The sequence below is a fragment of the Prosopis cineraria genome, unplaced genomic scaffold (assembly GCF_029017545.1).
Source record: "Prosopis cineraria cultivar Desert tree isolate PC_DT_omini unplaced genomic scaffold, ASM2901754v1 PC1, whole genome shotgun sequence".
Classification (NCBI taxonomy): Eukaryota; Viridiplantae; Streptophyta; class Magnoliopsida; order Fabales; family Fabaceae; genus Prosopis; species Prosopis cineraria.
In genome coordinates this window covers 13898051-14042229 of record NW_026555332.1, presented here as the reverse complement: position 1 = coordinate 14042229, position 144179 = coordinate 13898051, and the positions used below count along the sequence as shown (strand labels likewise).

At 30.1% G+C, this 144179-nt stretch overlaps 9 protein-coding genes and 2 non-coding genes across 11 annotated transcripts; 9 read left to right on the top strand and 2 right to left on the bottom strand.

Moving 5' to 3' along the window:
- Positions 1-13475: 13475 nt before the first annotated feature.
- LOC129288123 (abscisic stress-ripening protein 2-like) lies at positions 13476-14286 on the top strand. Its single transcript, XM_054924517.1, has 2 exons — positions 13476-13696; positions 13828-14286. Exons 1-2 carry the CDS (start codon positions 13553-13555, stop codon positions 14011-14013), a joined length of 330 nt encoding a protein of 109 aa, XP_054780492.1. The 5' UTR covers positions 13476-13552; the 3' UTR covers positions 14014-14286.
- A 195-nt stretch (positions 14287-14481) lies between these two features.
- Positions 14482-14585, bottom strand: LOC129296612 (U6 spliceosomal RNA). Its single transcript, XR_008589846.1, has one exon. It is a non-coding gene; the product is annotated as a U6 spliceosomal RNA (small nuclear RNA).
- A 10019-nt stretch (positions 14586-24604) lies between these two features.
- LOC129308584 (abscisic stress-ripening protein 2-like) lies at positions 24605-25456 on the top strand. Its single transcript, XM_054949794.1, has 2 exons — positions 24605-24854; positions 24965-25456. Exons 1-2 carry the CDS (start codon positions 24702-24704, stop codon positions 25145-25147), a joined length of 336 nt encoding a protein of 111 aa, XP_054805769.1. The 5' UTR covers positions 24605-24701; the 3' UTR covers positions 25148-25456.
- A 6542-nt stretch (positions 25457-31998) lies between these two features.
- On the top strand, positions 31999-32885 carry LOC129308579 (abscisic stress-ripening protein 2-like). The gene is made up of 2 exons (XM_054949780.1): positions 31999-32219; positions 32328-32885. Exons 1-2 carry the CDS (start codon positions 32064-32066, stop codon positions 32511-32513), a joined length of 342 nt encoding a protein of 113 aa, XP_054805755.1. The 5' UTR covers positions 31999-32063; the 3' UTR covers positions 32514-32885.
- Positions 32886-37573: 4688 nt separating this feature from the next.
- Positions 37574-38410, top strand: LOC129308586 (abscisic stress-ripening protein 2-like). The gene is made up of 2 exons (XM_054949809.1): positions 37574-37787; positions 37898-38410. Exons 1-2 carry the CDS (start codon positions 37650-37652, stop codon positions 38081-38083), a joined length of 324 nt encoding a protein of 107 aa, XP_054805784.1. The 5' UTR covers positions 37574-37649; the 3' UTR covers positions 38084-38410.
- Positions 38411-41893: 3483 nt separating this feature from the next.
- On the top strand, positions 41894-42657 carry LOC129308561 (abscisic stress-ripening protein 2-like). Its single transcript, XM_054949758.1, has 2 exons — positions 41894-42118; positions 42229-42657. The coding sequence occupies exons 1-2, from the start codon at positions 41960-41962 to the stop codon at positions 42412-42414; spliced, it is 345 nt and encodes a 114-aa protein (XP_054805733.1). The 5' UTR covers positions 41894-41959; the 3' UTR covers positions 42415-42657.
- Positions 42658-53602: 10945 nt separating this feature from the next.
- LOC129308555 (abscisic stress-ripening protein 2-like) lies at positions 53603-54420 on the top strand. The gene is made up of 2 exons (XM_054949745.1): positions 53603-53828; positions 53934-54420. Exons 1-2 carry the CDS (start codon positions 53670-53672, stop codon positions 54117-54119), a joined length of 345 nt encoding a protein of 114 aa, XP_054805720.1. The 5' UTR covers positions 53603-53669; the 3' UTR covers positions 54120-54420.
- Positions 54421-66513: 12093 nt separating this feature from the next.
- On the top strand, positions 66514-67352 carry LOC129308570 (abscisic stress-ripening protein 2-like). The gene is made up of 2 exons (XM_054949769.1): positions 66514-66748; positions 66859-67352. The coding sequence occupies exons 1-2, from the start codon at positions 66593-66595 to the stop codon at positions 67042-67044; spliced, it is 342 nt and encodes a 113-aa protein (XP_054805744.1). The 5' UTR covers positions 66514-66592; the 3' UTR covers positions 67045-67352.
- A 1704-nt stretch (positions 67353-69056) lies between these two features.
- Positions 69057-69500, bottom strand: LOC129317561 (egg cell-secreted protein 1.3-like). Its single transcript, XM_054961905.1, has one exon. The coding sequence runs from the start codon at positions 69498-69500 to the stop codon at positions 69057-69059; it is 444 nt and encodes a 147-aa protein (XP_054817880.1).
- Positions 69501-72807: 3307 nt separating this feature from the next.
- On the top strand, positions 72808-72879 carry TRNAH-GUG (transfer RNA histidin (anticodon GUG)). Its single transcript has one exon. It is a non-coding gene; the product is annotated as a tRNA-His (tRNA).
- Positions 72880-96328: 23449 nt separating this feature from the next.
- On the top strand, positions 96329-103530 carry LOC129314168 (cellulose synthase A catalytic subunit 2 [UDP-forming]-like). The gene is made up of 14 exons (XM_054957537.1): positions 96329-96876; positions 97415-97610; positions 98015-98253; positions 98351-98453; positions 98586-98760; positions 99604-99870; positions 99955-100300; positions 100429-100566; positions 100648-100773; positions 100861-101073; positions 101155-101431; positions 101549-101745; positions 101839-102189; positions 102482-103530. Exons 1-14 carry the CDS (start codon positions 96796-96798, stop codon positions 103064-103066), a joined length of 3294 nt encoding a protein of 1097 aa, XP_054813512.1. The 5' UTR covers positions 96329-96795; the 3' UTR covers positions 103067-103530.
- Positions 103531-144179: the final 40649 nt, after the last annotated feature.

The window sequence follows — 144179 nt, the reverse complement described above, 5'->3', positions numbered from 1 at the left end:
TGAATTGATAATTTAATATTTAATCTTATAGATTAAATATTAATTGGGCGTTAATACATTAGTGGACACTTGTGGAGCTAAGTTTTTACCATGGTAATTCTTTTAGTAACAAAAGGATTGAGGTAATCGGATTATCTAAACTCCCTATTTGTATATTTGGATGGTTATGTGTAATTACGAAAGCTATTACTATTGATTTGGATTAGTATATTATCAATATGAAAATAATTATGATTTAAAAAGTTTAGGTGTAGAATGGATAAGTATGTTTTGCATAAGTGTGGTTTTTAAAAGTTTTATGCTTAATCTTATGTTCATGTATGTGTACTTGCAAAATTGTGTGAGTAGTGGTGATTGAGCATATATTTGGCATGATTATTATGAGAGAGTGGGAGTTTGTAAAACCTCCAATTTTTAAACACATAATTAGCACATACTTAACTTTAAGATAGAGCTACCATGATACTTATAACTAATTTAATAATACAAGATGTTATGGAAAGAAAATGATCAACCTTGGCTATATAAAAATTTAAAAAGGCTAAGTAAGAAAACCCCATAGAAATAGGATCTTATAAATCATTAAATCTCAAAATTGAGTTTAAAAGGTTATTTAACCTTTTTATTTTTTTATTTTTTTATTTTTTTTATTTTTTATTTTTAATTTATAATTATATCCTAAGTTAAATTTAATAATCATCTCCTACTAATTTATTTAGCTCTAAATATTTTTCAAAATTTTTATTAACCCAAATTAACTATTAAAATTTAAATTGGGATGTTACAATCCCAAATTTCTTTTTTGAGTCAAAAAAATAAAGTAATTAAAATTTAAATAAATATGATAATGATGATGATGATGATAGTAATATATAATAGAGAAAACAGTAATCAAAGATCGTTGGATGGAATTTACATCAAACAAAAATTAATTGTTGTTAAAAACTAAATAAAAAATAAGTTTGAATGAACTGTTGTTAATTTAAAATGAGTTATTATTAAAACTTGAATGAATAATAAAAGACTAACCTGAATTAATAACTATTTATTTAAGTGATAGCAAATGATTCTTGAATAATATAAATTTGTTTTAGCAGTTCTCCTTATATAATAAAGTTTTTTTTTAAAAAAAAAACACCGCAACAGGTGGCGCAGGCTAAGCCCAACATTAGTTAGGCTTATTAATCAATATAACATTTTAGCGAGAAAGAGCATTGAGTAAGTTCCAGCCGCGCAGATGACCAGGCGAGAATTTGAGCGGCGCTGCCGCTTGATACACTGAGAGCGAGAGAGACAGATCGACTCTGAGATTTTATTATTTGAGTATTGTTGGCTTTAAAAAATTTATTATTTCATTGATTCTGAGATTTCTAAAAGTTAGGTGAGTAATCTAGCTCCTCTTCTTGTTTTTCTTTTTGATATTTTTGGGTTCTGATTTTGAAGACTCTAGAGTAGGATTTAATGTTTTGAGAAACTTACGGTAAATGATTTTCAACTGATTTATGATTAAAAGGTATAGAAAATTTCTCTGGATGTATATATATATATATATATATATATATGTATATGTGGAAGCCAAAAATAATTATTAGACTTGAATATATAAAACTGAAAATTTTGAAGAAAAGTCTTTGGGGAAATTTTAATTATACGGTGTCATTTTTTATGAAAATTAAATTAACTTAAAGAATAAAGTAGTTTAGAGCTTAAATAGGGAACGTTGGGAATCGTTAGAATTAATTTTATAAATAAAATAAATTATTGAAACGTAATAATAAATTGTATTTATTATTATTAATTTTATAGCGTAACATTTGTGGGTGGTGTTGAAGACGTTCCTACATATGTAGTTTTAGCTTGGAGAATAGGTAACAATAATTTTTCTTTTTATACTAAAAAACTATTGTGTTATATATATATATATGTGCGCGCGCGCGCTGTTTTGAGAAAACTGCTGTGCATTGTACTGTTTATAGTTTCGGTTGAATTTTAGTTTCCATTTCTATTGGAAAAAGAAAATGTATATGTGAAATTGTTTAGCATACTCGGGTGTAGTTTGAACTTATATATTATTTTATTTCTTTTCAACCACACTAATTTATAAGGTTTAATGAATTGTGTTGTGAAAATGATTATTTATAATTACTTGAATCCTTTCAAACATACATGTAAATATTTGAAATGTTATAAGAAATATGTTCTGCTATTTTTAAGCATACTTATGTGTTTTGAAACCTTGTGGATGTGATGCAATTATAAGAGTATAAGGGAGGATATGTTTGTGGTGGATGTGTTAAGGGATTTTGCTATTATTTTGATCACATGGTAAGCCATCAACAAAGATCCTGAGGTTGGCATTTTTTGTTTGGGCCCCTTTCCCTTGATTTAGGACTGAGACTTTAGGCACCTCTTTTCTAAGGAGAAGAGTTTCGTCTTATAGGCAATGTACTTTTGGCCAGGTATATCCTCAAAGCTAGACCCCGACTGGTGAGATAAGGTGGATGAGAAGCATAAGGGAGGGTCTGGGATGGCATTACTTATTTGTATGATTTCTTTTATGATATACTCTTGGTTTGTGAAAATAATATTCCCTGGTTTGTGAATTTATTTGTGAACTAGTGTTGTGAAAGATATTATGTATGTTAATAAATATTGCACAGTGAGATTTTAAATAGATTAATAGTATATTTGGTAATTCTCTCACATGTTACAACTTACTTTTTTTAGGTGAGAGTACCAATAGCATAAGGGAAGACATTGAAAAACTGAGCTTGTGAGATTTTTTTATGTAACATCTTAAGTTTGAAACCATAAAATTTTAATTGTTTAGAAGGATAAATTGGTAAATTTAAGTAAATTTTAAATTAATAATTTTTTGGAAGACTAATGTGGTTATTAGGTCATTGGGTAGCCTTAGAAGAGGGCTATGTTGGAGTTTGAGTGGAGTGAGGCACAGAAGAGGGTCCAAAATAGTGTTGGTCCAATATGTGCCATTTACAGCAGTGGATGCACCATGTGCCATGGTTGATGGACAAAATCTGTGTTTGACAAATTCATGAGTTAGTTCAGAAATAGAAGAGAGAAAGAGGAAAACGTGAGAGAGCAACGGCAAACAAACTTGGGGCTATTAAGGCATGACCTTGGGAGCTATTTTGAAGTAGTTGGAGCAAAATTCATCCTTAGATAAGCTTTCTATATCTCTCACTCCACCTTTATGTAAATTTCTAAATGTTTGGGGTAATGTGGGGCTTGATTTCAATTTTCCTTGGGCTTTGATCGAATCTGCCTTAGTTGAGATCTTAAGGTGTTGAATCAAGCTTCTAAGCCTAAGTTTATAGATTATGAAATGATTTGAATTTTTTGGTTGGGATTTGGATAAACCCTAAGTAGAATTTAGGAGTTTAAGAGCAATGTGGGTAGAAGATTGGTATTATTAGAGTGTTTGAATACTAAATAAGATTAATGGAGTGTGTTGGAAAAGTTGATGGTATTAAAGGACGGTTTTGGGTATAGTGTGTACTCGAAATTATGCTAAAAAAGGGTTAATTAGAGTGTGAATTGATAATTTAATATTTAATCTTATAGATTAAATATTAATTGGGCGTTAATACATTAGTGGACACTTGTGGAGCTAAGTTTTTACCATGGTAATTCTTTTAGTAACAAAAGGATTGAGGTAATCGGATTATCTAAACTCCCTATTTGTATATTTGGATGGTTATGTGTAATTACGAAAGCTATTACTATTGATTTGGATTAGTATATTATCAATATGAAAATAATTATGATTTAAAAAGTTTAGGTGTAGAATGGATAAGTATGTTTTGCATAAGTGTGGTTTTTAAAAGTTTTATGCTTAATCTTATGTTCATGTATGTGTACTTGCAAAATTGTGTGAGTAGTGGTGATTGAGCATATATTTGGCATGATTATTATGAGAGAGTGGGAGTTTGTAAAACCTCCAATTTTTAAACACATAATTAGCACATACTTAACTTTAAGATAGAGCTACCATGATACTTATAACTAATTTAATAATACAAGATGTTATGGAAAGAAAATGATCAACCTTGGCTGTATAAAAATTTAAAAAGGCTAAGTAAGAAAACCCCATAGAAATAGGATCTTATAAATCATTAAATCTCAAAATTGAGTTTAAAAGGTTATTTAACCATTATAAATTGAAGTAAAAAGTGGTTGGAAAGCACGAAAAATAATTAGAGTTGAAAACAAATCAAAATAAGGTAAAAATGATATTTTTGCTTGACAAGGGTATTTAGCTGTAGTCAGAGAACATTAAGCCATGGCTAACACTTCCAGTGAAGTCTTGGCTGTAGCCAAATAGTCTCGAGAAGTCCTTTTTGAAAATCTATTGGCTGTGGCCAAAGATGTCATGACAGCTACCCAATCATGAATTTTCGAAGTGCATAACTTTTGACTCAGACCTCCGATTGAGGTGGTTCAAGTGTTCACAAATTAAAAATTTCATAATCTAGCTAATAGTCTTAGTTTCATGTCAATTAGATATTAGACAAAGAATTTGGACACTCAGAACCAAAATTTCACATTTTTGCCTCTAAACCATCAATCAAGTATTCAAATCTCAATCATAAGCCATTAGCCCCTCACAAGGGCTTGAACCACACTCAATAAGTTCTAATACACTTATCTAAATAGTCACAAGTATCAAACAACTCCTAATACAAGAGTTAACTACCTAACTACTATAAGACATATAATATGGGGGTGAAAATGTAATTATTTGCATCCAAGCTAAATAATTACTCAAAATATGTTAAACTCATCTAATTTGTCAAGATATACTTGTTCAAACTATCTTGGCACACTATCATAATCAGATTAGGGGTTTGGACCCTTCTATGATCAAAACAATTTAAAAATGGCTAAATTCAATATTTAAGGTTACAAATACAAGTAGACTTTAGATATACATAAGTCAATATGAAAGACCCCTAGTTGAAAAATATTGTATTCAAATTACACATAAAAGATAAAACTAGAAACATTACAATTGATTACTCAGTCTCTAGCTTCATAGGCTTCCCCTTTACCCTTAGCTTGATCCTTGTCTAAAAACATTAAACTACAAGAGTGAGATAAACATCTCAATAACCAAGTAATTGAATCAAGCATATTAAAGTGTGACAATCATAACAATTAAGCATTTAATATCACAGAAGGCAAATCACCATTATTCACAATGCATCTTTACAATGTATTTTGCATGATCAAATGCAACTGCCTTATACCACTCTTATATCATCTAACCGAATCCATGGGCTATTATCTCATATAGGTCTAACCCATATGATTGGACTAGCCTCACTCTCTAATCATGAACAGTCACCCAACTAAAGGCTTCCACATTCACTTTTGGACCATGATTTCCCTTACTCAAATTTCGAGGCATCATAAGTGCCTGACCCATGCTATACCCGTAGGTTGTTAGTAATACTAAGCACATATAGTACTAAAGTATGCCAATCACTATGCGTAAACTCAGTGAAGACTACATCACTTGAATTCTCTATCATAATCCCTCTACTATGTTAGCAAGTTATAAACAAGCCTTAAAATAAGTAAAATAACAACACCATATAAAATCACCACAAGTTACATGCATGATCACTAACCATCTGATCCTTCAATACTCCCAACTGAACCGGTAGGCTATTTTACGAAATCATACCACATGTATAGTTTTCAAGCTCACCATCCATGGTAGGACTACCTAGCCAAGGTGTCCTAAACCACTGTTGGACTACTAGTTCCCCCTATTACAAGTAATTACGATGTTGTTACTCTAACACCATATCCTACGAATGCTAAGAAGCATATTCTCCAACTCCGCACCCTTTTGGGTACTAAGGAGAGTAAGTCTCCAACACCACACCTATTTTTGGGTACTACGGAGAAATATGTGCTGCACCTAATGTCCTGAGGTGCCAGCAGTGCCATATAACTTCATCTTTACTAACTTTACTAGGGTGACTTCCCACCTTCTAATATGCCATATTTCATTACATATCTCTACTTGACCATGCATAAACCACTTTCTAAACCAATTTAATGAATATTACTACTTACTTCAAAAACTTGACATTTTACAAATCAATACTCCACTCATTTTTTAAAATAGTTAACTTTTACAAAATTCATACATATATACATAACAAATCATGCAAGTACAACTTGAGAATAACTTATACAAGGTAATAAATAATGCAAATTATCTAGTTATCTCAACCCTTTTGTTGCTAAAAGGATTACCTGTGGTACTAAATCTCTTCTTGTGTCAAGGCAAATCTTCCCACACCACAATATAAACAAGTAATATATGTTAATTTTCAATTAACTCAAGCACTATTAGCTACCAATAACATTTCAATTCTACTACTTCTCACTCATATTCTCAACAAAGAGGCTTATTAAGATTACAATTTGTTCACACAATCCTTTCAAGCCTCCCTCCAACTTTATCACAATATAACACTTATTATTTCAACTTATCATACTTCAAAACCCCATGATCAAGTTAGGGCTTGATCTAACTTTCACCAAAAAATAATTTAACTTCATATTACCACTTATCCAAGGTTAGGAAACTTAAATCAATCCTTTAGAGTCAATAGAAACCTTTAAAACATAGACTCATAGCTTAATATAATCAGAGCAAATTCTCCCACTTTAAATCCCATAGAAAATGAGATGAAAAGGTAGAGGAGAAAGGTAGGAAACTTACTCAAGAATTTGAAGGCTCAATTTATCTTCAAAATCCTCTCAAAATGATACCCTAACAGTGCCCAAAGTTTTCCCCTTTATGTTCTAGGTTTTCCACCGCAAAACTATCATTTTTTGATGATTTTTGAAAAGTTAAGTTGCCTGTTGTGCCATGCACCGCAGCGCACACCATGCAAGTCACGGCTCACGATGCAGTAAGTAAAATGTCAATTTTGCTTCCCCCGATGCTACCCAACTTGATTCAACTTCCATCCTAACTTAATTTAGAGCCAAATATGACTCAAAAAGCCAATTAGCAAACCAAAAATATAATTAAATTAATTAATCATATTTTTAACTAATTAATCCCTTAATTAATCAATTTTTTCCAGATTTAAAGTTTTTAAATGTTACATACCTAATCTATACAGTTGGATATCAATCGAAAACAGATGTACTTGTCAATAAACACACATATAAAGTATGTATGATAATGTATAGCCTCAACCACAACACTAACAACTATGATCGAGCCTCAAACACACATCTATATATCAATAATGCATAACCTAGGGTTGTGTAACATCCTAAGTTTTCTCATTAGTAATTATCAGTGTTTTCAAAGATAATTTGGTCAACTTAGATAAGTTGTTATTTAGTAAGGTTTATGGAGACTAATATGGTTTTTAGATCCTTGGACAGCCTTAAAAGAGGGCTAGGCTGAGGTTCAAGCAGGCCATGACACGGACGGAAGTTTAGAATTTTGTGGGTTTTTCTGTGCCATGCACTGCGATGGGCATGTCGATGCACCGCTGCACACATACAAAATCAACACTTATCTGATAGCAGAAATAGATCGAAAAACAGAAGAGAGAAGAAGGAAAAATGAGAGAGCGATAGAGGAGAGCTTTTAATTTGCTAGGGCATGATGCCTATGCTACTTTAAGGGAATTTAGAGCTTGATTCACCATTGAGTAAGTTGTACATTCCCTCTTCTCCCTCCTTTATGCGAAAATCTAAACATTTGGGGTAATGGGAGCTTTGATTTCTATTCCCTTGGGTGTAGACTAAATCAAGCTTCTAACCTTAAGTTTATGAGTTATGGTGACTGAGAATTTTTTGTAAGGGTTTGGACAAACCCTAAGTATAATTTAAGGATTTTGAGACAATATGGGACATTGATTAGCGATTTTAGTGTGTTAGAATGTGTAATAAGATGGTTAGAGTGTGTGGGATGGTTTATGTTGTTAGAAAAAGAATTTAAGTATTTTAAACACTTAGAACATAGAGAATTCAAAGTTATCCGGAGTAATAATTGGACGATTGTCACTTATTGTGTAGATTGAGTGTTACTCATGCCATATCGTGCATATAGAATGTGTGGAGCTAATGTTGAGCCACGGTAACCCTTTTTATGTGATAAAAGCTTGAGGTAACTATATAGTTTATTGTGGTTATTAACTATTATCACTGTGTAGAAGTAATTACAAATGATAAGGTGTGGTTTTAAAGAGTTTTGTGTATAATTTGACATTGTAAATGATTTTTAGCATGAAAAAGTGTTTTGTAATGGTTATTGTTTCTAATTGAAATGTATATATTATGTATATAAGTTTGTGATGTGAAAATGTGATAAAAAGTAGTGAAAATTGTGAAAGAGCATGATCATAGGGGGTAGGAGTTCACCCAAGATATGTGGGGATATGTGAGGGAAAAATCCATATGGTTGGGCTGACACCATGGCACATCCGGTGCAGCATTATATGGGACTACTATCATGGGACATCCGGATAGTCTGACAACTCTCTAGTACCCATTAGGGTGCAGTTAGGAGTCAACGACGCCTCTATCACAAGTGTGTGAAAAGGAAAAAACCATAGGCCGTAAGCGGGTTAAATTACCTTTGGCCGGGTATTTCTACTATCGAAAGTGTGCTTGGGTCAACAAGTGAAGAGAGCCTATGGTTTCATGTTAGGGATCATTAGAAGTTTGATGGTTAAATGATCATGCTAGTATAAAACTATGTGTTTTGTTAAGAAGAGAGATACTTATCTCATAATTATGCTATGCTTGTTATTTCTATGATTTTGATAATTTTTCATGGTTATTTATGGTAATAAACATTTGATGAACTATATTGGTTATTAAGATGTTTATCTCGCCTTATGATTATATTTTACAGGCGAAGGCTTCGGTAGGGGCAAGGGGAAGGAAGGAGCATCTGAAGAGTGAAAAGCGTTGTAGTATAGCTCTTCCCTTTCTCCTATTTGGTTTTGTAATGAATATTGTCACTATATATTGCCAACTTAGAAACATGACATTATTTGGATATTATTTCTGTGAATCTTTTGATAAGTGTGTATATCTTGGTCCAAGTTTGATGTATTAGATTAAGTGTGTGCTTGGCCAAGTTATATTTACAAGTGATATATATATATATATTTCAAGTGTTTTAAGTGTCAAAATGATTAATTGATTGATGTGTTGAATTTTGTCCACCCCGTTGTGTTATTGTACAATGGGGGTTTGATGGTCATTTTGAGCATGATTGCTTAATTGTGTGATATGAATGGATTGTTATGTAGTGTGTGGTCCATTTAAGGTGGTCAAGGTGTCTCTAGGGCTAATGGCATTGTGTATTGTGAGTTGGACACCATAGTATGTATTTTGTTGTGAAAACAAATCATTTTGGGTTCAGGTATCCATCTTTTAAACGGATGATTGTTTAAGTGTGAGACTAATGCCATTAGCTAGAAGGCTCAAAGAGCTTCGTGTGGACACTTGAATCGCTCAAATTGAATGTCAGATGGTGAAACGGCGGGCTCTAGAAGTTTGGAGAAAAATTATGACAGCAATATGATGTCATGACAACAGGTACGCGTTGCGGTGCCAAAGGCCTGCAAGGGACTCATCCTTCTGTACCATCCGTCATGGCAAACGGACCAAATAAGGGCTAAATGACTTATTTTAGTCTGTTTCGAAGTGAATTGATTTCCATGCTTCTGTATTTGCTCTTAATTGATTTTTAACTATGGTTTGAGCTTAAACTATATTTTAAAAAGGATTTTATTAGGATCCCAATATTTTAACTAATTATTTTCAAACCCTTGAGTTGTGGTAGCTTTGGTAAGGGGTTTTATTAAATCCTAATTATCACAACGATATGTGAGTGTTGTCCTGGTAATGTCAAGGCGAACATTACAAGTCGCAATAATACTAACCATGCGCCCCTAACCGCGCCGAACCACAATACTAATAACCATGTGGCCAAGACTAAATGCATGATTATATGCCAACCTTATACCCTTCTGATTACTTTCGATATGAAACCGGTGGCTATTTGGTGGCTACGTCTTTCACAAACCAACCCAACCTTTCACTTGTAAGAAGCTACCAGGCCAGGGTCAACTCACTCACTTATATAATCCGATTTCCCCCAATATTAACAACCATAGGGTGTTGTACCCCTAATTTAGCCTCCTCATAAACCAATAGAGACTAGTTAGGTTTAAGTCCCTCATTAAACAAGTGGGACAGTCTCGAATTTACCGTGGGACAAGGGCTATCTCCCAATTCCAATAGTCAATGCCAACATAACCTCCTGATTCCAACGATCACTGTCAATACCATATGAATTTACCAATCTACTCCTCTCCCTAGGCAAACTCTCGCCAATGATCATACTATGCATGTATACCACATAGTCATGCATCTTAATCATCAATCAGATATCATGGATTCACATATCTATACTCACATAATCCACTCTACATACCAAATACCACATAACAAATAGTACATACTCATATAATTGCAATCATCATCATTATTCATATATAAGTGAACATAACACTTCAACAATATCACGTTTTCAAATACGCCAATTTTGCATCAAGAGTTTAAAATAACAAGCATGTTTCAAATCATCCATTTCAATAAGAATCCATTAATATTCAACTATATAAACTAGGTTTCCTCCGGTTACCTTAAACCTTTGAGAGATTAAAGGTTACCCTTCAATCACAACTTGCTTTCCAAGCTAAATTCAAGCTCACCGGTGCTTCATGAGGTTAGTCTACAATTACATTAACATCCATCACTATTAATTATTAAAATCATCACTTTCAACATCTAATTTCATACTTTAAAAACCAAATTTTTCAACTATAAAATTAACCTCACATGAGTTCCTTAACTCCCATTAATTTTATTTAGCTCTTAACAACTTAAATAATCACTAATATATAATCCAACAACCCAAAATCATCATCAATGTCACAAATTGCTAGCTTTTAACTCTCAAATTTTAACACTTTAATAACCCAAAACTCTCAACTATTGAGTTTAATTACCACATTAGGTTTATTAGCTCTCATTAGCTCCAACTAACACTAACACAATTCCTAATCAACATCAATGGTAGCCATCTACCTCAAGCACCACCATTTATGACACTTTAGGGCATTGTTTCGTTCATAATTGAGAGCCCACTCTCATGGATGTATAAAACCACTATATCTAGGTTTGGATAACTCAAACAACTCCTATTAGTCCTATTTAGACCAATGAATTCAAACCTATAGCCTTAGGTTTGAAAATCATCATCTTCCAACATCAAATCTCACTTTCAAAATGTGTAGAGAGAAGAAGAAGAGATAAAGAAGACATACCTAGGTCAAATCAAGCTTCAATCACCTTTAAAATGCCCAAGAGTTGATGCCCTAGCAAAGGAACAACTTTCTTTGTCGCCTTCCCTCTGTTTCAGACTCATTTCCCTTGTTTCGGATGTTTTTTTTGTGTTTTTAAAAAAGCTTATTTTGTAATTTCTACTACAGTGTAAATTTTTATATTGTAGCATAATACATTGGGCTAAAAATCTGATTTCTTTTCTCTTCAATTTGAGCTTGAGTGAATCAATTCACTTCTGAACCTAATCCAAAAGTTAAAACCAAAGCCAATAGTTGTCTCTAACTATTTTCAAATCCATGTATATTTAAATTTATAAATTTACACTTTATTAGCTTAATTAATCAATGGAATAATTTTTGGGATGTTATAGGTGACAAGCATAAGTACCGTCAAAAAAACAAGCACAATATGTTATTATTCTCCTAAGATCAGCTGTCAATGGATCTAGGAGTAATTAATTGTCTTGAATGAGACTTATGTAGGAGTAATTAATTGTCTTGAATGAGACTTATTTAGGAGTAATTAATTGTCTTGAATGAGACTTATGTGTAATTCGTGCCCAAAAAATACAAGGGTGATAGAATAATACTTCTATTATCTTTTCAAAAATAAATTGGAGTTCAAATCCTAACCCTTGTGTACATAGTAACTTAGTTAAAAGAAGTCTACTCTTTGCCATCAATACTTTGGGGGGAGGTAATCTTTTTTTTTTTTTTTTATGACAGAAAGTCCACTCGTTCTGCCTTTTTTTTTTCAAAAAAATAAAATCCTATGACAGGTTTCAGCCCAAAATTCCACTCATTCAACTGGAAAAGGAAAATCACCCCGTCAAATTAAATCTAAATCCATAATCTATATGGCAACAAACAATGGAGCCTTTGGGAATAAGCCACATTATTAAGTCAACTTTTATTTCCCCAGTAAATACCTTCCCCTGTAAAAACAGCCTAGAAATCTTACGCACTAGTTAAAGTGTGTGCGTATATATATATATATATATATATAACAGATTAGCCGTATACAATTTTGTCAATGAATCATATTAAATAATTCCTTCTAGATCTCAAATATCAACACGTAATGTGTGTGTATTGTATAGACAACTAGCCACATGTTGACTTGATTAATAATTAAGGTGTCTTTTTTGACTATCGAAAATGACTTTAGCACCTAAACTTATACATTGTATTATTAATGGCTTTCAACATTGAAGGAGATTTTTATATTCAGGACGCTGATTTTGACTTGGATAATATATGATCATAGAATTAAGAAATATAAAATTATATTTTCATTAGAAAAATCATTACATGCTTTTTGCCTGCCCCGTATGTTCATATGACTTGGTTTCAATTAACTAATTAATTAATCATGAAAATATTTACTATAATTTACGAATATCATCAATTGTTAATCCTACAATAAAGATTTCATCAGATCATTTAAATTATTTGGAAAAACATTTTTCATATTAATATTTATAATTTAATATTCCCTCCATTCAAAAATGTAAGATCTTTTTTGAAAAGTTAGATGTTAAAAAATGTAAGTCATTTTTAATCTTTTAAGGTATAATCATTGCCTTTTTTAAAAAAAATGTCCCTATTGATAATGACTTTATATTTATTATAGGGTGTTTAATAGGGGTAAATATGAAAAGATAGGATTAGTTTGAATGTAGGTAACTACTTTATTGGAGGTGAGATTCAGTTAAAAATGCCTTACATTTTTAAACAGAAGGAATAATATATAATCATTATACTCATTATTATTGTATTCTTGTCTATATACTGTCATCTTGGTAATTTTAGTTATCATACATCTACAATTTTCCACCTATATTATCCAAAAGAAGATTATTTTTTTCCTTGAAGGAATTCATAGCAAACGCGGCTTTTTTTTTTTAAAAAAAAAAAAGAAATCAAGAAGCTTCTTGGCAGGTATATTTTTAAAATTTTATATATTTCACATAGCATTAATCGATAAGAAACTATCAACCAGAATGGAATTATAAATAGCTTTGAGCTTCCCACATAAACGCCTCAACACACACAGAGCAGTAGACATATATATTCCATTATTTTCTCTCCATCCAAACAATCATCATATTCTGAAAGCCACCATGTCTGAAGGCGGCCGCCACCACCACCACCACCACCAAGAAAATCCGACCGGTGAGATTGATTACAGAAAGGAAGAGAAGCACTACAAGCATCTGGAACAGCTTGGAGAGCTAGGAGCTGTTGCTGCCGGTGCCTTCGCATTGGTACGTAAATAACTATATATATATATATATATAAACAAAAATTAATCTTAAATTAGTGATGATTAGTTAGTATTAATAAGAATTATGATTAAATTGAAGAAACAATATATATGATTAAACTGTGTGTGCAGCATGAGAAGCACAAGTCGAAGAAAGACCCAGAACATGCACATAGGCACAAGATAGAGGAAGAGATTGCAGCAGCAGCTGCTGTTGGAGCAGGTGGATTTGCGTTTCATGAGCATCATGAGAAGAAACAACTGAAGAAAGAAGATGAAGAGGCTCATGGAAAGCAGCATCACCACTTCTTTCATTGATTTTAATCGCTGAAGAATAATATGGGATATTTGGAGAGTTTAATTAGCTTCTTTTTGGATCTGTTCTTCCATACACTTGTACTCTTCATATATACACGAACAAGGTATTAATACTCTATGCGGTCTTGTTGTACGCAAGAACGTTGTTATATGTAGTCTTAACTTCTATCCAGAGTTCTAATGGCTTTTATGTGGAATAAATTAGGAGAGAAGTTGATTGAATAATAATAGTTTGTGAATTACTTTTGAATTATTGATTAATAATTAATTATATGAGTGTTTCTTGGTTGTATTTTATAATACATAATGTATCTGATCTTTTTTGGCACTTACGAGTAGCGTGTTGATGTCATGGCTGGTTTGTAGTTGTTTTTTCTTAACTCGAAAGAAGTAGGAGCTATCTAGACTCATATGACATGGGCTATCACGGGTTGATAGAGAAAATAGGAAGGGTTAGGTAAGTTTTTATAACTTAGATTTTTTTTCTCAATTTATGCATGTCATTCTTGTGTAGAGCTCATGTTAACTTTTTCTATATCTTTCTAATTTTATCGGATGTCCCTTGAAGGGACACTTGGGTTTTTCTTCATTAAAGTTATTCCATCAACCCTTTAGGTTCTGCTTTTTTTCTTTTTTTTCTTTTTTATCTTTTTCAACTTAAAGTTTCTGGTATCTAACAGTCATAGATTAGACCAATACCATGCCTTATCAATGAATATTAAAGTTCATTATTCATCAAAAACACAAATCATCGTATTTATAATTTATCAATTTTATCACATATATACATATATAACATGATATTACTTTTTTACTGGTCTCAAATATAAGATATTGTTAATTAGTTTGCACATATCAAGGAAATTGGCTGAAGTTAATTTTTGTTTTAATTAAATTTCTTACAAAACAATATTACTCAAGACTAGATTGATGCTGCTACGGTCGATCTATTGTTGGATTGTTATTGCTTTATTTTCATTGTTTAGTTTTCATTTTGTTGAATTGTTGTATTGTTCTACCTTAGATGGATTTGGTTTATGTTGTTGTATGCTGCTATATAATTTACTATTTGGGATTATAATACTTTAGTGTTTAAAAATTTTCAGTCCCTTAAGTTTATCTTAATTATCATTTTAGTCTTTCAAGTTTAATGTTTATCGATTTAGTATCTTATGTTTTTTTAAATTATTATGTTAGCCCTTTAAGATAAATTAACTCTTAAGTTAATCTAATATATAAATGTAGCTAATGAGAACATGTTAGCTTTCAAGTTAAGTTAATTTGTATTAGCCTCATACGCTACATTTTGTTCTTTAAAATTCATGACTATTCACTTTAAAAAAAATAACTTTCAGCGGCGACTTTCAGTGGCGACATTAAAAAATCACCGCTGATTCTCAAATTTCAATGACGACAGTAAAAGTTGCTGCTGAAAGTATGACTTTCTGCAGTGACAAGATATAGTCACCGCTGATTGTTAGACTTTCAGCGACAACAAGTGCATGTCGCCACATAAAGTCACACTTTCAACGACGACATTTGTTGTTGCCACAGACGTCGCCGCTAAAAGTTTAGAATCAGCGGCGATTTTCTAATGTCGTTGCTGATTGTCAGTATTTTTATAATTTTTTTAAAAGAATTATGTTGCAAGTTTCAGCAACAACATACATGTTACAGCTGAAAGTTGAGAATCAGCGGCTACTTCCTAATGTCGCCGCTGATTGTCAGCATTTTTATAATTTTTTTAAAAAAATTATGTTGCAAGTTTCAGCGGCGACATGTATGTCGCCGCTGAAAGTCGAGAATCAGTGTAGTGTTACCGCTGATTGTCAGCAGTTTTATAATTTTTTTTAAAAAATTATATTGCAAGTTTCAGCGGCGTCATGTATGTCACCGCTGAAAGTCGAGAATCAGCGGCGACTTTCTAGTGTCACCACTGATTGTCAGCTTTCTTATGCTTTAGAAATTAAATGTTATGACAAGTTCAATTTTTGTGTTTTCAAAATTAGATTAAAGTATTTTTCATAGGAAAAAATATATTTTTGTTTTACCAATTTCATGATGTTTTTTTTATTTAAGTTTCAATTTATTTTCATTCCCATTTATTTAACCAAGTTGTATGTATGTATGTATGTATGTATGTATGTATGTATGTATAGATACATATACATATCTTGTAATATTATAAGTGAAGAGAAGTTTATATTAAAAGATAGAGAAATGGCCATTTAACTCAATGCCTATAAAATCAAAAGTCTTTTGATTTTATAGAAATTCAAAAAAATCATGGTTAAATTAGCTCTTTTGATTTGCTTCACTTAATTACCTTTTTTTTTTTGCTTAAATTATTTTTTGACAAAATTCAACTCTTGTTTTTCTTTTTCTTTTGCTTTTTCTTTTTCTTCTTTTGTCATATTTGTTTTTCACTCCTAATTTCTTGTGTCTTTTTCTATTTCAAAAAGAATTTGGATATTCTGCACAAATATCTCTTTCAAATTTTTCTCTTATTTAATTTATTCTATTTTCTATTTTTCAGATTTTTATTTGTTCTTCAATTCTTTTATAATGTATTTCTTTATTTCTACCTCTTCTACTTTTTCTTCAGGTTTACTATTCCTATTTGGCTATAAACTAAGACTCTTAAGACTTATCTTATTCTTCTTTTTTGACTTAGATCCTAATATCTTATCAAACCATCTCATATTTCTATTTCTACAAGTTTTATTTTCTATTAATATTATTCTTCCTAGACTTAATAGGAACACCACTGCCTAACTTTCCTATTCTTTCATAGGATTTTTGAATATTATATTTCTTGAATATTCTCTATTTGTTACTAAACTTATTTGGCAATATCATTTTTTTATAAGTTATATGTGATATTATGTTCATGTATCTTTGTTGATTTATTTCAAAAGGGGTGTTATCTATTTTCTTTTAAAAATATTTCCTGAAAAACATAGAAAAACCTTTAAAAAAGATAAAATAGAAATAGTTTGTTATAAATGTGAAAGATTTGGCCATTTTTATAATTTTTTTAAAAAATTATATTGTAAGTTTCAGCGGCGACATACAAGTCACCACTGAAAGTCGAGAATCAGCGGTGACTTTTTAGTGTCGCCGCTGATTGTTAGCATTTTTATAATTTTTTTAAAAAAATTTTGTTGTAAGTTTCAACGGCGACATACATGTGGCCGTTGAAAGTCGAGAATCAACCGCTGATTGTCAGCATTTTTTAATTTTTTTTTAAATTATGTTGTAAGTTTCAGTGGCAACATTAAAAAATCACCGCTGAAAGTCGAGAATCAGCAGTGACTTTTTAGTGTCGCCATTGATTATCTGCATTTTTATAATTTTTTTTACTAATGTATAATCATTAGTGTTTTTACTATTTATTCTTAGATATTTTTTATATTATAATTATAGATATGAATATTAAAATAAATAATATAACAACCTCAAGAAGTAAAAAAAATAAAATAAATAATACAAATTATATTTTATCAATTATATTTATAGTTTACTTTAAACAAAATAAATAATATAATTTGTAATTTTATAAATTAAAAGAATTAAATTGAAGTATTTAAGGATAGTAATGATATTTTATAATATTTAATATTTAATATATATGTGTGTTTGTATAGTTTAATAATATGTGTGTGTATATATATATATATTTAATTATATAATAATAGACTACAGGTTTATTTCAGCTCAGTGGCAAAATGGTTGGACACAAAAAGAGGAGGTCACAGATTTAAACCTTGGAGGAGACAACTTTCAAAATGAAAATATAAATTGATGACATGATGACACGTGGTGTTTGGTGTGAACAACACATGGAGAGTGACATGGCGCCACGTGGTGCGAGGTGGGGCCCTACGTGGAGGGTGATATGGCGCCACGTGGCATGAGGTGGGGCGCCACATGGCGTGTGGTGAGAGTGACACATGAAGAGTGACATGGTGCCACGTGGTGTGAGGTGAAGGCGACACGTGGAGGATGACATGGCGCCACATGGTGTGAGGTGGGGCCTTACGTGAAAGGTGACATGGTGCCACGTGGCATGAGATGGGGTGCCACGTGGATGGTGACGTGGTGCCATGTGTGTAAGTGAACTAACATTATTTTTCAGCGGCAACTTTTTGGTAGCTTCCGCGGTGACAAATGTCGCCTCTGATACTTAATATTCAGTGGTGACAGAAATAGTCACCGCTGATGTGTGGTTTCTGCGGTGACAACGATTCTCAACTTTCAATGATGACTTTTATTGTTATCACAGATTGAATCAGCGATAAGAGCTCTCGCAGCAACATTGTGGTGACTTTTTGTCACCGCTAAAAACTTTCAGTGGTGACTTTTTGACTTTCGACGGTGACAAATGTCGCCACAGATTTTCAACTTTTAGCAGCAACTTTTATTGTCACCGTAGATTGAATCAACGACAGGATCTCTCACGGTGACATTATGGCAACTTTTTGTCGCCATTGAAAACTTTCAGCGGCAACTTTTTGACTATGTCGCCACTGAAAGTAAATTTTTTTGTAATGTATTTTTCATACATAAATAATTATACTTCCTTTCATTAATTTTCATAGTTGTCTTCAATATTCCATTATCTATGTTAACTTATTTTAACAGTGTTATCACCTTTTTTAATAATAAGAACCATATCAATAGCAAAGGTAAATTAAAAAAATCACATCAATAATCAATAAAAATTAAATTTGAAGAACCATATTGATAATTGAGACAAACTTAAAAGATTAAAAATTTTATTATTACATAACAATTGATAATTGATATGTGGGCTTTAATAGACTTAAAGCTTGTTTAAGACTTAAGAAAATGTAAAAAGTACTGATATAAAAAGTAAGCTTTTAAATATACTTTCAACCTAAGCTAGGTCTTTTTGAAGCTCAAAGTCTTTCTAGGCTCAGGCTAAAGCCTTAAAAGGACCTTTTACATTCCACAAGTCCTGGCTCAGATTTGAAGCTCATCATGCATGCTTAGGCCTTGATGTGTACAAATATGTGACACCACAATTGTACAAGTTTAAAAAAAAAATAATGCTTTAAAAGTCAGATTAGTTTTTCAACCAGTTGAGATACCAGTTCATGGTTCACTAGTCGAACTATGATCCAATAATGGTCAAATCAGATATAATAAAAAAATATAATTTAATTGAATATTAGTTATTATAAATAAAAATACACCTAAAAAACATTTTAAATTAGTTCATGATAATATTTTGACATAACATTACAATTATATAGTATATGTGATAAAATAAATAAAATAATAATAATAAAATATTTTAAATATACTGATATATGTAAAAGATAATATATTTATAAAAATATAAAAAATAGTAGAATATAAAAAAAATTAAAATATCTTATTAAAAAATAGTAAAAGGAATATTTGGAACCCCTAAAACAGTAAAATTTATGTCAAAATGCCTATAACGCATTTTCCCTCCAAAAAATTTAGACAGATTTGACTTTGCCTCATCTGTCAGGCATATCACATTTATCAAGATTGAAAAAGTTGAAAACATACAATCCCCCCGCCCCACTTTCCTTTCTCTCCTCACACAATAAATCGGTAAGCATTACAACTTTTTCTTACTCTTTATCAGAAGCAAAAGCGTGGTCAGCTCAGCCGTAAGTGTGGCGGGGAGCTCTTTCTAGCACGATGCAACTCAGGTCCACAGGTTGACGATAAATGTTTAGTTGACATTTTGTAATGGTATATTGAGGATTGAGCAATTTGCTGGAATTTTCGTTTGACCCTTGGACCTAGCCTGAACTTCATATTGCATTGTGATTATTGGCACTATATTAATTGTGATTTGCTGGCAATATATTTGTGATTGCACTAGTATTGTGCTGGTATTACTTTGGGATGCTTGAAACTTGATTTGTCTAACTGAAACTCATTTTCCAAGTGAATTTCATTCTGTACATTGAGTCATTGACCATGCTTTGATTTCATTGTACTCATTGCACATTGATGGTGCTAATTGATTGAATAGAACTATCATTAATCACCTAGAATACTAGAAATATTTAGAGAGCTTTTTAACCAAGTTTGAGTGATTGCTTGGCTAATGAATTGAGGTGACTTGGCAATTTAATTTGGCTAGGATAGGCTTCAACTCTCACTTCTAAGGATCTCATACACATTAATTGCAAACACCAATTCATTTAGATTTCACTCATAAATTTAATTTCAAAAATTCACTAACATTAGAATAGTTTTATTTTAGCGACCACTTATATCATTCAACCAACCTCTTTGTTGTTGTTTATCACATTTTAACATCATTTTAGCTTGATTCAATTCCAACTCACGAGAGGAATTCAACCTACGTTGCCCACTAGCTATACTAGTGGAACTTAGTTTATTTGATGCATTAACGACCAGTACATATCATGATGCAACAGACATAAGTTGGACAAGAGAGAGGAAGAGGTAAAAAAATGAAATTAGGAACCCAGAATTGGAAAACTGAGATTTTTTTTTTTTTTGCGGAATCCAATTCTATCAATTTTGATGGGATTGGTTTTCATGTGGAAGTCCAATTCAACATAATTTTAACTAACCAAACATGAAATATTTTCAATTTCGTTTCTATATCCATTTCTACACTCATCAATTTTATCATACCAAATGACCCCAAAGTCCTTGGAGCTGAAGAGGAAATGGGATCAGTCGCCGCTTGCACTGAAAGGTAACAGAGAGAATGCATAATTAGTTGCTGTTGATCTAGCACTCGTGTCAGCTGCTCCTCTTGCCCTTTGGATTTTCCACATGGCCCTTTTGAGCCATACCCATGACAAGAGAACAAGACACCACAAGCTTAAACATTTGATATATTCAAATTACATTCAGTGTAGCAAAAATAAACATTTCAAAAGCGTTACTATAGTAATGAAAACAATTACCTATAACTTTAGGCAGCATTTTTTTAATCATTACATATATCAGCATTATCTATTCTATTCTTTGAAGCAACATTTTTTTTTTTTTAACTCTTATAGAACATCCCACACTTAACACCTCTTGAGAGCTAAGAGATACTCTGAAAGCTTTTTTTACAAAGTAACATCTCACAATGTTTTTTTAAATGCTGCAAAACGAAAAATTTAATAGTGACATTTTTTGCTGCCTATTAAAATAAAAAACAATATTATTGCGATAGAAATAGTTTTACAAACAACTGTTTATGTTGTTTATTTTAAAAATTTTAATTCAACAGTTGAAAATTGTTACCTATTAATTTTCACCTATTGCTAAATATTTGTTGCTTAAGGTGAAGATCAATTGTTTTGCCATTGGCGCTGCTGTTACTAAATATTTAATAACATCCTTCATTCTTTTCGAAGCAAGTTTATATATTAATTATGCTTGATAATTGTCTACTTTATCAAAATAGCTTAAGCTATTGAGTAAACATATCCTAAATTTTATATATTCTTAATATATTTTCTAATTTCAAGATGTGGGATTTTTTTTCTCTAATAACTGCTTCATCTCTTTTGCAATTTGATTAGTACTCTTTTTAATTTCTCTTTTTGAATAGTCAGGTTTGCGGGCTCCTTTGAATATATGCATGTGTTGTGTAACATCTTAATTTTTAGATAAAAAAAATTTATGAAATTTAAGTTTTTTTTTAAAATGATGATAATAATAGGAATTTATATTATTTGAGGTTATTTGAAAATAATAATATGGTTAGGCATTTAATTATGAATTAAAAACTTAAATTTAAAATTATATAAAAAATATTTTGTTAAGATATAATTTTAAGATTTAAAAAAAATATTATTAATGTGTGAGTGTGAGTTAAAAAAAAGAAAAAGAAAAGAAAAGAAAGTAAAAAAAAAAAAAGGGGAGGGGGTTTAGTCCCACATCGGTTAGATGTGGGAATGAAAGGCACCTCCTCATGTATAAAAAGAGGAGGGGCATTGTGGAGGAAGCATGAAGAATTTTTTATTATAATTTGTGAAAATTACAATTAAGGGCCCAAGATGCAATTTGTAAAAATTGCAAGTAATGGCCCAAAGGTTTAAATAATTAAATTTAAACTTATAGTTTTTTTTAATATAATTTTGGGACCACAATCCCATTTTTATATTATTTTTCTCTCTTCCTCTCACGTTGCTCGGCGTTTTCTCGCAAGGGGGGATTATTTTCTTTTTCTTCATGTATGTTCTAACTTTCCTGTTTAGATTAGCATTTAAAAATTTATTTAATTATAAAATTAATTTTATAGTTATTTTCTAAATAATATTAGCTTTCTAGTGATATGATTATTTTGTAGGATAGAGTAAATATTTTGACTAGAATTTTTCTATATGATAGTTAATCTGATGATATGATGGATTAAAAATATAGGTTAAAACTCTTAGGGATATAATAAATATTATAGAATATTTTTTTGAGGTTGAAACTCATGTTTAAGAATTTTTGAGTTAAAATTTAGATCTATATGGTTGAATTTATGTGGAATCTGAGATGTAGGGATAAATCTATGATTATTAAATATTTATTTAAGTATGAATAGGTATTTTTGAGGTTATAGAAAGGTGATTTGAGGCTTCAAGATAATTCTAAAATTTTTAATTTATTTTTGGACGAATTTTTAGAATATAGAAGGATGAAATTGTGATATGAGAAGTGATTTAAGGATAAAAAAAATAGTTTATTAGGGTACGAGAATTTTAGAAAAAGAATTTGGGAAGTTAAATGAGGCATAAATCTTAAATTAGTATTAATATGGATTATAGATCTAAGACTTTCTAATTCTTTAAATTAGAGTTATTTATTTTAATGTAAAATTAATATATAGTATTGTGAAATAATTACGTAGATTATATTGACAAAGATAGTGGTGAAAAGGAGTTGTGAAGGGGAACTTGTTATTCAAGACACAAGGTAACCATTATTAATGTGTTGTGATGAGTATGTTTGTGAATGGTTATGTGTTGACTTGTTGTTTGGAAAAACTATGAATTATTGAAAATAAATACTGTTATATACTTGTTTGAAATTATTGCCAAGTGGGTCAAAAATTTATTTTTATTTATCATGATGAGATATTATTGTTCGGATATATTCCTGTTTGGATATTTGAATGATGCATGACTTGTCAGGGTATTTTAATGTATGGTGTTAATGGAAATTTCTGTTCGGTTAATTATTACCACGTGGTAAGCCCTCATTGGACTCAATGAGTGGCATGTCGCTTGGTCCAACTCACCTTTGGCCGGATGATTTGGCGTCCGAGCATGGCGAAAGGAGGATATAAGGTGTAGTCATGCAAATTAAATACTTGTTCAGTTTGTTTGAAAATATTGTTCGGTTAAATGTTTTGTGTGCCCACTTAGTAATCGCATGATTAGTTACAATCGCATGTATCATTACATATTAATTTTTGGTTACTGGGACTTTTAAGCCTCATTCCCCGTGGTTAATATTTTTACAGGATCGAGTCCGGTCGAGAAAGCACCAGAGGTGTAACTATGGTATATGAGACACCATCTTTTACGTTGCCTCTTATTTTGGATTATACAATGTATCTTGTGCCAACTTATGACATATCTTCTTTGTGAAGCATGTAAACTCTAATCCTTTTTATTAAAAGTATTTATATGACCAAGAGGATTATGTCTGTCCCTCTTGATTTATGATCTGATTTGAATATCATGCCATGAGGATTATGTCTGTCCCTCATGGTTCTAATTATTTTTTTGAGATATTTTAAGACTTGTGGCATATTGTTTTGGATGTATCGTGGTAAGAAAATTTTCTACCATGATAATGGTTTTAATAAAATCAGTCTGTAAGTTTTGAGGGTGTTACATGTTGCCCCCACAGACTAGGTTTCTAAATCTATCACCAGGCGAACTATAACATGATTTTTATAATACTTGCGATATATATGTGAAGGATATAACTAATACGCGCTTTTTCTTTTTAATTAGCGTGTGACGCGTTTTTGTTTGCTTGTTGTATTGGTTATTTTATCACCATGTCGCTTCATCTCTTCTAGAACTTCACGATTTCTCGGCTCCAATCTCTATTTCCTCGTCCCTCTCCTCTCGGCTTGACTGTTTCAAATTTAAAATGGTTAATGGTTGATGGAGTATATATATACTTTATATACATATAATAATATAATAAAAATTCATGCTCTTCTTATATATATATGACCTCAGAATTCAAGTGCGAGCCTACATTGGTTTATTATATAATATTATGATGGTGTAAGACTGTAAGTATGAAGGCCATGTATTATTGCTATATATATTAAAGATTTAATAGAAACTGATGATCATACTTCCTAATTGAATTTAAATATATGGTGGCAAAAAAAAAAGATATACAAAATAAAATTTACATTATTTTAAAAGAAAATTTCAGAATTCATTTTCAAAACACACGGCTTGTTTTAATCACGAAGTTTTTTGGCGCGTCTATTCTGACAATTTTATTATTTCACACGGCCTTACAATTAAATATCAATAATGATGACTTAATCCATAAGAAATTATCAACAAAGATAGAATTATAAATAGCTCAGCTTCCCAAAGAAACCCTCCCCACCCAAGCAGTAAACGCATACTATTTTATTGAAGGCCAAAAGAAAACAAATCACGTCTTATTCACAAACCACCATGTCCGACGGCCATCACCACCACCACCACAGTAACCACCGCCACAAAGAAAATCCGGCTGGCGAGATTGATTACAAAAGGGAAGAGAAACACCACAAGCATAAGGAACATCTTGGAAAGCTGGGAGCTGCTGCTGCTGGAGCCTTCGCATTGGTAAATAACTGTATATATATCTTTCAACACACAGATTAATCTGAAAGTAATAATCTTTGTTCATAATCATGTTTAATGATTTGAGGCGACAAATTAAACTATTTGTGCAGCATGAGAAGAAGGCAAAGAAAGATCCAGAACATGCACACAGTCACAAGATCAAAGAGGAGATTGCAGCAGCTGTTGCTGTTGGAGCTGGTGGCTATGCGATTCACGAGCATCACAAGAAGAAAGAAGCAAAGAAGAAATATGGAGAGGCTCATGGAAAGAAGCATCACCACTTCTTTCATTGATTTTATTAACTTATCGTGAATATATATATATATATATATATAAATATGGATTATTTATGGAGCTTCAACTTCTCTCTTGGTGTATCGTGTTTTGCACTATATATGCTTAACCTCATGATTCTCTTAAGGTATTACAGTACTCTGTGTTCAGTACTGGGGCAGGGCAAGACAGAACCGAGTAGGAGAGAAGCTGAATTCAGATTTGTGATAATCATATATAGTCTTTTGATTTACTTTTGGAATATTAATTAATTGGTTCATTTGTGTAGCAGGAGTTTACAATATAATATATTTGTGGATTTATTTGTATGCCCCCCCCCCTCTCTATATGAAATACCAATTTAGTCTCTACTCGACAACTTTTTTTAGTATTGTTCCAAATTTAATTTATCTTATTGACTGTGCACTTGCTAGGAACTGTGTGTGAGTGTGTATTAGTAGGGGTGTTCAATCAGGATCCATCCCGATTGGCCCGGTATCGTTCCGATCATATCGGGACGGGTCTTGTCCCGGCACGAAAATAATCGGGACGAGACTTTACGGGACGGGACAGGAAAGGGGTTTGGGACGGGACGGGACACGGGATTACCATCAGAACGTCCCTTCCCATCACGAATATTATATATATTATTTTTTATTTTAAATATATTAATATAATTTATACTTATATTAATTATATCAATTATAATTTTAATACTTACAATTCTTATTTAAAACTAAAGTGTTTTTATATTGATAATTTTAATGGCATGGAGTAAACATGGCGATATCTTTTTTATAATATATTAATTATATTAATATAATTTATTCTTATATCTATCTATTTAATAACTTTTATTTATAACATATTTCTTGCTTATTTTTAGAAGAGTAATTAGCTTAGTACATCTTTACTAAAGTAGAAGAATAATTATTTGATGTTGTATTTGACTTGCCTGTTATTGCTAATCTTATAGAATAAAGATCACTTGTATTTTTTATTATAATATGTAGTGGTGATTAATATAATTCAATAATTGATTTTAAATTATTGTTATTTATGTACTTGTGTTATTTTGATTTTAAACTTAACAAATTATATAATTTAAAATTTTAATGAACATTATTATCCAGATCTTTTTTTGATATTATTTCATTTATCGGGACGGCGGGACGTCCCGATCTTGTCCCGGTCCCGTCCCAACTCTTAACGGGATGGGCGACTTTCGGGACGGGATGGGACACAAGACCAAAATTCAGTCCCGATCTTTTTTTCGGGATAAGACACGAGACGGGGGTGTCCCGGTCCCATCCCGTTCCGTGAACACCCCTATGTATCAGTGTGTGCGTGATATACAAGTTTCAATTACAATCTTGTAATAAGTTTTACACCAAGATCGATCACTTACAACTCTTAAAATTCAAGATTTTACATAACTCACTCAAAATTATCTCTTAGGGTATTTACACATCTCATCCCAAACAAATACGATAAATATGTAAAAATAATTCGCAAGAGAAATGCTCTCAACACGCTAGATACGCTTAAGCACTCAAATACTCATTATTAATATTGATATATCAGAAAGCACACATCATTTAGCACGCAAAGATGAAAATCAGGCACAAGAAATGAAAATGCTCGGCTCAAGGTACTGAGGCTAGGGTACTGTATTCCTTTACATAAGCCAAACATTTACAAATCAACAAATACAAACGATACATGTTTAAATTAAATCTGCAAAGAATATTACAACAGTACAGCTGTACAACAATCCAAACTATACTGTAATTAATTACACTATTAACAATATAGCTGTTAGAGAATGAGATTATTGTTAATACTAACAATAATCTCATTCTCTAACATTCCCCATCGAGAGTGAGTTATAAATACTCCGAATTTGTCTCTGTAAGCTTGAAATTGAGAAGGAGGCAAGGCTTTAGTAAAACAATCTGCTATCTGACTGTGGGATGGAATATACCAAACATTCAATGTCTTGGCTAGTAATCGATCTCTAACAAAATTAAGGTCAATTTCAATATGTTTTGAACGACCATGCTGAACAAGATTAGCTGCTAAAGCCTTAGCACTAAGAATATCACACCACACAGTAGGAGGTCGATTGGGAGGACACCCTAACTCATGCAACAAATAACATAGCCAATTGACTTCAGTTGTTTTATCTGCTAAAGCACGATACTCAGACTCAGGGCTCAATCTGGACACAATTCTCTATTTCTTGGAGGCCCATGTCACTAAAGTATCACCTAAATACACACCAAATCCAACCATTGGTTTCCTATCATCAATAGTAGTAGCCCAAGCAGCATCAGTAAATGCATTAATGGTTAGTTGCAGAAAAGGTTTGATATGCAAACCAAAAGGATAAGTTCCTTTGTGATACCTTAAAACATGTTTAACACCCTAAAAGTGTACATCGTAGGATTGGTCATAAATTGGCTCAACTTGTTCACGGAGAAAGCTATATCTCGTCAAGTTGTGGTAAAATATTGTATTTAGTGGCATTATTAAGAGGATCACCATCAGAAAGAGAGAATTGTCTACCAATAACCATCAGAGTGGAGACAAGTGCAGAATCAAGCATGTCAAACCAATGGAAAATATCAAAGCACATATTTAGATTGACTGAGATAATGACTAGAATTATTACAAGCAACTTCAATTCCCAAAAAATAGCAAACTGACCACCAATCTTTAAGAGAAAACAAAACAAGCTGCTCAACTTTTGAACAAAGGCTCTTAGATAAATAGAATTGTTACCAGTGACCAAAATATCATCAACAAAGATTAAAATAAATACTGTCAATCCATTGCTTCGAAGCATAAAAAGAGACGTATCACTTCTTGAATTTTGAAAACCCCACTAGATCAAGTGAGCCTTAAATGTTCATACCAAGCTCAAAGAGCTTGCTTCAAGCCATAGATAGCTTTGACTAATCTACAAACATGAGTAGGTTGTTGCACATCAATAAAACCTTCAAGCTACTACATGTAAACCTCCTCTAGTAAATATCCATTCAGAAACGCGTTATTTATATCAAGCTGCCTAAAGTCACGGGGATAGTCAGAACTACAGTACCGTTGTTGTCTTCACCACTGGACTAAAAGTTTCACTATAATCGAAACCTGGGGTTTGTTGGAACCCCTTCTCAACTAGTCGCGCCTTGTGCTTCAAAAGAGATTCATCTACCTCGAACTTTGTCTTAAAAACCCATCGACAATCAATAACTTTTTGGGAAGCAGGATGACGAACCAAATACCATGTTTGAATCCACTATAAGGCAGTAAATTCTTCAGCCATGGCAAACTACCATTGAGGAGACCAGAGTGCATCAGCGAATGAATCCAGTTCAATAAAAGACTTTAAGTGATTTCGGATCTTTAGTAGATAAAAGCCTAACAAAAAGATGTTTGGGCTTGAAGATTCCTTGCTTAGCCCGTGTCACCATTGGATGGACATTAACAAGCTCACACGACTGCACGTGGGAAGGAGATGAAGAAGCTGCCATTGTGTATGGATGTGACGAATCATCGTGCACCAGGACTGAGTCAATAAAAGTTGAAGGACGAACCATACAAGGAGACTGTGAGGACGTCGGAGACAATGAAGAAGACTATTTTTCTTTATATAAGCCAAATTGTTACAAATCAACAAACACAAATGAGACACGTGTAAAGTAAATCTGGAAAGAATATTACAACAATACAGTTGTAAAACAATCCAAACTATATTGTAACTAATTACACTATTAACAATAATCTCATTCTCTAACACACAAGGCTAATCGTCTATTTTGTTCCCTATTATTCACATTCAATCTTTTATCTTTTTATACTTGAAGCTTTTGAATGTTGATATATAAGGCTCTATTTCCTTGATTTAAAAACTCATGTCCATTCTTTTTCCCTTTTTGTTTCTAAGCAAATAATCTTCTTTCCATTCTTGGTCCAAAGACTAATTTCTTCTATATATGATCATCATCAATCATTCATAGTTCCCTGATTCTGCAATAAAGACAATATCTAATTAATCAAGAGTTGTTTTTCCAAAAATATCAAATCTTATTTTAAATGATTTTAGAATATATGTCATTATCGGAACGAAAAACAGTAGAGCTGATTATTCTTAACAATTTATATATAGGTACATTATTATTTTTTATTATTTTTACATTAAAAGAACAGAATAAAAATACATTTTCAATTGTGGACTTTGAAAAATAATAACAATGTAAATTTATCGATTGAAATCAAATAGGTGAAAGTAAACTAGATATTGTAAAGATGTACCTAAATGTACCTTGTTGCATTTCAAGAATTCTAGTCTTGTTCTCGTACGCATCGGAGCACCTATATATAGAGCACTTTCAAACGTTCTGATGGGTTAAAAAGAAGTGCTCCTGAAAATATTTTTTTTTCTTTTTTTTATTGTTGTAATGGTGATCAAATCAAATTGCTAAAAATGATTAAAACCCTAACCCTTTTTGTCTCCATTCCTCTTTCTTCCTAAAACCCAAAAGAAGTGGACATACATTGCATTGAATTGGCATGTAATGCTTAATCAAACGGTTAAAGAGAATAAGGATATATAGTTGAAAATTAGAGTTATGTGGAAGTTGAAAATTAATTAAAAAAAATCATTTGTGTAAGTGTTTAAATGTTTCCAAAATTGTTATCCTTTTTTTATATTTAATGACAAGAAAATGAAAATACCTTGGAGCTATTTCATTGTTTTCAAAGCACACTATATATTTGATTATTGAAAGCTACTATTAATTATGATCAATTATTATTATAAGTCATCACCAATAATTACAAGTGATCTCTACTGTTGGTTTTTTTTAAATCTAAAATTATTTTTAAATTAACATAATCAAACAGATTTTTTTTTTGTTTTATTTTAAAAACCAATTCAAAAAATTACAATATTGTTCGGCTTAAAATGTTTTGGACCCGCCGAATTTGATTGGGCCGAGATAGCGTCCAATGAAATAGCAGACGAGCCCATTAATCAAAGAGGAATGCAATGGCGTGTCTCACCCTATCTGCCTAGAAGTCGCCACTCCACGCTGCCTTCAGAACTCGAAGCAGTAAAAGATGGATATATATAATTTCATTTATGAATCCATTGAATGTAAGTTGTAAATAGATATTAATGGTTTTAATTGTAAATCTATGATTTAGAGACTCTTCTTTTTGAATATCTATTTACCATTGACTTCAAAAAAATTCATAAGTAACTTTTTTATAAGATTCACAAATGGTGATATATAAATTTATGAAAATATCTATCAAATCACAATTAATTTTTCAATGGATTGATAAGCGACATCCTTCAATACAAAACCAATTTTCTTTAAATTTATGAGTCACTTGTACAAAAAAATATTTACACAAGGATTTTACACCTGTCAAGACCAAACTAGAGTAGAAAGTGTGACCGATGGCAATTTTATAAATAAGTTGAAGTTTTAGTTTTTTTTTTTTTTACCGGCTCTAATTTTAACAAGTGTAAAAAGGTCTGATTGATCAGTGACATTTTATAAATAAATTAATGTTTTAATAGATTATCTACACTTGTTACAGGTTTAGAAACATTTTTTTCCTATCATATCCCAATTAAATTACAACCAATTTGATAAGTAGATAATTAAAAAAATATACTCCCTCCATTTAAAAATGTAAGGTATTTTTAGTTTTTTGAAATGTAATTATTACTTTTTTTAAAATACTTATATTAATAATGACTTTATATTTTTTATAAAATATTTAATAAAAATAAATATGAAAAAATAAAATTAATTAAAAAATAGGTAACTTCTTTATTAAAGGGTGAGATTTAATTAAAAATATTTTACAGTGAGTATAATCTTACTCTTGCTCAGGCACTTTTCTCTCTATATGTTTTCTCCTCCTCCTAAATCTCTTAAGTGCTCTGTCTCAGCAGTCAGTCTGAAAAAGCAATTTTTTACACCACTTTCTACATCTATGCTTTTATATTGATTCTAAAACCAATGTAAAATGTCATCTATTTTAATAATTAGAGATATTTTAATTAAAAAGAAAGATGAGATTATATTCAAAGCATGTCAATGATTTGAGATTTTGAATTGCTATAAACGTTTTCACAATCTGCCATTTTCATTTTCCCTGCAAAATAGGGTTACACACGCACGCACACGCCCCGTCTTTGATTAGCGCGTGACGTGTTAACTGTTAACTTCACAATTTCTTAGCTCCAACCGCTATTTTCCGCGTGGTCCCTTATCTTCCATTAGAGTTGACTGTTTCAAAGTTGCGTTTATAATGATTTAACAAATACGCACATCTCAATATATATTTTATAACTTTTTATATCTATATATATATAAAGTTTATATGACGAAGATTTATTATTCATTAACCTTGAATCATGGTATGATTTATGTAATCAGATCATTTCATGCAAAATGCGAACCAATTGTTAGTACTTTTATTTTATTACTATATTGGTGTAATTGTTTTTTTTTTGGCCAACAACATTGGTACGGTTTTATTACTGTCTTGCATCATTGTAATAGAAGATGATTTACCAAAAAGTCAAGTGGACATAATTTTAAAAATACATGAATTAAAAAAGTACTAGTTTAAATTAAAAATCTGAGAATTCGTACGTATCATATGCACAGCATGTTTTTAAATCTAGAAGTTTTTTTGGCGCGTATATTCTGAGTATTTTATTATTTCACATGGCCTTCCGAAGAATTATCAACAATGTTGACTTAATCCATAAGAAATTATCAGCAAAGATAGAATTATAAATAGCATAGCTTCCCAAATAAACCCTCCACATCCAAAGCAGTAAGCACGCATCATCTTGTATTCTTACTGAAGGCCAAGAGAAAACCAATCACATCTTATTCACAAAGCACCATGCCTGACGGTCATCACCACCACCACCAACACAATAACCACCGCCACAAAGAAAATCCGGCCGGCGAGATTGATTACAAAAAGGAAGAGAAACACCACAAGCATAAGGAACATCTTGGGAAGCTGGGAGCTGTTACTGCTGGAGCCTTCGCATTGGTAAATAACTGTGTACATCTTTCAACACACAGATTAATCTGCAAGTAATAATCTTTGTTCATAATCATGTTTAATGATTTGAGGAAACGAATTAAACTATTTGTGCAGCATGAGAAGAAGAAGGCGAAGAAAGACCCAGAACACTCACACAGTCACAAGATCAAAGAGGAGATTGCAGCAGCTGTTGCTGTTGGAGCTGGTGGCTACGCGATTCATGAGCATCACAAGAAGAAAGAAGCAAAGAAGAAATATGAAGAGGCTCACGGAAAGAAGCATCACCACTTCTTTCATTGATTTTATTGATTTATCATGAATATATATGTATATATGGATTATTTATGGAGCTTCAACTTCTCTCTTGATATATTGTGTTTTGCACTGCATATGCTCAATCTCATGATTCTATTAAGGTATTACAGTACTCTGTGGTCCTACACAATGTACTAATAATACGTTGCACAATTGTCTATTGCAGTATTGGGATAGGGCACGACAGAACAAATTAGGAGAGAAGCTGAATTCAGATTTGTGATGATAATATAGTCTTTTGATTTACTTTTGGAAATATTAAATAATTGTTGTTGTATTTATACTTCATTTGAGCAGTAAGAGTTTATTAAATAAAATCTATTTATGGATTTATTTGTATGCCCCCTCTCTCTGTCTCTGTATATATGTATTACATGAAATACCAATTTAGTCTCCATTTGACAATTGTTTTTTTTTTTTTGGTATTGTTCTAGATTTAATAATTCAACTTATATAGACTGTACCTGCTTGCTATGAATTTTGTGTGTTATGTATCAGTGTTTGGATCTGTTTGTTTTCTATTTTTAAAAGCTATTTTTTTATTTTTGAATATAGAAAAATTTTAAAAATTGTTTAGATTAGTGTTTTCAATTTAATTATTTATAAAACTGTTTTTATTTTTTAAAAAAAATAGAAACAAGTTTAAGTCATTTTCACTTTTTTAAAAAAAAATACACTATCTTTTATTATTAGGAATTTTAGTTATCTTGACCCATTTTTATAAAAAAAATCACCACCATTAACTGTCTATAACAATTATTACCAGTTTATTTTTTAATTTTAAATTTTTTTTAAATTAACATAACCAAATGAATTTTCATTTTATTTTATCTTGAAAAATAATTCTAAAATCTATATTATACAACAATTTTTAGAAACAAAAAACAGAAATAGAAACCAAACAGACCCTTCTTGTTTGGTAATCCCTGTAACCAGTTTCAGTTACGTTAACGATTGCGCAAATTAATTATATAGTTAGAGATATAAGGGAAGAGGAATCAAACACTACAAGAATTATCTTGATTTGATCCCTTGACTAACATCTAGTCCTCTTAATAGTACTCAAAAGACTGTCTCACTATGATAATCCAATTACAGTCATATAGATTTTACACCAACATCATTTATAAAAATATTAAAGGCTGAACTGATCATTGAACTAGTCAAAATACAAATTCAAAAATTAATAGTCAAAACTATTGTTGATTAGTTCATATTCAATCTTCCATCTTTTTGTGGTTGAAGATTTTGATGAATTTTGATAAGGCTTTCTTGATTTTATAAATCATGTCCATTCTTTTCATTACAAAGCACCTCTTTAAGAGAACATATAGAGAAAAACACTCCTATATGACAATGCAGTCCACTTTTTCAAGAAAGTGCTTCAGCAATTGAGCGCTCCAGTTGGCGAGCCTACGGGAGCATTTTTCTTAGACGCACTAGACAGGAGCACTTTCAAATGTTCCCATACATAGGGTATTTAAATTTAATATTTCTAAATGATAAATACAAACCTTTAAATAGTCCTGAGTTCACATATGCCACCTAAGATTTTTTAAAAATAAAATATTTCTTTTAAATATAATATTTAGCATGATATAATTACAAAACACTAAGAAGATATCTAAAAATAAATAAAATAATTATTAAAATAATGATAACAATAATAATTATTTAAACTCTTAGGTGGCGTTTCCTAATTTAGGAAACACCACCTAAGATTAGTTAAATAAAATAGTTTTTAAATAATAACTATGAAGTCTTAGGTGGCATTTCTTAAGTCACGATTTTGAATATAATAATCAACATGAAATAATTACAAAACACCAAAATATCTATAAATAAGCAAAATAATTATCAAAATAATAATACTAGTAAATAAAAACTCCTAGGTGGCGTTTCCTGAGTCAAAAAATGCCACCTAAGCTTATTTAAATAAAATATTTTTAAAAATATAATATTTAACATTAAATAATTGCAATCACTAAAAAATATATTATTACAAATAAAATAATTATTATCATAATAATTATAATAACTATATAACTAAAATTATTTTTTATAATATTATCATAATTATTATAGGTGGATTTTTTTTAAAATGCCACTTAATTGTTCAATAACAATAAGTTATGGTATTTCATGAAGAAAATGCTACCTCTCATTATTTTACTAAAATTATAAATTAAAAAAAAATAATTGACTAGTGGTTGTATTTCAAGAAGGATTTGAAATGCCAACTAAGGTGTTTTAGCTTTCACTTTAATGGTGTTTCATTTTTAATTGCTACAAAATACATGCTATTAAATCTTATTTTTGTAGTAGTGAAAGACAATATCTCAATCAAGATTTTTTTCAAAAATATAAAATACTATTTAAAATAATTTTAAGATATTTGTTATCATCAAAATCAAAAATTAAACAGTTGGCTTGGCCAACAGTTTATTTTAATAGCTCTAGTTATTGGATCTTATCTTTTCCACCATGGCCTCAATAGTCAAATTATTTCCACTATTGTAGTTTTCTATTGTGTTTCTGTTGCTTTTCTACTATAGTAGGATTATTGTAGTTTTTGGAATTGTTTTTAGGGAAGCTAATGTCTATCTACTATGGTAGATCATTTTCTATCGATATAGTTGTTTGTAATTATTAAATATAACTTGTTTTCTTTTCAACCGTAGAAAATGTTCAATTATTAAGTTTGTTCATTTTCTATCATGAATGGTAATTGTGAAATAGGTTTAATTCTTTTTTTTTTAATCATGATAGTCCTTTTATATGTTGTATTCTCTATTACCATAATAAAATATTGGCCAAGTAGTGAATAGTGAATGGTGGATATGTCACAAATATGTGTCTAATTTCTTCTTTTCTAGGATTAGCTTGAGCTCATTCATGAACTAGTGCTTGTTAGGGTGTGCTAGTGAGACCTAAACGTAGGAGCTTCAAGATAGGCCATGGCCACGCGATTTATAATGAGAAATTGCTTGCATAAAATATTTTTCATTAGGAGAAATATACTAATCCCTCCTAATCACTATATAATAATGAGTCAATAGATTCGAATTAATTATCTTGTAACAGCAGGTCTACTTTAATGATCTGAAAGACATCAATAAGTAAAATTGAATCCTAGGGAGTGAATTGGGGATAGCTACGTTAATTTTTGAATTTGTCTAATAAATAAATAAACTATATAAAAATTATCAAAAAATGAAGGTGAATTATTATTCTTTTATGAATGAGAAAACTATAGACAAATGTCTTAAATATTGTAAAAAAAATTAAAAGTAATGTTTATTATTGTGTGGGAGACAATTTTCAAATATTACAATGAAATAATTTTGCAGAAAACAATTTTTATAAAACTTATTTAAAAATTTAATTCAACAGTTGAAAATCATTGCCTATTTCATTTTATTGAACTGTTTTCATACATTATTAAATATTTGTTACTTGAAATGAAGATCAATAGGAACATATAAAAAAAATATATTATGTATTCACACATTAGGCGTCTCTTTTAAAACTATACATTGTGTGCCATAAAGACTCGTAGCTTGTTGGTTAGTGTGCTGCACACTCGGCCCACAAATTGCAAGTTCGAATGGCAAACCAAAAAAAAAAAAAACTATATATTGTAAAGTGAAGTGTTGCTAGCTAAAAGCCAAAAAAAAAAATTGTTGCTGTGTTTTGCCATTTGCGGTGTTGTTGCTAAATATTTAATAATATTTTCATTCTTTGATTAATGCAATTTTCCTTTTGATAAATAAAAAAAAAAAGATTACTAGTCTTTTACTCTTTTTGAATATTCTGGTTTGGTGGCTCCTTTCAATATATATAACTCTCTCTCTCTCTCTCACACTCTCATGCTCCAAATATGAAGTATTTGCGTGTGTTGCGCCACAGCTTATGTTTGTTTTCTGTTGTCATTTTTTATTTTTAAAAATTATTTTGTAATATAATTTTTTAAATTATTTTTAAAACAAAATAAAATGGAAATTCATTTGGTTATATCAATTAAAAATAGTTTTAGAATTCATAAATAGATTGATAGTAATAGTTATAGACAGTTAATGGTGATAATTAATAATAGAAATTAATTAAGGTAACTATAATTTTTAATAATCAAATATAATATATTTTAAAAATAAGAAAAATGAAATGAAAATAACTTAAAGTTATTTTTTATTTTTTTGTTTTCAAAAACAAAAAATGGAAACAGTTTTAAAAACAACTAAATAAAAAATATTTACTCAAATAATTTTTTTTATTTTTTATTTTTTATTTTTAAAAATAAAAAATAATTTTAAAAAATAGAAAACAAACTTCTGAGTTTATAATACTTGCGATGTTGAAGGATATATATGACATATATAAACACACGCGCTATTTCTTCTCAATTAGCGTGAGACGTGTTTTTGTTTTCTTCTTTATAGTCGCTTCATCTCTTCCAGAACTTCATCACCATTTTGCAGTACCAATCACTGTTTTCCGCGTCCCTCTCCTCTAACGTTGACTGTTTCAAACTTTAAAATGGTTTATCGTTGATGAAGTTTACTTTATATACATATAATAAGAGTAACAATAATATAAAATCTATCATAAAACAATCATGCTATTCTTAAATATTACCTCACACTTCAAGTGCGAGCCTACACTTGGTTTATTTTATAATATTATGTTGGTATAATTAATATGATGGTTATGTATTATATATTGCTATATATATATATTAAAGATTTATTAGAAGGTAGAAACTGATTATCATACTTCCTAATTGAATATAAAGACGTAAAAAATTTGGTGGCTAAATAGTAGAAGAAGATATACAAAATAAATGTATATTATTTTAAATGAAAATTTGAGAATTAATTTCCAAAACACACTGCATGTTTTAACCAAGAAGTTTTTTGGCGCGTCTATTCTGACTATTTTACTATTTCACACGGCCTTACAACTAAATATCAATAACGATGACTTAATCCATAAGAAATTATCAATAAAGACAGAATTATAAATAGCTTAGCCTCCCGCATAAACCCACACCCAAAGCAGTAAACACATATAATCTTATTGAAGACCCAAAGAAAACCAGTCACATCTTATTCACAAACCATCATGTCCGACGGCCATCACCACCACCACCACAAAGAAAATCCGGCCGGCGAGATTGATTACAAAAAGGAAGAGAAACACCACAAGCATAAGGAACGCCTTGGAAAGCTAGGAGCTGTTACTGCTGGTGCTTTCGCTTTGGTAAATGGTACTGTATATATCTTTCAATACACTGATTAATCTGCATTTAATAATCATTGTTCATAATCATGTTTAATGATTTGAGGAAACAAATTAAACTATTTGTGCAGCATGAGAAGAAGAAGGCGAAGAAAGATCCAGAACACGCACACAGTCACAAGATCAAAGAGGAGATTGCAGCAGCAGCTGTTGTTGGAGCTGGTGGCTATGCGTTTCATGAGCATCACGAGAAGAAAGAAGCCAAGAAGAAATATGAAGAGGCTCACGGAAAGAAGCATCACCACTTCTTTCATTGATTTTATTAATTTATCACAATATATATATATATATATATATGGATTATTTATGGAGCTTCAACTTCTCTCTTGATTTATTGTGTTTTGCACTGTATATGCTCAATCTCATGATTCTCTCAAGGTATTACAGTACTCTCTGTTCCTTCACAATGTATTAGTAATACCTTGCAGTATTGGGAAAGGGCCAGACAGAACAGAATAGGGGAGAAGCTGAATTCAGATTTGTGATAACGTTATAGTCTTTTGATTTGCTTTTGGAATATTAACTAACTGGTGTTGTATATATACTTCGTTCATGCAGTAGGAGTTTACAATATAATATATTTGTGGATTTATCTGTATGCCTCTTTCTCTCTCTGTCTCTCTCTCTCTCTCTATATATATATATGAAATACTAATTTAGTGTCTACTCGACAACTTTTTTTGGTATTATATTGTTCCAGATTTAATTCATCTTATTCACTCACTGTGCACTTGCTAGGAACTGTGTGTGTGTCAGTGTGTGTGTGATATACAAGTTTCAATTACAATATTGTAATAAGTTTTACAGCAAGTTCGATCACCTACAACTCTTACAACTCTTTCAAGATTTTACACAACTCACTCAACATTAGTATCTTAGGGTTTTTACACAGCTCATCCCAAACAAATACAACAAATATGTAAAAATAGTTCGCAAGAAAAATGCTCTCAACAAAGCACTCAAATACTCATTATTAATATTGATATTTCAGAACGCACGATTTAGCACGCAAGGATAATCGTCTATTTTATTCTCTATTATTCATATTCAATCTTTCATCTTTTTATAATTGAAGCTTTTGAGTGTTGATATATAAGGCTTTATTTCCTTGATTTAAAAAAAAAAAAAAAAACACGTCCATGCATTTTCTTTTTCTTTTTCTATTTCTAAACAATTCATCTTCTTTCCATTCTTGGTCCAATGACTAATTTCTTCTTTGATCGTCATCAATCATTCATAGTTACCTGATTCTGCAATAAAGACCATATAAATCTTAATTAATCAAGAGTTTTTTTCCCCAAAAATATCAAATCTTATTTTAAATGATTTTACCAATTTATATGCGGGTGCATTATTATTTTTTATTATTTTTATATTAAAAGAACATAATAAAAAATACATTTTCAATTGTGGACTTTGAAAATTAATAATAAATATAAATTTATATATTGAAATTAAAGAGGTTAGAACTGCTAAATGTACGTTGTTGCATTACAAAAATTCTAGTTTTGTTCTCGTACATATTAAATTCTAGTTTTGCTTTCAAAACGTTCTGATAGGTTAAAAAGAAGTGCTCCCGAAAGTCTTTTTTTTTTTTTTTTTGTAATAGTGATCAAATCAAATTGCTAAAAATGATTAAAACCCTAAACCTTTTTTGTCTCCCTTCCTCTTTCTTCCTAAAACCCAAAAGAAATGGACATACATTGTATTGAATTGGCCTATAATCCTTAATCAAAGGGGTAAAGAGAATGAGGATATGTAGTTGAAAATTAGAGTGAATTAATTAAAAAAATCATTTTGTGTAAGTGTTTTGGGTTTAAATGTTCCAAAATTGTTCTCCTTTTTTGGCATTTAATAACAAGAAAATCAAAATTTTTAGAGCTATTTCATTGTTTTCAAAGCACACTATATGTTTGATTATTGAAAGCTACTATTAATTATGATCAAATACTATTATAAATCATCACGAATAATTGCCGGTGCCTTCTACTATTGGTTATTTTTAAATTTAAAATTATTTTTAAATTAACATAATCAAACAGATTTTTTGCTTTATTTTTAAAAACAATTCAAAAAATTGCAATACTGTTTGCCTCATAATGTTGTTGGGCCGCCGAAATGGGATTGGACCTGGATAGCATCCAATGAAATAGCCCATTAATCAAAGAGGAATGAAATCTAGAAGCATCGTCACTCCACGCTCTCTTCAAAACTCGAAGCAATAAAAGATGGATATATATATATATATATATAATTATGTATATATTTAATAAGCTAACACATAAAAGATAAATATATAAACATATCTGAGTTTTAAATACATATTCTAGAAATAATATATAAAAATATTAACAAGATTTACGGATAATCAATTATGAATTTAAGAATAATGTCACTCTTGAATCCATTGAACGTCAGTTATAAATAGATTTGAATAGTCTTAATTGTAAATTTATGAATTAGAGAATCTTGTTTATATACATTTATTCACAATTGACTTCAAATGAATTCATAAGTAACTTTTTAAAAATTCACAAATGGTGATGTATAAATTCATGGAAATATCTATCAAATTACAATTAATTTGTCACCACCACAAACCATTTGGATAGAATTCACCTCCAAAAGATGTTTTATAGGGGGAGAATGCTTAGTTCATTTATAAACCATATGACCTCCCAATTTGAGACTCATGACATTTGTTTGTAGATTTATAAGTGACATCTTTCAGTTCACAACTAATTTTTTTAAAATTCATTAGTCACTTGTAAAAAATATATATATTTACACTAGGATTTTGCTATAGTTAAGACTAAACTGGTGTAGAAAATGTGACCGATGGCAATTTTATAAATATGTTAAAGTTTTAGTAGATTTTTTTTTTTAACCGGTTATAGTTTTGACAAGTGTATAAGGTCTGACTGATTGGTGACATTTTTATAAATAAATCAATATTTTAATAGATTATCTACACTTGTTATAGGTTTAGAAACATTTTTTTTTTCTATCATATCCTCGTTAAATTACAACCAGTGGGAAAGTAGATAAAAAAATATAATCTATGTTTTCTCCCTCCTCAATCTCTTAAAGTGCTCTCTCTCAGCAACCAGTGTGAAAAAGCCCCTTTCTACACTTATTGCTATATCACTTTCTACATCTATGTTTCTATACTGATTCTAAAACCGATCTAAATTATCAATTTTAAACTGTGTGAAAAGTCATTCTTGTAATAGTGAGAGACCTTTTATCATCTATTTTAATAATTAGAGATATTTTAATTGCAAATAAAGATGATAATATATTCAAAGCATTTCAATTATTTGAGATTTTGAATTGCTATAAATGTTTTCACAATCTGTCATTTTCATTTTCCCTGCATGATAGGGTTACATATACATGCACACGCCCCTTCTTTGTTTTGCGCGTGACGTGTTAACTGTTAACTTCACAATTTCTTAGCTCCAACCGCTATTTTCCGCGTGGTCCCTTATCTTCCATTAGAGTTTACTGTTTCAAAGTTACGTTTATAATGATTTTACAAATACGCACATCTCAATATATATTTTATAACTTTTTGTAGATATATAAAGTTTATATGACGAAGATTTATTATTCATTAACCTTGAATTATGGTATGATTTATGTAATAAGATCATTTCATGCAAAATGCCAACCAATTGTTAGTATTTTTATTTAATTATTACATTGGTGTAATTTATTTATTTTTTTTGGCCAACAATATTGGCACGGTGTTATTACTGTCTTGCATCATTGTAATAGATGATGATTTGCTAAAAAGTCAAGTGAACATAACTTTAAAAATACATGAACTAAAATAAATACTAGTTTAAATTAAAAATCTGAGAATTCGTACGTATCATATGCACGGCGTGTTTCTAAATCTAGAAGTTTTTTTGGCGCGTATATTCTGAGGATTTTATTATTTCACACGGCCTTCCAAAGAATTATCAACAATGTTGACTTAATCCATAAGAAATTATCAACAAAGAGAGAATTATAAATAGCATAGCTTCCCACATAAACCCTCCACATCCAAAGCAGTAAGCAGACATCATCTTATATTCTTACTGAAGGCCAAGAGAAAACCAATCACATCTTATTCACAAACCACCATGTCCGACGGTCACCACCACCACCACCACCGCCACAATAACCACCGCCACAAAGAAAATCCGGCCGGTGAGATTGATTACAAAAGGGAAGAGAAACACCACAAGCATAAGGAACGTCTTGGAAAGCTAGGAGCTGTTACTGCTGGTGCCTTCGCTTTGGTAAATAGTACTGTATATATCTTTCAATACACTGATTAATCTGCATTTAATAATCATTGTTCATAATCATGTTTAATGATTTGAGGAAACAAATTAAACTATTTGTGCAGCATGAGAAGAAGAAGGCGAAGAAAGATCCAGAACACGCACACAGTCACAAGATCAAAGAAGAGATTGCAGCAGCTGTTGCTGTTGGAGCTGGTGGCTATGCGTTTCACGAGCATCACAAGAAGAAAGAAGCAAAGAAGAAATATGAAGAGGCTCATGGAAAGAAGCATTATCACTTCTTTCATTGACTTTATTGACTTATCAGGAATAGATGTGGATTATTTATGGAGCTTCAACTTCTTTCTTGATTTATTGTGTTTTGCACGATGCTCAATCTCATGATTCGCTTAAGGTATCACGTACTCTGTGTTCCTACACAATGTACTAATAATGCCTTGCACTCTTGCAGTATTGGGACAGGGCATGACAGAATAAATTAGGAGAGGTTGAATTCAGATTTGTGATAATTAATAATATAGTCTTTTGATTTACTTTTGGAAATATTCATCAATTGGTGTTGTATATATACGTCGTTTGAGCAGTAAGAGTTTGTTAAATAAAAATATTTATGGATTTATTTGTATGCCCCCTTCTCTCTCTCTCTCTATATATTATATGAACTACCAATTTAGTCTCCATTCGACAATTGCTTTTTGGTACTGTTCTAGATTTAATAATAATTCATCTTATACAGACTGTGCTTGCTATGAATTTTGTGTGTGTGTGTTGCGTATCACAGTGTTTGTTTGGCAATCCCTGTTACCAGTTTGAGTTACATTACCGGTCGCGCAAATTATGTTGTTAGAGAAATAAGGTAAGAGGACTCGCATCTAGTCCTCTTAAGAATACTCAAAATATTGTCTCACTGTGATAATCCAATTACAATCATGTGGATTTTACACCAATCTCTCTTACAAAAAGGACTGAAAACCAATGGTAGAACTAATCAAAGTACAAGTTCAAGGATTAATAGTTAAACCTGTTGTTGAATCATATCAAACTAGTTGGTCATAAAACAATTATTTTATTAAGTTGGTTAAGTCATTAGTTTATATTCAATCTTTCATCTTTTCTTGGTTGAAGCTTTTGATGAATGTCCATGAGGCTTTCTTGATTTTACAAATCATGTACATTCTTTTCCTTCCACTACTACCCCAAAAAAAAAAAAAAAGTTACAGAGCACCTTTTAAAAGCACTTGTAGATAAAAATGCTCCGATATGACAAGGCAGTCCACTTAAGGAAAGCACTTCAGCAATGGAGAGCTCCGATTGGGAGTCTACAAGAGCATTTTTCTTAGAAACACTCCCATAGGGCGACCCTACTGGAGCACTTTCAAAGTGTTCCCATACATAGATTATTTAAATTTAGTTTTTTTAAACGATAAATACAAACCCTTAACTAGCATTTCCAAAGCTAACAAATGCCACCTAAGATTTTTTAAATAAAATATTCCTTTTAAATATAATATTTAGCATGATATAATTACAAAAAACTAAAAAGACATATAAAAATAAATAAAATAATTATTAAAATAATAATAACAAATAGAAACTCTTAGGTTGTGTTTCCTAATTTATGAATTAGTTAAATAAAATAGTTTTTAAATAATAAATACAAACTCCTAGGTAGCATTTCTTGAGTCGCGATTTTGAATATAATAATTAACATGAAATAGTTACAAAACACCAAAAAATTATAAAAATAAATAAAATGATTATCAAAATAATAATAAAAATAATAATAAATAAAAGATCTTAGGTGGCATTTCCTGAGTCAAAAAATGCCACCTAAGATTATTTAAATAATATTTTAAAAAATGTAATATTTAACGTCAAAGAATTACAATCACTGAAAGAATATATCAATGTAAATAAATAATTATCAAAATAACTATTATCATAATTATAATAACTATATAAATAAAATTATTTTTACAATATTATCACAATTATTAGGTGGTATTTTTTATTAAAATGAAACTTAATTGTTCAATAACAATAAGTTATGATATTTCATAAAAGAAACACTACCTCTTGTTATTTTACTAAAATTATAAATTAAAAAAATAATTGATTAGCAATTGTATTTCTAAAAAGAAACACCACTTAAGGTGTTAGTGGCGTTTCGTTTTTAATTACTTTAAAATACATGCTACTAAATCAAGAATTTTTTCAAAAATATAAAATATTATTTAAAATAATTTTAAAATATTTGTTGTCATCAAAATCAATAATTAAACATTTGGCTTGGCCAACAGTTCGATATATAGCTCTAGTTATTGGTTCATATCTTTTCCACCATGGCCTCAATAATAAAAGCCTTTCCACTATTGTGGTTTTCTATTGTGTTTATGTTTCTTTTATGCTATAGTAGGATTATTGTAGTTTTTGGAATTGATTTTAGGGAAGCTAATGTCTATCTACTATGTTATTAAAGATAACTTGTTTTCTATTGCTCTTTCTGCAAGTGCATAGGTCGTGACAAGTAATACAGAGTGAGTGAAGTATCATTCCCATAAAGATTGTATTAAAAATATGGTCAAGCAAAAAACTTTGCAATTTCAATCAAGTTGAGCAAAACGTAATTAGATGAAGTTAATTTTGCAAACTAAATTAATACTAGAAACTAAGAAAAAGAGAATGATTCACAAAATTCAAACATAAATTAGGACCTATAATTATTTACCCCCCTTGCATTTTATAACATCAAAATTGCTTCCTCTCATAAATATTTTTAATGAAAATAAGTGCTAACCTAGGATTCTAAAATTACTAGAGCAAACTCTCTCAAATTACGAACAAGTGTTTAGCTAAATTAATTATCCAATCTCTTGTTACAATTAAAAAAACCCAATTTTAAACTCCAACCCTAATGTAGTTATGCAAGATTGGTAAGTATATCTTTATTTTACTAACAAAATTATTCATTCATCAAGCAAACTTTAAGTTCTTACACTACTTGATCTAAGTTCTACACCCAACCTAACCCTCTTAAGAATCAATTAAGTGAATCTAACATTTAAATAGTAGCCAAACATTTATAAACATTAAAAAAGAGTAAAATAAACACACACACACACACACACACACACACACATATATATATATCTCATTAATAATCACAAAAGGAGAGAAAGAACTTAGTGCTAATCCATACAAGGGTTCCAAATAATCCTAATGGAAAATGTTTAGCTACTCATAATCATCCACAAGTTATAAATACATAAAATATTTAGACCTATATCAAAATATAAGAGAGGAAAGGGAATAGGAATAGAAAAATTAAAGAAAATGTCTTTAAAATTCCAATCCCTTACTCTAAGCTCTTTCAATGCCCAAACACTAGCACACAAAGCTCTAAATGATGGGTCCAAGTCTGAAGAATACATTCTGGGTTGACCTAGTAGCATATATATATATATATATATCCTACCCACTCATTTTCATATTAAAAAAGCACAGCATTTTTCTGACAGTGACAAAAGTCGTGAATAAAGTTGCAACTTTAGACAATATTACACTATTTTTGCAATTAATAAAACTTATCATTTTGCACTTGATTTTGTAAAATCTCACTCTACTAAACAAAATTAACTAATAAAACTTATAATAATCAAAAGATTAACCCATCAAGGCAATTACCAAGTTTTAGTTCAAAATTAAGGGATCACAAGTTTTCTTAATCAAAATGAGTTTAAATTAATCATAATCTCTTTTTCCAGAGTAAAAGTAAGTTATGGAAGCATGTGATAACTCAAAAGAGTGAAAAAGAATGAAAACAACTGAAGAACAACACATTTTCTATAAATCAAGGCAATGCGCTATAGATCATGCACGCTGCGCAGCAATGTGTTGCTCTCTGTGCCACACACCACAACTCAAGCACCATGTGCCACTACATGTTGTACGTAAATGACAGCAAATTTTACTATCATTTGATAGTAGAATTAAAGGAACTTCTAACGCGTCCCAATTCTCCATCCGACATTTGAATGATATGATTTAGGTATCTACGGAAAGCTCTTTACATAAACTAGCTAATAACATGAGTTTCACTTCCAAAATGAGTCACACTAAGAAGTTGGACATCTAAATACATTTTTACCACTTACTACAACTTTCACACAAAAAGGGTGTCCAAAACTCACAACAAATGCCAAAAGCCTTTCCTAACACTTGGACCATGTCTATTGGACCTAAGACTATCAGTACAACATGTCATATGCACTTAAATACTAGTAGAACATAAAATCACTCCTCAACCCGTTTTTACTAAAAACAGAAAGGGGGAGGCAAATTTTCATTGCATTGCATCAAAAATCATTATAACATGTTTAAAACATCATTTCTATACTTGCACTAGTATTTTGGCCCTATTAACATATATATTTCTTAATACACAAATACTCCAGGCCCAAAATATAATTCAAACATTTATAGTAACAAAATAGTGCAAATGCAACTATCTGCAATCTAGAATTGGCAACTATATGTTATTACACAAAATAAATAGATACAAGAGGCATACTAAAGGAATACAAAAAATTTTAGGCCTCAATAGCTTTGTCCCTCTCAACACTAGAGCTAGAGCTTGAAAAGTGTTAAAGAAAAGGGGTGAATTTAGCCACTCAGTAACTAAGGTAAAACTACCCTATGCAGTTATATACTAATTGAAAATCAAACACATACATATGAAACCAAATATTTAAAACATACTTTAACACATATCATAACTTCTTAACACAGTTAACACATTTTCATCTCACACATACTAGGTACATAATCACAAGACACTCAGACATATGATCATGACCCACCACAACACGCGACTTGCCACAACTCAAACATGTGACACGTCATACACTTACATAGGTAATGATCAACTAACCTTACACCCACCTTATTTTCTCAGACTAAAACTATGGACTATAACACTAAATAGGGCTCCATGCATATGACTGGACTATGTAAGCTCACCAATCGTGAGGTGTGACCCACCTAAAAATCACATGACTCACTTATAATGTCCACTTTGACATTACCAAGACAACACTCTTACATGCTGTTACGATAACCAAGATTAGATAAAAACCCAAGTAAAAGTTATCACAATTCAAAGGTTTAGATAATTAGTTAAAATAATGGTATCCTAAGAAAACCTTTTTTAAGAATATTGTTTGAGCTCAAACCATAGTTGAAAATCAAATTAATACAAATACAGAAGTATGAAAATCAAACAGTACTTCAAAACAAACTAAAGCCATTTTGCAAAAACTCTGATTTACTACCACGGCGGATGGCACAGAGGGATGAATCCCTGAAAAGGAACTTGTGCTACGATGCAACTATCATGCGCCGCAGTGCACACCTACTGTCATAGCAGCAGATTGCTGTCATAACAATACTCTAACTTTCGGAGCACGCCATTTTGCCATCTGACGTCCGATTTGAGCAGTTCAAGTGTCCACACGAAGCTCTTCAAGCCCTCTAGCTAATGGCACAGGTCTCACACTTAAATAATTATTCATTTGAAAGATGGATACCCAAACATAACATGGTTTGTTTTTACCTTAAAATACTCTCAAAGGTGTCAAACTCACAATATCAAATGCCATTAACCTTGTATTCACTTTGACCACCTCAAATGAACCACACATAACATAACCAGCCAATCATATCACACTAATAAACATTCATACTGAAAATGATCACCAAACCCCTAATTCACAACAACACAAAAGGGTGAATAAAACTTAACACACATATCAATTTGGTCATTTTGACACATAAATCACTTCAAATACATCACTTGTAATTGTAACTTGGCCAAGCACACACACTTAATCCACAACATCAACCTTGGACTAAGATACACATACTTATTACAAATTCATAAAGTGATAACCAAAATAATATCATATTCCTAAGTTGGCATGATATAATAGCAATATTCATTACAATACCCAAAAAGATGAAAAGGAAGAGCTATACCTTTTCAGTCGCCCCTTCCTTCCCCTTACCCCTAAAGAAACACTCACCTATAAAATATAACTGCAAGGTGAGATAAACATCTCAGTAATAAAATAATTCACTACTATTAATTAACATACACAACCATAAGGAAGTAAAGCTATTAGGCAAAAATATACTTTTAGCATATTATAATATACTCCTTTTATAAAATATAAATCATTTACCACTAGCATGATCATCTTATCATTTGAGCTTCTATATCACCTTGACTAAAACCATAAGCTCTTAGACCCAGTGTATATCTACAATGGTTTAAGCTTACCTTTGGTAGTAGGATCACCTGGCCAAAGATGTCCTATCCCACTTTTGAACTATAATTTCCCCCAATCGCACATAAATCATAGTGTCATTACTCTAATACCGTATCACTGATGCTAAGAAGCGTCACTTTCCAACACTGTATCTCGCTTAGATACTAAGGAGAAAATCTCTAACACCATGTGTCACTAGATACTAAAAAAATACATACCATATGGACTTTCACTACTCCTTCCTATAGGTGAACTCCCACCTCCTAACATGATTATGCTCACACTCATCATATATATAACATATACATTTTAAATTCCTCAATCAGTCCATATAAAAATTTCATCATTTCAATTATTGCAAATCGTTTAGCATGCACAAAGATCACATTTCGCAATATGCAAGGTTATCTAATCTCAAATTCAAATTAACATATCTACTCAAACAATTAAGCAATATAACTAAATAGTGTAAATTATTTTGTTACCTCAATCCTTTATCACACAAAAGGGTTACCGTAGCTTAACATTAGCCCCACACATTCTATATGCACAAGGTAACTCAAGCAATACTCAATCTACACAATTAAGTGACAATCGTCAATTATTACTCTAAATAAACTCCCAATTTACTGGCTTCCAAGTGCCCATAACACTCAAATTCTTTATCTAACAAAACCAACCATTTCCAAACACTCTAACCATCCTATTAAACATCCCAACATACTAAAATCCTCATCCAATTCCTCACATTATTGTAAAACCTCTAGACTATGCCTAGGGTTCGTCCAAACCCTCAAGAAAAATTCAAAATCACCATAAAACTTATAAACCTAAGGTTAGGGGCTTGATTTAACTCCCTAAGACCTTAAATAAGCTAATAGATTCGGTCTAAACTTAAAGGAACTGAGATCAAAGCCCCTATTGCCCTAAAAGTCAAAAATTTTTGCATAAAGAGGAGAAGAGGGAATGTGGAACTTACCCAATGATGATTTAAACTCCAAATACTTCCAAAATGGTCTAAGGATCGTACCCTAGCAAAACACAAGCTCTTCTCCATTGTTCTCTCATTTTCCTTCTTTCTCTGTTTTGTTTTTTATCTGTTTTTTACGTCTAATAATTGCTGATTTTTGCATGTGCGCCATGATGCATTAACACGCCTATACGGCGTATGGCACAAAGAGTCCCACCTAAATTTAAACCCCCTTCCATGCTATGGCCCACTCAAACACTAACCTAGCCCTCTTTTAAGGTTATTCAAGGATCTAAAAATTATATTAGTCTCCCAATAACATCATTAGTCACTAATCTATCTAAATTGACCAAAATACCCTTAGAAATATTGCTAATTCCTAACTTAAAAACTTAGGATGTTATATCACTCTCAAACCACGGTTTTTCCCACTCTCGAATTGCTAGAATATCTTATACTCTAGGCTATTCTCCTCATTGAACTGGTGAAAAAAACTAAGTTCTAGTCCTTTAACAAACTATAGGATAGTCTCTCGACAAACTATAAGACAAGGCTATACCCCCATACACCGAAGGGCAACCTAAATACCATATAGATTTTCCTCTACTCTTAATCCCTAAGTAAACTCCTGCCTACTGATCATGCCATAAACGATGCTCATTTATTTTCACATTTTTATTTATTCATTATCACAATAATCATGCTAGACTCACGACCGTGTGCTACCCAATTGAGCATCAAGTTTCATTTCCCTTTATATCACATAAACACATCCTTTTCAATCTCAATTACTCATCTTTATCAAGTCCATTATCAACTATTCATTCAAAACACATTATAAGATGTCAATCATTTCACAAGCATTTTTCACATGTTTCATGCATATAAAAGAAATTATATATTTACCAAATTTCATTACATGTTACACCATTCACAATTTGCATGTTTAAAACATAATTCACCTCATATTACAATTAATAAATAACTACCTAAAATAGGGTTCTCCCGGTTACCTCAAACCTTTGAAAGATTAAAGGTTTACCCCTCAACATAATAGCTTCCAAGCTTGAATTTCCAAGACAATTAGGTGTCCAAGAGCTCAATTTATAATTTACCAAGTTAATCTCCATTAACAATGCCAAACTCAAGCATTCAACTCTCATTTCTCCACTTCTAAATTGCTCAATACCCACTTTACATGAGTTGAGCCTATCTATTGAGTTTGTTAACTATCTTTAGCATTATATAGCTTCATTGAATACCCTCATTTCTATTAATATCTCAACAACCATAATAATGATAGATTTAATGTCCATTTTCAGACATTAATGGAACTCACCATCCAGCAACCACCAAAGTTATTAATACGAGATTTAAATACTTTAATCTACTCCCATTAACTCTATTTGGATTAATAGATTCAGGCCCATAACCTATATGAATCAAAATCATCTTTCACTATCAAATCCTAACCATAAACCTCATAATGTGGAAGAAAATGGGAGATTAAGAGGTATGATACTTACCTTGGGTGTTTGTAGCTTCCAAAACACTCCTCATGTCATCCAAGAACAAACCTTAGTAGAGCTTGGCATGCCTCTTCATTTTCTCCTTTCTCTCCTCTCTATTTCTATCTCAATTTCGCAATTGATAAATGCAAAAAATGACCATGCATTACGACACATGACATAGAGAGGTCCCCATTCTCACATTTGAAGTTTTTGTGTAATGTGGCAAATGCACTCCATGCCATGGCGTGTGGCACAACAATACTCACCCTTCATTTTCTTCTCCTTTCGATGCCCGGGTGGTCTGACTTGATGCCAGACCCACAATTAGGGCTAAAATACAATAAAATATGATTATTAGATCTCCCAGGCCATATACCACTATAATTTACTTATTTTTTCTAATTAAACTTAATAAATTAGGGAGTTAAAAACGAGGATGTTACAAATTTCTTCATCCAAAAGCCTTCTAAAAGCATCATCAAATGTCTAGAAATATTTTCCACCAAACCTTAAACTAAAATAACATAAAATAAGCCCAAAGATATCAAATTAAAGCCAAGTATGTGCAAACCCAAAGCAAGATGCACTTTTTTTTTTAGTTTGGGCAATTAAAATACATACCATTGAGATAAAATATATTAGAATCTAAGAAATATGTGCTCAAATGACATGAAATTCTAGAGGTTATCATTTTCTTTTCAACCATAGCAAATGTTCAATTATTAAGTTTTTTCATTTTCTATCATGATTGGTAATTGTGAAATAGGTTTCATTCTTTTTTATCATGATAGTCCTTTTGCATGTTGAATTATCTATTACCATAATAAACATTGGCCAAGTAGTGCATGGTAAATTTTTGGAGATGTCACAAACTATATGTGTCTAATTTTTTCTTTTCTAGAATTAGCTTGAACTCATTAATGAACTAGTGATACCTAGGGTGTTCTAAAGAGACCTAAACGTAAGAGCTTCAAGATATAGGCCATATGGCCTTGCGATTTATAATGGGAAATTGCATGCTTAAAATATTTGTTATTATGAGAAATATATATGCCAAGCCCTCGTAATCATCACTACGAAAGTTAGTGTTTAATTAGACCATATAATAATAATGAGTCAATATATTGGAATTAATGATCTCGTGACAGCAGGTCTACTTTAGTGATTTGAAAGATATCAATAAGTCAAATTGAATCCTAGGGAGTGAATTGGGGATAGCTAGGTTAATTTTTTCTTGGTCTCATTTGAAACTATTTGCTACTCATTCAAGTTTTACTTTGAACTTTTGTTTTATAACAACATTTCAAAAATTTTGTTATAGCTATGGATATTGTTGCCCATAATTTTAGATGACATTTTTTAATTGTTACACATATATTTCAACGTTAACTATTCTCTAAGGCAACAATTTTTTAAACTCTTAGGCAACACCCTACCCTTACACCTCTTGAAAGCAAGAAACAACTCTAGCCACTCTTCCAACGCCACTATCATGTAGTTAAATACAAAATATTATGTATAAAAATAGTTTGTAAAATAATTTTTGAATTTGTCTAATAAATAAATAAATAAAATATATAAAAATTATCAAAAGATGAAGGTGAATTGTTCTTTTATGAATAAAAAACAATAGACAAATGTCTTAAATATTGTAAAAAGGAACATTTAAAGGTAATGTTTATTTTTATGTTGCCTATTAAAATAGAAAACAATTTTCAAATACTACAATAAAAATAATTTGTAGACAACAATTTTTATATTTCTTATTTAAAAATTTTAATTCAACAGTTGAAAATAATTGCCTATTTCATTTTAGTGAACGGTTTTCGTATATTGTTACTTAAAATGAAGATCAATAGTAAAATGTAAAAAATATTATGTATTCACACATTAGGCGTCTCTTTTAAAAGTATTGTAAGGTGAAGGATTGCTAGCTAAATGCCCAAAAATAAAAATGTTGCAGTGGTTTGCCATTTGCGCTGTTGTTTCTAAATATTTAATAATATTTTCATTCTTTGATTACAATAATTTGCCTTTTGATTAAAAAAAAGATTATTAGTCTTTTTCTCTTTTTGAATATTCTGGAATTTGGTGGGTCCTCCCAATATATAGCTCTCTCTCTCTCTAGATATATGCGTGTGCCGCCCCATAGACTAAGTTTCTAAATCTATCACCAGGCGAAAATTGATTTTTATAATGCGTGCGATGTTGAAGGATATATATGTACACGCGCTTTTTCTTCTCAATTAGCGCGTGACGTGTTTTTGTTTTCTTCAGCATAGTCGCTTCTTCTCTTCTAGAACTTCGTCACCATTTTGCAGTTCCAATCACTATTTTCCGCGTCCCTCTCCTCTCAGATTGACTGTTTCAAACTATAAAATGGTTCATATGAGGTGGATGGAGCATACTTTATGTACATATAATAAGATTGATAATAATGTAAAATCTCTGATAAAATAATCATGAGATACTTAAATTTTGAGAATTCATTTTCAAAACACACGGCTTGTTTTAATCAAGAAGTTTTTTGGTGCGTCTATTCTGACAATTTTATTATTTCACACAGCCTTACAAATAACTATCAATAATGATGACTTAATCCATAAGAAATCATCAACAAAGAGAGAATTATAAATAGCTTAGCTTCCCACATAAACCCTCCACACCCAAACCAGGAAACACATATCATCGTATTGAAGGCCCAAAGAAAACCAATCACATCTTATTCACAAACCACCATGTCCGACGGTCATCACCACCACCACCACCATCACAATAACCACCGCCACAAAGAAAATCCGGCCGGTGAGATTGATTACAAAAAGGAAGAGAAACACCACAAGCATAAGGAACGTCTTGGAAAGCTAGGAGCTGTTACTGCTGGTGCCTTCGCTTTGGTAAATAACTGTATATATCTTTCAACACAGATTAATCTGCAAGTAATAATCTTTGTTCATAATCATGTTTAATAATTTGAGGAAACAATTAAACTATTTGTGCAGCATGAGAAGAAGGCGGCGAAGAAAGATCCAGAACACGCACACAGTCACAAGATCAAAGAGGAGATTGCAGCAGCTGTTGCTGTTGGAGCTGGTGGCTATGCGTTTCATGAGCATCACGAGAAGAAAGAAGCAAAGAAGAAATATGAAGAGGCTCATGGAAAGAAGCATTATCACTTCTTTCATTGACTTTATTGACTTATCAGGAATAGATGTGGATTATTTATGGAGCTTCAACTTCTCTGTTGATCGATTTATTGTGTTCTGCACTATATGCTTAATCCCATGATTCGCTTAAGGTATTACAGTACTAATAATACCTTGCGGTATTGGGATAGGGCAAAACAGAACAAATTAGGAGAGAGGCTGAATTCAGATTTGTGATAGTAACATAGTCTTTTGATTTACTTTTGGAAATATTAATTAATTGGTGTTGTATGTATACTTCAATTGAGCAGTAAGAGTTTACTATATAAAATATATTTGTGGATTTATTTGTATCCCCCCTCCTTCTCTGTATATAAACTTATATATAAATACCAATTTAGTCTCTATTGAATAACTGTTTGGCTATTTAATGTTAGGGCAACATTACTATGATTTAATTACTTTAAAGGCAAAACTACTATGGCAAGAAGTTTAAAACACTGAGTGTTCCTGTGAAAATAGTTTAGGAATAAAAATGAATCTTAACCATTTTTATTTTATAGCTATTCCCCAAACAAATACAACAAATGTTAAAGTAGTTCCAAAGAAAAGTGCCCTCAATAAGCTAGATAGCGAAACATTTAAGCACTGATATTCTCATGATTAATTAAAATATTTCAGAAAGCATATAATTAAGCTCGCAAGGATAATGGGTCTATTTTGTTCTTTATTCTTCATATTCAATCTTTCATCTTTTTATACTTGAAGCTTATTACAAAAAAAAAAAAGAAAAAAAATTACAGTAGCACCACTTTAGGAGCATTTATAGAGAAAAATGCTGCTATATATCAATGTGAAGCTCATGGAAGCACTTATTTAGGGGAGTAGCGCTTCAATAATGGAGCACTCCTGTTGAGGGAGCCTAGAGTACTTCTCTTAAAAGCATTCTCATATAGTGACCCTACCGGAGCACTTTCAAATCGCTCCCATGAGGGAAAAAAATAAACATTCTTGTAAATCTTTTTTGTAGTAAAGTTTTATGTTTCTAAATGATTAATCTTTTTTCCATTCTTAGCCCAACTGCTAACTTCTTCCATAATTATAGTCAATTATTCATAGTTCCCTGATACTCCAATAAAGACAATGTCTCAAGAAAGATTTTTTTCCCAAAACTATAAAATATTATTTAAAATATTTTTCATCGTTAAATGAATAGCTAACCAGTTGGCTTGACCAACACTTTGATTCTTAACAATTTATGTGTGCGCGCATTATCTTTTTTTTGTTATTTTTATATTAAAAGAACAGAATAAAAATAAATCAAATTTTCAATTGTAAAGTTTAATAAATAATAAAAAATATAAAAAAATTTATATATTTAAATTAAATATATACGAAAGTAAATTAGTTATTATAATGATCTACCTAAGTGCAAGTTGTTTGCGTTGCAAGAATTTTAGTCTCGTTCTCTCACACGCCGAAAGGCCTGCATGTGAAATGCTTTTAGAAACGTTCCAGCAAATCGAAAAGAAACGCTTCCATATGCCTTTTCTTGTTCAGTGACCGAGCAAAGTGCCAAAAAAAAAAAAGATATAAACCACCCAAACTTTTTTGTCTCCTTTCCTCTTCCTAAAACCCAAAAGACAATGTTCAAATTTCCTAATGCTTAATCAAATGGGTAATTAAGGATATATATAGTTGGAAATTAGAGTTATGTGGAAGTTGTCGAAGAACTAGGTCTCGTCTTCCTTGAGTTCTTTCTCTTATGAGCATCGTCTTCTTCTACTTCTCGATCCTCATTGTTTAATTTATATAGGGAGAATGACAAAGAAGTCCTTTTAATTCGAGTTAGGACCCAAATACCAAATTCTAAAATTTTACAACTCAATATCTCAATTTTGCAAGTGCATTGTAATAAATTTGCAAGTGATTTTTCAAATTTTAACATAGTTAAAGAATAAAAAATATCTATTTTCCTTGTTAAAAGTTGGCATATAAGTTGCAAATTCATCATATCAGAGTTGCAAAATTAAAAAATTGAGTTGCAAATTCTTAAAATTTGGCATTTGGGATCTAACTTGAACTAACTGATCCTTTCGGGACCTCTCTATCATTCTCTCATTTATATATTTTGTTACCTGTAATTGACATATATACACAACATGCGCATGCACTAAATGAGCAGTTGTCATTAGTCTCATATTGGGAGGCCTCCAAAGTTGAGTGAGGCTTATAAGTTCAAAGAGCCGTCCCATCCAAACAAGTTAATCTTTTAGGAAAGGCTTTTCATTTGAGCTTGTGATCATGAGGCCAGTGCCATGAAAGGGGCTATCTACGGAGGGTTTTGACCGGTAAGAAGTCAAGTGAAGTGCTAGGAAGTAGAGCTGCTAAAGACGTCAGCTCTTGACAAAGTGGCATTGTCATGACTCTCATATCATGGAGCCTCACAAGTGGAGAGTAAGGTTTACAAGTATGAGAAACCCTTCTACATAATAAATTAGTCTTTTAGGATTGGCTCTTCCTTTAAACTTGTAATCATAACAATAGTATTGATGAGTTTAGTTATGGGAGAATTACATTGAAATTCCAAACAAGAAAATTAATTACTACAAAATCCATTGACAACTGAAATAAACTACATTAAAACCTAGTTGTAATTGATCCCTTTAGTTACTATCTATGAATTACATATAATGGATGCATGCATGCATCCATCCATCCATCTATACATACATACATACATACGAGGTGCCGTATAATATAGTACAACAAATTTTAAAATATCAAGATACATACAGGCTGAGAGATATACATATATAATTATGTATGCATTTAACAAGTTAACACATAAAAGATATAACATCCCAGATTTTGCACTTATATGCCTGGTGATTATATAGAGGCTTTTAGGAGGTATCAAGCTATAAAATGACCTTGAAAGAAAAGCCGGAAGAATCCAAGCAATTGAAAAGGAAAGAAGTCAAGAAAATAAAGTTAGAAGTCTGAGACAATTTGATAGGAAAATATTTTACAGCAAGATTTAACTTTTTACTTTAACATGAATTATTAGGCAATTTGATGAGAGATAAAAAAAATGATTCGAAATTCTTTAGATAGGTGATCATAAGATCTATTGGAATATGTATTTAAATTGTACAATTACCTTAAGAAAAAACAGATAAAAATAAGAAAAGAATTTGGGAGCTTGTCTACATTAAAATTTACTATCTAAGTTACCTAGAGTTCTTAATTGATAATTTGTATGCAACAATGTAAAACATTAATTAACCTTAGTTATCTATAGGTATTATTAGATTAAGAAGACGATTAAAATATTAATTAGGTTGGATAAGTACATATCAATTGCTTTTGTAATGTTATTAGTCTTAATAACTCCCTCTTAATTATAATTTTACTTGTTAAACTATTTATTTTCTTTAATCTCCAGTCAGATATATATACGTAACAAAGGGAGAAGATTTTAATTAACTACAACACACTATAATCATCACCTCCTCATGTCTTCCTTCCATTTAAATCAATCAAGCAATCAATTTAATTTGTAAATTCCAAGTGTCAAATTTTGATTAAGTGTGGCAATTAAAATAAGTAGGTGGCAATTTCTCATTACTCCCACTAATTACTCATGTCCCTCATTTTCTAAAATATTATATGCCTTTAATATTATCATCACCTTGTCTTGAATAAGTCTACTCCACTTCCTTCCTCTTCATTTATTTAGTTAGATTATTTCTTTTAAAAAGGAAGATTAGGTGTCAAGTCATGAATTAGAGGTGGCAAATACTGTATTAGGTGTCAATTTGTGGGGAGATTAGAGGGTGACGAGGATTACTTCTCTTCCTCTATTTAAGAGGTAGTGATCAGCATTTTGAGAGCTCAGTGGCAGGTCTCCAAAACCGAAAGAAAGAGAGAGGAAGAGAATAGGGAGAGGAGAGGAAAAGAAGAGGGACTTTGGGTCATCAGTGCTCAAGAGCAAGAAGACTAAGTGTTTATTGTTCTAGCTAGGAGTTAAGGTAGCAGCTTATACTTTGCTTGATATATGATTAGTTTACTTGAATATATTAATATGTTCTTGAGTTTATTCCATGTTCTTGTTGTTGGAAAGTCTGAGCGAAATACTCCTTCAAGCCATATGATTGCATGTTGTTCCGAAGTGAAGAAGTGAAGTTTAATTTGCCACTTGCTAGATTGCTTGTTTGATGGTTGTTTTGATGTTTGCATGTTAATATATTTTGGGTAAATTTTTATATATCCCGTAAAGTATAAGTTTACTACTGAGATTACACTCCCCAAAACATTATCCAGCATGCTAGGTCCAATTTCTAGCAAAGTCAAAGACAAGGTAGTTGAAGATTGAGCATGTGTGAAAATTTTTATGTTACTCTTCATAGATGTAATTTCGGCCAGAGCTTACATGCTATGTTTGTGATGATCCTGAAATGTTTTATGTGTATATGTTAGCTAGTTTTTAGTGTTAATGCATGTATAAATCCTGGATTCATGTCGATACTAGTCAAAGAAAAACGTTGGTAATATTGTTCGTAACAAAGTGCAGAAGGAAAACTGGGCAAGCACGTTTGAGTGCATCAGTTTTAGTAGCTCCAGACTCAAGAAAAATGTAGAAATTTTATATAATATAGCCGACAATTCAAGATTTAAAATAAGCCCAGAATCACTCAAATTGGTTCAGTAAGACTCGAGCTATGATTTTTCAAAGAAAGTCAAAATCTGGAAACTGTGAGTCTCTGGAGTTTAGAGATGATGAGTTCTGATGAGTGTTACGCTTTTGTTAGGCCAAATAAAGTATTTTATAAATATTTTTATAAAAAGTAAACTCACTTTAAAACAAGTCAAGATTTACTCAAAAATGAGTTTTCCAGAATTATTGGTGAAATTTTACAGTTACTCTTTGTATTCTGGAACAAGAAAGGAAGTCAGCTGAAAAGTTTAGTTGCACTAATAATCTGTACAAAGTAGGTTGAGTTTTTACAAGCTTGATAATGTGTTTTTATCAAGGATTCAGTTATCTTTTTAAGGAGCCCAAGAATGTAATGTTTGAAGTTATAAAACTCTAGATATGAATTTTGCTAAATTCAGCCTTAGTTAAGGGATTTATGAAAGGCCCAAATAGCGTACTTGTTTGAAATCTCAGTTTTGAGCTTCATTATCTTGTCCAATATTCAGGGCAATATTTTCTAGTCATGAAAAACATATCAACCTTCAATTCAAGACAAGTTTTACCATCAAAGGAGTTTTATCTAATTAATTATGAAACTTCAATGTTACGTTATGAATGGTTAACCCAATATAGCAAATTCAGTTTTGAAATTTAGTATCTACTACACTCTACTTGTAAATATATAAATCTAATATGATTAGGAAGAGTAAGTGAAACCGGGATGCGACAAACGGCAAAAAATATAAACACACTTGATTTTTAAACACTTGTTTTTGAAATGATACATAAAAAATATTAATGAGATTTTTTTTGGCAGAAAATTAATAAGATTTAGGAATATCCTGTTGTGAACTTAAAAAATGTTACTTATGAATCCATTAAATTTCAAGGCAAGTTTAGGAAAATGAAACATTATAAGGGACATTAGAGATTGACACATTAGAGCAAGCTCATACCCAAATTTCAATTGTGAATACATATGAATTGTCTTAATTTTAAATCTATATTTAGAGAGATCTTCTTCTTTGACTTTCCACAAATTCATAAGTAACTTTTCTAAACTAATTCACAACATATATTCACAAATGACAATGCAAAAAGTTATAAGATTATCTATCCATTTTAATTGATGTAAATATTCTTGCCAGTGACATTTTTATAAATAAATTGATATTTTAATGGATCATCTACACCTATTGTGTAACATCAAAAAAAGTTTAACCATGTAAATATTCTTACCAGTGACATTTTTATAAATAAATTGATATTTTAATGGATCATCTACACCTATTGTGTAACATCAGAAAAAGTTTAACCCTGATTTATTAACCTAATAAGGGTAGTTAGTGAGTTAATGTGGTGTGTGGCCAAAGGGGCTTAACTTGGCATAAATTGTTTTGATTTCAGTCTAAGAAGTGGGTCCAGATTGATGGCAGGCCACCCGAGCGAGGAAAGAGGATAAAAAAAAAGTAAAGAATTATTTTTTGTGCCACACACCACAGCAGGTGGTTGGTCCGTCGCGGTGCACAGAGACAATTTAAACGTAACGAGCTCCTCTGTACCATACACTGTGGTGGAGGGTAGCATGCGCTGTGATGCATGGCCAAAAATTAGATAAATCAGCTCATGAGCTATGTGAAAACAGAAGAGAGAAGGAGGAAGAAAACGAAGAGCTCAGTTTTAGCTCTACTAGGGCATGACTTTTGATCTCATTGTTGATAGATTGAAGCTCCCAAACACCCAAGGTAAGATCATAGTGCCTTCTTCTTCCTTTCTCTCCCTCATTTGTAATGATTTATCGTAAGGTTTGAGTTGGGAGATGGATTTTCTGTTCATAGGAGTATGGGTCTGATCCCATTAGTTAAAATAAGTAAAATGAGAGTTGTTTAATGTATTGGAACACCATACTTATAATTTTGAAAGTGGTTGGTCCATGGGAGCATTTAATATCCGAAAATTGGCATTTATGAGGTAGTTGGGAGAGGTTAATGTACATTAATGATAATTTGAGGTGTTATTAATGATAAGAAGCATTAATAAAACCTAATAAACCCATTAGGTATGAATGAGTAGTGATTATGAGTCAGTTAAAATAGTGTATGAGGAGTTTTATATTGATAAAGCTTAAAGAGCTAGATGATGATGATGATGATATCTTTGTGATATGGTTGTAGAGAGGTTCGTCTTGGCACCATTCAAGCTTGTTGAAGCTTTGGAAAGTTGATATAGTGAGGGGTAAACCTTTAACCTCTCAAAGGTTTGAGGTAACCAGGGGAAGCTTAATTTTTACATTTGAGTGTTAATTGTGTTTGTGAAATATGATTTATGAGTTTAATTGATGATGCATATAGGCAAAGTGTTAATTTTTGAAATGGTTTATTTGAAAGAAAACCTTGATTTTTGCCACCCTTGATGTTTTATGAAATTACTTGTGATTTATTACTATAGGTGGAGAATTGCAATGAAATATGAGTTAATTATGAGCATATGTGTTATGTGAGTTCATGTGTTGAGAAATGATTGTTGAAAAATGCATATTATGTGCGAAATGTGCATAACATGATCATTGGCAGGAGTTCGCTTAAGGAGAGGAGTAGATTGATTGGAAATCCACGTAGTATTGGTAGTGACTGTTAGAATCAAGAACTAACCTTAGCACTGACCATTGGAATCGAGAGGTAGCCCTTATCCCATGGTTGATTAAGGATTGTCCTACTTGTTTTATAAGGGACTCGAACCTAACTAGTCTCCATCGATTCATAAGAAGGTTAGATTAGGGGTACAACACCCTATGGTTGTTAATATTAGGGGAAATCAAATTACATAAGTGAATGAGTTAACCCTAGTCTAGTAGCTCCTCACAAGTGAAAGGCTAAGTTAGTTTATGAAGGATGTAGCCGCGTGATAGCCACCGGTGTCGTGTCAAAGGTAATAGGAGGATATAAGGCTGGCATATGATTATGTATATAATTCCAGCCACATGGTTGTTAGTTTTGTGGTCCGACACGTGTTAAGGGCACATGGTTTTTATTTTTGCAACCTTATGTTATGTTTTTGTGAAATAACATGTTATGGTGTTTTATGGCAAGCCCAGTCACATAGTTATTAGTTTTGTGAACCGTGGCCTAGTGCTATGTGAAATATGTGTTTATTTGCTTAATTGCATCTGTTTACAATTAATATATAACTGTAAGATTTAAGTGAAACTTGGTTATTGAGTAGTTATACTCACCCCTTAATTCTTAATATTTTCAAGACCTAGCTTATCAGTCCGAACTAGGAAAAACATATAGAGGCTTAGGATTGGTGGAGTAATCCTTTATATGCCTCTCTTTTGTTATTTACATATGTATTTGTTAATGTCTTTGACAACTAGGATTAATTGTCATGATTGGTGCACTACTTACATGATTTTGTATTCAACTAGTGTATTTTGTGCCCTGAGTTAGTGAGTTTTTACTGTGAACCCATGGATAGGGCCAAAATACTTGTGTAAGTAGAAACATATGTATTTTTGAAAAATATGAATGAAATAGTTGATTTTGTGCAATTTTTCCTCCCCCTCTATGTTTTGTGAAAATCGGGTTTGAGTAGTGATTTTGTAAAATAAGCATTATTGGTTGAGTGTGGTGTATTGCACAAATCCATAAGAGTCCATTGAGTGTGGGCGGATGGTTTGTGTGAGCTATTGGCACATGTGGTTGAGTTGGGACACTCCATTTGAGAGATTTTGTAAAAATATGGTAGAAATAGGGTTTTGGTGTCCAACTTCTTATAGAAAATGAGTTTAAATGTGATACTTATGCCATTAGCTAGAGCTAGGAGAAAGCTCTGTGTAGACATCGAAACCATCTCAATCGGACATTGGACGGAGATTTGGCACTTGTCGGAAGTTTGCTCCCTGTGCTATCAAATGACAGCACTGATCTCTCAAAATTCATGTAATGCACCACGGCGCATGGCATAAAGGAGACACGCCGTGGCGCATGAGCCGTAAGCCGCAACGCACATGTCATTTTTCTACACAGAAATAATTTTTGAGTTTTAAAACTCATTATTTAATTCTCAATTGATTTCCAAGCTTTTGTTTTTTTTTAACTCTAATTTATAGTCCTTAAATTATGTTTGAGATTTGAATTAGCAAATTGGGATTTCTATAAAATAATTTTGAGAAATTTTTTTTTTAAAACCTTAGATTACTATGATTTTAAATTAATTGTGGTTTAACCTCAAGGAGGTTATATATTGTAATTTTAATTTGGTATAGAAACACTTTCTTCTGTCCCAGTTAATTACAACTTGTTTGAAAAGTGGAAAAAAGATAAAGGAAAAACACAATCATTTGCTACTATAATTTATTATTGGATTTTGATTTTAGTTTATATATTTTTTTTTATTATTTTCAATCCTTATAGTCCTTCTAATTTAATGTTATTAGAGATCTAAGGAACAAACATAGCACAATCTTGCTAAAATTATAAAGACTAAAAATATTAAAAAAATTATATGGACTAAAATTAAAATTTGATAAAACTATAGCGACAAATGATTATATTTTTTTCAAAAAATAAAATCTCTCTCTCTCTAGCACTTCTCCCTCTCTCTTTCTCCTTCTCTCCAATCTCTTAGTAAGCTCTCACTAAAAGTGTAGAAAGTGATTTAAAAAAGAAACACTTTCAAGTGTTTTAAAAGAAACCACCAGCATGGATAATTAGTGTAGAAATTCTATATTTTCTACACCCTTATTTATATAATGAATTTAGAATCGATAAAAAAAATATTAATGTTAAGTCATGTAAAAGGTCATTTGTAGCAGTGAACGACTAACCCATTTCAATTATTATTAGAGATATTTTAATTGCAAATAAAGATAATCTTTTCAAAGCATCTCTTTTTTTTTTTTGTTGGGGGGGGGGAAGATTTTCAAAGCATTTCAACAATTTAAAGTTTTGAATTGTTATAAATGTTTTCACAATATTAATTAACATGCACACGCCATTTCTTTGATTAGCACGTGACATGTTAACTTCACGCGCTAGATAAAGATAATCTTTACAAAGCATTTCTTTTTCTTCTTCTTTTTTTTTGGGAGCAGATTTTTCAAAGCATTTCAACAATTTTTTTTTTTTTTTGGCCAACAAGCATTTCAACAGTTTTAAGTTTTTAATTGTTATAAATGTTTTAATGTTTACACACATGCACACACGCCCTTTCCTTGATTAGCGCGTGACGTGTTAACTTCACAATTTCTTAGCTCCAACCACTATTTTCCGCGTGGCCCCTCTTCTGCATTATTCCCTTATGGTTGACTGTTTCAAAGTAACGTTTATGATGATTTTACAATTACACGCATCCCAGAATATAATTATGATTTTTATAACAAATTTAACATTTCAAAATATATAAAAAATTGACAATAAAGTTTCTTTTACGAAAATATTATAATTTTTTTAAAATTTTTAAGAATTTTTCTATCAATCAAATTATTTTTAATTTAAATATTAATTTCTATTCACAAGTTTTGTTATAAAATTCACAACTTATTTTCTTAAAATTGTAAAAATTCAACAGTAATTTATAAATTTATATTTAAAATCTTAATGTTTCTTAAGTATTACAAATAATTAGAGCCAATAATTTAGGTCAAGCTCAACAGGCCAACCCGAACCTGCCTGAAAAATTTAGACCCAAGCTCAAATAAAATAATAACTTTTTATTATTCGAGCCTATTCAGAGTCCGACCCCAATAAACCCAAAAAAATTCAAGCCAAGCTCAATCGGATTCGGGCTTGGCCTAAATACCCGAATAGAAAAAATATATTTTTAAAAATATATATAATATAATAAATATTAATTATTTTTTAAGTTTTATATCATTTTATTTTAAAATACCATATATTTGAGTATATTACTATAGTTATTTTAAAAAAATAAAAATATTATATTTTTTTATTTTTATAATTTTTAATCAAATAAAATATCTCAAATTTAATTAATTAAATATATATTTTAATATTAATTTTTATACTTTAAGACTCAATCTTTTTAAGAAAAATTAAGGCATATAAACTATTTTCTTGTCCAAAAAATTATATTTTATATTTTTACAAAATAAAATAATTAATTTTAAATTAAAAATAATTTTAAAAATAAAATTTGGGCATTTACAAATTCCAGCTCTACTACTAAACAAACATAATAAATAAACTAATATTTTTAGATAATTATTTGATTATCATCTACGTTAGACTTAATTAAAAATTAAGAATGAACTAAAGTAAATACCCTTTATATATATAAGACTTAAACAATATAAAAAGTTAAAGAAAAAATTTAAAAAAATAATATTTTATCCATAATTAAATAATTTTATTTCATATAATATAATGATAGCTATTTTCTCATATTCTTAAAAATAAAAAATACAGTTTATCTAATAGTTGTTAAAAACTTTAAACTAATTAGGACAATAATTTTAAATTAGTGGTCTAACTGTAGTTGAATTAAAATTAACTTGATTATAATTAAAATAATATGATTAAATTAAAATATATAAATATTTTTATATAACTATGATAAGGGAAATATTTAAATAAATAAGACATCAATTTACAAGTAAAGGAAACATTCATGAATAAATTGCACATAATACAACAAAATAGTAACAGAGCTATTTAAGTACTTAACTATAAAGTTAATAAGTTATTATTTTTTTATTCCTTTTAAGTTAAAAAAATATTTTATGCTTAATAAAATTATTTAAAAATTAAAATTGATTAAAAAATAAAAAAATTAAAAAAATTTGGGTATTTGGGCCGATCCGAATAAGCCCAAAGCCTGAAGGTGTTAGGACCGGGCTTGGCTATATTGGCTTTTTAAAAAAAATATGATTCTTTAAGCCCGATCCGAATAAGTTCGGCCCGCCTGAATTATCAGCTCTACAAATAACAATTGTCATTCACAAATTTTGTTCTAAAATTCACTATTTTTCTTTTTAAAAATTGCAAGAATTTAACAACAATTCATAAGTTTGAATTAAGGACAATTTGATCATTTATGTTAATTTTTTAATGATAAAAAAATTTCTAAAGACTTCATGAAAATTGTGATATTTTGAGGGTCTAAACTGTTATTGTTAAAAAGATTTGATCTACTTTTCTGATAAAAATATGTTTCATTAATGATAATTTTTTAATATTATCTTTTTTATTATATTCTTTCTCTTTAAATGAAATATTAAATAAAGGGCAGTTTTAAATATTTATATTTTTATTTTAAAAAAATAAGGTTATAAAGTATACTTAATTAGCTTTATTTGTATGAGTAATTTTATCTAAAAATATTTTATAAATTGATAAGGAGTGAGTATGATTTATGTGATCAGATTTCATGCAAAATGCCAACCTATTCGGTATTTTTATTTTATTTTATTATGTTGGTCTAATATATAATCATTACTGTCTTACATGCATCATTGTTATTGATGTTGATTTACTGGAAATTAAAATCAAGTGAAAATATATAATTTCAAATTTAATTTAAAAATACATGAACTATAAATTAAATGAGAATATGAGAATTCATTTCAAACCATGGTATGTTTCTTAATCTAGAAGTTTTGTTTTTTGGCGCGTTTCTGACTATTTTATTATTTCACACGAACCTTACAAATAAATATCATTAAGAAATTATCAACAAAGATAGAATTATAAATAGCATAGCTTCCCCCATAAACCCTCCACACCCAAACCAGTAAACACATATCATCGTACTGAAGGCCCAAAGAAAACCAATCACATCTTATTCACAAACCACCATGTCTGACGGCCATCACCACCACCACCACCACAGTAACCACCGCCACAAAGAAAATCCGGCCGGCGAGATTGATTACAAAAAGGAAGAGAAACACCACAAGCATAAGGAACGTCTTGGAAAGCTAGGAGCTGTTACTGCTGGTGCCTTCGCTTTGGTAAATAGTACTGTATATATCTTTCAATACACATATTAATCTGCAATTAATAATCTTTGTTCATAATCATGTTTAATGATTTGAGGAAACGAATTAAACTATTTGTGCAGCATGAGAAGAAGAAGGCGAAGAAAGATCCAGAACATGCACACAGTCACAAGATAAAGGAGGAGATCGCAGCAGCTGTTGCTGTTGGAGCTGGTGGATATGCCGTTCACGAGCATCACAAGAAGAAAGAAGCAAAGAAGAAATATGAAGAGGCTCATGGAAAGAAGCATCATCACTTCTTTCATTGATTTTATTAACTTATCATGAATATATAAATATATATATGGATTTGGGGATCTCAACGTATACTTCTCTCTTGATTTATTATACATGCTCTCCTGGTTATTACAGTACTCTGTGTTTCTACACAAAGTAACCTTGCACAATATTACGAGAGGACACGTGACAGAACAAATGAGGAGAGAAGCTGAATTCAGATTTGGATTTGTAATAATATTGTTTGTGATTTACTTTTGAAATATTGATTGGTGTTATTTATATGCTTCGTTTGTGTAGTATAGGAATTTAATTAATAATATATGTGATTTATCATTTATTTGTGTTCCTTTATATATATATATATATATATGAAATACATATTTCTGTCTCTATTCGACAACTCTTTTCTAGCATTGTTCTAGTACATGATGCTATCTATATATATTTGATATAGACGGTTTAGAATTTACATATAGTTAAATAAATTATGCATTTAATTAAAACATTTAAGAAATAAGACATATAAACTGACAATGAATATATATATATATATATATATATATATATATTATTTGTAAAATTATTTGTGCTCTAAGATGCACATACCCGAATCTCTGTACAAATTCTGTAAGATACAGGTAATTCCACTCTATTTACAATGTCAAAATGTTTAAAGGTTGTAAAAAAAAATTTACATCTAATTAATTTTAACTACTCTTCTTAATAGGAAAGTTATTAGTATGGTATATCATAAGAAAGAAGCCCAAGAAGAAGACCAAAATGAAGCTCACGGAAACACTGCCAAAAAAAAAAAAAGATATTTAGAAATCTCTCTCATGTGTGCTTGTGGCATTTGGTTTCGGTGCTCATGCGTGGTGCTCATCACCAAAATACCACCTTTTTGCAGTGTTAGCTTTCTTTTGCTTTTTTTTTTAAACCACACATAATTAATAAATATTATAAAATTATTATTTTAATATTTAATAAATAAATAAATTTAACTTATTAAAATTTGATCTAAACAGTTCAAAAATATACTAAAAAATTAAAATTGTAACTTTTTTTTTTGCACAATTATCCATCTATGAGAGATAATATCATTCAAAGTATAGTCAGGTATTAGATATAAGTACTTCTCTTAATAAGAATTTAAATATTGATTTGTTGCATGGTAAAAAATTAGCTCATTTGGCTAGACCCAACCTCTATTTTAAATTTTTCAGGTTATTTTTTTTATTATAATTCTGAACTGTACAAACCAAAATTTATATATGAATTGTTCAAGTCAAATTTTAATAAGTTAAATTTATTTATTTATTCAATATTAAAATAATAATTTTATAATATTTATTTATTATAATAATATAATTTTGTGATTAAAGAAAAGAAAAGAAAAAAGCTAACAATGCAAACAGCGAAACCGAATCGGTGTGTGTATTGCCTCTGTAATTTCTTACTTAAACAAAACTGGGGTGGTTATATGAATAATCCATGGTTTTCACTTATAAATCTTCATTTGCTTCAACACTAAGATATTGCCTCCAGTTGCCAATATTTTTTATCCTGCTGATTTTGTTTTTATCTTTATTTTGTAACCTTTTTATTTGTTTTCTTAATTACCATCAAAGGACATCATCAAAAAAATAAAATAAAATAAGATGGTGACACTAATTACTCAGAGAAACTGTTTTAAACAACGTTATTTTAGCAGACAGTTTCAGATTTTCACATTGCAAGTTTATTAATATTACTGTTGGCTCTTATATATAATATAATGACTTACCTATTATATTGTAATTGTAAGTAAATTAATTTGCAAACCATGCTAATTTGGCGGAAAAAAAAAAAAAGGCTTATCTTTTACTTACTAAAGCAAAGAAGCAAACACTGAGAAATAAGAACCGAACCAAACCCGGACGATTTAATGATCAAATCATCAAAGTATCAAACTAACAAAAACAGAAAATGCAAAAGGACCATATTTAATTTTTTTTTGTTTGAAATAGTGAAACTTTATTATTGACGAAATATAGGAAACATATTAAGAAGTTGTATTGTTAATAACTACTGAAGACGGCTCAGGCGAATGTATCCCTGGCTCGTCTTCGTCTCCGCCGTCACAATATCCCAACAGGACTTCAGCCTCTTGCACAGTAAACCCTAGCGAGCCGAGCATCGCCGGCCAACAGTCGTGACCCACCACCCTTATCGCCCGGCAGCAGCCTGGACCCAAGTGCGTTTCGCCACTCAGAAAGAATGATATAACCTCGCCGGCGCATGCCTGTAGCTGGAACAACGAGTCCCAGCACTTGTTTGGTTCCCCGCCGGCAGCCGCGTCCCCGCCAGCTACTTTCAACCGAGCCGCAAGCATCTTGCCGAGATGGCTCGGTGGCCGTGACCGTACAGCAATGGTAGTACTCGAAGCTAGAGACAGAACAGAAAGGAGGAGCATGAAAGTGAAGAGCTTGTAAGAGGACGAAGCCATTGATATTAGGGTTATCACAGAGAGAGAGAGAGAGAGAGAGAGACTAGATAGTGTGTCTCAATAGCTTTCAGGGGATGTAGCTTCGTAGGATTTTTATATATAGCATGATGGTGACGATGTATAAATGTTTGGTGAATGATGGGAAGGTTGAAGAGACATGAAACGGATGTATAAATGGGCAATGAATGAAATGGTGTGCATTATTATTTTTTTAAGTAACGCATAATAACAAGTGTTTTTAAATAATTACAATTTCCGCTAATTAATTGCTGTGCAGTAGGACTTTAATGTTGAGATTTGAGACTACTGGAATTCCTGCAACTGAATCCTATATTTTACTTCCAGGTTTGTTTCGTCTTCACCTATATATTTATATATATATATATATATATATACTGATAAAAAGGAAGACACGTCTTCACAGCTTCACTTATCTATAAGCGTATATTTAAAAAATATATATATGTATGTATATGCCCTAGCTATATATTCCCTCATGTTGTAAATTTAAAAGTTTTTTAACATAAGAGCATTTTTATCTTAATACTTCCTCTGTTTTTCTTTATAAGAAAAAAAAAACTGTATCACACAGTTTAAAAAAATAAGTTAACTATATTAATTGTATTTAAAAATAAAAAAATTGGACAACAATATCCTTTATTAATTGTATTAACAAGCCTTCATTAGTTGCTTCTTGTGACTGAAAATAATGAAATTCTAAGGGATAATTTAGGAAATGTGTAATAAATATTTATTAAAAAATTTAATTTTGTTTATATAAAAAATAAATTAAAAGTAAAAGTTTCTCTTATAAATAAAAATGAAAGAAATATAGGAGTATAAGACGATGTTAGAGTAATTAACTTTTTTTAATTTTATCCCTTATTTATTTATTATGGTTTGAATTCCTATAAAACAATTTATTTTGATTATTGATAGCAAAAAAATTGATAAAATTATAAAGCTGTGTACTTTTTCAACAATTTTTAGGATATACTTTGTAATTTTTAATAAGCATGGTTAAATTTGCCTTCTTATGTTAAGGATATAATAGGAAGTAACGCGTAAGTCTTTTCTTTTTGGCCTCGTGATACTTTATAAAAAAAATAATAATAAAATCTCTTTAAATTATATAAATATTATTTTGGTCTCTTGAAATACCATAATACGCCTGAAGTCTTTAAAAAATTTTCTATCATTAAGAAATTAATATAAATGATTAAATTATCCTTAATTCAAACTTGTAAATTACTGTTGAATTTTTTTAATTTCAATAAGAAAAGTTGTGAATCTTAAAACAAAATTTGTGAATGGCAATTGATATTTGCAACACTTGAGAAATATCAAAAGATTTTAAATACAAAATTGTGAATTGCTATTAAATTCTTGCGATTTTAAAAAGAAAAGTTGTAAATCTTAGAACAAAACTTATAAATGATAATTAATATTTAAATTAGGGCAATTTGATTATGTACACTGATTCTTTAATGATAGCAAAGTTTCTGGGAACTTTAAAAAAATTATGACATTTTAAGATATTAAAATGTCATTTAAACAATTCAAGGGATTCTATTATCATTTTCCTACTTTATAAAAGTTTGTACAATTTTGCAACGCAAAATTAATGAACAAATATTGGGATATTTTTGCTAATGGGCTGGATTTTCTAGGGAGGACAAGATGAACAGTGACAAACTTAATATCTATGGAATTTATGCCCACAGGTCTGCCATGTTGCTAATAAGAAAGTTAACTATTCGTGACAGACATACATAGAAGTTTTAGGACAGCGTGGTTTTTAATTTCAATAATCATGTTTAAAAATTTAAAAAAATAATTGTGATCTCAAGGGAAAGAGTTATAAATTCACTTTATTATTTTTTGAGTGAAATATAATTCACGTTTCATTATATATATGAATACAATTGGTTCTTACAAATGTTAATTGGCTGGGTTTTCAAGAAGAAGAAAAACATCTGAAGGGGCCAGAAAGCCCACTGACAGACTTAACAGTCAAGCCCGGGATTGAAAAAAACAAAAAACTTCAGTCAATCAAATTTGTCTCAATTTTTAATTTAGTCATTTAAATTTAATTTTTATCACGTTAGTCCTTTTCACTATTTTAAATAAATCATCATATTATTTTTTTTAAGATTTAAAGCACAAATTAACAATTAAATTAATATAACATGTAAAGTATATTAATGACTTAATATGTATATGTCCTTAAATGTGAACAAACTAGCTTTCAAATCAATTTAATTTTCATCAATATAATTCATTAAGCTAGATTTTATTTTTTTAAATTTTTGTCTCTGTTCCTTTCATACTAAATAGTTACACTTCTATTCATTAATTGACATAATTGTCATTAATATTCTATAATTTGTATCAACAGTGTTACCTCATCTTTAAATAACAAAAATAAAATCAATAATAAAAATAGATTTAAGGGATCAAATTAATAAAAATTAAATTTGAGGAATTAAATTGATAATTGAGACAAACTTAAGAGACTTTAAGTTGCATTATCCCTTTATTTTGTACCAAATAAAATTAATTAATTAATGTATAAAACATACAAATTTTTAGTAGACTTTTCTATCACAATCATTTTGTTATTGCAAGCTCTCATAATCATTTTAGAAGCGAGAATAGCAATTTAGAGGTAAAAATTCTGTGTTCTTTGTTCTTCCTTGCATTTGTATGTTCTTTCACATGCGACTGCCTTTATTTTTTCTATCAAGAATAAAAAGGTAATGTCAATGATACAAAATAAATAGGAATAAAAGTATCCAATATTGTCCATTCTACAATGTTTCGATCACATTTCAAAAAGGCTTTTCTTCAAGAGCGAAATCTTGCTTCTCACAAAAATTATCTCGACTTTTATGTAAAAGGAATTTTTAGGTGGACAAATGCAATAACTAAATAACTAAACACACTGAATTTCAATAGAAACTCCAAAGACTTTTAATTTGTGTGTGTTTGTGGGGGGGGGGAGATAAGATAATTGAATATATATCTTTAATTTCATGCATATTTTTAGTTATTGAACTTATTTTTCAATATTTTGACATAATTTTAACCACGTTAAAGCATGTGGAAACGTTGAAGGAATAATACAAAAAAGTTGCATATGAAACCCAATAAAATGTATGGAGAAAATTTTAAAGAGTGAAAAAACTGATGAAGTTCAACATGAATCACATTAATTTTAGTTTATAATTAGCGTTGCTTCCAAAAAGTTTAATTTATTAACATTTGAAAAATAAATATAATTTGGAACGATAAACCGATCAACGAAGTGGCTGTAGTTTAGTGGTAAGAATTCCACGTTGTGGCCGTGGAGACCTGGGCTCGAATCCCAGCAGCCACACTATTTTTATGTAGTTTTTTGATTATTTTTTTACAATAAATGATGTAAAATACTTAAATTCATTTCACAATCACATGATAATTTATTATGAAAATCAGATCTGTCACAATGTATTAAATAATTCTATTTTTATTTTGCGTTGATTAAAAATTTTAATAATAAAATAATTACACATTAACTTTTATCTTGATAAAATAAGTATCTAATTTAATACAACAATAAATCCAAATGATTATACCAAAAGGACGTGTTTATATCGTTTCAACTTGGTTTAGTTGATGTTGACTTTTGTGGAGTAGGTTCAAAACTCTGCATTTCTTGTAAACTCAAATATTAGCTTCGACCATGGCAATGTCTAATTTATGGAAACAATTAAACATATAAAGTCTGCTTTGACAGTGATCATTACTTATTAGTAACTTCTTTCGTTGGTATGTCTCCATTAGTGCAATACAAGTTTATTGAAATAAGTCAAAGCCTCTTAAAAAGAAGACATCGTTAGGTAGATGAGATAAGTATTAGAAGTTGCGTATAAGTAATTGTTAAAATAAATAAATTTATCCTTCAAAACTATATGTATTGATTTTTTTTTTAGTATATTCGACAATTGTAAATTTTCGGGATTCAAAAAATTAAAATATCCCCATTTTTGGGTAGGGGAAAAAAATGAAAACTTTACTTGGTTCTTGTATATCTGGTCCCAAAAAATTTTAGAAATAATGTAACTTTTAATCCCTCATCTCAATTATTAATTTGGTCCCTCATGTTTAATTTTTATCAATATAATCTCTTAAATTTACTTTGCTTATTGATTTGATCCTCATTGTTTAAAAAGGAAGTTACACTATTAAAATTTGTTAACATAAATAACAAAACAAAACATTAATAGCAGCCATATAGATTAATAAAAAAAAAGAATAATTATTTAGATAAGAAAAAATAGACTATGAAATTTGAAGAAATAAAAGAACAAAACATAATGTAAGGGATTACATTGATAAAATTAAATTAATTTGAGGGTCAATTTATTATCATTTAACTATAAATACATGTCAAGTCACCAATATAATTTATACATTAAATTATTTTAAGAGTTAATTTATATTTTAAAATTTAAAAGACTTGCATAATAGTTTTATATATATATAAGGGATCAGATTAATAAAAATTAAACTTAAAAGATTAAATCAATAATTAAAATAAATTTGAAGAATTAAAAGTTGTAGTACTCTAAATTTTATGATGCATGGATATGAGATGATAAAAACGATAATAATCTGCCACATGGGAATGAAATTTAGTTAGAATGGACCTATTTTTTTACTCTATATATCTCCAAAAAATTAATCTCTACGCTATATGGGTCTTGTAAAGAAATAATAACATGCTTTTGTGATGTTTTTAGATAATTTGAACTTGTATAGTCCATATAATTTATTAATGTGGCAAATAAATTTATGATTAAGATAATAAAACTTTTAATCCCATAAATTTACCTTAATTATTTATTTGATCACTGAAAATTAATCCTTTTTAATCATGTCGATGCCTAAAGTTTCATAATCATAAACAGTCATTCCCTATAAATTGAAAGGAACGTTGGGTGAGTCACAAAAAGGGTTGTCATCAATTGAAGTTACTTGTAAGCAAAGGTGACTGACTTTTATAAATGTTTAGGTTGAAAATATATAATTTTAGACATACATATGGTATAACTTTATATGGTTATAAAATTTCATAAACTTAATTGAAAAAATTTAAACTTTAAAGACTAAATATATAATTGAAAAAATTACTGCCTTAACACTTCAAAGTTAATACGTTGATAATCACAAAGATGATATTTTTATATTTTTATTTTGATTTTTTAAGTTTTATAAATGATTTGTTATCTAAAAAATTTTCTTAATTATATTATAAAATTATTTTTAATTAATAATAAAAAAATAATTGAGTCTAGATATATTGTAAAATTGGCCCCACCCTTGGCTCTTGGAAATAATAACGCGCCAATAAAATAAATTTTCATACTATTTGTTGAGGTTTGCCATAGGCACGTGGAGGCATAAATGTTTTTTTTTTTCCTTTAAAGTAAAATGATAGGTGGATTCTAAAACATTAAATTAATTATAGTTATATCTTTGACAGAATTTTTCAGACATAACTTGAAAATGTTGATTCAAATAATTGTAAATTTAAAAATTTTAATTAAAAATATATATTTAAATATTAAATATAACTCTCAAATTGTAACAAAAAAAATTTTCATAACCATTTTAATTGATATTTACATCTTATTTTTAAAAAATTTTGTTGAAACCTAACTATCATTGATTCAAACTTTTAGAACTTAAATGTTATTTTCTCTTTTTTAAAGCCTTTATTACTTGCTTAATTTGCTCCCCAAGGCTTTTCTCAAAGCAGGCTTAGCTGCACCCATTTAAGATCCCTGGATAATTCAAATTTAATATTTTATTTTTTTAAATGTAAATTTAATATTTAATTTTTTATAAATTAATTATTCAAACATCTATACTTTGAATAGTGCAAATTACAAGTTAAATAGTTTATATCAAACTATGCATTTAAATAATCAATTTATAAAAATTGTAAAAATTTAAATATTAAATCTGGATCATTAATATTAAATTTAGACTATGCAAATTGATAGCAAGACTTATTAAAATTTTTCCAATTTTTATAATTATTTATTTTAATAAAAATAAAAAATAAAACATTACTCTAGATCATCTTGATTATCTTAGGTGGCATGCAACGGAGACTCGTTCAACAAAAGCCTGGAGGGGCAAAGCCAATTCCGTAACTAAGAGCAAATCAAACTGGACCGGGCAGGAAGATTTGAAATTTCATTTATTTAGTTTTCTTATTTTTTGGATTCAGAGAATTAAAATACGGCCCGCCATAAATTCGCGCGTTATAATACATGAAGGCAAAGCCTAAAAGCTCGTGGGTTATACTTACGAGAATCCGAAAGTTGCTTTCAAAACGACACCGACACGGACACCGACACCGACAAATACGTCTCCTATCAAATTTTCTCAATTCTACTTAATCCTCTGCTAAACGACTTTGCGCTTTTTGCAGTTCCGAAAACGACGTCGGACACACGAGACAACCACCTTCCGGCTCTGCCCCTTGTTATTTATTTTAATTTTTTGATCATTAAACATTAATTATTTATATTTAGTAATTGGAAACTATAAAATTTTTATTAAAAATATTAAATTATAGTATAGTAAAAAAAATTTTAAATAAATAATTTGGAAATAAGGTACTTCCTCTGTTAAAAAATATAATGTATTTTTAATCGAATCTCACTTCTCAATAAAGTAGTTACCTACTTTTTAACTAACCATATCTTTCCATATTTATCTCTACTAAACAACGTATAATAAATATAAATTCATTATCAATAAGAAAACTTTTAAGAAAAAAGATAATAATTTCACCTTGAAAAATAAAAATACCTCATATTTTTTAACATTTAACTCTTCAAAAAATACCTTACATTTTTGAATGGAGAGAGTATTGTTTAAAAATCATGTAAAAGAAAATAAAATTATATTAAATCTAAAAGAAAATAATACACGAATCACTAGTTTAAGAGCTGATTATTAAAAGTGTAGTCAAATTATAATCAAACTAATCATAAATAAAATATTTTATTAAAATAGTTAAAATACTAATCTAACAATTTGTCAGTTTAATCAAACGAATTAACCTAAATTTTCATGCTATGAACGTAAGCATGACAAGTAAATTTGTTAGCACAATAATTAACGTATCTAAAAAATGGTTAATTTTAATAATTATGAGACTTTTTACAAAAAAAAAAATTTCTTACTCCCTCCATTCAAAAATTTAAACTATTTTTTAAAAAAATTAAATATTCAAAAATATAAAGCATTTTGAATTTTTTAAGATAAAATTATTACTTATTTTTTAAAAATGTCCCCATTTTATATATTACTTTATATTTGTTAGGATGAAATATCATATTAAATGAGAGTAAATATAAAAAAATAGATTTAGCTTAAAGACAAGTAATTATTTTACTAAAAATTTAATTCAATTAAAAATATTTTATATTTTTTAATAGAGAAAGTAGCATATAAAATTACAAAAAGCATGTTTCTAATTAAAATGAAAATCATTTTAAAAAATATAAAAAATTTCAATAAAAATAAACATAACTACGACTCTTTTTTAGTGCAGGAACTATTTTTATTGCATATTTTTAATTGAAAATATATTTTAAAAGATAATAAAAAGTTATAAGCTTCGTGTTTGAAACTGAAAAACACAAAATGTACTTTTTCTTTTATCATTTACTTTCAGTTTTTACGCGAACGGACTGTCTTCTTCCCACCGACGAAAACAGTCCACCTCACCCAACGAAATAGCTGTCACTCACTTCCTTACGTACTAACGTCTTTGCGGGCCATCCAATCATAACTCAGTCTGGGGCCCACACGCTTACGTGTCCTAATTTAGCATACGTGGCGGTGGTCATCCCAGGAAGTAGTAGGACCTTTCGGCAATAATCCTTATTTTATTGGGTTAAAAGTAAAACGAAATTTCAAAGAACCAACGGTTACTTCCTCGTTAGCCACCTGGAAAGCCAACGGTTACAAATGCGCAATCCCTATTAACATATATCTATATTTATATATATATATATATAAATTATTTCCGGAAAATGCTCTTTTCACGGATTACTTGTTTCATTGTTTGTGTTTTTCCCCTGTAAAAAGGCAAATATATTAACAAAAAGAAAATGAAGTCTACAAAGTAAGTGTTAAAATGGGTTTATTAAAATAACTAGAGAAAGCAGGAAAAGGCAAAATATTGGAATCACATTTCTAAAAGATATAAGCATTAAAGTCCTGTGGAGGTTTTGAGATGTCCTGATCCACAAGACGCTAATGATTAGAGCAGAAGCAAATCCTTTTATTATGTCTTATCTTTAAATTTCATAAACTCACATGATCTTTAAAAAGATTCAAAGATAAATTTTTAATCTTGATCAAGAGGCTATGAACACAAAAAGGTAAGAAAAGTTGTGAGGAGATAGCTTCGGATCTGTAAAGTAGCAATCCAAACCATCTCTCATAATTCGAAAATAAATGGATATAGCACAAGACTTTTCCTCCTTCTTTTGAAGATGGTAAATTGAATTTACCAATTTAAAAAATAAAATTGAGTGTAAGGGTTGTCAAAAAAAAGTGGAGATCATTTTTCTATGAGTGTAAGGGTTGTCAAAAAAAGTGGAGATCATTTTTCTATGACCCTCTAATGTGTAACTATCTTTGCATTACATTCATTATTCCACCAGCATGCACCTTTGAGATAGAAACATTATTCATGAAAGTGCCGAATGACCTATGCAATTAGAATTAGCACTTGAGGAGTTTGATTTCTATTATACCATATCAAATGAAGAAGGTAAATGCTTTCTAGAGTCTGAATCTCCTAATTTTGAATCAAAGATTTAGAAATTTATGAAATTCAAGAAACAAGACCACAACCATATATGCCTAAGAACATGTGGACAATGAGCCAAACCATATGGCTCTTGAGAAGGGACAATAAGCCAAACCATATGGCTTCAAGAATCTTTTTGTTTAAAATAATATATTAAAAAAATTGTTACAATAATTCAAATATACATGGATATAAAAAAAAATTTTAAATTTATTTTCAATTACCCTCGACAACGCTAGAATCTAATCCATTTAAATAGTTCTATTAAAAAATACAATATAGTTAATCACTTAGTAATAAAAGTTTTTTTTTTTGCCAATATAATAGGATAGTTATTTGAGCATGATTTCTTAACAAATATCATCTATAGTTTTTAACATTTAAAAAGTGCAGTTGCTTTGGAAATTTTGTAGCTACTATATTTAAATTATATATGTACAAGATAAATAATTCTTGTATTATTTTTGAAAACTAATTACGATTTAGACATATCCCTAAGAAATAAAAAGTAATTTAATCATCAAATAATGCACCGAAATAATTATAAATATAAGGTGCATTCATGTTAATGAATGTAACAAAAACTGATTTTCACAAAGCAGTACATATATAATAAAAGTTCCTATCTTTAGAGGATGGCTGGAAGAAATAAAATAACAAAAGAATATAAATATTATTTGTCGAAAATCCTCGAAAAGGATACCATAACATACCAAGATTCTCGGACAAAACTAAGCAATTTTCAGGGAGTTGAGACAAAGTCATCTGCTCCAAAAAATTAAATAATAAAAAAAAACTATTATTTTATGAGATAGATTCTATGGAGAAAGTCAGATAAATCGCACTGAAATTAGAAAATGACAATTTAATTACATGAAATGAGATAATCACAATAAGGTCATAAGGGATTTCTTTCAAATTAAATTTATGTGTGAAATTACTTTAATGCCTCTTTGCAACTAAATTTATATGATTCATTAATTTGGTATAAGTGTTCACAAATTTGGTCCTACTAATAACTAAAACGATTTAGGAAATTACAGCTTTTCTTTTATCACAAAAATCCAACTAATTTTATATAATTTACAAATTTGATATAAGTATTCACAATTTTTGTTCCACCATAGCTAAAACAATTTAAAAAAAATTACAACTTTTTATCAGTGAAATCCACTTAATTTTATATCATTTATAAGTTTGGTATAAGTAATTTCAAATTTAGCTCCATCAATGACTAAAACAATTTAAAAAATTATAAATTTTTAAATTGTAAAGAGGTACTAAAGTAATTTTATATATAAATTTAATCTTAAAGGAGTGCCTTGAAATCTCATTGTGACTATTACATTTTACAAGATTGAATTATCATTTTCTTATTTTAGTATGATTTCTATTCTAATAATTATTGCAATGTCATAGAGAATTAGAAGATGATGATGTCAAAGCCTTCAAACTAATTTAACTTTTCTAACCTTAAAAAACAAATAAACAAGCAAATTAACCTCTAAATTATAAATTATCTAAGATCCAAATAAGTTTATTTTTTTGCATACTGTTTTTGTTTAACTTTTAAAAATAATACAATATGATTCCTGCCGTTAATAAAAACTGATTTTGATCATTAATTACAGAAAAATGATTTCAAAAATTACAGAAAAAATCCAAAAATCACATAAAATGATAAAAAAAATTTATATAAATTTTGAGGTCCTTTTTAGTCATTTTTTAGTTAATCAATGGTTAAAATTAACTTATATTATCAATTGGGTACAAATTGTACTATTTTCAAAAATTAAAAAAGAATATTGCACAAAAGATAAGTTTAGAGTGTCAAACACTTCTAAACCTATAATTTAGCGATCAATTTGCTCATTTATCCAAAAAAAAACACTAATTCACATTTGGATATGGCTTAAAATCTCATTTGAAAGATGCAACAATTTATTATACACAACTGGATCATCACAATTGACCACATTTTCATACAAACGAACACTTGCATGGATCAAATGGCTCACTAAGCTAACCATCAAAAATTTGATATCACTATCTACGATACTTCACCTCCAGAATGTAGAGATTTGATGTTTGCTAATAGAACTTAATTTATTTTATCTTGCACGGGGGTTTTTGTGTGACTTTTATTTAAAAAAAGAAAAGAAAAAAAATAGAGAGATGCAACAGTTTGAAGGTTTCCTTCTACAACAAGCTTCTTCAGTTCCTTGTGTATTGAAGGAAAAAGTTGATTCATCTTTATTTGGATATGACACCCAAAAAAAAACTTTTTGGGATAAAAAATAAAATAAAACCTTTTCCATGGAATGAAATTGGGAGATTGAGACATACCCATTCCGTGGTGAGCATCAATTCTATTAGGTTGAAAATTGGAAAAAAAAAAAAGCAAAAAAAAGTTACAATAACTAAATAAAAAATTTCTTAATTTGTTAAAAAAAAAAAGTGAACCAAATAGACCGAATTTAATTTGGTCGGGTAGGAGACAGTGATAGTCTGAAGCTCTATCTCCATTCGAAGGAGAAAGACAAGTTTGGAGGAGAGGAAGAGAGTGACTGTGGGTAGGTGCAAGGGCATATTGGTCATAAAAATTGAATTCCCAGGAAACACGCATTTTCTTTATGGTATGTTTGGATTGCAAGGGAAAATAATAAAGGGAGAAAATGGGAAGAGAGAAACAACAACATTCTGTGGTGAATATCAATTCTATTCGCTTGAAAATTGAAAAAAAAAACAAAAAAATCAAATTACAATAATTGAAGACTTGTTTGGTTTATGTTCTCATTTTTTATTTTAAAAAACTATTTTGCAATAAAAAATTTTATTGAAAAAAAATAAAAAAGAAAATTTATTGGGTCATGTTAATTTAAAAATAATTTTAAAATTAAAAAATTGATCTATAGTGATTGTTACAAATAATTAACGATGGTGGCTTATGATAATTATTAGTTAAGATAACTGTAGTTTTTAATAATTAAATGTAATGTAATTTGAAAATAGGAGAAATAAAATGAAAACAGCTTTATAATATTTTTATTTGTTGTTTTTATTTTGAAAACAATTAGATTCAAAACACTCCTCCAAACAAGTTTTTAATTTTTTTAATTTTTTCAAAATATTATTTTTAAAAACAGAAATCAGATGAACTCTAAATAAAAAATATTTTTTAAAAAAAGATTAAAGTATATATTTAATATTTTAACTTTACCCAATATTTTATTTTAATTTCTTAATTTTATAAAGTATTTTTTTAATCATTTAACCCTAACACCGTGAGTTTTATCCCAACAAATTTTTATATTGAACTTTCAAATATTGACAAAATATTATCAAATATTAATATGTTAAGTTTAATTATTTTAAAATAATAATGATTGACACAAAAATAATTATTTAAAACTAATGATATTAGAGTTAAAAGATTAAAATAATATTTTATAAAATTAAAAGATTAACTTAAAATTTTATATAAATTTAAAAAATTAAAAATATATTTAAAAAAAGCAACCAAATAGATCGAAATTAATTTGGTTGGGTGGGAGACAGTGATAGTCTGAAGCTCTATCTCTATCTCTATTCAAAGGAGATAGAGCTTGGAGGAGGGGAAGAGAGTGATTGTGAGCAGGCGGGCGGGTTCCGTTTGAAAATTTGCCCGGAGGATATATTGGTCATGAAAAATAAATTTCCAGGAGACTCACGTTTTCTTTAGAGTAATAATATTTATATACTTAATGTTATATTTTATATGTACTCATATTCAACCACATCATGACAAGTGGATATTAATATGTTAATTAAATTAATAACAAATATTTATTATACAACAAATAATCTATAAAAGATTCAAATATCTTGATTTAATTGAAAGTAAGTAAATTAAATATATAAGATTAAATATATAAATTTTCTTATTTTTTTAAGCATGTTGATGGCTATGTTTAATGAAATTTTTGCTTTTCCAAGAAGGTCATTTGCTGTATGCCAAAATAATTGGTGATATTAATAACAAAATATTTTTCTCGGCAAAATAAAAGGGCAGGGATATCCTCCCCGATGAAATGATGATTTGTCCCACAAGGCCTTCATATTTGGGAATTATAATATAACCCCTCATTTAAAAAATATAAAACAATTTTTTGAGGTAAGATGTTCTCAAATATAAGGTATCGTGGGTCTTTGAATATGCAACTAATGAAGTTTTTTTAAATATTATTAATTAAAGGTGTAATTATTAAGATTTTTTAATTGATAATACTTTATTAAATAAGAATAAATATAAAAGAATATAATTTAAAAAATAATTAACTAACTCATTGGAAATTTAACTCGGTTAAAAATATTTTATAGTATTAAACGGGATGAGTACTCCCTCTGTATCACACTATAAAACATTAATAACTAATTCACAGTTTTAAAAAAATTAGTTCAAACCTTAATCTTTTAAAAAAAATTGTGTATATTTTTAAATATATCCTCACTAAATATATAAGTATTTTGATGATGATTGCAATGCATATTTCTTTCAGAAAGAGTAATTAATAAAGTAGATATATAATTAAAAAAATTATAAAAACTATCAAATGTTGTATATTTTGGACTAAACATGACTTATAAAATTTGCCTTATATTGCAATTTAAAGGGTGTACATGATTCTTTCCTTTTCACTCTAGTATTTTAGGTCAAATTTGATACTTCATATATCCCTGTTTACTTGTCTTGATTTGTTCTTACATTTTATCTCCAAATATATATTCTATTTTAAATTTTAAGGTATAATTATTATTTGTTTTAAATAATATCCTCTTAAATGGAGGGCATTAAATGTGAATGGTTAAGATCTAAAATATTGTGGCATTAAATTGAGGGGCAAAACTGGAAAAGAAAAAATAATTCTTGCATTGTATTCCTTTTGCTTTCTAATATAAGGTTCATCTAACCACCTTACAGAATCAAAGAGAGATGGTTAAATCATTAACTTACTTTGAAAAAGAATAAATTTCAAATTTTACTCATATTTAAATAAAAAAATTTCATATTTTCATTACATTCACTTTCATAATTAATAATTCTAAAAAATGAGCAATATTGTAAAAATTAATTAATATTTCATTAGATGTCTTATATTAAAGGCCAGCTAGTAATATTTTTTAGAAGGTAACTTATAATAATAAGGATAAGAGAGAGTACATAAATTAAATTTTATTCTCTCTTTAGTTTATGTATGTTTTCCTATGAGAACAAGTAAATAGAGGAAAGAGAAATATAATATTTACCTCGTCCCTTCTTTAAAATTAGCATGAGGGCTTGGGATAATCATGCATTAGACCAACTCTTAAAAAAAGATTCTTATGAACAATGCTTTAATCAAACTCATAAGATATGTGTCAATCTCTTATTAGATTAAATTAGATGGATTGATTTTTTTAACCTTTATAATTAAATAAAATTAGGCTGTTAGCCACATGCTTTGCAAGAAATTCTATAATAAGTCAACCTAGATTGAGATTAAGACAAGCTATTTCAATCTATTTTAATAACTAGACATGACTGGGTTCATTTTCTCCCACCAATTAATTTTTTCCCACTTCGCCTCCACTGTAATTCTAAATCATTTAGATTATATATTTTAATTGAACAAATTGATATATATATATATATATATATATTTAGATAGACCCAATGCACTATATCATCTATATTCCATTCAATAAAATTGTACTAATATTGATACAATCAAATAAAATCTTATGTGTACAATAAAATATGTATTTAATTTCTTATATTTTCTCTGTTTACTATTATTAATGTTATAATTAATTTATATTTAATGTCATTTAAATATTATATTTTTATTAGATAGATCATAGATGATGTGATGCGCCAGTTCATTTAAGAATTTCTCTACACACATACTTTTAAAATTATCAAATGTGAATCACCAAATTCAATCTAACCGAATACAATTGTTTTGATATGGTATTAATTATATATACCGAAGACTAAGAGCTGCAGAATGGATCAAGTTTGCTTGAATTACTTACGCAATTTTTTGTTGGGTTAAGATCATGACACTACTTGTCCCCTGAAAAAAAAAAAAAAAAAGATCAAGGCACTATTTAAAGTAAAGATGCTTTATTAGTTAGGAGATAAGTAGAGGCTAGTTGTTGGACTATTTTTTAAATGAGAGGGTTAGTTTAGCCTTCATTATTTTATTTTACCAAACATCATTATTCTTTTTACATACATTTTTTTAATATTTATTTCCATGTTATCGTCATGAGTCATATCCCGACTTCTATTAAAAATCTCTCTTCCTCTCTTCCAAACCTTGTTTGTATTGCTTAAAGGATAAGATTCCAATTAGAAATTTTTTTGTGCATAACTTGTTTAATATTAAAAAAAAAATGAAGTTTTCAATTTTAGATAGCATTCGTATATTTATTAAAAAAGTGATAAATAAATGCAATACCAAGATATTAAATAATACTAATAACAATGTACTATGACATATGTTATACAAAAATCACCTTTTCATTTCCCATCTCTTTTTTATAAGTGATATTGTTTCGTCTGTAAAATAAATTAAAACAATCACAAATTCACGATGGTTAGGTTAAGTGGAATGGTTTCAAAACCTCTCAAACAAGGTTGAAGGGTAGTCGAAAAAGCCAACTTGTCTTTCGTTCAATATTATATAGTATTTTTTTAAAAATATTATATTACAAATATAAGACATACTTTAGGTCCTTCAACGTTCAATTAAGAAGAATTTTAAAAAATACCATTATTATGGGTTGCAATTAATAAGATTCTTTAACTGAAACACAAAAATAATGTGTAATTTTATAGACAATTAATTAATTTATTAAAAATATAATCCGATTAAAAATATTTTTACACCGCTAAATGAAAGGAATATAGTCATGATAAAGTTGCGTAAAAAATAATTTAATTCGGAAAATTAATTATTAAATAATAAAAAAAATTGTTTGGTTTATCATTCTCAACAAACACCTGCTAATTCCTAAAACTTATGATAGAGAGTTGAAGTGTGAGTGAGTGCTTCATGCACTCAAAAGTTGCTTCAAAGGGTAGAGAGTTTAAACGAAGAAACCTCAAAAACAAACAAAAAGAAAAAAGAAAATTCACGGTACTCCCCATGATGTCATTATGAAAATCAGACTCGTCCCACCTTCCACTTCAATTATTGATCTCTCTTTGCTTTTCTTTACTTTTTTTTACCCTTTTTTTTATTTTTTTATTGTTTACCCCTCTACGCGTTCTTCTGAAAATATTCTTATCATTCCCATGAACTAAAAAGCTCTTGTGCTCATGCTTTAAACTTTAAAAGAGGCACTTATCATGGCTGTCTTTTCTTTAAATCAATATCATGGCTGTCTTTTAAAAATATTTTAATTGAGTGAATGGTGTTAACTTAATTTTAAAAAATAAATTATTTCTATTAGTTTAATAGTGATAATGTGTTAAAAATGTCATTCTAATTTCCACCTCTGAGTTTTTGTTTGGGAGAAAATTAGATAAATAAAAATAATACTTGCTCAGAGAACTTGGTTTATTGTTTACTATGGATATGGATGAGTGGAAATGACTCATTAAGCATTTGAACCATTACATATTGGAAGTTTTTGAACTATTAGCCTCTATTCACGCTTCACCTTACCCTTTTACCAAACGGCAAATTACAAAAATTATATATTAGAGAATATTGGATAAATGAGTATATTATTTCTTGAATTTTAGGTTTAGTAACACCATAAACTTTAAATTTATTTGTTGTGCAAATTATTTTTTTGACTTTTTAAATAGTACAGTTTGACCCTTACTGTTAACAAACACTAACTTTGACAGTTGGTTGACTAGAAAATAATCTCAAAAATTACTGAAAAGGATAAAAAAATATAATAAAAGATTCAAAAATTATAGAAAAGGATCCAAAATTTTTGGTCATTTTTTATAATTTTTTTTGATCATTTTTTAATCCAAAATTAACTTTTGTTAACGGCAGAGGTCAAATTATACTATTTTTAAAAATTGAGAAAACACTTTACATATAAATGAGTTTTAGATTTACAGTGTTATTAAGCTTAAAGTTTAATGGATAATTTTCTGGTTTATCTCTTACAAAAAGCATTATGGGAGAGGGGATGAGAGAAGCAGGCAGCCAACCCACATTTATAATGTTTGTGTTTATTTAATTTAATTTAACCATAAAATAAAACTAATCTAGATTAATTATTTCATAACTAATTAATTAAAATCGATGTGCTTTAAGCCTTTAATTACTTTACCTTAGTGCGTACTCAAATCAAAGTTGACCAATTTATATGCATGTGAATGTCTTTATGAAAATTAAAAATAAATCACCTAAGGTACCATTCAACTTGAAAATATAATTAGTTTCACTGCAGATTCCATATTTTAAGCACCATATTTTAAGGTAATTTACCAGTATAGTAATATTTCATTTAATAATTAATCGATATTATTCAGGTGGTGAAAAAGTCCACTTCAAAGTAGAGTTATAAATTAGATTAAAAGATACGTTGAATCTTATTTTTTTATTGGGCAATGATTTGATTCGAAAGGTTTGTTATTTTCAAGGAGGGTGACATTCTGAGATGGGTTTGGTGGACATTAATCAATTAGATCGAACTAGAAATATATTATTATTTAATAAATAATATTAATAATAATTATTATCAACATGTACAGCCTGCTATTGAATGATTTAAAGGAAGCATCTGAATTCTGAACATAAAATGGCCCACATCACTCATTGCAGAGAGAGAATCATAAGCATGTGATATATTCACCTACACATTACACATTTTTGTGAAAAATATCTCTGAAATAATTCCGTCTTTGGATTCCTTTCATTTGTCCCAAAAAAAAAAAATTTGACGGCTCATGGGAGATTAACATTAAAGGGCTAAAAAAATTGAGTTAAATTTAAATAAAAGACAAAAGATAAAAAATAAAAACCTAAAATAAGGATCAAATATTTCTTAATATGTATTTCTATGTACCAATATTTGAATTTAAATTTAAACCAAATTCTTTATTTAGATGCATAAAAGTCTAAAAGTTTTAATCCAAATCCATGTTTTAGTTGTATTATAATCTCTTTGTAATTTTAAGGAAAAATATAACTTTGGATTTCTATAATTTGTTAAAGTTTTGCTATCAAATCTTTATACGTTTTTTTTTATATTTTAAGTCCTTATATTTTTCTTTTTTCATGTTCTAAGTTCCTCTAATACCGCTTATGAAAGGATTTCGAGTATCAAAAAATAAAAGTGTAAGGACCTAAAATATAAAAAAAAAGTACAGAGATCTATAATAAAATTCGAGCAAAATGTAGAAATTTAAAGTTATGTAATTTTTAATTTTAAATTTCTTTTAGGCTTTAACTATTTAAAAATTTAGTTAATTTAACCCTCTTATTTTCTTCACATTTTCATCATCAATGTTTTTGTTATTCTCATCACTCATCTCATTTCTTGTTTTTGTTTCTCACTAATTGAAGAATGCCACTTTTTAAGAATTTGCAACTATCAAACAAAGAATTTGCAAGTGACATTCTTTAATTTGTAAAAGAAAAACTTGTAAACATATCATCACTTTTAGTGATTTGCCACTTTCATACCTTTGTTTACAGCTCTTGAAACACAAATTTTTAAGAAAGATTTGTTAATTTGTGAAGAAAAATTATTTCCAAGTAATGATATATTTGACAAATGTTTCCTTTACAAATTATAAACTTTCCCTTGTAAAAATTCTTGTTTTTAGGGTTGTAAATATTGAAATGAGCATAGCAAGTTTTTAGACCAATTCACTTAAGGATTTCTGATCCTTATTTTAAATTTCAAAAGATCTTGTTATTTTTATCTAAGTTTAATTCAATCTTTTGATCCTTTAATATCATTACTTCTTTTTGATATATTATATAAATTTTTAAGAAATACATCGTATTATTCACGTTTTGTATTAATTATATTTATATTTTCCCTCCGTTAATAATTCAAACATTAGTTTAAAATAGTAACATATTAATATCAATATAATACACTAAAGAATAATAATATGATATGACTTCTAGTTTAGAAATATTTTGCAAATTTTTTTATTCCCAAATTTCCAAAATCATACTCTGACATAACTTATTTTAAACCTTGTGATTTAGAATGACTCTGAATAACATTATCATAGTGAAGAGACTGCTTCCACGCCTTTATTAGACTTCTAGATCTAAACTTAGCTTCCCTATTAAGAATAATATAAAATTATAAAAAAATAGAAATAAAAACAAGCCTCTTGTGGTCAAGAAGAAAAAGAGATTCAGTTCTTGATCTAACCCAAGGGTTTCAATAGGACCTTTTGTCGTTTTCAGAAAATTTTTTTTATTGTAACCAAATTTAAATCTTTCTATCGTATGAATCATTTAAGTCAATCCAAGTAAAATATAAAATTAGTAATAACAATACATAAACACAACAATTTAGCACCTATTTATATAACATTTAAAAGCATATTCAAACCACATTTAAAATATATTTTTATCAAATTCAACAAAAAATTGAATCTCCAAAATATGTTTTTATTAAATATAAATTAAAAATTAAACACATATTTAAAGTGAAAAGACCTTTCTCTTAATGCAACAGTAAAAAAAATTTCAATGTCAAACTCTAGGGATAATATGACTTTTTATCTTCAAACTTTTTTTTGGATCTAATTATCGAGTTAATCACTCAACTTTGACATAATAAAATTTAATTCTTATAGTTTATTGAGTTAAATAATTATAAAAATTTAATTTTATTGAGTCAAGAAATTATAAGGATAGAAATATTTTGAGTCAAGAAATTATAGGGACTAGTTTGTTATTACTCAATGTCCAAGGATTAAATAGATTATTAAAGAAAAACTTAAGGACTGAATGTTATATTTTTTCCAAGCTCTATTATCTCAAAATTACAATGTTCACATACTCTAGTTACTGTATAAGCTCCAAAAATGACAATCTTCTTGAAAGGGTATCAAATTAAATTCTTTATCATTTGATCTAATCTTGATTGGTTAATATGTTAATGAATGATAAAAATGAATTTTGAAAAAAAAAAAGAAGAAGAAGCTTTTTGAACAGTTATAGGATCACAATCTTAATAAAACCTCTCTTTTTCAAACAGTTCTTTTTGACTCTCTTATGATTTTGATTGAAAGAATGGTATTATTATTATTATTATTATTATTTAATTTTAGCTTTTACAAAGTTAGTCCAATTAATCAACCTTAAATGAAGACTATCAAATACACGTGGCCCAACAAAAAAAGAAGGGTATAGAATACTCATTATGACTAAGTAACAAAGAAACCAATCATAAAACAATTAAATCATTGTGGACAAATTAGTTTAAACCTTTTAAATCACCTGATGAAGGGGATAAACTATATTATAATTTACTAGTTAAATTATAAATCAATACATAAAATTTTTCAATTTTTCCTAAATTTTAGGAAAATACTACTTTGGTTCTCGCACTTCATTTAAATTTTGTTATAATTCCTTACATTTTTTTTCAATATTTTAAATTTTTATATTTATTTCGTTTGCAACATTAGTCCCTACATTTTCAGAGAAACATTACTCTGACATAAACAATGTTAATTATGCTCACATGTCAGTTAATACCATTAATTTTATACTTACGTGTTAAACTAGTATTGGTATGAATTTTTTAATGAGTAAAAATTAAAAAAAAACCTATATCAGATTAAATAAAAAGGCTAACTTAAACTCTTTAAATTTTTGTTTGTTAAAAAAACTATGTCAGCATTTTTATCTCATTTGATATTAGCTTTTTTTATTTTTTATTAAAAGATCCATGTCAGCATTTTTATTTCATTTGATGTAAATTTTTTTAAATTTACTCATTAAAAAAATCTATGTCAACATAAATTTGACATGTAAGCATAAAAATTATAATGTTAATTGACATGTCAACATTATTAATATCATTTGTGCCATTTCAATGTCCCTGTGAAAATGTAGGGACTAATATTTTAGACAAAGAAAATTGTAGGGATCCAAAACAAAAACAAAAGTGTTCAGACTTATACCAAAATTCGATCAAAGTACAGAAATAAAAAATAATGTTTTTCTTGCATTTTGTAATTACATGTCTATTGTGAAATTAATACAAATTTATGTACGTAATATATGTTACGTGAAAACGGAAAATTTTATTGTCGGCACAGAGAAAGTGACGATATTATTAGTAGGCTGGTGTCTTTCAGAGCCAAACAATTAATACTTTGGACGTATAAAAAAATAATTAAAATAAAATCATATCATGATGTAATATTCTAATATGGGTGTGTCTATTTCTAAGAAAAAAATAAATTGATAGGCCGAATTGGTTGCACGATACCTTTCATAATAAGTAATATATACAGACAAATTCTGGTAATTTTCATGAACAAAAAATTAAATAAATTTTGTAAGTTAGCCGAAAAAAAAAAGTTCACCGGTAGAAATTGAGTTTGTTTGCTTGATAAATTATGGGAAATTATAATTGTTCTACCATATATTTTAACGATTTTTAATATTAGCCTTCATATTTTTTCTGTTGATCCATATCTCTTAAGTTTTACTATCTATTTATGATGTTAGTCTTTATATTTTTAAATATGATCATAAAGGCTCAACAGTGGCTAATGAATAAAAAGAAAAAAAAAACATAAATGCGCAATTGATGAAGCTTTGAAAACCAGCACAAATGTTAGTGGCTGTTTTACTTATATGATGTTTAAGTTATTTCAATTTTGCCAACTCAGTAACAAAAATAAAAGAGTTATGTATTATGTATATATCAGCAAATTTAACTCTGTTAGTGATTATGAAGACTGATGTTGCAAATAAATAAAATTTAAGAGACTTGAAGTAACAAGAAAAAGTATAAAAATTAATATCAAAACACACTAAATGATATAAATCAATAATTATATTTTCCCAGAAATTTAATAGATCTACTAGTAATTAATTTATAGTAAGTTGATATATTTATAAATCATGAACAATATATAATGGATTTATAAAATATTGTATAATAAAATGAATCCACTAGAAATATTTAAAAAATATAAAACATCTGAAAAATAAATCACTAAAAGCATAGTGATAAATTTCACTCCAGAACTTAACTAAATAATCAAAATGACTCAGTCGAATAATTTTTATTTTGATCCAAAACATAATTGAATAAAATAAATGTTTATCTAATTAATAAAGTTTTGATATATAACCCCCAAGGTGGTATAATCAAATCATGCCATCAATTCTGAAAATATTTTTGATGAGTCTGTAAGTATTTCTGCAAACGCTTTTTGAATTTACAGAAGACAGGCTTTAATTCCAATGAGTCCATCAATATCTAATTTATCCAATTTTTTTTCCTAAAAAAACATATCAGGTTAGAAACTTAGAATGATTGTATTAGGAAGGAAACAAAGATTAAGAAGAAGAAACTTGATTTCTTTCTGATCAATGTAGATATTACAATTATAATGCCGTTAAATGACGTCGTTCAACCTACTTTTCAATTCTTATATTATTTAAAGAAAAAGAAAAAAACATAATGAAGTCGTTGGATGAAAATATCAGAAAATTAAAATATGACCTTGAGTTTTCAAAGCGTGGACCATACAAAAGTGTCGGCAGAAGGAAGGAAAAAAAAAAATTATTTGCATCGTGAAAAATTTATTATATTTAATTTTTTCCTTGAAGGGGCAAAATTGACTTAGTATTAAACTGCAACTAGATTTATTCTAAGTATAGTAAATAATGTTAGTTTAACTTATCTAAATTGTTATCCTGCCAAAATATTCGAATGTTTACCAAAAAAATGGTAATATTCCAATTATAAGTATAGCTTCATGTACAATTAGTTTTTGCTTGTGCCAAGGTAATCATTTGATTATAAGAAATAACATATTCAATTCTGTATTTTTTATTCAATATACAAATGATACCAAATTAACGTATGATTTGAGAAGATCTGAGGGGCCCCAAGCACACTTATCTTTCCCTTTTAATTTATTGTTTTCATTTTTCCCAATTATTGGAGCAATTTTTAATTAAAATATAACATATATGAGATTTTTTATTGTTGTTAATTTTCGAGTAGACTAGGGATATTCAGATATTACTTTATTTTTAAATATATTTAAATACTAATTTCTATCTTAAATGGAGGATGAGTTGATGACGTAGAATGAAAACCATATTCTGATCGTAGACTTTAAAAATATTGAAAATACAAAATATAAAATATGGTGTTAAATATTTTCTTGCCAAATGCTTGCCAGCACAGGATTTTCAATAATATTGGTATCTTTGGTTGGAGGGAAATATAGGGAATATTTTAATAAGCTTGATTTTTTTTAAACAAATATAAAAGTGGTGTTATAAAATTTTAATAGAAATAAGATGCAAAATGAAAGGGTAAGGAGAATTAATTAAAAACTTTAAATCCCACTTCTCTATTTTTTTTAAATTGAACTTATTAAAATCTTCTGTTATTTCCATTCCCTAATTACAACTAAACAAAGGAATGAGAGATTTAAGCTCTTTCAGGTCCCAAATTAAAAATATTTTTTGGTCATTTTTTAATGATAAGATACCAAAAATCATGTATATACTTATAAAATTCAACAATAACAAATACAAGAAATTGAAAATACATATATATTTTTCCTTAAAATAAGATAGAATTTGATTGCCATTAATGAACAAACAAGGGGAAATGCTTGCATGCATAACTCTTTAAAATGAAAAATAATAATTATGCATTTTATGAGTAGAACTCAAGTGAGGCACAAAAAGAAGAGAGTAACATGAAGAATGGGAAAAAGGAAAGAAAGAAGTGGAGGGAAAGGGGATTATTCAAGTTGAGTGAAAGAGGTTGAAGATACCTTGAGGAGACTTAGAAGCAACAACATATAAAATCTAAATATAATAAATATAAATATAAATATACATGTGAAAGCTAAAGAAGGCTGACACATTGGTAATGGCTCTCATTGCTTTTGCCTGCTCTTGTTAGGTAAGTTTTTAATGTGATTCCATAAAATCTACCCTCCATTCTTCCTTTTTTTAAAAAAAAAATAAAAAATCCCACATTTTATTTATAAAGCCATATTTATTGTATATTGTTCGTGAGAAGTTCAACATAGTATGAGCATGCCTAGGGTATACAAGAAAAACCTACATACTTAAATGGTATTTTATTTTATTTTTGTTTGGTTGAAGGGGAGTGGAGATGAGAGTAGTGGGGATTAGATTCTAATGAGTTTCATTTAAAATGAATTAATAAGTAGGGTTATAAATTATAAAAGGTATAAACAAGTAAATTATTTTTAAACTATAAGTTTAAAAGTGTTTGAGACTCTAAATTTACTTTTTATGTAATATTCTCTTTTAATTTTTGAATATAATGTAATATGATCTTTTTTATTAATAAAAATTAATTTTGACTATTAATTTAAAAACAAAAAAGGATCTACAAATTATAAAAAAAGACCACAAAAAATTTCTGAATCATTTTTTTGTAATTTTGAGATGTTTTACTATAATTTTTGGTTATTGTTTCGGGCAATTTTTCTTTCATAAGAAATAACTAGAGTGGTCCTTTGTACCGACAATTACTGAGCCAAGTGAAAATGACCCAATTTCATTCAGCACTCGACAGTTATTATATTGTGAGAGTTAATCTTGCCTTTAATAGGGTTCAACCATATTCAAATCTCACTTTATAATATCATATTATCCTTCCATTTAAAAATATAAGATATTTTTTTTAAAAAATTTAATGTTAAAAAATATAAGATATTTTTAGTTTTGTGAGATATAATCATTGCTTTTTTTTTAGAAGTTCTCTTATTGATAATAATTTTATATTTATTGTAGGGTATTTAATAGAGATAAATATGAAAACATAGGGTTAGTTGAAAAGTAGGTAACTACTTTATTAGAGGATAAGATTCGGCTAAAAATATTTTATATTTTTAAACGGAGGGAGTATTAAATAGTTCCATGGAGTAAAAGAAAATGAGTTCACTATCTTTAAATAGATTACAAAATGAACCATATTATTTATAATTTTTAAATAATACGGCTTGTACAACTTTGATTTAATATATTATTAGTATTTAATTTAAAATATTTAAAATATTTTTTTCAAGTTAAAATCATTATACATAGCCCTGAGTTACATATTCAAAATATCTCCATAATATTGACAAGATTAATTTATAATTAGGAAAAGTACCTTATACAACTTAATCTTTCTACAAATTTTTAATCTTAAAATTATCTATAAGATGATTGTAATCCATATGAGTTATCATAATATTTATAGACATTCTCTAAAAATAGGAGGATAATGTAGGTAACCAAAAAAAAAAAATTAAAGAAGGGTATTTTGGTAAAAAAAGAAGAAGGATATTTTGTAAAAAATGTAAAATTCGATTGAATAAAGGTAATTTTTTATTGAATAAAAATTGTATAATTTTAAAAATATAAAACTAGTCAATATGAGTGTGACCATAAATATGGAAAAACACTTTATTCATCATGATGGTACTTCACATTGAGGCAAGTAGTACGTTGATAACAAGCATTAATTCTCCTGTACTCAAAGATTCACATGCCCAATTTGTTACAATAAAATTAAAAAACAGTATTATAATGTATTTGCTTTGCTAAAATAAAGAAAAAAAGGAAGGCTCACGTGCCAAACATTTGCTTCAATACTTTAATAATTAATTTTACTGATTCATTGTATATCAATATTGGTAACAGAACAAGACAGCAACAGCAACAACCAATAAATAATTTTAAATTCATAGTTAATTGTCATAGCTGTTTTTATTTTTCAACACTTTGTTTTGTCCGCAAACTGCTTTTAGACTTGTGGGTCTTCGTCAGGCATGAGTTGGCCGACTTGGCAACGCCAAATTTGATGACACCATTAAGATTAAAATTAAACTTGTATGCTTATACTAATTAATTAGTTCCTTAAATTAAACAAAAAAAATCAGTTAATGTGCCATTTTTTTAGAGTCAATTTTTATAAGTCTCCTTGTCACATTCGTTACTTGTTAGATGCCAAATCAATATCGTCAATATGCACAAGCAGAAGTTAATTGAAAGTGGCTTTCATATTTCATTGGAGCTTGAAATCTAATTTTGAAATTATTATTATTATTATTTTATCAATCTTCTTTCATAAGTTTCACCATATTTCTTTTAACTTCTTACTTTGTTAATATCATATAAGAAGTAATATGCTTGTCTACATCATTTGCAAAGTTTTTATTATAAATTTTTGTTTGTAATTCTTAAACAAATACTTTTTAAATAAATTAGTATGAGTTCCATTTGTTGCATGAAATTTAAGAAATAAATTCCGCTGCTCATGAGTTGTAATAAAATGGAATAGATTCATGATAAATTCATGTTTTATTAACTAAATGTAAAGTTATAGTAATAATAAGTCAACTCCAAAAATTATCTGCTGAACCTTAGAAAACTAAAATTATTTACTGAGTGGTATATATAATTTAATTTTTAGTTAGTATTAATATATAACATAAACAAGCTCATTAGTGAATAACATGACACGGTTCACAGCTGGAGAGTGCTGCGTTTCCGCTGCAAGTTGTGAGCCATAAAGGAAAAAGATAAAACAGAACTCACAAAACGTCCCAATTTGAGGGCCTCAAAGCTCTCTGAATACGACAGTTCTCTCTCCCTCCCTCCCTCCCTCACCCTCCTCGTCTTGCTTACACTTCCAAGTTTCGACCCGTGCTTCTTCATGATTCTCTCTCTTTCTCTCTCTCCTGTATATTTTTTGAGGGTCAATTGATATTTCTTTTCCAGCAAGCTCTATCAGAGACAGACAGGGCACCCACCTCTGTTTTTCTGTTCCTTATTTTATTTTCCTTTATGATTTTTACAGCGAGAAACCCATCAGTTAGAATACTCGGATTAGCAAGAAAAGAATCATTCACTAACATCCCCAAAGAAAACTTCTCTCTCTAACTCCTCCCTCCCTCCCTCATTATATTTTAATAATTCCCCGATACCTTTCGTCTCTATATTTGCCTCTCTCTCTCTCTCTCTCTCTCTCTCTCTCTCACTGTGCTCTGTGTATTGTGGAGCTGGTGTTCCTTGAATGGGTCGCTCAGTGTAGTCTAAAGCTATGTTCTTTCTTCTTTGTGGGATTGTTTGAGAAATGACAAAGATAGTGGAGAAGGCTTGTTGAAGTAGATCTCTCTCGTATTGCGAAGATTAAGGTTGTCATTTGAGGTTTCTAATGGATACTAAGGGGAGACTTGTTGCTGGGTCGCATAATAGGAACGAATTCATTCTCATCAATGCCGATGAGACTGCAAGAGTGAGTGGCCTTTTGAATCCGTTTTAACTTCTGTAGCTTAATTCTTCTGAAGAATTTGTAGCTTCAAGAAAATAAAAAAAAGATAAAAAGAGACTTTTCTCTTTCTGCTTCTCTCCTTTTTCCCAGAGTCATTTTCCAGAAACCCATATGAGAAGTCTGATGAAAATAGCCTTCTTCTTGCTGAATTCCCATCCAGTTGATATTTCCTGCATTTTTTTTCTTTCTTTGTTTCATTGTTATAGACATCTTGTTCCTTCATTTCAATTGTCTGTTTCTTTTTCACAGAAAGAGTTCCCGATAGGTGTACTTGTTGGTGAAGTACTGGAAATTTCGCGTTTAAACTTATCTATTTACTTGTCGGTACCTCTTTAGTGTCTGTGAGAAACAAAATAAGAAAACAAAAGAACAGACTGCAATTCTCTCTCTCTCCCTCCTCCTCCTCCGGATTCTTGTTTCTTCATCGATCCATTATAACAAAGCCTTTTGATGCTTTATATTGAGTGATGAAATTCAAGTCTAATTTTCATGAGAATTTCAGGTGACCTCTGTGACAGAATTGAGCGGCCAGATTTGCCAGATCTGTGGGGACGAGATTGAAGTCACTGTCGATGGAGAACCATTTGTTGCTTGCAATGAATGTGCATTCCCTGTGTGTAGACCTTGTTATGAATATGAAAGAAGAGAGGGAAACCAAGCTTGCCCTCAGTGCAAAACCAGATACAAGCGTCACAAAGGTAAAAGCTTCAATCAATTTTTTGTTTTTTGTTTTTGTTTTGGGTTAACTTTCATCAGGATGATGTTTGGTAACTGGGTTTTTCTTTTCTGTTCTTTTCTTTCTTGTCATTACGGTATGATTGTCTTCTGACATCATCAGATAAAATTTCCTCCTTGGCAGAATCCCCAGATTCACAGCTGCATTAAGGTTTCTAATTCTAGAGTGTTGAATTGTACACAGGTTGTCTAACAGAGATAGTCCAAACGAGCTAACTCCAAAGGGGGTTTTAATTGTCTGAAAGAGATAATAAAATTTAACATGCTGGTTTCATGTCTTAATTTTTTTATATCTCCTTGGGTTTGCCTTTCCTTTCTCTGTACTCTGGTTATATATAAGGCTAATAATGCATTTAATCAATATCAGGGAGTGCTAGAGTTGAAGGTGATGATGAAGAGGATGATATTGATGATTTGGAAAATGAATTTGATATTGGAAGTGTTCATGGAGACCCTCATCACATTGCTGAGGCCATACTTTCTGCTCGTCTTAATGTTGGCCGTGGTGGCTCACATGTCAATGCTCCTGGGAACACCACGCCATCAGAGGTAGATGCGGCTTCTGTGGCTGCTGGTGATATCCCTCTCCTCACATATGGCCAAGAGGTTAATTGAATTTACAATTTCACTCTTCTTGTTTTGATGATGATGTCTTTTTTGGTTTAAGTGACTGATAAATGGCAATGATTTTTTGTGTTTCAAGGACCTTGGGATTTCTGCTGATAAGCATGCGCTTATTGTTCCTCCATTCATGGTTCGTGGGAAGCGTGTTCATCCTATGCCTTTTCCTGATTCATCTGTTCCTGGTAAGTCATGCTATTTTGTTCATGTTTTATTCTGCATTTTAGTTTTAGACTATGTTATCTCTCTTTATTACACTGTTTAAGTTAAACCTGGTTTTTTAATCCATAATTTTTATATGGTCCTTGTTGGTGTAGTTCAACCCAGAGCTATGGATCCTAAAAAAGATTTAGCAGTCTATGGTTATGGAAGTGTTGCGTGGAAGGAACGGATGGATGAGTGGAAAAAGAAGCAGAACGAGAAACTTCAAGTGGTCAAGCATGAAGATGGCGGGAAAAATGTTGATGAACTTGATGATCCGGAATTGCCAATGTAAGTGCTATTATTTTGTTGCCGCTTTTGTAAAACTGAAACTTGAATTAAAGCAGTAGTTAGATTCGATTTGTTATAATATATGAAGCATAGATTCTTTGTGGGGAAAAAAAGAGCTTGCCTACTTTTGACATGTGTTAAGCGCTCTTATTGGCACAGAAAAACACTTCAATTACTATGCTAGCACTAAAGATTTTATTGTGTTGTCACATTTGCAATGATCGTATCTTGTTTCATGTCTGTGTCAATACTGACAATTTGTAATTTTTTGTACGTAGCTGGTATCCTTTTTAAAGTAATTTTAACTTATTTCCTCTTATTTTGCGCTAGCATTGGTGGCTTCATCAGTGTTAAAATTCTTTCTTGTCACTTTTATGGAAAATGCTGATGTTATTATAACTTTGCCACAAACTTTTGTTTGGTTGATCGTAGAAGACTGTTATGCAGAATACCAGTTAAAGAAAATTCAGATTTTCAATAAATAAGTAGATTAATTACAATATTGAACTGGCTGAGGATGAGTGAAGTGATGATATACTGTCCCTCCTATCTCTTTAGCCCAAGCTTTTCTGATTTTGAGAAACTAAAGAATTGTCCAAGGAGAAACAAGTGCCAAAGACTTGAAAACATAAATTTGTGTCTTTCTAATTACTTTTAAAGGAAAAAGAAGGGGAAAAAAAAGAAAACAGAATCCCCAAGACCTATAGTCTATATAGCACACACACATCTATAACATTTTTTACACACACACATCTATAACATTTTTTACACACACACACATGCATATTCCTTCTTTATTCTCAGGTTTAGGAGATTTGTTTTAATTTTAATTTCTTTTAACAGAATGGATGAAGGCAGGCAGCCACTTTGGAGGAAGTTACCAATTCCTTCAAGCAAGATAAATCCCTACAGGATTATAATTGCACTCCGGATTGCTATTCTCGGCCTCTTCTTTCATTATAGAATTCTCCATCCTGTCAATGATGCATATGGTCTGTGGCTAACATCAGTGATATGTGAAATCTGGTTTGCTGTGTCATGGATTCTTGATCAATTCCCCAAATGGTGCCCAATTGAGCGAGAAACATATCTCGATCGTTTATCACTGAGGTATTCTATTGATTTATCCTTCTTTTTGTCTGGATGGGACTGTTCATCTAGTAATTCTATGGCTGATGCTACACCACTTTTCAGGTACGAGAAAGAGGGAAAGCCATCTGACCTAGCCAATGTGGACATATTTGTTAGTACTGTGGATCCTATGAAAGAACCTCCACTTATCACAGCAAATACAGTTCTGTCCATACTTGCTGTCGATTATCCGGTGGACAAAGTTGCGTGCTATGTCTCTGATGATGGTGCAGCCATGCTTACTTTTGAAGCCCTTTCGGAAACTTCTGAGTTTGCAAGGAAATGGGTTCCATTCTGCAAGAAGTTCAGCATTGAACCACGTGCTCCTGAATGGTATTTTGCTCAAAAGGTTGACTATCTGAGAGACAAAGTTGATCCAACATTTATCAAGGAGCGTCGTGCTATTAAGGTAAAACATAATTTATTAGACCAGATCCTGTTCAATTTTGACTTGTTATACTCTTACTGCTTTCATCTCTTGTCCTGAGCTTCAATTATTGATAATTTAAATTCAGTGTTTGAATTTGTATTGCACAGCGGGAGTACGAGGAGTTCAAAGTGCGTGTTAATGCATTGGTTGCCATGGCACAAAAGGTTCCTGAGGATGGTTGGACAATGCAGGATGGGACTCCATGGCCTGGGAACAATGTTAGAGATCATCCAGGAATGATACAAGTGAGTAGTATTTACTGTCTGTAAGAATGCTGTGCCAACATGGCCCTTTTGGTTAATTTCATCTGTGATGATCTTCTCTAGGTTTTCCTTGGTCAAAATGGTGTACGTGATGTTGACGGGAATGAATTGCCTCGCCTTGTCTATGTGTCTCGAGAAAAGAGACCTGGATTTGATCACCACAAGAAAGCTGGAGCTATGAATGCATTGGTAGAGTCTGTACCCTTTCTCACATGACTTTTCTTGCAAATTTCATTTTCATGACATGTCTTTATCATGTGTTGGTTGATCATCAAGGTGCGAGTCTCAGCAATCATTTCAAATGCTCCGTATCTGCTCAATGTTGATTGTGATCACTACATTAACAACAGCAAAGCACTTCGTGAATCCATGTGCTTCCTGATGGACCCTACTTCAGGAAAGAAAATCTGCTATGTACAATTTCCTCAAAGATTTGATGGGATTGATCGTCATGATCGATACTCAAACCGTAATGTTGTGTTCTTCGATGTGAGTAATAATTTTCTCTTGTTGCCTTCTTTGGTGTGTTATGCTCTGAGGGGAATCTAATCTCTTTTTATTATATAACAGATTAACATGAAAGGGCTAGACGGCATCCAAGGTCCAATTTATGTGGGCACTGGTTGTGTTTTCCGGAGGCAAGCACTTTATGGATATGATGCCCCAGCCAAGAAGAAGCCGCCGAGGAAGACTTGTAACTGTTGGCCTAAATGGTGTTGCTGCTGCTGCTGCTGCAGTTCTAGGAAGAAGAACAAGAAAGTTAAGTCAAGTGGGAAAAATAAAATAAAGAACAAGGAGGCTCCAAAGCAATCGAACTCACTAGAAAATATTCAAGAGGGAATTGAAGGTAAAACACTAAACAGTTCTTTGGGACATTGTATATTGCACTCTTTGTTCTGAGTATCATGTAAACTCAATTGTTTTGTATTGTCATCTTTTGTTGCTCTTTGAATTTCTCTGACAGGAATTGACAATGAAAAGTCATTAACAATGCCTCTAGTAAAATTCGAGAAAAAATTCGGTCAATCTTCTGTCTTCATAGCTTCGACTCTTCTGGAAGATGGAGGCCTTCCAAAATCAGCAAGTTCTGCCTCGCTCTTGAAAGAAGCCATCCATGTCATTAGTTGTGGTTATGAGGATAAAACAGAGTGGGGGAAAGAGGTAACATATTTACTACATTGGTTCTAAATTTAATAAACCACATCTTAGATCTCTGTTTTGCTGCATTTGCTAAGTTACAATTTTGTCTCTCAGGTTGGATGGATTTACGGCTCGGTCACAGAGGATATTCTAACGGGTTTCAAGATGCATTGCCATGGTTGGAGATCTGTGTACTGCATGCCAAAAAGGCCTGCTTTTAAAGGTTCAGCTCCTATCAATCTCTCAGATCGTCTGCATCAGGTTCTCCGGTGGGCGCTTGGATCTGTTGAGATATTTCTGAGTAGGCATTGTCCCTTATGGTATGGATATGGTTGCGGTTTGAAATCGTTGGAGCGATTCTCTTACATTAACTCTGTCGTTTATCCTTTGACTTCCATTCCCTTGCTCGCCTATTGCACTTTGCCCGCCGTCTGTCTCCTTACCGGGAAGTTCATAGTCCCTGAGGTAAAGTCAACTGTTTCTTTCTTGGTTAGATGGCAAAAATTAATCTTAGCTCCAAAAATGTAGATTGCTGTGATTAGAATTGTGAAATCACAACACATTTGAATTCTCTCCATTTCTTTTTTGCCAATTTCAGGCATAGAATTTATGAGACTCACTTAAATTCATGCTGTGTTTATCCTTCTCTAAGACAATAAATGAAGAGTATGAAGTGGAGAGAATCCAAATTGCCTTTAGTTGACCAGTCGAATTTTTGATGCATTGCTACTAATGCTCTGCGCTTTTTTGTATCCAGATTAGCAACTATGCGAGTCTTGTTTTCATGGGGCTCTTCATTTCCATTGCTGCAACAAGTATCCTTGAAATGCAGTGGGGAGGTGTCGGCATTCATGACTGGTGGAGGAACGAGCAGTTCTGGGTCATCGGCGGTGTCTCCTCGCATCTTTTTGCGCTCTTTCAGGGTCTGCTGAAGGTTCTGGCAGGAGTGAACACAAATTTCACTGTCACATCAAAAGCTGCGGATGATGGAGAATTCGCCGATCTCTACATCTTCAAGTGGACATCCTTGTTGATTCCTCCTCTAACCTTGCTCATCATAAACATAATCGGAGTCATTGTTGGCGTCTCGGACGCGATCAACAACGGTTACGATTCGTGGGGCCCTCTTTTCGGCAAGCTCTTCTTTGCCCTCTGGGTGATTCTCCATCTCTACCCATTCCTCAAGGGAGTCATGGGAAAGCAAGAAGGTGTTCCTACCATCATTATTGTTTGGGCTATTCTCTTGGCTTCAATCTTCTCCCTCCTTTGGGTCCGAGTCAACCCATTCTTAGCGAAAAACGACATCGTGCTGGAAATCTGCGGGTTGAACTGTGACAACTAAAACATACATTATATTGAAAAAAAAGAAAGGTAGTTATCAGAAGTAAATGCATTAGTTTTTGGTTTGAAGACATGCTTGGTTGAATGAAGCTTCTGCAAAAATGGCAGGAAAGTTATGGCGGGTCAATGTAGATAATATAAAAATGGGATTTGTTTTTGGAGATTCACAATTCTTTCTATACATGTGGGTTCTGCGTTTGGAAGGGAATTGAATGGAAAGATCAGCTTGTAATCCAACAAGAGGGAGAGACAAATTAGTTAATTTTAAGGTGGTTGTAATTTATAATTCCCTCTTCTGAATAATAAGGTATGTCATATTTGTAATCAATTTTTCTTTATTTTTCTTTTTCTTTGTAATTTGATGAAAGGTCCCTCGAGCAGAGAAGGGGACTTATAGTGGTTTTGTTCTTACTCTGAAGCATGAAATTAATAAAACCATCTTTAGTTTTTTTGTTTTGGTAAAAATCATCTTTAGTTATATCTGAAAAATTCATAAATAATTCCGAGCCCGTATGATTGTCATAATCTTTTGGCAGTCTTGTTCTATTTTTGGTCTGAGTTTGAAAATTATCTTTAGGTCTTAGTAGCTGCAGCCCACCTAATTTTTTTAATTTTTTTATATTATATAGGTATTACATACTTTTAACTCCCTAAAATTATGAAATTTTATTGTATATATGGTTTTTAATTTTGGCTCCCTTATTTTTAAATCTTGGCTCCACTGCTACTTGAGGATACAAAATGGTTCAGTGGTCATCATGAACATCAGGGAATTGATAATTTAGGTTTGATTTATATGTATTTGATTTTATAGTTTAGGTTCTTTGATTGACGGAGTAAGGTGGCTCGTTAGTCATAACTATGTCATGTTTCAAATTTGTCTTATCTCTCAAATTTTATTTAGTTATCAATTTTTTTATATTTATTTAGTTATCAATTTAATTCATGAAGTTTAATATTTATCAATCAAGTTTTTAAGTTATAAAACGATAAAATTAGTTTTTATACTGTTAGTTTCTCGTCAAACAAAAATGACAAATTGTATTTGGTTTTGAAATTTTGGGATTTGATTGATAAATATTGAATTTCAAAATTAAATTGATAATTAAGGAAAACCTGAAGTATTAAAAATTTATTATTCTTTTTTTTTTGAAAAATGTAGTTGCATGCTCAAAGTTTGAATTTGAGGCCACTGATTGAGTTAATTAATATTAACCACCATCAGCATGTACTTGGTACAAATTTGTCATTCATTTTCGTGCAATATAAATATGCAAAATTTGTTTGTGAGATTTGAATTAAGATTAAAAGGTAGTACGTTTTCAAATTAGAGTTATGTGCAACGCGACATTCCTTTTTAGACTCTACAATGCGCAAGATCCTTCTTTGTGAAATTTTATATTTTTATTTTTTGGGTGAAAATGAAAATGTTACTTTTATTCTAAACGAACACCCAACAATAGATATAAATGATAGAGGGACTTTCTTACCAAAAATAGAAAAAAAGAAAGACTTTTTTTTGGGGGGGATGTCAATTTCATTTCAAAGCAACGTTTAACAACAGAGACATAATAAGAGGGAAGTAAATAAGTAGGTCAATTTTAAGAAGAGATTTTAATTATCAATTCACATACTTCAGTGAGTGTCCTAGAGCTCGTGAGGTCTGGAGTGCTATTATTAAACCTAACATATTATGAAATTTCTTTTGTGGTGATTTGCATGTTTAGACAGCTTGGAATTCACATCATAATCCAAGTAACAGTAAATTCAATCAATGGACATGGGTGAAAATATTTGGTATAGTATGTTGGACCCTGCGAAAGACTAGATGTCAAAAAGTTTTTGGTGAGAACTCAATGTCACCCAATGAAATTTTGCATGTCTGTTTTGCTCAACTTATGGAAGAAATATCAACAGTACGATCAAGAATAGAATTTTCCTTGATACTACAGATTCACAGCTACATTGGACTCCCCCAGCACCTGAGTTTGTCTGAGTTGATGTAGATGGATCAGTTCTTAGGTTTTCAGAAACAACTTGGGATTCATGAATGTGGTTACAGCTAAACTATATGCAATTAAAACTGGTTTGGAAGTCTGTCAATCTCTTGGATTTACTAAAGTAAAATTGTTTTCAGATTCCCTTGAAGCCATCAATATTTTATTGAGGGATGGGGGTGATGGACACATATATAGAAATATTTTGGAGGATACTAGAAATATGATTTTTGATGATTCGGAAGTGAGCCTAAATCACGCCTATAGAGAAGCTTTTAAAGTTACAGATTGCCTAGCAAGGAGTGTGGATGAAGGGGAGAAGATGATGCGGCTGATTTCGGTCATTCATGATAAATGCAGAATTTTAATGAAGGAAGATACAAATGTTATTAGTTAATTGGTGGTTTTCTTTTGTGATTGTTTTATAGAACTCTACTTTTATGTAATTCTCCACAACCTTTAAGCTTGCCACTTTTATTAAAAAAAAAAAAAATTCCCATACTTCAGTTGTAGCAAACACATACAGCATACATAAAATTAGGGTGTAAAGAGATATTACTCAATATTATAATGGGTTAAAGTGTAATTTTGGTTTTTAATTTTTTTTCATTTGTTCAGATGTGATATTATAACGGACACCTTAGGTCAAAAGCAATGCACTATTTCCCTTGCATTAAAAAACGGAGCAGTATCATCTCGTAATTAAAATTTTTGTTAATTTGACTGTTAATTGATTAAAGAAAACTACAAAAGAGATCGTGGAGAATTACAAAAGTACCCTGTAACAATTAATATTGATCAACTTTTTTAAAGTATAAATAAATGTAAAAAGTTTAAACTTATGTTATTTCTTACTCATGTAAAAGACTAAAATATTTTTTTAATAAACCATTTATACGAAGAACTTTTAACAACAGTTATTTTAAACTTTTTATGTCAGTTATTAGAGAGAAATAAAAGAAAGGGAAGTAAAAAATTTCCTTTTCACATCGGTTATTTAAACAATGTGAAAAAGACTTTCAATGTCAGTTATTTGCATAATCGATGTGAAAAGTTTTTAAATAAAAATAATTTTTTTTAAAAAATAAATTTTTAACAATGGTTATTTAGAAAATCATTGTGAAAAAACTTTCCACAACAGTTATTTGCAAATAACCGTTGTGGAAAGTACTTTCCACAATGGTTATTGTACTTTTCACAATGGTTATTTGCAGATAACCATTGTTAAAAGTGCATTTTTTTTTAAAAAATTTTGTTTGTTTTTCTATACATCTAGAATTTAAAACCTTTAAATATACATAATTAATCCAACATTAATGGCAATGTTAACTAAGCATTCAAATAATTTAAATACCCAAATTCATATATACAAATACCCAACTATCATAAAATATAAATTTGAAAATTAAAATAAAGATTTGAAGGCACAAATTCATCTATTAAAATAACTAACTATACAAATATTCAATTAAATCAACCATTTATAGTACCAATATTCAATAAAAATTGACAAAAATAAATAAACTTACGGTGGAGTTTGCAATGACTCTTTAATGAAAGAGGAAGACAAAAGAAGATGAGAATTACCCACACTTGTAAGTTGAAATGGCAAGGTGAGGAGAAAGGTGGAAGCCTTAAGCGAGAAAGAAAGAGGAGAGAAGAGAAGAGTTTTGATTTTATAAATACCTTCCTTTCTTCTTGTGATCATGTGGTGTTGATTTTAAGGCCCAAGATTTGATGCTTTAGTTTCAACTTGTGGCTCAAAATTATTCTTTAGTGATGAATTTGTAGGACTCTAAGTACATGATTGAGGTGAACCATATGGTGGTGAATGATGTGCAGTTGGAGAAGGAGATGCATGTTGCATAGATGGAGAAGTTTTAGCTAGAAGTGAGTTCTGCACTGATTTATGGAATGAAGGGAGATTTGTAACTTGAGTGATAGGAGCTTCACTAGAATATAAAGAATAAGAAGGATAAGTATATGATGCAAAGGCATTCAAAAGTTTATAGAACACTTGAGGATGTACATCTTCAACAGGTACAGCTCTTTTGTTGATAAACCTTGTAGCAGAGGGAAAATCACACTCATTAAATACACATCTAAATAAATAAATTTTTCTTATAGAGCTTAGATATTTCTATCCTTTGTATGAGTTGCTGAACCTTAATAAGATACACTTGGTGGATCTAAACTGATTGTAAAATCTTAGATAGGGATAACAAGTACACCCAAATAATTTTAGCAAAGAGTAGTTTGGATATTTAACATGTAGCCTAGTATAAGGGGATATTCCACTAAAAATTGGTGTTGGAAGCCACTTTGTTTAGTCTGTATGTATGCAAAGCTTCCCACTAATAAAATACAGGTATGTGAGCTTGAGCCAAGAGAGTTAGACCCATCTCCACAATATGTCTATTTTTCCTCTTTGCCTTACCATTTTAAGGTCAAGTGTGATTGAGAACAAGAGTATCTAAAATGAATGTTTGAGTCTTGCAAAAATTTAGAAAAAACTTCTATATTCACTTCCCTAATCACTTCACACAATTTTAATTTAGTTGTCAAATTGTTTTTCAAAATAAGCCTTAAATTGAGTGAACATAGGTAGAGCCTCATCTTTCATTTTCAATGGATAAATCCAAGAATAACAGTTATAGTCATCAATAAATAGCACATAGTATCAAAATCCATTCATTGAAACTATAGGAGAGACTATAGGAGAGGGACCCCAAAGATCTATGTGAATTAACTTAAGAGGTATTTGAAGCATAAGATAAAGAAACTTTAAAAGGCAATGAATGTGATTTGCAAAATTTGCAAGACTCACAAAAGTAGTTTCATTAGTAGGAACTTTTAGATTACAATCTCTAATAATCTTGTGTAAAATTGTATCATTAGAGTGACTAAACCTATAATGCCATAAAGAGCTACTAGAAACATCAGAACTAGATGTTGAATCAATAAGTTCTTTTACAAATAAAACTATTTCTGTATCTCTACTTATAGCTTCACGAGAACTAGAAAAAAAAACACGAAACATTCCTTTAGTTGGTGGCCTTTATAGCATTGTCTCCCCTGTTTCTTGATCCTTCATAGAAAAACCTCTTGTGTTAAACACAACATCAACATCATAAGTAATCTTGTAAACACTCAGTAAGTTCTTTTTAGTTCTCAGTGAATACATAACATATCTTAGCTTAACCCTTTTGTTAGGCACATTTTGAATAGTAGAGGAATCAACTTTCTCAATAGGAGTTCATTATCATTACCAATAATAATTTTAATATTACCATTTGTATATGAAAGATTGTCTATATGAGAGACATCATTAGTAACATGACTTGTTGATCAATTTTTTAGGTACCAAGCATCATCATTAACAGTCTCAGGGGTGGCAATGAAGGCAACATTGTAATATGAGTTGGTTTTTTTAGAAAATTTAGAACCTGTGTGGTCAAACTTGTAGAAGCATTCGTCAACTTTGACCAAATTTCTTATAAAGCTGACATTGAGGCTTATCATTGATGCATTTGCCCATATTATTACATCTTCCTTGACCATTGTAACCTCTATAACTATATCTTCTACTCCAGGAACCTCGATAGACAGGAAGGTAAGCAGCTCGGGTGTACTTCACAAATTGATTTGATAGGGCAAGTTAAGAAAATGAGTTCAATTGATCTAGGTGACTCTCGATGGTCAACAATAAGGTTTAGAATTCTATCTAACTTAGAATCTCAGCTTCAGAAGAGTGCTTAACCATAATGGGGTTATATTCTGTATCCAAGCTAATAAGAGTTTAGATAATTAGGTTATTTTGAGGTATAGTGTAACATCTTGATTTTTTTAATTAGTGAGTGACTAGGATTTTAGGAGACAATTTATTGTTTTGACTTTTTGGAGTGCTGGATTAACAGATGTGAGCAAAAGGATCACGTTTTAGAAAGAAGCATGTGCATGCGGTAAGGATTTTGCTTACTGTGCTACATGTCTTGATTAGTGCCACGTGCACCATGGCGTACGACACATAATTTAGCTGATAAGTATGTGTCTATCTTGTGAAGACAAAGGAGAAAAGGAATAGAAGCACAAAAGGAGAAGAGGAGAAGGCAATTCCTTGTTAGGGCAACAAGTCTTGGAGCATCGGGACAAGTTTTTGACTAATAGCTTATCGGGTAAGTCTCACACCACCTTTAACTTTAATTTTACACTAATTTCTGTTAGTATAAGTTATAGAAAAATTAAATCAAAAAAAATTTTAATGGGTTTATTTCTTATCTTTTGGTAATAAAAAGATTCTTAGGAATCAAATTAGAGTTTTGTGATTAGTTTGGGATTAAATGATAAAGCTTTAAAGTGATGAGCTTAAATTAACCCTAAATAAGAAGGAAAGAGGAGTGAAAATTTAAATAGAGATGTGATGTGATCAATAGAAGTGATATAATGGGATAATTGGGCTATGAGGAATCTAACTTGACTAAGTAGAAGGGAATGAATGGCTAAATATGGTTTTGAGTAATAATCAGTACTTGGAGTCAATTTAATTAATTGACTAGTAGTGCTAATAATGTGTAGATTGGTGTGTTATGATTGTAACTAGATAGAGAAAGTGTGTAGGGAAGCAGTAATTGTTGTGAAAATCTATGGGTAACCTTTCTTGTGATAGAAGAGCTAAGGTAATTGAATAATTTACTCTATTTGATTATTTGGCTTAACTATTTATGAGTATGAATATTAGTGCATGAAACTATTTTAGAATGTGCATATTTGACAAGTGAATGTTTGATGTATGAAATTGATTTTAAAGGAAATGATTTATAAGAGTACATGAATATGAGCTTATACTTTATATATATATATATATATAGGGATTTGAACACAAACCACTTGTTTTATGACAGCATGATCATAAAGGGTGGGAATTTACCTGTAGGGAAAAGTAGTGAAAGTTATATGGGATATTTTCCTTAGTGACTGACGGGGTCCACTGTTGGAGAATTTTATCTCCTTAGTGCCTGTTGAGGTGTGGTGTTACAGATTATCTCCTTAGTGCCCATGTAAAGTGTAGTGTTGGAGATCATAGCTCCTTAGCATCTGTGTGATGTGGTGTTAGAGTAGTAACACCTCAATTAATGTGTGATATGAGGAAACCATAGTCTAGAAGTGAGACAAAACATCTTTGGCATGATGATTTTACCATTGAGAGTGCACTCAGGCTAATAAGTGTGTTTTGACCTATTAAGAGCATTTGGTTTTAGCAGAGTGATACAGAGGCTCAAAAATAGTTGATCATGCTAGTAGTGGTATTTTTTGTGAAAATGGTTTTACGAAGTAAAATTTATGTTATATGCTATGTTCAATTACATATATGCTATACTTACTTATAGTTACCTATGATAGTTAATAGTAATAAGTTATTCTTTTATTGAGATTATTATCTCACCCTGTGGTTGTATTTTTATAAGCTAGACTAGTGAGTTGAGAAAAGGGAAATACGTTGGATTGGCATAGTAATACTATTGTCGTGTAGTGGAGCTTGTGTAATGAATTTACTTTATTGTATATTTGTAAAATGAATTAAGTTTCCATAGGATTCATGTATCTGTGAATAGTTGTGAAAAGGGGTGATTATGTGGTTCTTAGCCCTATAGGTGTGAATGAGTACTAAATGTTGTAAAAAACGTGATAGAGGGGCTAAGAATTGATTGTGATTGTGTATGCAAAAATTTTATGGTAAAATTGTAAATTCTAACCCAATCATAGTAATAAGTGATTTATGGTTAGGACTATACTATGTGGAGATGTATATAGATGTGAATATATGTGTAGTGATGACTTTGTAATAAATGTGTAAACAATTGGCCAAGAAATGCTTTAGATTGTAAAATATGCCATGGCATGTTGCACCATGCATTGTGATGCACATGATAGAAATTTGCTATTACTAAAGTATGCAATTTGAACACTTTAGTGTATGAAATTTTAAAGAAAAGTAGTTTTTTACAGTTGAATGTATAAATTTAGATTAGACCTTTAGATAATGTCTAAACTTGTGTCTTGTATTGTGAGTGATGAATGTTAAGTATGTCTTTCGCTATGCGATGCTTTGATAGTTTTTCTTTTCAAGTGGTTTTTAACTAGGAAGTCTTGGGTTTTCAAGCATTTTTAAATAAATTTTTTTGATTTCAGTTTGGTAGTGAATGTGATGATTGAGTTAACCCTTTCTTATACCAAATTTGTAGTGAGACTATAGCTTGGTATGGGGAGAGGTTACATATAGGTGACTTGCAACAGCAAGCTGCTCAGAGAGATTCCTTATCTAGGAGAGGTAAGCATCTATGGTTATGGACCCTTTATGAGTCCATTGAAGTTTTTCATGAAGCAAAAGATCCCAAGCCTTTATTTAGGCTCTAGCAAGAGCTAATCAATTGTGAGCCATAGTCTAAAAGATGAAAAAATGTTAATAATCTAAGATGAAAAACTTCAAGAGACATGGTATTCAATAACTAACCAATGAGTATTTGGTCTATTGCCACTTATCTTCACGGTGTCGCTAGCTACAATAAACTAACTTGGATAGGCCTTAGTCCTATTGATGAATCCTTCAAGCTTGAATCCCTTAATAATGGAAAAAATGAGAAGAACGTGCATTTGCCATATAATAAAGTTGGTTTTGTCTAACTTGATAGAACATGTTTCACTTTGAGAGCCATTCATGCTAGCTAGCTTAGGTAGATTAGACATTGCAAGTAATGAAATAGAGGTAGACTCAGATAATGGTGATGAGCCTAAGGAGATTGATCTTGAGCTTGAAGTTAATGAAGCCATTTTTAAAGCCTAAGCTCTAACACCAAGACAAGTTTTGTATAAGAGAGGTATGCATTTTTGAGGGCATACCTATCTAGATGTTATTCATTCCTTATATAGTTAGGGCATGTAACCCTATATTACATGTGTGTCAGTCACATGTAAATAATAAACAAAAGAACTAAATAACACAACAATTTACAATATATGAAATATTAACTAATAAAGACTTGTGTCTTAGGCTCTTGGTTTTCTATATTGGAAACTCTGGCTTACACCTTTAGGCCTTTGTTTTAACACCATTTAACATGCAAAGTATCTTCTTATTCTCAATATTGCATAACAATATTGCCATAGTTCCATAACTTATAATCATGTAAATTTAGACAACAATATGTTTTTGAGAAACAACTTTGGCCTAAGAGATAAGAGCATTATCATTTTTTTTAAGGATAAAAAATCTATAACAAATTATTCCTACCTACCAACTATGATTTAGTTATCTATGAATTTCTTATTTTTCGAAAGGTTAATTATCGAGTAATATAATATTTGAAAATTTAGACAAAATGCTAAAAAGAGAAACCTCATCAATTACAAGATAAAAATGAACCAAAATAAAGTTTACAAGTATGTTTAAGATGGGAAATGCAAGAGGACATGGAATTCCATTAGTTTCAACATAGAATTCCAAGGTCGTGTAATTACAATCATAATAAGATTATCATAAGCTTGAGAGTGGTCACAGATAGGGTTGTGAGTTTGGATGTTTTCAACTAAAGGAGAACTAGAATCTAAGACAAAATTAAAATTAACTATATTATTCTAAAATTCATTCAATACAATTGACCCATCTAAACATAATAATAACACGTTTTCTTAAAGAACAATATTATACATATTTCAGAATACCTCAAAGCAAATGAACAATAGATATTTAGCTAATAATACATTCTTTATTTTGACAATAGGCATATGGATAGGTAAAAAACAAGAATAAACTAAACATAATTCATCAATTAAAGCATGGGATCATAGATTTAGAATGCTGCTTGTTGGTGTCATCCTTTTTTCCTTCAGCTATGTTTGAAAAAAAAAGAAAGGGATAATAGGAAATATATCGAAGGCAAGGTAAGGTTGATGTAGAGGGCAGGAAAAAGAGGCTGAATAAAAAGACAACCATGAGGACTAAAAGCACACTCATAACTAGAAATGTAGTGGCCAACCAACTAAGTTTGCTCACCATAAGGTACAAACCTACCAAAAATGCAAGAGAAAATGTCGTCATGGATAAACCTAGAAGAGGCATTGCATGTTCGAGGGCAAAAGTTACTAAATGGAGGTCCCCTACTCTAGCCCACATGAGAATGATGGTTATACTAATAGTACCAAACACAGAAATTGTAAGGGAGATAATGAATAAATGGAACATATGGCGATTTAGCAAGAAAGGAATGCCTTGATTTTGGTCCCCTGACATGGTAAACCCAGCAGCTAAGGGTGTTCATAGGTTCAGTTTGGTTTAGTTTTGGGTAAAAACCAAACCAAACTGAACCAATCAGTTTACTTATTAATGGGATCTTATCAGTTTTTGTTGAAATCAGTTTGGTTTGGTTTTATGTTCTGTTTGGTTAATGTCTGGATCAAATTTTAATGAATTTATTTATTTTTTTCTTTTTTATCCATATTCATAAATATAACATTAGTGAGGTGTATATTAAATTAAGCCTAATTTTTTTGACTCTTTTTTTTATAAATAGAGGCATAAAATATAATAAAATTTTAATATGCTAACAATAATTAATCATTAAAATTGATATTAGTAATAGTGTTTAGGATTAAAATTATTTAATGTTATGAATTTTTATTCAGGTCATTTAAAAATATTTATCTACATATCTATATTTTAACATGTAATATATAATGAAAAATAACTATAAAAAATTCTAAACAAAATGTTTCTTGTAAATAAATTGAATATATGAAACTTTTAACTTGTAACAAATTAAAGGATAGTCATAGCACGTGTGATAAATATATAATTATATATAATGAGGATTTTTAAGAAGTTGTTGACCCCATTTGAGTTTTTTATAATTATTATTAAACTCTCTTAGTTAAAAGCATAATTATCATGCATATTAGAGAAATGTGCAATTGTGCACGTCTTCTCCATGCTGTTGCTTTTTGACTTTCTTCAAGGTGTGCATGTGATAAGCCAATAATTATTCAAACATAGAGAACGCAAAAAGTTGCCAAGTGTTGCTGTCTTAATCTGAAGCAATAAGATGATACTAATTGTTAGATTCTCATTTCTCAATACATACAACTTATGTAACCCCATGTCTTTAACAATTATTTCTCAATATCATAATATCTATCATAATATCCACTTAAACTATACCAAATGTCTAGCATCCAAAAAAGAATTGACATATTTAATTACAATTTGTCCTTAAACCAAAAAGAGACATTCATATGCTTGAAATTATCCAAAACAAAAATCATTCCATCTCAAGCATCAATCAATTGTTATATGAGGCATAACACTTGAAATGAAGGAAGAAAACAAGTCAATACCTAAATAAAAAGAATAATTTTATGACAAATAAAGTAATTGACACATATATCGTACATTAGTACTTACATATATAAAAAGAGGTTAGAATATCTTCATAGCTAATTATCCTCATCTTCATTCAAAGTGATAACACTAAGATCTATAATAATAAAACAAATTATCAAAGAAATAAATAATCTAATAAATAATTAAACTAAATAAACATCACTTTCAATTTATAAAAATATTACAATTGCATATACAAAAAGAGGTTAGAAGATCTTGATAGCTAATTATCATCATCTTCATTCAAAGTGACAACACCAAGATCTATAATAATAAAACAAATTATCAAAGTAATGAATAATCTAATAAATAAATAAACTAAATAAACATCACTTTAAATTGTAAAAATATTACCCATTTCTATTTTCTCAATTTCATCCACCTTCTCTTCAACACCACTTGCTAATGAAGTAGATCGAAACCAATTATTTGCACAAATAAGGGCTTCAACCTTCTTGATACCCATTAAACATCTATACTCATTTAGTATGCGACCCCCAGTGCTGAAAGCAGATTTAGAAGCTACAGTGGAGATAGGCATGGCCAATACATCTCTAGCAATTTGTCCAATGACAGAATATTTAGATGAATTCACTTTCCACCAATTAAGTATGTCAAATTTAAGATTTGTTTTTTCTCTAGTCTCTATCAAGTAGAGGTCCAACTCTGATTGATTCTCAATACTATCATCTTCATTCACAACTTTATCAAACTTTATTGCAAATGAATCTTTTTCACTATCATCATAGGAAACACCTTCCTTTACTTGGGATTGAGTATTGGTTGAACTTTTTTTAAGGCTATGAAAAGACTTGTATCTATCATACATCTTGAAAAGCAACTCTTTCACTTGCCTAGTGAAATATTCAGCCATATCTTCATTGTAGAGTTCTTTCAAACTCCACTCCACAAATTTCAACTTGTACCTAGGATCAAGCACCACAGCTACAAAGATCATCATATTTAAATGATCAACATTCCCCCAATACTTGTCATGTTTTTGTTTCATCTTCCTTGCCATTGAATTCAACAAAGGATCATCACTTAGACACATGTCATTCAAAGTTTTTACTACCAAGCAAAACTCATGAAAATATTGAGAAGATGTAACATACAATGAGCCAAAGACTTTTTTAGTGACATCAAAAAGTATTTTCAAGAACTTGACAAAAACACGTGCATTTTCCCAATCTTTTGTGGTTGGGGGTCCTTCCTTATCAATTACAAAAGTAGTATCCTTTTCTTCTAATCTCTTGAATGTCTTTTGAAATTTCAAGGCACTTTCAAGCATCATGTAAGTAGAATTCCATCTTGTAGGACAATCTAACTTCCCAATATCCTTTTCTTGAATTCTCGTTTGCTCTACACAAGACTTGAACTTTTGGAACCATAATGGTGATGCACGAATATATCGAACTACATTTCTAATTCTTGTTAAAGTATCACTAATCTCTTTTAACCCATCATTAATAACTAAATTCAAGATGTGTGCACAACATCTAACATGCATGTATTCTCCTTTCATAATGTGCCCATTCCAATCAAGTATCCTATCTTTAACATAAGATATAGCAGTGTCATTACTTGAGGCATTATCAACTGTAATTATAAAAACTCTATCAATTCCCTAACTCAACAAACACTTCTCAATCAATTCACCAATAATTTCACCTCTATGATCAGCAATTTGACAAAAGTTCAAAATTCTTTTATGCAATTTCCACTCATCATCAATGAAATGTCTAGTGAGACGTAAGTAATTCATATTTTGTAAAGATGTTCAACAATCAATGGTCAAACAAACACTTTGTTTTGATTTACAAAATACATTCCTCAACTTAGCTTGTTTAGACAAGTAAAGACTCAAGCAATCTCTAGCTACTGTAGTACATGATGGAAGGGGAAATAGAGGTTGTGCAATACTCATGAAATACTGAAAACTTTCATTCTCAACAAATTTAAAAGGAAACTCATCAATAATTATCATTCTAGCAAAAGCTTGCCTACAAGAATTAAGATCAAATGTCACCCCCTTCAAACTAGTTCCACAACCTTCTCCTTCTTCTTTGTTTTTTTTTGATTGGAAGGAAAGTTTAGGTTGTTTAGGATCTGTATCTCTAACACCAAATTATTGCATCTTTCTTCTAAATGTGTTGCCATGTTAAAAGTGCCATTTTTTTATGACAAGCATAATCAAAGCCACACCAATTACATGTTGCCCTTGGAAATTCAAGATCACAACCCTCCATCAAAGTAAAATGACTCCATACCTAAGATTCAAGTCTAGATGGTTTTCTTTTACCTGTAACTTTTGAATTTTTTGGTTGCTTTTCACTTTTGTCTTTCTCTTGCTCTTTCTCTTTCTCTTTCTCTTTTTGTTGATTTGAGTCCATAGTTGCATGAGCAATTTTAATTGATTCTGGCTTGTTATTCTTAGGTTTCTCATCATCATCACGAACATTCATCAACTCTATATATCTTTCTTGCTAAAAAAAACAAGCAATTATATCAATCAAATATGATACTAAATGCTTTTTGTAAAAAAAAATACCATATAAAACATTTACCTCATTTTCACTCATATTGAAACTTTAGGATATGCACTGTGCAAGTGGCCTCCCAAGAAAGACAAATAGTCCTGCATTATATTATGAAAGAAAACATAATTTAATAAAGTAAATTAAATTAAGTTGTTCTATTAAAAAGACAATATGCTATCCTCTTTACTAAAAAGTTAAAAATTATGTTTACTTTATTGCCTATTGGTATTCACGTGCATATCATTGATATGATATCAAAACAAAACAAGTGGTCTCTCTTAGCCTCTTTACTCTACCGGTCTACCCCACTTACTTATATTGTTTTAAAATCAAAGTAATCAAAGTAATAATCTTTTATCAATTGTAGAGCAAGTCAACCTAATTAAACAAACACATCATATAAGTTATAAATCTAAGTCAACCTAAACACCAAGATAAGAATAATGGCAAGGCAATCAGGAAACGGCACAGTAGGATTAGGAAAGAAGAATATTACACCAACCGAAGCTCCAGGCAACTGAGATAGGGAAGTAAAACTGCAAAAAGTGATTCAGACTGTGGCTTGAACCTGGAAGTGGAACTATAGAAGCTGAACTCGAGTGGACTCTGTTATAGGATGCCGTGAGTAGCTGACAGCTATGGCTTGTGTGAGTGTGCATGACTTGGAAGTGGAACTGCAGAAAGTGGAAACCAAACTTGAGTGGCTGACGGTGAACTCTACTCTGTGATGAACTCTCTAGTCTGCAACGCTGTGAGTGATTGATGGGCGACAGCTGTGGCCTGTGTGCAACGCTGTGAGTAGTTGACGACTGTGGCTTGTGTGCGACTTGGGTACTGGACTTCGCGTTCGTGTCCGTTGTCCAAGACTGACTCTGGCTATCTCTGGCTTTACATCTACGTCTTTGGCTTGGTTCTGAGGTTCTTTGTAGTCTGTGTGTGATGCATATTATGCAAGCCTCAAGGCTCAAGCAACAGGGAAACCTAAACCTAAAGTGTAAGCCACACGTAAAGGAAGACATGATGTCGTGACTTTAGCTCGTGATTTGCTGAGGCTGACTCATGAGTTTGAACTCTGATCCTGATGGCTGATGGTCTCGCACTCTCATTGTCTCGAACTCTCAGCTCGATTTGATCTGATTTAGTGATTAGTCTCTCAAGTCTCAACCCAACTCCAAGCTCCAAAGTCTAAAGTCTCAAGTCAAGCCAAGCTGAAGCTGAACCAGTGAACCACTCTATGATCATGATGAATCCATGATCGTGAGGCGTGATGTGAAGTTTGGTCTGAGGCTGATGGTCTCCTGATCTTATTTGGGCTTGTAAAGTGGGCTACTAATTAATAAGTTTATTTATTAGGTAATGGGTTGGATAAGGCATAAGGGGGTTTGGGTTTATTTGGATTGAGAGTAAGGTTAAATATTTTATAAATAAATAAATAATATTTTGTTAATCAGGTTTGGTTCAGGTTTGGTTTGATTTTTAATTCTCAAAATCAAAACCTGAACCAAACCATTTGGTTTCCTTATCATAAAAACCGAAGCAAACTTGATTATTAATCAGTTTTGATCAGTTCCTTTTAGTTTGGGTTGGTTTGGATTGGTCCGTTCGATTTGGGTCAGTTTTAAACACCCTTACCAGCAGTAAATGTTGTTGTTATTAAGGGTTGAAACCAATAACAAAGTGTTAATTCTATCTTTATATTGTTCTGTGGTATGAGTTTTTTCTATTACATTAACATCTGAATAAAATCTTGCAAAGCTTCTAGGTGCATTAACAAATTGTAATGCATTCCATGTAAGATGTTGCAAATAAATAAGTTGATTAGTGTCACTAAAAGAATTAAATTATATTCTGACACCGTAAAGATTGCTTATGAAATTGTCAAATTACACATAAAAACTTGCTGTGAAAGGGATAGAATATTATTGCCTTGCTCTTGTTCTACAATGTCAAGAGCCATTAGGTCGTCATAGTTAAGTAAAGACAGATCAACTCTATTGTCCCATGTCAAGGCATGCACAATTTTAGGATGATTGTTCTTGGTGGCTAAATGCAAGGGAGTATCCCTATTGTTGTCCTTTTGATTTATCATTATCTCAAGCTTAGGATGTTGTAGGAAGTACTTGACTAGTTCATAATTTCCATTTCGACATGCATGATGAAGCAAGTTTTGGCCATTATCATCTAGCATCTCTGCGGGATCTAGGTTTCATTTTAGTAACTCTTGAACTATTTTGAAGTGACCTCTAGAACATGCCAAATAAATCAGTAAGAAGCCATCATTGTCCTTTTCTATGGTGCATGAAGAACATTTTTATACTAAGAAGGAAACACCTTGAAGGTAACCCAAAAGTGTTGCAGAGTGAAGTGGAAGCCATCCTTTTTCATTTCATAAGTGTACCCAATCTAGTTTCTTAGTCAATATGGTTTGTAGCATATCTATTATAAACAAGACCATATTAATCATGATTTTTCCAATTTTCAAATTAAGAAAAATATAATTTGTCCAAATGAATATGTGTGTGAGAGAGTAAGGGAGATGTAATATTTCTCTTGACGAGCTAATATAAGAGTTATCTAAATTATTGCTGAAGAGTGTTGGAAGCAGGGGTGATTTTCCTTAAGGCTTCAACTCACCTTTGATACAGAAATTCATCAACTTATGAAGAACTTCCTTGCAGTTGAACTCAATGGTTAAGTACAACAATGATTTCCCTTTAACATTGACTGCAAATGGTGTTAAATGATTGACAATTCTCTTAAATCTAGCCTAGAACTCTGAACCACCATATGCATCAAAAGCTTTGAAAATCACAGCACCATTGTGGCTTCCGAACATAAAGGCCTCGTGAAGGAAGGTGTTTCCTTGTTTATTTTGGAACAAAGCTAGTGATACCATAAGCATCATTTCCAAATTGGACTGATGATCATGACCATCCATAATACGTCTTACAAAAAGCAAAAAGTTGTTCAAGAGGAATTTATTAGTAGAGCCATGTCCCGTTCTTGTAGCAACATGTAGTGCAATATCATTGTTGTTGTTAACAACAATGAAAAGATGGGAAGCATGTTGAGCAACCTTCTCTATCATAGCATGATTTTCATTACTAGCTGCTAAGTGCAGGATGGTGTTGCCAAGTGAGGTATGTTGTTTGAAAATGGCATCATCAAGTACAATGAAATCTTTGTTTTGATTAGGAACATTGGCATTCATTGAAAGGAATGCATCCTTTAGCAAATTCCAATCCTTATTGGATCTATGTTTTGCTACCTTATGTTTTAGATGTGATTCATGTTCAAATTTTAATGTGGGTTTAAGTTGTCGCATTCTCAAGTCATCAACAAAATGTGCCTTCACCCTCATCTTTGGCTCATCATATTTTTCCTTGAATTTGGTCTCTTTCTCTTTGTCTCTATTGTTTGAGTCTTTAGGGCATTGTTGGAATATATTTATCGTGGGTGGTTCAGTTGGCAATGAGAAGACATTCTTCAAGTGCTTGTTTTTTGGAAACAATGTTTAAATCCCCACCATGTATATAAATAGAAAGAAGAAGAGCATAGATTCTTGTTGTGTCTTGGCAAAGAACAATAATGGGATTCTCACATCAGATCACAATAATGAAATATGACATACCTTGGATAAATTTTGGTGATTCACTTGGCAATGAGAAGAAGACATTTAGATAAAATCTGGCTTGTTTGCTTCAGTTAGTGTTTGAACCCCCCCCCCACACACACATTTATTTATATAGCGTTTGAATTGATGGATTTGAATCTTAATTTTACATTTGAAATATTTCATTTAAAATCTCACGTTTGACATCTATATATTTAAAATTCTTTATCTGGATAGTTTAAAAAGTTTCAAATGAAGGAAAGAAATGAATTGATATTTGAAATTAAAATGAAAAACTAAAAATGACAAGTTTATTTATATTTTTTAATTGATAAGAGATGAGAAAAGATACGAGATTTATAGAGGCATTAACAGTAAAAATGGGAAGAAAACTAGTTGTTAGAAGTAATTAAAATTTAAAATAACTAGGGTGTAGAGGGTATTTGAAATTATAAAGAAAATATAATTTGAAATGGATTTAGCTTTGATTTAAATCCAAATTCATAATTTTTTGTGTATCTAAATGAGAGATTTGATTCAAATCCCAATACTCATTAAATCTAAGCATACCATTAAAAAGTAGGAAAAATGACAATAAAATTCCCCTGATTTATGTAAATGACAATTTGGTCCCTCAAAATGTCATAATTCCACTAAAGTTTCTAAGGACTTTTGTATTAATAAATTTTACAGTAAAAGATCATTTTACTCTTATTTAAAATAATAAGTTCCAATTACAATTTTTGCTTAAAGACTAATAACTTTTGTTCTGTGAATTACAAGAGTTGAACAATAAATCATAATTTATCAAGTGTATTTTTTATTATTGAAATACAAGTTCTCAAAATAATAATTTTTGTTCTGTGAATAATAAAAGTTGAACAAGAAATTAAAACTTGTCAAGTGTAATTTCTGTTATTAAAAAATAAGTTTTCAAAATAATAAGCGCCAATTACAACTTTTGTTTAAAGAATAATAACTTTTGTTCAAAAAATTTCAAGAATTGAATAATAAGTCCTAACTTGTCAATAAGGGTAAAATGATCTTTTGTTCTGTAAATTTAAAATTTATCCATAGATATATAGTATTTTGAAGAACTAGATTGTCATTTATATAATTTTGAAAAATTTTATTGTCATTTTTTCTAAAAAATATTCATTTTTTTTGTGTACCTGGATGGAACTCATGCATTATTATTGTGAGGAAATCTCTTACCTTCATCACTTTTGTTTCCGTTGGTTGTTATATATTCTCTCCTTTTCAATCACGGGTCCCGGTCTATCCCCTTCCAGTTTGGGTAGAAGCCAAATTACTCCATCGTCTCCTTGAACATAAATAAAGGATAAATTATAAACTTCATAGATTTATTTGCTTCAAATACTTTAATTTTTTTTTGGTTCCAAACATTTTATTTTAGTCTTATTTGTTATTTTCAATATGATAACATTAATTTTTGGGTTAAAGTATAGTTTTGCCTCAAATATTTCTCAAGAAGGTATATGCAATCTAAAGAAGATTATGGAACAATATTTTAAAATCGGTGCAATGCTAGCCTTTTTTTTTTTTTTAAATTGCCAACTGTGTAACTTGGAACAACTTTTATTGCTGAAAAATGGGGCCAAATTGCATCAATTTTAAAAGATTATTTGTTTGCTTCACAATTTTTTAGGGCGTTCATAATTCCTCTAAAAATACTACCCATCATAAAAATTCAATTTAACCCTTAATTTATTATGAAATCATTTTTATTAATAAACCTTTATAATATGAAGCTTGAAGCTCCTCTGAACTAGGAGATGCTGCAGGTGTCCTGCAATCACAATAATTCACAATTTATTAGAACTAGTTATTACAAAAATTTTCATCAATTACGATTAAGAATGACAATTTACCATGAATGATCCATTTCTTCAACTCCTTCATCATCCATTTCTTTCTTTGTAATTTCATTTCCATCTTCAACCGCGTATACTTATGCCAAATCATCGTTTAAAGTTATCAATTGTTCAACTCCTTCTTTAACTCCATCATCCATTTCTTCCTCTATAATTTCATTTCCATCTTGAATGATGTATACATGTGCCAAATCATCATTAAAATTTATCAATTGTTCAACTCCTTCATCATCAACAAGATCTATATATATTGCAGTCAAACTTGACTGTGAATTTCAGCTTCACATTACTTTGAGTGCCCATCAGTGATGATACCATGGTTGACAAATCTTGATAATTCATGCCTTCTCTAATCAATTTAGCATTTGTTGTTCCTCCCTCATATTGCATCTTCCCTTCCGAATCCTTAACAAATCTTCCTCTTGTGTGAATATAACAAAATACTTCTTTTAATGAAGAACTTGCCATTAGTACTAATTCAAACCTGCAAAAACCACCCATCTATAATTTTATTGATTCACATATTTTCAACCAATAAAACTTTGACAGTTTAGTTCCCAATTTGCTGGTTTTCCTGAAATAGGCATTTTCCATAATAGCAAGAGCAAAATTTCAATGCATGTTAAGCTAAATTGAATGATAAACAACCAGTGTTGGTCCTAATGGAATTGGCTATGGCTGTTTAAGTACTGGAGCTTGAGTTTGAGTTTGTGTAAATGTAGAAAAAATGTCTTTGAAGAAACCACCTCTAATTAAGCCCGATGTCTAACCAATCAAATATATATATATATATATATGTAATAGCTAGTAAAAGAAACAAGTGCGTTCTTCCAATCACTACGGGTGTGTTTGGATAAAATTAATTATAAATAAAAATGAATTAATATGATTGATTTTAGCTATAATTGATTATATTATAATGTGATAATATTTGGATTATGGTTTTAAAAATTAATTTTGATAGAAATGAAGATGTTTGGATGCTTTAATTAAAATTAATTTTAAATATACAGATTACCAAAAAGAAAATTATTTTTTAGAATGTAAATATTATAATTTTATTAAATTTGTGAGTTCTATTCAATGAATAAAATATGTTAATGTTAATATTAATATAATAACAACAACATAAATTTCAAACAATATGTGGAAAATAAAAAGCTATGACCTGTCATTAAAAATAATAATATGAAAGTTGAAGAGAGAGACACCAAGCTTTCTAAGGATGTGACACATGGACTGCAACACCAAGTTTCATAAGACTCATCGCTTCTCCCTCTCTCCCAATCTCCCACATGCAAAATAGCGGCTTGCAATTTGCTGAAGGGGTATGCTTGGAAGGTAAAATTTCTGACCACTGATACATGGATCTAATGTTAAAAATCGATTTTGATAAGCCCTTCATCCCAGCTTACAGCAAAACGTGGTTAAAGTACAAATAATTGATTATAAAAAAATTGGCGTGTTTGGGTGATTTTTATCAAAACCATGGTTTTGGTTCATATAATTAATTATAACCCCTATCCAAACAGGCAGTACATCTTGAACTATACCAACTAAGGAAATAATTAACACGAGACTCTTGATTTGTAAAATATAAAGAAAAAAAAAAGATACAGAATGAGAAAGTTACCTTTTTTTCAATCTATAGCCAAATTATTTAGATGAGAGGAACAATAAAGACGACCGTGAGGGAGTGATCATCACTGATTTTGAATATCAGAAAACAGAACGACAAGATCAACCAAGAGAGGAAGAAGAGAGGACTTACCGATTGCAGCGGCACTGAAGGATGAAGAAAGTAAAACTGAATGTTTCTCAGCGAAAATGAGAAGGAGCAGAGTAACACTATAAAGGCTATGAAAAAAAAATCCATGAGTTGGCATCCATTTAGCATTTAATTAGAACCTCTAAAGCACATACAACACTATTTATGAAAAAAGAACCGTATAATTTTGAAACCACTCTAAAGAAACCTAAATGAAATTAGATTAGATTGCAAAAAGACTAAACTACCATTAATATTTTTTATTTTTTTTTTAAAAGTCATATCACACAATCATCTACGTTGACGAAGACCCGTTAAAATCACAAGTGATTTTTACTAAAGTAAACAAGTTTAGTTTAGTTTTTAACTAGTAGACATTGGATTACAATGATATCTTTTACTTATTAAAACGGAAGCTTGTTAACATGTTCTCATTAATAACTATTTAATTTTTTCTTTTTTTTTTAATAAATAATGTTCTTCAAAGGCCTGTAAATACAATGTCCCCTTTGATTAATGCTTTGTTAGAGCTATTTGGTACTCTGGTAGTGCTGATCTAACACGCTTCCATATATAGGCTATGTTTTATTCCATTTAAACATGTAAGAGCATTTTAGGGCTTGTTTGTATATTATTTTTAACTTTTAAAAAGTACTTTTCTACTTTTGAAATGTGGTATTTTATTTAAAAATTTTATTTTTGACCAAACTGATTGACTTTTTGAATGCACATTCAAGAAGTCATTGGTGGTAAATTTGGAAACAGCAAGAGGCTTTTGAAACGTTGGGCGTATCCACATTTGCTGTTAGGTGACCCAACCCAATTGGAATCACACACATGGCATATGATGGGTGGATAAAAAGGTTCACATTGTAATAGTCAATTTCTCGCGAACGCCCACCAACTTTATTTTATAATCTTATGCTATAAGTAAAAATTGCATTTAAAAATGTTATATGATAAAAGGACCGCCAACTACCAACCACCAACATTGCATTCAATTCTTTAATTCCAGCCAACTACCAAGGTCCTCCATTTTCAATAAAATTCCAATAATTTGGGATCCTTAAACGTGATAATTTGTCTTAGATTTCTCAAATGTCATTTTAATGATTTTCATAAAGAAAAGTAAACAATATACATACATACATACATACATATTAAGTGCATGTTTGGATTAACTCTCAAACTAAAGTTAGGGAGGATTAAAAACTCTTTAGTTAGATTAAAATCTTGTTTGGATTAAAACAAATTAAACGGGCATTCATGGCTGAATGAGCATTTTCATGGTAGCTAGGGCGGAGTAGCTTTTTAACGTAATGTGGAGGTAGAGTGTTGAGATATTGCATATTCTTTTCTCTCTCCTTATATTTTCACTTCCAGATTGCTAGTCCTCTCTTTGCTCAGCCTCCCATCTTCACAAGCTCGATTTCACCTTCTTCTTCCTTCTGCCATCATTAACCACCTATTGTGCTTGAGTTGTTGGTGGGGAGAGGGAGAAGAAGATGGAAGGAAGGAGTGTAGAAGAGAGATGATGCTAGTTTGTGGAGACTCCTGCAGGATAAGGAAGAAACATGGGGCTTAGAGGAAAAGAGAGGGAAGAGAAGGAGGAAGAAGGTGCTCATTATGCATGTTTTTGAGTGTGTATGTGTGTGTTCTAAGCTCTGAGGAAGAAGAAGAAGAAGATGATTGTGTGTTTCATTATTTTATATTTAATTATAATTTATGAATTAAGACAAAGTAAAGGAAGAAAAAAAAATAAAATCTTGTTTCATTATTTAATTAAAATATACTACATTTAATATAACCTTGTTTGTGAAATATTAAATCGATGGAGAAAATATAACAAGGTTAGATGACATGAGGTTTATAAGCTGAGACCAAACTGCAGATAATATAAATTGAATATTTTGTTATTTATGAATTTATTTTAGCTTTTTGAATATTTTGAATTTTATTATTTAATTTTACCTTTTTAAAAATTAAGATTTTTGATTTACTAATTTATTTTATATTTGTAACCTACTTTTAAAAAATTATAATTTTAAGCGTAATATTTTTCTTAAAAATATAGTCATAAAAGTATATATATTAAAAAACATATCTATTTTTATCATTATATATCTCAATTAATTTTTAAATTTAATCATTTAAAAAAATTACAATTTATCCAACTATATTTTTTAAAAAAATATTTAAATATAAATCATGTTATAGTTATAATTTTTTTTTTAATTTTAGTTTGTTAACTTCAATTAATTCCGACCATCACTTAAAATTTTTTTAATCTAAATGGTGCCCACAGTTTTAAAACAGATCGTAAATTATCTATCAAGCCCACTGTCCAGTTGCTCTCATATATAGGCCCAATGGAGTTACAAGTCACAAGAAGGCCCAATCTGTTGTTTAATGAAGAGTTGCCAGCATGACTCTTTTGTACCTCTGGTTTCACATCCATTCTATAAATAACAATGTACAGCACAGGGGCCTATGCGCCACTACTATACACTTTTCATATTTCTTATTTTCTCTTCTCATTGAATAAATATAGGAACAATATTAATGAATGACTTTTTTTTAAAAAAATTAATATCTTGCAAGAATATTAGATAGATCGGATCAATATTTGTTAAAAAAATATAAATTTACTTATTAATGCATTAATTTTCACTTGTTAGAAATTCTTTTAAAAAATTAAATTTTTGTCAAGATCTTTTATTGATATTCCTCCTTGGATATAGAGAATAATTCATGAAAAAGAAAGTGATTCACCTTAGCACTTTCAAACAAGCATAGGTTGTTTTGAATCATCAATTAAAATGAGAATTATATATTAATTATGAAAAGGTACTGTGGGATCACTTTGAATTTTTATTAATTATGTTCCTATAAAAATAAAATTAATTAATAATCCAAAAGATGTTCAGATTATTTTTGTTTTATATTTGAATTGTATTACTAAAATTTTAAAGTCAGTAAAACAAATATTAAAATTCATTTTTCTTATGCTGGTAGGTTAAAGGAACCGGTAGGTGAAGGAAATATGAACATGTGAACACTGACCTGTTAATAATTATACGGTCAAGTTTCAAGGCTGTAATTGTACTTGCATAGTTATAGAGTTTTTATTTTATTAAAAAGAAAAAAAGTTATATTGCATAAAGTTCAACAAGGATAAAAAGATGGGAAAAATTAAAGAAAGAACTATCTTGAATAGTATTAAAGGCTACGGTAGAAAAATGACTTGCTATTTTATGAATATTCTGAACTAGAACCTGTTGAAAGTAATGTTTAGAATGAAGATAATAGAAAAGTTTCTCTTTGAAACAAGGAACAGAGATTCCTGAAATATGAAAGTATTGACAAGTGAAAAATCCTTGACTAATTTCTCGAAAATTAAAACTGAATTTTTCACCCCCAAGGCCCATGATTAATGATATATTTCTCATATATTCTGTCAAGGAAAATCTTTTCTTTATCTGAAAATTAAAGAACTAATGATTGTCAAATTATTCAGGATCAGATTTGGACTATTCTTTAGAAATGTGCTTTTGCTCCTCCGTTTAAAATTTTTATTTGGAAAAATTCTGAGAGGACTTCTTGCTTCATCATGTTAATGTTAATTAATTATGAATCTTCTGTGGAATGGCTGATGAATCTTTAGATCATTTATTTATGCGATGTGACTTTGCTCGGGCAATCTTGTTTGGCCCTGTTCTCTCGTTACAGATGGATAGTGATAATCAACATACTACTCAAAATTGGGTCCACTTATGTATTTGCTACTTCAATTAGAAACGTAATAACTTTGATGGGAAATCTTTTCTTCTTGTTTTTTTTTTAAATCTTCGATATTATATGGTATTGCAGAATAGTGGTCGGTCAAAATTATATTTTGATTTTTTATATAGGTAAAGAATAAGATTTGTATCAAGTTATTGTTTAGTATTTGAGATGACTTAATTTATATTAATTTTCTTACATGGTACTTATATGTAATTTTATGCGTCATTTTTTATAATTTTTCAATCAATTAATAGTCAAATTTAATTTTTTTAATGATAGGGTACTATACCTAATGCATTATTTTTAAATGTTAAAAGAAAAAATTGAATCCATATAAGTTTAGAATATTAAATGCTAACTCCTAAGCAAATAATGGAGGAGTAAAATGCTCTTTAACCCTATTGCAGAAATCAGGAGTGCTTTGTAGGAAAATCCTTTCATATAGATAAGCCCATACAGACAACTCAAAGACAATATTGTAATATATTTATGAGTCAAGATGATTTATATATCCGAGAGGTGTGGCCTAATGAATCAAATACTAAGGCAATAAGAAATTGGAGGCCAAGATTGTCAAAGCACTCTACTTCAAGATAAATTCGGGAATTTTAATGGAGAATTTATTTCCAGAGAAGGGGACGAAAATGTAAATCTTCTTTGCAGATCAGGATCATTTTCCAACATCAATTATTTAGAAACTGGGAGTTTACAAGCATTACAAGTATTATGTCGTGCACTTCATTTTATTCATTCACAAGATAGAATTATGTATACTCTTTTTTTTAATTACAAAAAATTAGATAAGTTGGGTCTCAAGGGCTTACCAAGGCCAAAACATGCCTTTAGGCTCAAACAGTGCTTATAAAGATATCTATAGATCACCCACCAATAAAGTTTTCACATTAATAATGAAATTTGATTTCACGAACTTGTAAGTTATGGGTTAAATCCTTACCAATTGGATAAACCTTTTTTAATTATCCTCTATTCTATCCTCCCATAATAATATTCCTCACTCTTCTCATGAAAATTTTATTTTGGGTTTTATTTCTCCTCCTTACCATCTTAAATAGTTATTGGGGGATATTAGGCTTTTACTTGTGGGGTTTGTAATTGTGAATATTGTTTAATTTCCTTTTAAGTTAATTGAAAAAAATTAGATAGATTATAAATTTTTGTTATAATTAAGAACTAACATTATGATTTATACCCATGCGATGCATGGGCCATAAAAGTATTTGTTTTATTTAAGTGACTAATTTTTACAAATATTTAAAATCAATTAATATTATTATATAAATTACAAATTGACATGCATATAATTAGAAAACATTTAGATATCCGTATATTTCAATCAAGGTTTAAGGTACTAATGTTCTGATCAATTTATTGAGCAACCTCAAATCAAGAGTAGCACACTGTCATCGCTCATGTATTAAAAATTGAGTACTATCATCCTCCGCTAGCATCCGTTAATTCGCTGAACTCTAGCCAGCTCCATCAATACAAAACGACCCAAATTGAAATATAAAACACAGATTCAATTTTTCAAGGTCAAAAAATATCCAATATAAACTTTAAATTAAAATTTAAGATGTTATATTCACCTTGTAACGCATTCAAGTAACCATAATCCCCAATTTTGAAACCCAAGTCGTCGTCATTCTCTTTGGGTTTTCACTCTTCAATCTGGAAGTTGCTCTCCTCTCCCTGCTTCTCGTACAATACCCAGACCTTGAAGTGAGGATTGTGCAATTTTTTATTTTTGGAATAAATTTGTTGTGATGCTGTTGTGTTGCTTTAATTGAGCTTGTTCAAAGGGTTGTTTCTAATATTGTTTTGCCTAAATTCTCCCATAATGATAAGCTTGTACGGACTCAGAGCTCTAATGGTTAACACAACATGATGTTGTTGATTCAACTTCTATTCCTAGCACTTTCTCTAAGATTGTATATCTTATTTGATATAGAACTTTTTACCATCGAAAACTACATGGTGCCAAATTACATGAGAATCGTGGTATTTAATTTAAGTTACAATAACTTTAAATATTTTAAATTGGTTGTTATTAATTTGTTTGCTCTTATGATTAAGTTGGAGAATTAGGTTAGATAATGTATAGGGATTAAATTCAATGTGAAAAGAGAGCAAAATGTCTAAGAAAGTTTCATTTTATATCGTTATGCCGCCAAAGTTTGGTTTAAATAGTAGTAAAAATTGGCTATTTTATTAGTTAACCTTCAAATATTTTATAACTTTGTTCAGAATTTAGTTTCCGTTGCAATTATGTTGAGTTGAATTAGGTTAGATTAAATTCAATAAGATTAGAATTTTTTTTATATTCTTTCTTTTTCAATTTTTTTTGGATGGCTTATAAATGCACATGATGTATGAATAATAAATTGAGATGAAATATGTTATTAAAAATTTTAATTTTTATGGGATAACAAATTATTAAATAAATTTGTTTTCTCTATTATTTAGACTAGATTTTAAATTGTATGGGCGAAAGAATATGGAATAAAATAAGGTGTCATTTATATTTTTAATTTTCCTAAGAATAAAAAATTTTAAATTTAAAAAATTGTTGCTTATATTTCTTTTTTTTAATAAGTTGTTTTCTTATATTTCTAAAATGCACAAGATAATAAATTTTAAAATGCACATTATTATTGACTAAAGTTGACATGATTGGTGAAGGCTTTCGTCACTTAAACAAATGGTTGAAGGCTTGAATCCTAACTATTATTTTATGTTGTTGGCAGTGGTGGTGCTAGGACCTTGGGTCATGGGATGCAACATTTTTTAAATTAATAATTTAAAAATAATTTAATAAATTTTTTAAAAAATATTGTACCATGCATGGCTACATGTTATGGAATTGTTAAGCAATCATCTCATTATTGATGCTAAAAAAAATATCTTTGTTTAATATAAGTCACTTGGTAATTATTCATCAATGAATCTCCTATTTGATTATACTATAACAACCGGTAATATCATTGCTAATTTTAAGAAAACATACAATTTTTTGGAATTCAAACATCTTTAAAGTTAGACTAATGGGTGCAAAATATTTGACCCAAATTTAGAGTTTGGTTCAGGATGATTTATTATTTTTTAACACACACACAAAATATTATTTATGTTTCGAGTGCATAATGAATTATTAATTTTTAGACATATATAAAAATTATTTTTTGCCTATTTGAAATTTAAATTTGATCATATTTGAATTTAAATTAATATCTATCTATTTAAAGTTTTCATCCATTCTCAAGATATGCCAAAAATCTAGGTTCATATGATTGAGTACACACACACACAAATACTAGAATTCAAATTTAAATTAATATATGTCTATTTAAGTATTTAAAAAAGAGAATTTGTGTTTGAGTATTTATATTTATCCTCGTGATTTTGGAGAATTATAAATATGATAAATTATAAACATTAATCTATTTAATAATTTGGATTTTATGATGTTAAATTTCATATATTATAAATTTCATGATATAGATGTTAATCTATTTAATAATAAAGTATTTAGAATTACCGTTATTTATGGAGAACACTAAGATGTCAAATTTCAAAAAATATTAATGTCTTTGAGAAGGCTCTCATGAAATTCGTTAAAATTCAAATATATTAAATATCTATACTCATGAAAATAAATATTTAATATTTATCATCTAAATTTTTTAAAAAATCATCCCTTAATTTTTCCTTCTCATTCAGCCTTATTCAATTATAAATTATTAGGTTAGGCTAATAGCACATTTCACACCTTTGTATCTGACTTAATCCTCTAATTACATTAGATTTATTCTCCTCTCGACCATGATTCATATTATCTATGGCTTTTATATATGTAATTCATATGATCCATACCATCAACACAATAAAAAATGATTGGCTCATTGTAATTAGGGTGATTAATGTTTAGACATTGTCAGGTAGAAATACATCTGAAAAATCCAACGATGTTGAATTAGTCTTCCAAGATGCTAGAGTAAGTGTTTATGTCTTTCATATTTCTCTTTTATAATTTGGATCCTATCAATTATGTCCAATGTATAATACTTATCCTATCTATAGGACAACATTACTATAGGGTGACTGGATCTCTGTAGTCATTTGGAAGCCTTTTGTAAAATGTTTTGGAAATAGGTTACATCCCTTTAAAATATATAAAATTTCAAAATTTAGGGTCTCCCAATGCTCTGAATCATATAGGACAACAGATCATCCTTATAAGGTTAACTTTATGTTTTCTAGCATTGTGAAGTTCTATCCTGAGATGAGTTCCATCCATCGTTTTGAGTTTAATTTTGTTAATATTCCAAAACTTGCAAATAAGAAGGCAACAAATGATAATTATTTAGTTAGTATGCATTGAAAGTTTTTGAATTTTTTTAAAAACTTTATTTAGCATGTTTAAGATAATATCCTATCTTAGTTCTTTCTTATCTATTGTATAACTTTAATTTTGGACTATATAATATTATTTAATATATAAAGATTGTATGCATATGTTAAATAATCTTACTTTATTTAACAAGTTTTTGAATATCTTATTTAATTTATGGAATTAATTTAAGATAAGTAGAAAGTAAAGTAATGACCATTTTGTTTAATATGAAAAGTTTTGAAAATAATAAAGTGTTTATTTGATATGCATGATTCTCCTATCAAATAAAACAAATAGATCTAAAATAATTATTTATTTTTTCAAACCTATTTATTTGACAGGTTTAGAGTGTGAAGTTAGGTTTGGGATTTTATATATTTTTATTTTATTTCAACTTGATTCATCTATTTGAAATTCAAATCAAACAATTTAAAATGGAGTAATTAGAGTATTTTATATTTTCATGCAATAATAAAATTAAATTTTGGTTATATCTTGATTGGGCGAGCTCAAAAAATAAACTAATAAAATATATAGGTCTATTTATTTAAAATTCAAATAATTATCAGTTATGAGACAATTATATAATATCTTCAGATATATAGCATTTTCCCTCATTTTGTTAGTTATTTACTAGATACGACCTATAAATTAGGATTTTTAATAAAATACAGAAAGATATTATATAATTCTAATAAATTTGAATATAAATATTAAAATTATTATTTAAATATAAATATTAATTCTAATGAACTAATTTTTTTCAGAAAATTTAAATTATTTAATTATGTTCTTTTAGATATTACAATATAGTATTTTTTACTTTTTTATGATAAATTTTTTAAATATAATTTAATTATTTTTAATCACACTTTTTAAATGTATTTCGAATTTATTTTTTTAATTTTATTTTTAAACATGATTTTTTTAATTTAAGATTAAATTTTTATTCTTAAAAAATATTTTATTAAGATATGTTTTTAATAATGAAATTTATTTATCTTTATTATATATATCAATAGCTTTTTTTATTTATATATTTTTATTTTAAGGATGCAATATTATATGATTTTTTTAACTAAGAAAAGAGACTAAGAACAGTTTCTGGATGCAATTTTATGATTCATATAAAAATAAAATGATTTTCAGTTAAATTTTGAATATATATTACACTGCAACTAATTAATTTTAAATCATATTAAAATTTTTTGTTTAAAGTGCATTTATATTAAAATATTTTAATATCATATTTACATTTTAGATGATACAAAATTAGGAATTGAATAGCTTATCATATTATGAGGCTTGTATTATTTTGATTATACATTAAAGTTTATTATTGTCTCTTAGATATTTAATTAAGGTACTTCATAATCTATATAAGTATTAGTATAATTAAAAAATAGTATTTTAAAAAATGCTATACGTGCTTTCAAGCTTAACTCTGAATCCTTTCAATAAAGATTGAGCTTGAGAATGCTTATTTCAAAAAGAGTAGGTTTATGGGCTTGAGCCCTTAAAGGCCAGGCTTATTAAACTCAAGCCAACTCTTATTAATAGCTTTATGTATATCTTGGATGTGATTTTATGCTTGGAGAGATAGGTTTTGTTGTTAGTTTGGAAATAGATTTCAAAAGAAATTTTTTAATATTTATAGATAAACTAAAAGAGTGGTCACATTATATTGATATATATATATATATATATTTAAAACATATATTTATATATCCTAAATTTACTTTAAAATATGATTTTAAACATTTACATTGATGGAATAGCATCATATTTTAAGTAATTAAAGATGTATTGGCTTGAATTTCAGATGGATTCTATTTCAAATTTTAAAATTTAAAATTACTCATAATAATTATTTATACTAAATATAATTCAAATGTTCAAAGTTATTTCAATGATGCAGATTGATCTCATATCTAAAATATTTTAGTGAGAGGTTGTGAGAAAGTTATTATATTAACTAAGCAATGATTATTTTAATAGGTATCCTTTTGGATGTCACATGTCATTTTGTATATACTCCAAATTTTGACATGTATCCCTTTTTGAGAGTACTCTAAATTTTGAAAAATTATAATCAATAATAAATCATAAATTGGTTGGTTAGAAAAAAGATTTTGAGTTTAAAAGGAATATTCCTTTTTATATTTATTTGAGTTCAAAAATCATATGGTTAACAATATTTAATATAATTATGTGGATCTCAAAAAGTTTACTTGAATTTCAAAACTTTAACCAATATAGATTCGAAGATTTATAGTTTAGATAAGATTGTCAAATTCAAATCAAATTTCCCTCCCATTTATATATTATACCAATTATATATAAGTGGTGTTGCCTACCATTTTCTTTTCATGTCTACAGATTTGATTAAGGGTTATAGGGCAATGCTATTAGAACAACTATCTTTGAACAATTCTTTTATTGATCAAAATAATGTTATGGAATTACACATTCTGGTACAACTGGTACAGACTTATACACACAGATATATATACACGGAAATGGGCCTAATCCTATACACAGCCTATATACATAGCCCAATAACTCTAATACTCCCCCTTCAAGTTAGGGTCATACAGATTGAAAACACCTAACTTGAGTAATAATTTGACAAAATCTTTAGTGCCAAGGGCCTTAGTTAGTATATCAGCTTGTTGATCCTGTGATCTGACATGTCGAAGATTGATCAACTTTTCTTGCAACTTCTCATGGACAAAATGATAATCGATTTCTATGTGTTTCGTACGCTCATGGAAAACAGGGTTATTTGCTATATAAATAGCAGCTTGCTATCACAAAAGATATTAGCAAGAGCTAATTTAATAACATTTATGGCATTTAAATTAGACAATAACCCTAAAATCCAAATGACCTCTGCTTTCATAGTTGCTATAGCACGATATTCTGCTTCTGTTGAGGATTTGGAGACTGTGTTCTACTTGGACTTCCACGAGATGAGGGAATCTCCAAGTTTCACAATATACCTAGTGATTGAGCGTCTGGAATATGAACAAGTCCCCTAATCTAAATCGCAGTAGCACATCGACTCATGCCTTTATTTGAAGATAGCAAGATTCCTAATCCTGGATTGCCCTTGAGATATCGCACTACTCTCATTGCAGCATCCATATGGGAGCTCTTTGGTTTTTGCATATATTGACTAAGAACCTGCACAGGAAAAGAAATATCAATTCTTGTCATAGTCAAATATAATAATCTTCCTATTAACCTTCTATAAGGCTTAGGATCAGTAAGAAAATAATCAAGTTTTTCCTTTTTTCATTTTCCTTTTCTTTTCTGGACTTTCTTCTGAATATTGCAACAGAGATGTAAATTCTGCTCCATAGGAGTATATATAGGTTTTGCTCCACTCATACCTGTTTCTGCAAATAAATCCAATATATATTTCCACTAATTCAGAACAATGCCTTTGTCAGATTTAGCTACTTCTAAACCCAGAAAATATCTTAAAACTCCTAGATCTTTAATTTTAAAATGATTATGCAAATGCCTCTTTATTTCATTTATATCAGTTAAACTATTTCCTGTTATGATTAAGTCATCAACATAAACAATTACAACAATAAATTGATCTCCCTTATGTCTAACAAACAATGAATAATCATACTTGCTTTGTCAGAAACCTCCATTTATCAAGGCTTTAGTTAGCTTGACATTCCATTGCCTAGATGCTTGTTTAAGTCTATATAAGGTCTTAACAAGTCTACACACCTTATTAGATTTACCATATTCCATACCTTGAGGTACACTCATGTACACTTCTTCATTAAGATCTCCTTGTAAAAATGCATCATGGACATCCATTTGAAAAATGGGCCATTTATGCACTACTGCTAATTTTAAAACAGTTCTGAGTGTTACCATTTTAACAACAGGAGAGAAAGTTTCTAAGTAATCCACTCTTTCCTTTTGACTGTACCTTTTAGCCACAAGGCATGCCTTGAGTTTCTCTAAGCTTCCATTAGCCTTATACTTAGCGTTGAAGACCCACTTACAACTTATGGGTTTCTTCCCTAGGGGCAAATCCATAACTCTCCAAGTCTGATTATTTTCTAATGCTTCTAATTCTTCCTTTATGGCTTGTACCCATCGAGGATCCTTTATAGGCTCATCATAAGTTCCTGGTTCAATGATAGAATCAGCACAACATAAATAATGTTTCTATGAGGGAGATATATGGATATATGATAAATAACTTTGAATAGGATATGGAATAGAAACTCCCCTTTTCTTATTCCCAGACTGGACACACTGTATCTGCTTATTTGAAGTATGAAGGGGCTTTAGAGCAGAACACTCATAATCACTCATCCATCTAGAGGCTTTACATGTCTTACAGGTCTGTTACAACTCTGATTCTAAGGTTTTGATGAATGATTCTGAGGTTCTAATGATTGGTGCTATTCTTGAGGCTGCCCTGGTTATGGTTGATCATTTATAGGTGGTGTTTGCTGTAAATCTTGCTGTTATGACTGTTGATCTCACTGAATGTCTTGGAAAAAATCTGATTCACAAATAAAAGGGTCTCTAACTGGTAATTTTGCTCCCCCTTGATCAATACTAGATTGATCTTTGAAGGGAAACTTATTTTCTAAGAAAATAACATGTCTAGTAATAAAAATGGATTTATTCACTAAGTTGTATAATCGATATCCTTTACTGGTCCTTAGGTAACCAAGGAAGACACAAGCTTCAATCTTGGATTTAAACTTATCAACATCATGCAATCTAGATGCAAAAGCCAGACACCCAAATATGTGGAGATAACTCAAATCTAGACATTTATTATAAATCAATTCATATAGAGCCTTAAAATTCAAAACCTTGCTAGGTGTTCTATTAATTAGATAAGCTACACATTTAACAGCTTCACCTTAAAATTTTAGAGGAAGACTAGAATGAAAAATTAAACTTCGAGCTACCTCTAAAATGTGTCGATGTTTACGCTCAATAACACTATTTTGTTCAGGAGTATAAGGACAAAAAGTTTGATACACAATTCCTTTTTCTTCAAAATAACTTATATTGTCATTGTTCACAAATTCCGTTCCATTATCACTCCTTATTATTTTAACAATAGTATTAAATTGATTTTGGACATAAGCAAGGAAAGTTTTAAGGTGACCCAAAACTTCAGATTTATAATGAAGTAAAATATCTAAGTAGCATAGGAGAAATCATCAACTATTGTCAAAAAATATCTAAAACCTTGATGAGTAGCTTGTTTGTAAGGACCCTAAATATCGGTATGCAGTAATTGAAAACAAGCATCAGATTTTATATAACTAGAAGGGAAAGGGAGATGAGGCTGTTTAGCCTGGATGCAAATTTCACAATCACCAGTTTGCATTCTAGAAAAATCAAAAACAGATGGTTTAAACATCACACAAGTATTTCAATGTATGAAAAGAAGCATGCCCAAGTCTATAATGCTACAGTTTAGTATTAGCATTTTGATTTATATCTCTTTGAGTAACAAAAGAAGATTCAAAATTAACAGTTTCACCAATCTTCAGTAGATATAACCCATTATGGAGTTTACCTATCTCCATAATCTTCCCAGTCTTCAATTCCTGCATAGTGCAAAATTTTGAATAAAAGGAAACTATATAACATGTATCCATAGTAAGTTGAGAAATAGATATTAAGTTGAAACATAACTCAAGGGCATACAAGACTCTTTTTAATTCTATATTGTTAGATAGTTTAACACTGCCTATATGTGTGATAGTAAGCAATTGACTATTAGGAACTCTAATTTTCTTAATAGGTCCAACATAAAAGTGTGCCTTATCTAAGTAGGTCAAACTACTAACAACATGTTGTGATGCTCCTAAATCAAATAACTATTCATTTTTAAAAAATTTAGAATTATGCAAACCTGAGGTGTTTCCTATCATTCCTATAGCCCTTCATTTGGCTCCCTTTTGAGGAGATGGAGTATCTTGTCATATTGCTCCTGAGTAAGGGCTGGAATGACAATATTGCTCTCATTAGCTCTAACTCCTTGTAATGAACCAGTGGGTTCAACAGCATCAGTCGTGACTCAGTTTGCATGTCCCTCAAGTGATTTATTACAATTGCTTCTGTAATTGGGGGGAAATCTGATGATATGATAACAATTATTCTAGGAATGCCCCTTTCTATGAGAGTTTGTGCATTCTTCTCTAGTCATATTTCTTCCTCTGCCTTTATTATAATGTCCAGCTTAACCACTTCTTCCTCCCCTGGCAACCATCACAGTAGTGTCCTCTGATGTGTTAGGGGGATTAGTGACAAGGGTTTGTTGCTCTTCATTCTGTGATATCATGGCATCAGCAGAATTTAACTTTGAGCTTGATTATAGGAGTCATTCAAACCCATTAAAAATTGAAAAAGTCATTATTCTTGGAATATTTGAGTATATTCAAGTGAAGTTGAATATTGGCAAGTTGGTATGACAACCATAGTGGCATATTCATCCCACAGATCTTTAAGCTTGCTATAATATTAAGACACTGACATTGAACCTTGAGTCAGAGTATTTATACCTCTGAAGACTGAAAATTTTTACTGCATCTCTCTTGTCAAATCTCTCCTTAAGATCGTCCCAAACCTTTTTAGAAGTTTCAAGAAATGTTAGTCCATTCAATAAATCCTTGTTAATAGAGTTTATGATCCAAGAGAGTACAACTGCATTACATCGATCCCATTACGGCCAAAATTTTTGTGGTTGAGCTACTTGCCTAAAGATACCATCAACGAACCCTAACTTTTTCTTTCCTAAGAGTGCAATTTTCATGGCTCGACTCTAGGTAGCATAGTTAGTCTATTCGGTCAATGGATTTGGCATAAGAGTGGTTCAAGCATGTCAGATGGATGGAGATATAATGGATGATGAAAATCAATAGAAATTTTAGTAGATGAGTTTCCTTCGCTAGCTATAGAAGAAAACTTCTGAGATGATGAGGATTCTTGGAGTCTCTACATAAATGAAATCAGAATTTATCAACAGGTGAAAGATTAGCATGATCAATGGTGACACTTTTTGGATCATACCAGGGTTGAAACTCAGGTAAGCTTGTGACGATGATGATTCTGGTTTAGTTTAATAGTTTTGTAGCAAGTAAATGGTGAGTGCAAAGAAGATTCTAGGGTTGAGAGGTTAATTTATGAAAGAGAGGCATTGCATTCTGTTAAACGAAACCCAAAAATTTCATTGGTTGGGTTAAAGTGTTTTGAATCTTGGATATGGTTTCGAATCTTGGATATGGTCCAAGTTGATGGACCCCATGGCACGGGTGACATAGCATTAATGGCAACAAAGCCTGAGGATGGTAATCATGAGCATGGTGACATAGAAGGAGCCCAATACTTTCAATCCAACGTACCTGAAGACCCATTACAACATATTGGAGGTCCAATGACAAGAGCCCGAACCAAAGCTATGAAGCAAGCCTTGTTCAGTCTTGTGCAAGAAGTTCAAGATCTTGGAGAGCATTGGGGCACTCCTCTCAAGCCCAAAGGAGAGCATCTATACGTGTATAATGTATTTAAGATCTAAACTCATGAAAAGTCAAGCCCAAGAGATGCAGACCTTAGCCCAATGCAAGGAAGACTACAAGTTGAGCCTCTTGCAAGCAAGGAGGCATGAAACCCTAGTAAAGAAGTCAAGGGTGGCGTGATTTTAAATCCTTTATGATCCCTTGATTGTCTCCTAAATTATTTCCTATTTTAATGGTCCTTTGATTTGATTTTCTATTTTGAGTCTAATCAAAGGTTAGAATTAATTATAATATTAATTTCTAAATTTTGTAATCCTATAATTTTAGGATCACATCTCCTAAATTATGTGACTGAATATTTTATCATTATTTTATATTATTTCTCCTTTTAGTATTAGGAAATTAGGGTTTTAATTTTAGGAAATATTTTTCTATGAGCCTATATAAATTAGGCATGCTCCCTATTGTAAACGACATAGAAGTTGAATGAAATTATTCATTTTAGAGTTTATAACTCTTGTGAGCCTTAGTGCTTTGTGGTGGTATCCCGTGTGAGAAACAGACGTGATCAAGAGCGTGATCAACTCTTGTGGTGTCTTCGAAGGTTGAGGTTCCTAGAGGCAGGTGCTCTAGAGGATCTTCTCCTTGATCATTATCCTATTGTTTACTTTATACCTTTCTTTATTTCCGTTATAAATTTCGTCCCTTTCTTTTTGTTCTTGTGTTTTTTTATTTCAGGGTTCTGTCCCTAAACTAGCACGATTCTGCTTCCGCGTCCCTATAGATTGGCATCAGAGCTTTGGTTGCTAGTTTTGGTTTAAATTCTTGTCCTTCCTTCTTCTTTTTCATCTTGAGTTATTTCTTTTTGTGATCATCTCTTATCTACCCCATCTACTTCTATCTTTTGGTTTTTCTCTTCTTCATCTCCGTGACTTTTTATCTTATGTGAGTTTTCATTTTATTAGCCTTCTCAAAAAAAAATAGAAAAAAAATACCTAGAAATTCGTGCAAAAAAAAGGCAAAAAAAGTGTTAGTGTGTTGAGAAAAAAAAAGAGAAAAAAAATCCAAAAATTCAAAAAAAAAATTTTACAAAAAAAATATATTGCAGTGAGTTATGACTGTAGAAAAAGGCTATTCTTGAACTCCAAGTCACCAAGAGGTTGCCTAAAGAGAAAAGTCAACTTGGGTGATAAGAAAGTCTTATACGTTGATCACTTTCTTATTTTTAATTTTTGGTAGCACTTTTCAAATTCTCTACTCTCTTATTTGCTATTTGTGCTACTCTCTTATTTTATTTAGTTTTTTATTTTTCTCTGAGTATTTGACTCTTTGACTTTTATTTCTTTCTTTCTTATTTTTGTTGTCACGTGTGGTTTTTCCTTTAACAAGCTTAATTTTATTTGAAAATTTTGCTTTCCTATTTGTTTCAAAATTGCAAAAAAAAAAAATCCTCTTTTCACCTTGTGCTTGTTTTCTAGTTTCCTTAATTTAGAAGATATTCACTTGATTGTTCCTTAGTTTCTTGATTTGTGGGTTTCACCATTGGATTCTATCCACAAGCTTAGTGAGTGGTAAAAGGCAAGTGTGTTTTTCATCATTAAAAAAAAACCATTACTTTTTTTTTGTGAAACACGAGTGACTTTATCTTGAGAGTAAACACGTGAGTTTGTGTGTGTGAGGACCTATTTTTATCTTATATGGTTTCTAGTGCTTCTGTGAACATGAGTAACAAGGATGAATCCCCTAGTATTGATATGAACTCTGTTTTAGAACTTATCAAAACACAGTTGCAGCAGTTTCGCTTGGAACTTGATCATAGGTTCCATAAAGAGGATAAAGATGAGCCGGAGACTTCCTCTTCTAAAGGAAAGAAGCATAAGATCCCCAGCGATGATAAAGAGTATGAAGAACCCCCTTCTCCTAAGGGAAAGAAATCCTCAAAGCGTGGTGTTGACTTACCGGACCAAAAAGTAAAGTATCCTTCATTCAAGGGTAGCAACAATCCAGAAAAATACCTTGATTGGGAAATGAAGATGGACCAAATCTTCATGACTCTTGATTTGTCTGAGTCAAGGAAGGTAAAAACTGCTTCTTTGAATTTCACTGACTATGCTGTTTATTGGTGGCAAGATTTACAGTACAAAAGAAGCTAACTTGGGAAAAAGCCCATTAAAACATGGGAGAAGCTTAAAAGGTACTTGAGAAAGGCTTATGTCCCCAGCTACTACTATACAGAGCTGAATAGAAAATTGAGAATGTTTTCTCAAGGATCTATGACAGTGGAGGAGTATGTGCACGAGTTGAATATCTTGAAGTTTCGTGCAAACATTCAAGAAAATGAACGTGAAGCAATGTCAAGAATTATGGATGGCTTGAGGCCAGAGTTGAGAGATAAGCTTGACTTGTACACTTTTGTGGACAAGGAAGAGCTCATACACAAGGCTATAAAGTTGGAGCAGAGAAATAAGAACAAACGTTCCAAGTCCTCTTGGAAAGACTCCAAGACAACTTCCAAATGGAAGGATTCCAAAGCCAAAGATACATCCCAAGCCAAGGAAGAAATAAAGACCAAGTATGAGGGTAAAACTTCTAACCCTAAACCTTCTTCTTATTCATCTAACACTTCTCCTATTAAGTGTTTCAAATGTCATGGTGTGGGCCATATGGTGAGAGATTGTAGCAATAAAAGGGTTATGATCTTGAGAGATGATGGTGGCTATGATAGTGTGCATGAAAGTGATAAAGATGATGCTGATAATGTTGATGATGATTCTACCTCCCATGAATCAAATGATGAGCTTGAATGCAATGGTGTAGTTGACTCTATCTTGGTGGCAAGAAGAGCTCTCAATATTCAACCAAAGAGGATGATGAACATGAGCAACGCGAGCATATTTTTCACACTAGATGCTTCATCAAAGAGAAAGTGTGTAGCATGGTAATTGATGGTGGTAGTTGCACTAATGTTGCTAGCACTTTACTTGTAGATAAATTATCTTTACCTTTAATTCCACACCCTAAGCCCTACAAATTGTAATGGTTGAATGATTCTGCTGAAATTAGGGTTTCTAAGCAAGTATTGATTACTTTCTCTGTTGGAGTTTATACTTGTGATGTATTATGTGATGTAGCCCCTATGCTTGCTGGACACTTGTTATTAGGTAGGCCTTGGTAGTTTGATAGTAAGGCTACTCATGATGGTTTTAGAAATTGTTACAAGGTGCCTTTTAAAGGCAAGACTGTTGTATTAAATCCTCTTAGGCCCATCTAAGCCTATGAAGATCAACTAAAGATTACTCAAGATTACAAGCAAAGGAGAGATCTCCTTGATTGTGGCATGAGTGAGAGAGAAAAGAAAGAGAGTATTACTTTACTTGAAAATCAATCAAAAGAGAGGAAAAAGAGTGGTGAGAAGGTGAGAAAAGAAAAAAATAGAATGGTGGGAGTGAAGGAAAATAGTGAAAAAAAATATTATTGTGTGGGAAAAGTAAGATTCAAGAGGCTTTGATGAGTGAGCAAGCCCTTATTGTAATTCTCAAGAATATTTATTTTTCTACTAACACTTTTGACCCCACTTTGCCTTCTAGTGTTGTCTCTTTGTTGCAGGATTATAGAGATCTATTCTCTGATGAAATTCCTGATGGACTTCCTCCCTTAAGAGGAATTGAGCATAGGATAGATTTCTTGCCTGGAGCTGCTATTCCAAACAAGCCTGCTTATAGGGCTAACCCTGAAGAGACTAAGGAGATCCAGCGCCAAGTAGAGGAATTGATGATGAAAGGCTTTGTGCGTGAGAGCCTTAGCCCTTGTGCTATCCCTGTTATCTTAGTGCCAAAAAAAGACGGATCTTGGAGGATGTGTGTTGATTGTAGAGTAATCAACAAAATCACTGTAAAGTATCGTTACCCTATCCCTAGACTTGATGATATGCTTGATAAATTGTATAGTGCTTCTATCTTTTCTAAAATTGATCTTAGAAGTGGTTATCATCAAATTCGCATGAAAGAGGGTGATGAATGTAAAACTGCCTTTAAAACTAAATTTGGATTATACGAATGGTTAGTTATGCCTTTTGGTTTGACTAATGCTCCTAGCACTTTTATGGCATTAATGAATCATGTTTTTAGAAAGTTTATAGGTAAGTTTGT

Excerpts from the sequence above, each read along its gene's own strand:
- LOC129308555 (XM_054949745.1), top strand. The coding sequence starts at position 53,670 with ATGTCCGACGGTCATCACCACCACCACCACCATCACAATAACCACCGC. Across the intron at positions 53,829-53,933 it reads CTGCTGGTGCCTTCGCTTTG|CATGAGAAGAAGGCGGCGAA; the intron begins GTAAATAACTGT and ends CTATTTGTGCAG.
- LOC129308561 (XM_054949758.1), top strand. The coding sequence starts at position 41,960 with ATGTCCGACGGTCACCACCACCACCACCACCGCCACAATAACCACCGC. Across the intron at positions 42,119-42,228 it reads CTGCTGGTGCCTTCGCTTTG|CATGAGAAGAAGAAGGCGAA; the intron begins GTAAATAGTACT and ends CTATTTGTGCAG.
- LOC129308586 (XM_054949809.1), top strand. The coding sequence starts at position 37,650 with ATGTCCGACGGCCATCACCACCACCACCACAAAGAAAATCCGGCCGGC. Across the intron at positions 37,788-37,897 it reads CTGCTGGTGCTTTCGCTTTG|CATGAGAAGAAGAAGGCGAA; the intron begins GTAAATGGTACT and ends CTATTTGTGCAG.
- LOC129314168 (XM_054957537.1), top strand. The coding sequence starts at position 96,796 with ATGGATACTAAGGGGAGACTTGTTGCTGGGTCGCATAATAGGAACGAA. Across the intron at positions 97,611-98,014 it reads CAGATACAAGCGTCACAAAG|GGAGTGCTAGAGTTGAAGGT; the intron begins GTAAAAGCTTCA and ends AATCAATATCAG. Across the intron at positions 98,454-98,585 it reads TCCTGATTCATCTGTTCCTG|TTCAACCCAGAGCTATGGAT; the intron begins GTAAGTCATGCT and ends TTGTTGGTGTAG.
- LOC129308584 (XM_054949794.1), top strand. The coding sequence starts at position 24,702 with ATGTCCGACGGCCATCACCACCACCACCACAGTAACCACCGCCACAAA. Across the intron at positions 24,855-24,964 it reads CTGCTGGAGCCTTCGCATTG|CATGAGAAGAAGGCAAAGAA; the intron begins GTAAATAACTGT and ends CTATTTGTGCAG.
- LOC129308579 (XM_054949780.1), top strand. The coding sequence starts at position 32,064 with ATGCCTGACGGTCATCACCACCACCACCAACACAATAACCACCGCCAC. Across the intron at positions 32,220-32,327 it reads CTGCTGGAGCCTTCGCATTG|CATGAGAAGAAGAAGGCGAA; the intron begins GTAAATAACTGT and ends CTATTTGTGCAG.
- LOC129317561 (XM_054961905.1), bottom strand. The coding sequence starts at position 69,500 with ATGGCTTCGTCCTCTTACAAGCTCTTCACTTTCATGCTCCTCCTTTCT.
- LOC129288123 (XM_054924517.1), top strand. The coding sequence starts at position 13,553 with ATGTCTGAAGGCGGCCGCCACCACCACCACCACCACCAAGAAAATCCG. Across the intron at positions 13,697-13,827 it reads CTGCCGGTGCCTTCGCATTG|CATGAGAAGCACAAGTCGAA; the intron begins GTACGTAAATAA and ends CTGTGTGTGCAG.
- LOC129308570 (XM_054949769.1), top strand. The coding sequence starts at position 66,593 with ATGTCTGACGGCCATCACCACCACCACCACCACAGTAACCACCGCCAC. Across the intron at positions 66,749-66,858 it reads CTGCTGGTGCCTTCGCTTTG|CATGAGAAGAAGAAGGCGAA; the intron begins GTAAATAGTACT and ends CTATTTGTGCAG.